At 45.2% G+C, this 144,179-nt stretch overlaps 2 protein-coding genes and 1 long non-coding RNA gene across 10 annotated transcripts in view; 1 reads left to right on the top strand and 2 right to left on the bottom strand.

Annotated features, from left to right (window-relative positions):
- Positions 1 to 19,493, bottom strand: part of LOC130275746 (uncharacterized) — a 42,700-nt gene extending 23,207 nt beyond the window's left edge. The window contains exon 1 of one of the 2 annotated variants that reach the window (XR_008844884.1): positions 19,365 to 19,493. This is a non-coding gene — a long non-coding RNA (uncharacterized LOC130275746). The remainder of the gene's footprint in view (positions 1 to 19,364) is intronic. The other variant, XR_008844885.1, reaches the window with a different exon arrangement.
- Positions 19,494 to 19,599: 106 nt separating this feature from the next.
- EIF3D (eukaryotic translation initiation factor 3 subunit D) lies at positions 19,600 to 53,693 on the top strand. 2 transcript variants are annotated; one of them, XM_056524082.1, is made up of 16 exons: positions 19,600 to 19,752; positions 27,928 to 28,060; positions 28,266 to 28,311; positions 31,337 to 31,473; positions 31,586 to 31,671; positions 31,786 to 31,858; positions 33,212 to 33,327; positions 33,610 to 33,742; positions 34,462 to 34,609; positions 45,970 to 46,100; positions 49,270 to 49,355; positions 49,457 to 49,586; positions 49,681 to 49,823; positions 50,244 to 50,436; positions 52,363 to 52,456; positions 53,540 to 53,693. In XM_056524082.1, exons 2-16 carry the CDS (start codon positions 27,938 to 27,940, stop codon positions 53,551 to 53,553), a joined length of 1,653 nt encoding a protein of 550 aa, XP_056380057.1. In that variant the 5' UTR covers positions 19,600 to 19,752; positions 27,928 to 27,937; the 3' UTR covers positions 53,554 to 53,693. The 2 variants fall into 2 exon arrangements, with proteins under 2 accessions (XP_056380057.1, XP_056380056.1); XM_056524081.1 differs by having other exon boundaries at positions 33,206 to 33,327.
- An 8,745-nt stretch (positions 53,694 to 62,438) lies between these two features.
- Positions 62,439 to 132,403, bottom strand: STIMATE (STIM activating enhancer). Of its 6 annotated transcripts, XM_056524074.1 has the most exons (9): positions 132,109 to 132,403; positions 114,888 to 114,936; positions 111,906 to 112,001; positions 109,316 to 109,437; positions 102,639 to 102,751; positions 99,527 to 99,610; positions 99,189 to 99,338; positions 65,194 to 65,314; positions 62,439 to 63,676 (listed from the first exon to the last, which is right to left on the bottom strand). In XM_056524074.1, exons 1-9 carry the CDS (start codon positions 132,251 to 132,253, stop codon positions 63,570 to 63,572), a joined length of 987 nt encoding a protein of 328 aa, XP_056380049.1. In that variant the 5' UTR covers positions 132,254 to 132,403; the 3' UTR covers positions 62,439 to 63,569. The 6 variants fall into 6 exon arrangements, with proteins under 6 accessions (XP_056380049.1, XP_056380051.1, XP_056380052.1 ...); XM_056524075.1 differs by lacking the exons at positions 62,439 to 63,676; positions 65,194 to 65,314 and adding an exon at positions 90,904 to 93,970 and having other exon boundaries at positions 132,109 to 132,394; XM_056524076.1 differs by lacking the exons at positions 99,189 to 99,338; positions 99,527 to 99,610; positions 102,639 to 102,751; ... (2 more) ...; positions 114,888 to 114,936; positions 132,109 to 132,403 and adding exons at positions 75,713 to 75,903; positions 81,894 to 82,105; positions 91,851 to 93,847.
- Positions 132,404 to 144,179: the final 11,776 nt, after the last annotated feature.

Below are 144,179 nucleotides of genomic sequence, written 5' to 3'. Positions count from 1 at the left end.
AACTGCAGGAATGTCCCTGTGTTGCCAGCGTACTGGGACAGTACAAAAGCGTTGTACATGGCAACCTGTACCATGTAGACCACAACTTTTTTGTACTATACCCGTGTTTTCCGCATGGCAATATATGGTTTGAGGACTTGATCAGAAAGATCAACTCCCCCCATATACCGATTGTAGTCCAGAATACAATTGGGCTTGAGGACCGGTCCCACGGTAGCTTGCACAGGGTGGTGAGCATAAGGACATCCCTCTTGTCCTTATACCTGACCAGCAACAGGTTTTCATGGGAAAAGGCACGGGACTCACCCCGGGGGATAGGAGTCTGCAGGGGATAGGAAGGAAGGCCTCTTTGATTCTTCCGGACTGTCCCACAAGCGAGCATGGATCTGGCGGCGAGGGATGTGAAGAGAGGGATACTAGTATAAAAGTTATCCACGTAAAAGTGGTAACCTTTATCTAGTAATGGGTGCAAAAGGCCCCAAACGATTTTCCTGCTAACACCCAGAGTGGGGGAACAATCTGGGGGTTCAATGCGGGAATCTCGTCCCTCATACACCATAAACTTGCAAGTGTACCCTGAGGTACTCTCGCAAATTTTATACATCTTCACGCCATACCGCGCACGCTTGGTAGGGATGTATTGCCGGAAGCTGAGTCTCCCCTTAAAGCTGATGAGAGACTCATCAATAGCGACCTCCCTTCCAGGGACATAGGCCTTCCAAAATTTGGCCTCGAAGTGATTGATGACCAGCCTGATTTTATACAGGCGGTCATACGCGGGATCAGTTCGGGGGGGACATGCCGCATTATCAGCATAATGCAAACATTTCCGAATAGCCTCGAACCGGGGACGTGCCATGGCCATATTGTGTAGCGGGGTCTGGTAAAGGATGTCCCCACTCCAATATTGCCGGACACTTGGTTTCTTGACCAGGCCCATTTGTAGCACGAGGCCACAAAATGTCCTCATTTCGGCTGCATCAACTGGGAACCAGCCATTGGGCCTAGCCAAGAGTGAGCCCGGGTGGGTGGCAATGAACTGTTGGGCGTACAGATTTGTCTGGTCAACCATCAGGTTGACAAAGTCGTCACTGAGAAAAAACCTAAAAAAGTCTATTTCAGTCAACCCGACAATGTCAATCTTGATTCCTGAGTCGCCAACAAACTCAGGAATCACGGGCTTGTGGTCCGCTGGCTCAGTCCAGACAAGTTCTCCGGTACAGGGCACCAGTGAACTTGGCTGGGGGGGCTTGACTAGTATGAGCGCCAGGGGGACTCTTACTAGCATGGGGCACAGGGTCAGGAGCAGAGGAGGTTTGCGGACCCGCTTGGCGGCGTCTCCGCCGCCTTGGTGGCTCATCATCAGAACTAGATGATGAGGAGGACGAGGAAATAAGGAAGGTGGGGTCTTCTTCATCCTCTGAGGCGCTTTCAGTGTCGGAGTCAAGTATGGCATATGCCTCCTCTGCTGAAAACGCCCTGCGGGCCATTTCCCTACTCTAATGGGGGTGAAGTGTATATATGTGGGGGGAAAAACTTTATTGGTGTATGTGCTGCATGTGGTGTGGTGCGATAATACCTCCCTAACCCGCTCTAACCTAACCTAACCTAACTAAACCCGCCCTAACAGAAAAAATATAAACTAAAAAGGGTGGAAAAAAACTTAAAAAAAATAAAATAAAAAAGGACTTCTCAAAAAAAAGCCATGCGCCAAAATAAAGCGTGTACCTAATCAGTGGTGTGCGCACTGATTAGCGCTTGGTGGCGACAGGGAGCGCAGACGTCAGTGGGGGGTCCAGCCACTCAGCCCAGAACAGTGGCTGGTGGCTCGTACAAAGACCAACACAAAATACCCGAAAAATAAAATAATAAAACGCTTAACCCCGAAAAAATGCACCCGCCTGAACCCCAAAAAAAACGCTGATCAGTGATAAATCACGGCGGTGGGGCAGGCCGCGCACAGAGGTACGGTACGGCCACACAGCACAGGCCTGCTACTGGTGGCACGGACCGACTATAGGTGCAAAAATAAAAAAGCCGCTATAACCCGAAAAAGTGCCTGCACCTTAAAAAAAACGCTGATCAGTACAACGGGACCGATCAGCGGCGGGTGGGCTTTAGCTAACGGTGGCGGACTGCTCTTTTATAGCTAAGAGGGTCCAGCCACATGTTAAGCAAAAAAAAAAAAGGTCTGCGCCAAAAAAAAAACACTGGCGGCAGACCACAGAGACCCAGTAGGGCAGGGGTCACGCAGCTAAAGGTGCTACAGACCCACGGACACCTACGGATAGTACGCTGAACAAAAATTGTAAAAAAATTTTTACTCCTAACTGTCCCTACCTAATCTAAAGCTAACCCTTACTGCTTTCTGTGCCAAGGGGCCACAGAAACGGGGCGAGGGGGCACTTTTTAACAATTTTTTGGGTGTGAGGGGGGAGATGGAGGAACAGAGCTCCATCCTGCACACCAGATGAGAAGAATATGGTGGGCAGAACGGAGCATCGTGCTCTTGATCCCACCTCCCCCTCCCCAAACTGCAGTGATTGGTGCGGTCACTGCGGCCGCCCAATCACTGCTGTACTGGGGGATAGCAACAGTGCCGCCCCCCAGTACGTTATGGATGATGATTGGTGGTGTTTGTTACACCATCGATCATCATCCTTATCCGGGTCATGGGGTCACATGTGACCCACGTGATCCGGAAGCGCTGCAGACGGGCTGAGGGGATTTCAGGAGTCCCCTCCGGCGATGAGAAGGGATGCCTGCTGAATGATTTCAGCAAGCATCCTGGTCCGGTCCCCGCCCGGTGAGCGGCGGAAACCGGAATCGCAGAAAATCGCATGTCTGAATTGACATGTGATTTTCTGCTTCTGCGATCGCCGACATGGGGGGGGGGGTGTCTCAGGATCCCCCTCGGTGATGATTTCAGCAATCATCCCAGTCCGGTCCCCAACCGGCTAGCGGCGGGGACCGGAATTCCCATGCATTCCCATGCATATGCATACGCCCCACGTCCTTAAGGACTCGGGATGCAGGGTGTATGCATACGCCCTACGTCCTTAAGAGGTTAAAGCAATCAACTGGTTCCAGAAAGTTAAACAGATTTGTAAATTACTTCTATTAAAAAATCTTAATCCTTCCAATAATTATCAGCTGTCTGGCAACAGTGCTCTCTGCTGACACCTCTGCTTGTCTCGGGAACTGCAAAGAGTAGAACAGGTTTTCTATGGGGATTTGCTTCTACTCTGGACAGTTCCCGAGACACGTGTCATCAGAGAGCACTTAGACAGAAAATAACAACTCAACTTCATAAGCTCATAAGAACTGAAAGGATTAAGATTTTCTAATAGAAGTAATTTACAAATCTGTTTAACTTTCTGGAGCCAGTTGATATATATATAAAAGTTTTTTCCTGGCTAACCCCTTTAAGGTCCAGACCAGAATTTTATTGTCGCGATGCCGGCTGGCAGGAGGTGGATCCTCTGTGCCAGAGAGGGATTGGCGTGGACCGTGCTAGTGGACCGGTTCTAAGTCACTACTGGTTTTCACCAGAGCCCGCCGCAAAGCGGGATGGTCTTGCTGCGGCGGTAGTGACCAGGTCGTATCCACTAGCAACGGCTCAACCTCTCTGGCTGCTGAAGATAGGCGCGGTACAAGGGAGTAGACAGAAGCAAGGTCGGACGTAGCAGAAGGTCGGGGCAGGCAGCAAGGATCGTAGTCAGGGGCAACGGCAGAAGGTCTGGAACACAGGCTAGGAACACACAAGGGAACGCTTTCACTGGCACAATGGCAACAAGATCCGGCGAGGGAGTGAAGGGGAAGTGAGGTATAAATAGGGAGTGCACAGGTGAACACACTAATTGGAACCACTGCGCCAATCAGCGGCGCAGTGGCCCTTTAAATCGCAGAGACCCGGCGTGCGCGCGCCCTAGGGAGCGGGGCCGCGCGCGCCGGGACAGGACAGACGGAGAGCGAGTCAGGTACGGGGGCCGGGATGTGCATCGCGAGCGGGCGCCACCCGCATCGCGAATCGCATCCCGGCTGGAGACGGTATCGCAGCGCACCGGGTCAGTGGAGCTGCCCGGAGCGCTGCGGTAGCGAGAGTGAAGCGAGCGCTCCGGGGAGGAGCGGGGACCCGGAGCGCTCGGCGTAACAGTACCCCCCCCTTGGGTCTCCCCCTCTTCTTAGAGCCTGGGAACCTGAGGAGCAGACTTTTGTCTAGGATGTTGTCCTCAGGTTCCCAGGATCTCTCTTCAGGTCCACAGCCCTCCCAATCCACCAAAAAGAACCTTTTTCCTCTGACCGTCTTGGAGGCCAGTATCTCTTTCACTGAGAAGACGTCAGAAGAACCGGAGACAGGAGTGGGAGAAACTAACTTGGGAGAGAAACGGTTGATGATGAGTGGTTTAAGAAGAGAGACATGAAAGGCATTAGGAATACGAAGAGAAGGAGGAAGAAGAAGTTTGTAAGAGACAGGATTAATTTGGCACAAGACTTTGAAAGGACCAAGATAGCGTGGTCCCAGTTTGTAACTGGGGACACGAAAGCGGACATATTTAGCGGAGAGCCATACCTTGTCTCCGGGAGCAAAAATGGGGGGAGCTCTTCTTTTTTTATCGGCAAACTTTTTCATGCGAGATGAAGCCTGTAAAAGAGAATTTTGGGTCTCTTTCCATATGGTGGAAAGATCACGAGTCACTTCATCTACAGCGGGCAAACCAGAGGGCAAGGGAGTAGGGAGGGGGGGAAGAGGGTGACGGCCGTACACCACGAAAAATGGGGATTTGGAGGAAGATTCAGAGACTCTGAAGTTATACGAGAATTCGGCCCATGGTAGAAGATCTGCCCAGTCATCCTGGCGGGAGGAAACAAAATGGCGTAAATAATCACCCAGGACCTGGTTAATTCTTTCCACTTGCCCATTGGATTGAGGGTGATATGCAGAGGAAAAGTTTAATTTAATCTTGAGTTGTTTACAGAGAGCCCTCCAGAATTTTGACACGAATTGGACGCCTCTATCCGAGACGATCTGCGTGGGCAAGCCGTGAAGACGAAAAATGTGTACAAAAAATTATTTTGCCAACTGAGGCGCTGAAGGAAGACCAGGAAGAGGAATGAAATGTGCCATCTTGGAGAATCGATCAACGACCACCCAAACAACAGTGTTGCCACGGGATGGAGGTAAGTCTGTAATAAAGTCCATACCAATCAGAGACCAAGGCTGTTCGGGGACAGGCAGAGGATGAAGAAGGCCAGCGGGCTTCTGGCGAGGAGTCTTATCCCGGGCACAGACAGTGCAGGCTCGCACAAAATCCACAACATCCGTCTCCAGAGTCGGCCACCAATAGAAACGAGAGATGAGTTGCACGGATTTCTTGATACCCGCATGACCTGCGAGATGGGAGGAGTGACCCCATTTGAGGATTCCAAGGCGTTGGCGTGGAGAAACGAAGGTCTTCCCTGGAGGAGTTTGCCTGATGGAGGCTGGAGAAGTGGAGATCAGGCAGTCAGGGGGAATGATGTGTTGCGGAGAGAGCTCTACTTCCGAGGCATCCGAGGAACGAGAGAGAGCATCGGCCCTAATGTTCTTATCGGCAGGCCGAAAGTGAATTTCAAAATTAAATCGGGCAAAGAACAGAGACCACCTGGCCTGGCGAGGATTCAGCCGTTGGGCAGACTGGAGATAGGAGAGGTTCTTGTGATCGGTGTAAATAATAACGGGAAATCTTGATCCCTCCAACAGATGCCTCCATTCCTCAAGTGCTAATTTAATGGCTAGAAGCTCTCGGTCCCCGATGGAGTAGTTCCTCTCAGCCGGAGAGAAGGTCCTAGAAAAAAAACCACAAGTAACAGCATGCCCGGAAGAATTTTTTTGTAGAAGGACCGCTCCAGCTCCTACAGAGGAGGCATCAACCTCCAATAGGAAGGGTTTAGATGGGTCAGGTCTGGAGAGCACGGGAGCCGAAGAAAAGGCAGACTTGAGCTGTTTAAAGGCGTCTTCCGCTTGAGGAGGCCATGACTTAGGATTGGCATTCTTTTTGGTTAAAGCCACAATAGGAGCCACAATGGTGGAAAAACGTGGAATAAATTGTCTGTAATAATTGGCGAAACCCAAAAAACGTTGGATAGCACGGAGTCCGGAGGGGCGTGGCCAATCTAAGACGGCAGAGAGTTTATCTGGATCCATTTGTAGTCCCTGGCCAGAGACCAAGTATCCTAGGAAAGGAAGAGATTGACATTCAAACAGACATTTCTCCATTTTGGCATAAAGTTGATTGTCACGAAGTCTCTGAAGAACCATGCGGACATGCTGGCGGTGTTCTTCTAAGTTGGCAGAAAAAATCAGGATATCGTCCAGATATACAACAACACAGGAATATAAGAGATCACGAAAAATTTCATTAACAAAGTCTTGGAAGACGGCAGGGGCGTTGCACAGGCCAAAGGGCATGACCAGATACTCAAAGTGTCCATCTCTAGTGTTAAATGCCGTTTTCCATTCATCCCCCTCTCTGATGCGGATGAGATTATAGGCACCTCTTAAGTCCAGTTTGGTAAAGATGTGGGCACCTTGGAGGCGATCAAAGAGTTCAGAGATGAGAGGTAGGGGGTAGCGGTTTTTTACAGTGATTTTATTAAGACCGCGGTAGTCAATGCAAGGACGTAGGGAGCCATCTTTTTTGGACACAAAGAAAAATCCGGCTCCGGCAGGAGAGGAGGATTTGCGGATAAAGCCCTTCTTTAAATTTTCCTGGATATACTCAGACATAGCAAGAGTCTCTGGGACAGAGAGAGGATAAATTCTGCCCCGGGGTGGAGTAGTGCCCGGGAGGAGGTCAATAGGACAGTCATAAGGCCTGTGAGGAGGTAAAGTCTCAGCTTGTTTTTTGCAAAAAACATCCGCAAAGTCCATATAGGCCTTAGGGAGACCGGTTACAGGGGAAACCACAGGGTCACGGCAAGGAGTACTGGGAACCGGTTTAAGACAGTCCTTGGAACAAGAGGGGCCCCAACTCTTGATCTCCCCAGTGGACCAATCCAGGGTTGGGGAATGGTGTTGAAGCCAGGGTAGTCCAAGGAGAATTTCGGAAGTGCAATTGGAGAGGACCAAAAACTCAATTTTTTCGTGGTGAGGTCCAATGCACATTAGGAGGGGTTCCGTGCGGTAACGCACGGCACAGTCCAATCTTTCATTGTTAACGCAATTGATGTAGAGAGGTCTGGCGAGACTGGTCACTGGGATGTTGAACCTGTTGATGAGAGAGGCCAAAATAAAGTTTCCTGCAGATCCGGAGTCCAAGAAGGCCTTAGTGGAGAAGGAGAAGGTAGAGGCAGATATCCGCACAGGTACAGTAAGACGTGGAGAAGCGGAGTTGACTTCAAGGACTGTTTCACCTTTGTGCGGAGTCAGCGTACGTCTTTCCAGGCGGGGAGGACGGATAGGACAATCCTTCAGGAAGTGTTCGGTACTGGCACAGTACAGGCAGAGATTCTCCATGCGGCGTCGTGTCCTCTCTTGAGGTGTCAGGCGAGACCGGTCAACTTGCATAGCCTCCACGGCGGGAGGCCCAGGAACGGATTGCAGAGGACCAGAGGAGAGAGGAGCCGGGGAGAAAAAACGCCTTGTGCGAACAAAGTCCATATCCTGGCGGAGCTCCTGACGCCTTTCGGAAAAACGCATGTCAATGCGAGTGGCAAGATGAATGAGTTCATGTAGATTAGCAGGGATTTCTCGTGCGGCCAGAACATCTTTAATGTTGCTGGATAGGCCTTTTTTAAAGGTCGCGCAGAGGGCCTCATTATTCCAGGATAGTTCTGAAGCAAGAGTACGGAATTGTACGGCGTACTCGCCAACGGAAGAATTACCCTGGACCAGGTTCAACAGGGCAGTCTCAGCAGAAGAGGCTCGGGCAGGTTCCTCAAAGACACTACGAAATTCCGAGAAGAAGGAGTGTACAGAGGCAGTGACAGGGTCATTGCGGTCCCAGAGCGGTGTGGCCCATGACAGAGCTTTTCCAGACAGAAGGCTGACTACGAAAGCCACCTTAGACCTTTCAGTAGGAAACTGGTCCGACATCATCTCCAAGTGCAGGGAACATTGTGAAAGAAAGCCACGGCAAAACTTAGAGTCCCCATCAAATTTATCCGGCAAGGATAGTCGTAGGCCTGAGGCGGCCACTCGCTGCGGAGGAGGTGCAGGAGCTGGCGGAGGAGATGATTGCTGAAGCTGTGGTAGTAGCTGCTGTAGCATCACGGTCAGTTGAGACAGCTCGTGGCCTTGTTGCGCTATCTGTTGTGAGTGCTGGGCGACCACCGTAGTGAGGTCAGCGACATCTGGCAGAGGTACTTCAGCGGGATCCATGGCCGGATCTACTGTCGCGATGCCGGCTGGCAGGAGGTGGATCCTCTGTGCCAGAGAGGGATTGGCGTGGACCGTGCTAGTGGACCGGTTCTAAGTCACTACTGGTTTTCACCAGAGCCCGCCGCAAAGCGGGATGGTCTTGCTGCGGCGGTAGTGACCAGGTCGTATCCACTAGCAACGGCTCAACCTCTCTGGCTGCTGAAGATAGGCGCGGTACAAGGGAGTAGACAGAAGCAAGGTCGGACGTAGCAGAAGGTCGGGGCAGGCAGCAAGGATCGTAGTCAGGGGCAACGGCAGAAGGTCTGGAACACAGGCTAGGAACACACAAGGGAACGCTTTCACTGGCACAATGGCAACAAGATCCGGCGAGGGAGTGAAGGGGAAGTGAGGTATAAATAGGGAGTGCACAGGTGAACACACTAATTGGAACCACTGCGCCAATCAGCGGCGCAGTGGCCCTTTAAATCGCAGAGACCCGGCGCGCGCGCGCCCTAGGGAGCGGGGCCGCGCGCGCCGGGACAGGACAGACGGAGAGCGAGTCAGGTACGGGGGCCGGGATGTGCATCGCGAGCGGGCGCCACCCGCATCGCGAATCGCATCCCGGCTGGAGACGGTATCGCAGCGCACCGGGTCAGTGGAGCTGCCCGGAGCGCTGCGGTAGCGAGAGTGAAGCGAGCGCTCCGGGGAGGAGCGGGGACCCGGAGCGCTCGGCGTAACATTTATTTTTGCATTTTCTTTTTACCTCCTCACCTTCTCCTTCCAGAAATCATAACTCTTTTATATTTTCATCTACAGATTAGTATGAGGGCTTGTCTTTTGCACGACCAGTTGTCCTTTGTAATGACATCACTCATTTTACCATAAAATGTATGGCACATCCAAAAACCAAAGAAATTTGTGTGGTGAAATTGAAAAGAAAACCGTAATTTTGCAAACTATGGAAGGTTTTCTTTTCACGCTGTACAATTTACGGTAAAAATTACATGTGTTCTTTATTCTGTGGGTCAATACGATTAAAATGAAACCCATTATAACATACTTTTCTATTATTGTACCACTTAAAAAATCTCAAACGTTTTAACCCAATTAGTACGTTTAAAATACCTCTATTTTGACGACCTATAACTTTAAAAAATGTTTGTATAAGAGGCGGTATGAGGACTAATTTTTTGCGCCGTGATCGGTACTTTTTATTGATACCACATCTGTGTATATAAAACTTTCAACAACATTTTTGGGGGGTAAACTGGTAAAAATTGGGGGAGGAGATTTTTCAAATTTTTTTCCATTTTTTTTAACACTTTAATAGTCCCCATAGGGGACTATTTATAGAAATCACTTGATTAGTATTATGAGCGATCTTCTGCTCTGGTCTGCTCGATCTCATACCAGAGCAGAAGACCCCAGGAGACGCCCGGAGGCAGGTGAGGGGACTTCCGACCGCCATTACAGATGATCGGATCCCGCAGCAGCACTGCAGGCGATCGATCATCCATATTAAGTGCCGCACTGCCGCAGATGCCGTGATCTGTATTGATCACCGCATCTGAGGGGTTAATGGCTGACATCGGTGCAATCACTGATATCCGCCATTACCGGCGGGTCTCCTGCCTGCCGCACATGAAGGACCGGTGCTCGCGGTTATGTTAATGACGGAAATGTTCTTCATGGTGCCTTAAAGGAGATATCCAGTGGTGAAAAACGTATCCCCTATCCTGAGGATAGGGGATATGTTTCAGATCGCGGGGGGTCCGACCGCTGGGGCCCCCCCCCGCGATCTTCTGTACGGGGCCCAACAGCCTGCGGGAAGGGGGCATGTTGACCACTGCACGAAGCGTCGGCTGACACACCCCCTCAATACAACTCTTTGGCAGAGCTGAAGCACTGCCTTCGGCAATCTCCGGCTCTGCGATAGGGTTGTATTGAGGGGGCGTGTTGGCCACCGCTTTGTGCGGTGGTCAACATGCGCTATCTGGCCAGCGAGGGCCCCGTACAGGAGATTGCGGGGGGGCCTCAGTGGTCAGATCCCTCGCGTTCTGAAACTTATCCCCTATCCTTAGGATAGGGCATACGTTTTTCACCACTGGACAACCCCTTTAAGTACTACTACACCATGATGTACATATACGTCCAATGTCGTTAAAGGGTTAAGAATCAAACATCATGTGGCAGAGAGTTCCATAGTCTCACTGCTCCTACAGTAATGAATCTCTGTCTGTGATGATGGTGAAACCTTCTTTCCTCTAGACGTAGAGGATGCCCCCTTGTTATGAATGAGGCCTAGAAAGATCTCCATATTGTCCAGAAATTTCTGCAAAGAGTCAGTGTAAATATTTCCAAAATCCCACTCAGTAACAATCTGTTGTAAGAAAAGTTAGACAGGACAAATAGATGAAATCTAAAGGGTAATCCAGCATTCAAAAACAAATCCCCTATCTACAGGATTTGTCTGCATTCATATTAAAGGGGTACTCCAAGGAAGTTAAGAAAAAAAAATGCCCCAAAGCCCCCACAATACCTGTTCTGTGTCCTCTGTAGTTATTCATGTGTTTTTTTTTCAGCTCCTTTGGCCCCTGATGTCTCCTAAATACTTTTTCTTTATTTGCAGCACAGACTACAACTCACAGAAGTCAGTGCAGCTCTGTGAAATGGCTGTCAGCCAATTGCTTTCACTGTGTGCAGGCTTTCACTGCAGCTCACACACACTGTACATGCCTTTTCTTTCAGGCTATCCTTCCTCCAGCAATAAATCATACTATGCTCTGAATAGCAGAAGTCAGTGATTAGATATTCAGCAGGAAAACAGCAGCTATGTGCTCAGTTGTGACTATGAATCTTCACTGCTTTTCTCTCACAGCTCACAAGCTCTCACACAGGGAGGGAAGGGGAGGTGTGGCTGTACATCCATAGCTCTAGACCAAACAGAAATCAGACAGAAATCAGGTGGAGTTGTCCTGAAGGGTGGGGGCTTGTCTCAGTGAGGGGTTTACACCAAGACAAGGTGGATTTGAGAATTATATTTTTCTCTCATTTCCTGCCTGTAAGTGACAGCTGAAAGACGGGAAACTGCTGTATATAGCTAATGAATTATATTTAGACAAATACATATGTTGGTGAGAGAGAAAGGATGGGCTATGGGTTTAGTTCCCCGGAGTACTGCTTTAATGGCAGAATGTCAATAAAATGAGGAGTGTAGATCCCAGCACTCACATTGGGATAACCACATAAGGATAACCACAACAAACCCTTTTCATATACCCTCTCACTCACTGATACAGCCATCTGCCTACTCCTCTAAAATCCCTTCCTCATGAATACGAAGCACTAACATATACACATGGCTACCTAGTGGCAGTCCTGTGTGTTTAGTAAGGTTTGGTTGCGGGCCCCCGCGTTGCAGTCAAGTGGGACCATACCCTGAAAGTATTTTCTCAACATGCAAAGTCATCCTCTATCAACATGTGCAACCAGCTGCTTTATTCTAACAGACTCAGATGCTTATTCTCAAGATCATGAGGGGCGATCTTGACCAAACTGACCCGTGGTGATCAGATAGTTATACCCTTTGGATAACCTTTGTATACCAGGAACACCCCCACAAGACTTGCCAAAATCGATCAGATACTTACACTTGCACACTTCTCTTTTTTCCAACAACTTTAAGAACTTGACTATTCGCTTGATGCCTAATGTATCCCATCACTAGACGATTGTCACAAGATAATATTATTCACTTACTTTGTCAGTAATTTTAATGTTATGGATGATCGGGTATATTTACTTAGACCCCCAACTCTTATCGGGTAGAGCGAAGAGTTACTATCAAAGAGTGGTTCCTGGTGGAATCGGCTATTGAATAGTTGGCATTAAATAATACATTTGAGCGGACAGCCCCAACCTCCCCCAGTGATACAGGTTATCACAGGGGGGTTTATAAGCCAGACCTGCAGCTATCATTGTCTGTGGGGTTGTCTCAATGAGGCAGAATCTGATCCTGGGATAGACAGAAGCCACAGGACAGACTTGTGATGAACTCTCTATTTCAGGATCTTTCGGAGCCGTCACGATAACAAAGAAATCTTTAGGTTTTGTATGAATCATGGACGACGTCACTTGTGCAACCAAAGTCAATTCTATTAACCCGTGAAGTTTCCAGAAATCTAATTTGTGGAAGAAATGCTGACATTTCCACTAAGAAATAATGTGACTTTGTGGCTGTACATCAGTGATAAATGAATTGAAAGTTAAAAAGCCCTGAAAAGTCATTTCTCCAGAAAGACATATTTCACAGAGGTGGAATGAGACAGGATGGCAGGGTGGTGGGCTGCAGCAAGAACAGCTGATCCTCACTCTAAAGAAGACAGCTCGGGAAAATTGATGGCAAAACAACCAAATGTTAGATTAATGACTAACAGCAAACATGTCTGCTGATGGCACAGATTGAAGTGAAGATGTAGCAGTGTGTGCACTTTCATGCTATGTGTCAGGCCAGCAGGAGCTCCGGAATTAACCCCTTTACTTTTTAAGATGAAAAGCTGCATCAAGAAGGTCCTCATTTATAGGGGGTTAATTTACCATTTACTCACTCATTGTACCGGGCCCCTTTATAATCCCCCTGTGCAAAAGATAGAAGTTGGAAATTGAAGTTTTCCATTCTCTACTCAATAAGAATAATAATACCATCTACTATTCTTAGCACAGATGTAAGGCGGCATGCACAGGCTTCATTCACATCTGAGGATTTTTGCTTTCAGTTCTATCCATAAAGAGATTATTCCAAGATTAAAATTGGGAGGGACCAATCACGAGAATGGAGGTTCCTTGTCCCCCAAGTAAATGGACAAGCAGTGCATGCTCCATTCAGTCACTGTGGGTCTTTAAAAGATAAGCAAGCTTTCTACTTGGCTATCTTCTGCAGTCCAATAGCGAGCAAATGGAGCGACAGCCAAGTATGCACGCTGCTGCTGCATTTATTCAGAGGATAAGGGACCTTCGTTCTTTTGACCAGTGGGGGCTCAGAGAATGGACCCCCAGCAATCAGAGACCTATCACCTAACCTGTGGTTTTATAGAGTTCAAAATATACAGACAGTGGTGTGCTCCCAATGAGGGGCAATATAGTCCAAAATATACAGACAGTGGTGTGCTCCCAATGAGGGGCAATATAGTCCAAAATATACAGACAGTGGTGTGCTCCCAATAAGGGTCAATGTAGTCCAAAATATACAGACAGTGGTGTGCTCCCATGAGGGGCAATGTAGTCCAAAATATACAGACAGTGGTGTGCTCCCAATGAGGGGCAATGCATTCCAAAATATATAGACAGTGGTGTGCTCCCAATGAGGGTCAATGTAGTCCAAAATATATAGACAGTGGTGTGCTCCCAATGAGGGGCAATATAGTCCAAAATATACAGACAGTGGTGTGCTCCCAATGAGGGTCAATGTAGTCCAAAATATATAGACAGTGGTGTGCTCCCATGAGGGGCAATGTAGTCCAAAATATACAGACAGTGGTGTGCTCCCAATGAGGGGCAATGTAGTCCAAAATATATAGACAGTGGTGTGCTCCCAATGAGGGGCAATATAGTCCAAAATATACAGACAGTGGTGTGCTCCCAATGAGGGTCAATGTAGTCCAAAATATATAGACAGTGGTGTGCTCCCATGAGGGTCAATGTAGTCCAAAATATACAGACAGTGGTGTGCTCCCAATGAGGGTCAATGTAGTCCAAAATATACAGACAGTGGTGTGCTCCCAATGAGGGGCAATGTAGTCCAAAATATATAGACAGTGGTGTGCTCCCAATGAGGGGCAATTTAGTCCAAAATATATAGACAGTGGTGTGCTACCAATGAGGGTCAATGTAGTTCAAAATATACAGACAGTGGTGTGCTCCCAATGAGGGTCAATGTAGTCCAAAATATATAGACAGTGGTGTGCTCCCATGAGGGGCAATGTAGTCCAAAATATACAGACAGTGGTGTGCTCCCAATGAGGGGCAATGCAGTCCAAAATATATAGACAGTGGTGTGCTCCCAATGAGGGGCAATATAGTCCAAAATATACAGACAGTGGTGTGCTCCCAATGAGGGTCAATGTAGTCCAAAATATATAGACAGTGGTGTGCTCCCATGAGGGGCAATGTAGTCCAAAATATACAGACAGTGGTGTGCTCCCAATGAGGGGCAATGTAGTCCAAAATATATAGACAGTGGTGTGCTCCCAATGAGGGGCAATATAGTCCAAAATATACAGACAGTGGTGTGCTCCCAATAATGGTCAATATAGTCCAAAATATATAGACAGTGGTGTGCTCCCAATGAGGGGCAATGTAGTCCAAAATATATAGACAGTGGTGTGCTCCCAATGAGGGGCAATATAGTCCAAAATATACAGACAGTGGTGTGCTCCCATGAGGGGCAATGTAGTCCAAAATATACAGACAGTTGTGTGCTCCCATGAGGGGCAATGTAGTCCAAAATATATAGACAGTGGTGTGCTCCCAATGAGGGGCAATATAGTCCAAAATATACAGACAGTGGTGTGCTCCCAATGAGGGTCAATGTAGTCCAAAATATATAGACAGTGGTGTGCTCCCATGAGGGGCAATGTAGTCCAAAATATACAGACAGTGATGTGTTCCCAATGAGGGGCAATGTAGTCCAAAATATATAGACAGTGGTGTGCTCCCAATGAGGGGCAATATAGTCCAAAATATACAGACAGTGGTGTGCTCCCAATGAGGGGCAATATAGTCCAAAATATATAGACAGTGGTGTGCTCCCATGAGGGGCAATGTAGTCCAAAATATACAGACAGTGGTGTGCTCCCAATAAGGGTCAATATAGTCCAAAATATATAGACAGTGGTGTGCTCCCAATGAGGGGCAATATAGTCCAAAATATACAGACAGTGGTGTGCTCCCAATAAGGGTCAATATAGTCCAAAATATATAGACAGTGGTGTGCTCCCCATATAGGTCAACAGAGTCCAAATATATAGATTTATATTGGTATCTGCAATATGTAAGAAATTACTGACCATACAGAGGATGAAAAACACTGAAACAACATGAACCCAGATACTGACAAAATGCTGACATTGATACAGAGCTATGTCCAAAAATACATCCATATTTTGTATGGGTAGGTAGCTGATCATTTCAATACACAAGGGTGCCTGTGCCCCAATAATATAAAAGTATCACACGCACATAATACAGCCATTTCTGTGTTACACTGATGAGTCTTAAGACCTAAACTGACCACATTATGGGGATCTATGATTCGCATCAAAATCAACAATGATGTATATGGATTTTTTGGTGTGAATTTTAGCAATGTGAATCCACCTAGAAACTGCAGTGTCCAGCCAGTTTAAGGTTATGTTCACACGATGGAATTCCCAAGCGAAATCTGGCAGAAAAATTCAGCTTGGAAATTCTGTTGCAGCAGAGTCCCATTATTTTCAATAGGATCCTGCTGCACCATGCACACGGCGGAATTTTCGAGGCAGATATTTCCGCGGCGGAAATTCTGATTCTGTGTCCACGTAAAAAATGAACATGTCAATTCTTTCAGCGCAATCCCCCCCTGTCAGCCAATTGCATATTCATTACGGGGGCGGGTCAGATGAGGAATATGGAGGAGGCAGGGGAGCTCGGCAAGCAACTCCACGTCTCTATTGCACAGAGCTGTGCAATAGGAAGAGAGGATTTTCCTGTCATGACTCTACAAATACTCAACAGATTAAAGGGGTACTCCGCCCCTAGACATCTTATCCAAAGGATAGGGGATAAGATGTCAGATCACCGCGGTCCCGCTGCTGGGGACCCCCGGGATTGCCTCTGCGGCACCCCGCTGTCATTACTGCACAGAGCGAGTTCGCTCTGTGCGTAATGACGCGCGATACAGGGGACGGAGCATAGTTATGTCATAGCTCCGCCCCTTGTGACATCACGGTCCGCCCCCTTAATACAAGTCTATGGCAGGGGCGTGATGACCGCCACGCCCCCTCCCATAGACTCGTATTGAGGAGGTGGGCCGTGATGTCACGAGGGGCGGAGCCGTGACATAACGATGCTCCGGCCCCTGTACTGCAAGTCATTACGTGCAGAGCGAACTCGCTCTGTGCAGTAATGATAGCGCAGTGCCACAGCGGCAATCCCAGGGGTCCCCAGCAGCGGGACAGCGGCGATCTGACATTTTATCCCCTATCATTTGGATAGGGGATAAGATGTCTAGGGGCGGAGTACCCCTTTAAAGTAAGCTGTTCACCTGCACTATAATCCGGTATATTGGTTTAGTGTTGGTAAACAGCCTGTCTGTTTCTCGTTAAACCCTCATTTCAATGTGAAAACGTGTGGCAACTGGGGGTGATGTTCATTTACAGAAAGCGTGGTGATACTGTTGCCTAGGAGGACAGTAAAGATGCCAATACTGAATGTATCTGTCACCCACACAGAAAGCAGCAGACTTTACAGCATTATATCAACAGGAAAAAAATCACTATTCCTAATGCCTCAGAATTTTGGTGCACAAAAAAATCAGGTGGTTTACACTAAATTTATTGTGTGTTTAGACCGTACCTGTCATATAGCACAAACATAATTCCTATATATTTTACTCACTAGGTCATGTTGATTCTTTACATCTTTTTAATGTGTCTAGCTTCTGTATTTTGCTCACAAATCCCTCTGTTCTGCTGCTTACCCATCCTGACATCCACTGCTCAATAAGGAGCATGTCAGATGCAAGAAGTTTTTGATACTAAAAGTGCCCATTTAAAGGGGTACTCCACTAGAAAACATTTTTTTTTTTTTTTATCAATTGGTGCCATAAAGTTAAAGAGATTGCAGGTGCTTGGACCCCCCGCAATCTCTCGCATGGGAACCAGGAACTGCAGCGGCTCTCCCCATGCAGGAGGCATGTAGAACACAGCATGACGCCGCGGCCGACACGCCCCCTCCATGTATGTCTATGGAACTAAATGGAGGGGGCATTTATGTCGACCTCTACGTGAGGTAAACTACACAAGCATTAGCCATGAAGAGCCGCTGCAGTTCCAGCTTCCTGTACGAGAGATTGCAGGGGGTCCCAGCGGCCAGACCCCCGCGATCAGACACTTATCCCCTATCCGTTGTCTTCGGCTGCAGTACTCCATTAAGGATAAGCTCATACTACCTTTGTGCCTCCATTAGTCATATTCATTGGCATCCCGCCGAGAACACGATGCCTTTGTATACTGTTTACTGGAGCAGAGGGGCCCATTGCTTTCTGTGGTTGAATGGCGTCACTCGGTTCGGGACCTATGCACTATTTTTAGCGGACAAATAAACGCTCCTGCGCTTTTAAAGTAGCACATGGGTCCAAAACTGAGTCACTAGGTGATGCCATTCAGCTACAGAAAGCAATGGGACCCTCTGTTCCTGTTAACAGTATATGATGGCATCATTTTTAGGCTGGGTTCACACTACGTTTTCTCCCATACGGGAGCGCATACGGCAGGGGGGAGCTAAAAGCTCGCGCTCCCGTATGTCACCGTATGCGCTCCCGTATGTCATTCATTTCAATGAGCCGGCCGGAGTGAAACGTTCGGTCCGGTCGGCTCATTTTTGCGCCGTATGCGCTTTTACAACCGGACCTAAAACCGTGGTTGACCACAGTTTTAGGTCCGGTTGTAAAAGCGCATACGGCGCAAAAATGAGCCGACCGGACCGAACGTTTCACTCCGGCCGGCTCATTGAAATGAATAACATACGGGAGCGCATACGGTAACATACGGGAGCGCGAGGTTTTAGCTCCCCCCTGCCGTATGCGCTCCCGTATGGGAGAAAACGTAGTGTGAACCCAGCCTTAGCTGGGATGCTGCTGTAAACAGAATCCACATGGAATTTTCTTGTGAAAAATTTCCAAGTGTGAAAGTGGTCCTTATTGTGTCACGATAGGGGGCGTGGCTACGGAGTCTGCCATTTTTCTGGAGGGGGTGTTGACAGCTATAAGCCGCTAATTTGGCACAGGAAATAAATACATTTATTTGCCCTTTTTTTTATGCCAATTTCCTGTTTTACAAAAGTAGGAAGGATTTAGCAGGAGGTGGTGGAGCCTCCAAGTTCCTAATAAATCTTATCGTAATTTACACCAGAAATTGGCGTAAAATAATGTATCGTTTTAGTATGTAACAGTATAGAATTGCACATCAGTACCTAGTAAATGAACATGTACTGTGGTTTCCAAACTGTGGACCTCCAGCTGTTGCAAAATTACAATTCTGAGCATACCTGGACAGCCAAGGGCTGCCCAGGGGTGCTGGGAATTTTAGTTTTACAACAGCTGGAGGTCCACAGTAATATATGTTTTATACACTGCCACGTTTTCCAACCTAGGCTGCCCAGGCTTGTTGGGTGAGGTAGTTTTGGAACAGCTGAAGGTCCACAGTAATTATATGTTCATACATATATTCTTCAACTTAGGCTGTCCAGGCATGCTGGGAGTTGTAGTTTTGCAACAGTTTGAGGTCTGTAGTCATATATATTCATACACTGCTATGTTCTCCAACTTAGGTTGCCCAGGCATGCTGGAAGTTGTAGTTTTGCAGCAGCTGGAGGTCTGTAGTAATATATGTTCATTCACTGCTCTATTCTTCAACCTAGGCAGTCTGGGACTTGTAGTTTTTCAACAGCTGGACGTTCACAGTGAGATATGGTCATACACTGCTATGTTCTCCAACCTATGCTGCCCAGGAATGATGGGATTTGTAGTTTTTTGACAGAATTTTTTACTGAATTAGTTGACTGAATTTTTGACTGAATTAGTCTTTTGTTTAGTAAAAAAAAAAAAAATGTAGCTGTAACATAATAAACCATATATAACTATATATATATATATATATATGTTATATTTATATATACTATAAATATATCTATGTATATATATATTACCATATATATATATATATATATATATATATATATATAAATATATATATAAATATATAATTACCGCAGAAAAGCCTAAAGCCACCCACAGCGGTCCAGTCCTCCTACACACGCAGACCACTGGCTGCAGTACTATGGTACGCGGCGGCCCGCTGCCTAGAAGCTTATCCCGGCTCTATGGTGATAGACGTAGCGTCAGCACGTACTGGCGTTTGTGTTTTTACGACACTCCTGGAAGTTTTTAGCGACAGTGCTGGCTGGTTGACGTAAAGCGGTTTTTACGACACTCCTGGCACGCTGCCACAGGAAGTTTTAGCGACAGTGTTGGCTGGGTGACGTAAAGCGCTTTCTTTTCGTCTTTCCGGTGACTGCAGCCGGTTCCGGAGAGCGGGTTTAGTGTGCGGCCTAGGAGAAATCCGCCGCCATCCGGTAGAGAAAACGGCGGAAAACAGGTGAGGCGGGGTTGTGTGGGAATGGGGGGCTCCCGGGGATACCTGTGAGGGGGCAATGTCAAGGATACAGAGGAGGATGGGGTGGGAGGCTCGGGGGCCGGTAGTTATGCCTAATGTGAATTGGTGCCTAGCGGAACTCCCGTATATGCATTAGACACGTATAGTTATGGTAGGTATTGTGCCCCTCTATAGTGGTGCCACTTTGGGGTGATGTAACCTAAAGGGGGCGCTCCTGCTGGTATTACATGACTGCCCAATCATCTACATTAGTAGTGTCCAAACTGCAGACCTCCAGCTGTTGCAAAACTACAACTCCCAGCATGCCCGGACAGCCGTTGGCTGTCCGGGCATGCTGGGAGTTGTAGTTTTGCAACAGCTGGAGGTCTGCAGTTTGCACACCACTCACCTATATGAATGACTCTTGCTGTTATAAACTACAATTCCCATCATTGTGTCATGTTGTAGTTTTACCATAGGTGGCAGACCATCGATTTGCATTGTTGCCATGTCACGCCACATCTGCTGCAGGCGACATATATGTGATCAGCTGATCGGGGGAGATTGCAGAGATGTCTCCCATTATCCTGTAGTGTCTTTGTTTTTTGTTTTTTTTATAAAGTTGGAATAAAAAAAAAAGGCAAAGATGTATACGTTGTGGGTTCACACCACGTTTTTTCAAGTACGTTTCCCGTATAAGTTTTCATTATTGAAAACGTATGGAACAGTATTGAAAACCGTATACATAGACTAAAAATTAAAAACCGGATGCATCCTGTTGTGTACGGTTTGCTTGCAATGCGGTTTTCTCCCGTGGTTGACCACTTTTTTGTCTCCGGTTTAAAAACCGTACAGCAACAGTATACGTTTTTTTTTTTTTTCCCTAACATGGACGTCAATGGGAAACGCACATGTATACGGTTCCATACGGGAAAACGTATACGGTTTTTACTTTGCGCATTTGCATCCTAAAGTCCCCACCCAACACCCCCTCCCAATTAAAAATGGACAACATTTTCAAACATGTATGGTTTAAAAAAACAAACAAAAAAAATACGGTCGGAACTGTATGCACTTTTAAAAACAGTATACGGTTTACTTTTTTCCCATACTGTTCCATCCGTTTATTTTTTATTTTTTTTTGCCATACGGTTTTCTTTAGAAAAAATGGATTTAAAACAGTATGACAAAAACGTGATGTGAACGCAGCATAGGCTGCATTCACATCTCGTTTTTGCAATACGGTTGCCGTATCCCGTTTCTGTACAAAAAAAGTGTGTCTCCAAATCGGACCGAAATGTATGCAACCGTATATGCCTCCTCACGTTTTTAAACCGTATACAGTTTGAAAACGGATGTTCGTTTGCATACGTTTTAATACGTTTTCCTTGGGGGGGGAAACGGATACGGTATTATGTTTGTCAACATTTTAAATAAAGTTTTTTATTTTATTTTTTTTATTGAATTTCCCAAAAAATATAAGAAAAAATGAAAAACAGTATTGTGCAAACCGGATGTAACTGTACGCACATACAGTTCAATACGGTTAAAAATTGAACTCCATTTTAAAATAACCGTTTACAGGTTGGATACGGTTTTTGACCGGGACACAAAACTGTAGTAGACTACGGTTAGGTGTACAGTTAAAAACCGCATAAACCCGTAAATGATGCAAAATGTACACAACCTGATGCTACGGTTGGCATACGGTTTACAATGAAATGTCTATATATACACGGTTTGCAATACGGTTCGATACGGTTTTATCAGTGAAACCGGATACGGCAACCGTGTTGCAAAAACGGGATGTGAATGCAGCCATGCTGGTGTTAAAAGGAGATACTGCTGTATGCCACCTGTTTCCCATTGACTTTAAAGGGGTACTCCTCCCCTAGACATTTTATCCCCTTTCCAAAGGATAGGGGATAAGATGTCAGATCGCCGGGGTCCCGCTGCTGGGGACCCCGGGGATCGCTGCTGCAACACCCCGCTATCATTACTGCGCAGAGCGAGATCGCTCTGCACGTAATGACGGGCGATACAGGGGCCAGAGCAACGTGACGTCATGGCCCCGCCCCTCGTGACATCACGGTCTGCCCCCGTCAATACAAGTCTATGGGAGGGGGCGTGGCGGTCGTCACGCCCCCTGCCATAGACTTGCATTAAGGGGACGGGCTGTGATGTCATGAGGGGCGGAGCCGTGACGTAACGATGCTCCGGCCCCTGTATTGCCCGTCATTACGTGCAGAGCGAACTCGCTCTGTGCTGTAATGATAGCGCGGTGCTGCAGCGGAGATCCCCGGGGTCCCCAGCAGCGGCACCGCGTCGATCTGACATCTTATCCCCTATCCTTTGGATAGCGGATAAGATGCCAGGGGCGGAGTACCCCTTTAACATTATAATCTGAAAACAATAAATAAAATAAAAAAGTATACTCTTTTTAAAGGAAAAAGACGTATACGTTAAATGGGTGCGGCTGTATGCCATCTTTTTCCCATGTATGTACGTTATGAGAAACTTGTTTTTTTCTGCATGCACAATAGCATAGAGGTCCCTTGTGGCGTACCGAAATTGCCGTGGGACAAATGTGCAATAAAAAAATAGAATGAAAAAATCCCTGAAGGTCTTGGCGGGCGGTGAGGATTTCTAATGCAAATGGCGTAAGTTTTTGTGTGTGGACTTACAGATTTTCCCCGGTGACTTCTATGGGAAGGTCACAATTTGCAATGTTGGAGATTTTGTTGTGGAATCGTTGCTGATCTGCAGATTGTGAAGCTCATTGGGTCAGATCTTCTATTATAAATGCGCCATTTGTGCCAATATAAAATTGTTACTGAACTTGCGCCACGTTTATTATAAGTTATAGGCGCCTTCTTGTCATGTCCATAAAAGGGACGTGGCTTAAAGGGAATCTGTCATCGGTGTCACCCGCGCTAACCTTTTAGCACGGGTGACACTGATAACGATACGTCCCTACCCCCGATCTGTAGTTTTTGTTCGCCCGTTATTTTCCTTTTTTGGGTGGCAGGCTTGGTGCGTGGGCAGAGCTTCCAGAGCTGGTAACTAGGGCTCTGGGTGGTATACCGGTTCATACCGAAATTTTTGTGCTGCAAGATATGAATTTTAACCCATACCGCAATACCGGTTTGGTCCCTTCCCCTCAGGAATGAATGAACTAATCATATGTGACCCGCGAGCGCTTTTCTGATCCCCACACACACACACACAATTTATTATCGGCCCGGCGCTACTACTCGCATATGTCACCCGCAAGCGCTGCCCTCCTGTTTGTTGTGGCCGCTGGCGCTGACACTCTATACCAGTGGTCTTCAACCTCCAGATGTTGCAAAACTACAACTTCCAGCATGCCCGGACAGCCAACGGCTGTCCGTGCATGCTGGGAGTTGTAGTTTTGCAATTTCTGGAGTTCCGCAGATTGCAAACCACTGCTCTATACTTTATCCCTATGCCAGGGCTTCAAAAGGTTAACAAAATAAACCTTCAGGCTAGGTTCAGACTACGGAATCTCGGCCCGGAGATACCGAGTGCGGCCAGTGCCGGCTGAATCAGTCGGCGCTAGGACCGCGCGGACACTGCAGTCTCCAATAGACTCCAATGTGTTCCGCGCGGATTTCCGCCTGAAGAAAGAGCAACCCCTTTCTTCACGCGGAAATTTCTAAGCGGATTTTCCGTTCACAAATTACGCCTCGGCCGCTGATAGGCTGAGCCCACTGTTATGTAAGGAGCTCTGGACGGCTTCTAACATGACAGTGCGCTCAGCCTATCACCGGCCAAGGTGGAACATCGCTGCGGCCGGTGATAGGCTGACAGCTCTCCGACGTTCACATCCCCAGCGTAAGGCCGACGTCGGAACATGCGTTAGCTTATTTGGTTTATCTTTTGCAGCCCGGGCATAGGGATACAGCATAGGGATACCGCACAGTATAGAGTGTCAGCGCCGGCGGCCGCAAAAAACAGGAGGACGAGGAGGGCAGCGCTTGCGGGTGATGTGAGTAGTACCCCGATGGGGACAGTGGGTCGCTGGGCTGATAATTTTGGGGGAGGGGGGGGGAATACCGTTATATACCGTGGAACCGCTATAAGTTACAAAAATACCGCGATACACATATTTGGCCATACCGCCCAGCCCTAATGGTAACTTCACCGCTGCTTGGTCCCACTGCAAGCAGGCTTGCTCCTGAATCTCTGCCCACGCACCAAGCCTGCCACCCGAATGAGGGAGATAAGGTTAAGCCAACTAATAGTTTGCCTAAACATAGACTAGACAGTATAAGAATGTGACAGATTTGTCAAACTGCCTGAGCCACTGTGATAAATTTTGCACATCCTTAACCCCTTAAGGACTCAGCCCATTTTGGCCTTAAGGACTCAGACAATTTAATTTTTACGTTTTCATTTTTTTCTCCTCGCCTTCTAAAAATCATAACTCTTTTATATTTTCATCCACAGACTAGTATGAGGGCTTGTTTTTTGCGCGACCAGTTGTCCTTTTGTAATGACATCACTCATTATATCATAAAATGTATGGCGCATCCAAAAAAACACTATTTTTGTGGGGAAATTAAAACGAAAAACGCAACTTTGCTAATTTTGGAAGGTTTTGTTTTCACGCCGTACAATTTATGGTAAAAATGACATGTGTTCTTTATTCTGAGGGTCAATACGATTAAAATGATACCCATTATTATATACTTTTAAATTATTGTTGCGCTTAAAAAAAATCACAAACTTTTTAACCAAATTAGTACGTTTATAATCCCTTTATTTTGATGACCTCTAACTTTTTTATTTTTCCGTATAAGTGGCGGTATGGGGGCTCATTTTTTGCGCCATGATCTGTACTTTTTTTTTTGATACCACATTTGCATATAAAAAACTTTTAATAAATTTTTTATAATTTTTTTTAATATAATGTATTAAAAAAGTAGGAATTTTGGACTTTTTTTTTTATTTTCGTTCACGCCGTTCACCGTACGGGATCATTAACATTTTATTTTAATAGTTCGGACATTTACGCACGCGGCGATACCAAATATGTCTATAAAAAATGTTTTTTACGCTTTTTGGGGGTAAAATAGGAAAAAACTGACGTTTTACTTTTTATTGGGGGAGGGGATTTTTCACTTTTTTTTAACATTTTTTTTTTACACTTGAATAGTCCCCATAGGGGACTATTCATAGCAATACCATGATTGCTAATACTGATCTGTTCTATGTATAGGACATAGAACAGATCAGTATTATCGGTCATCTTCTGCTCTGGTCTGCTCGATCACAGACCAGAGCAGGAGACGCCGGGAGCCGCACGGAGGCAGGTGAGGGGACCTCCGTCCGGCGTTCTGAATGATCGGATCCCCGCAGCAGCGCTGCGGGCGATCCGATCGTTCATTTAAATCGCGAACTGCCGCAGATGCTGGGATCTGTATTGATCCCGGCACCTGAGGGGTTAATGGCGGACGCCCGCGAGATTGCGGGCGTCGGCCATTGCCGGCGGGTCCCTGGCTGCGATCAGCAGCCGGGATCAGCCGCGCATGACACGGGCATCGCTCCGATGCCCGCGGTTATGCACAGGACGTAAATGTACGTCCTGGTGCGTTAAGTACCACCTCACCAGGACGTACATTTACGTCCTGCGTCCTTAAGGGGTTAAAGGGGTACTCTGGCAAAAAAAAAAAATTTCTCTGAATAAGCCCGAGCTGCCGCAATTAAAATAAAGGGTACCTCTCATCAAAAAAACTTTTGATATATTATAGATTAATGTATGCAGAATAACTTTACAATTGCATGTTATTAAAAAATATGCTTCTTTCTATTTAATTTTCCACTTTGAAGAAATGACCACTAGGGGTCTCCCTACCAGTCCCGGCAGCAAGCATTTCAGACTCATGCTGGAGTCCTAAACACTACGAGCTGCCAGTCTGCTTTGTTCACAAAGGAGAACACTCAGAGCTGCCAGCCTGCTTTGTTCACAGCCTGTTTGGCTGTGAACAAAGCAGGCTGGCAGTTCTGAGTGTTTAGGACTCCAGCATGAGTCAGAAATGCTTGCTGACAGGACTGATCGGGGAAAAATACAATAGAAAGAAGCATAATTTTTCATTAACATGCTATTGGAAAGTTATTCAACATTCATTAATCTAAAATATATCAAAAGTTTATTTGATGAGGTACACTTTAACTTTTACTTACCTCCTCCCACCACTTCGTCAGTATTGCGTCCCCCCCGGTGCTCTGGTCTTCTTCACTGCCCTCAGCCACAGCGATGTCCCACCTCGGTCAGTGATTGGCTGAGCACCATTGTGATGTATTGGGCTCAGGCTTGGCCTTCTTCCTAGTACCAAAGCCCAGTACATCCCCCTGCTCAGTCTAAAGTGGGACACCGCTTCGGCTGTTGTGTATCTGAGCTGCAGTTACTTATTGACCCCCCCCCCAGAAGCAGGAAGAATGCTGGGCCAAATACATAACACTGCCGCTCAGTCTCTTACCAGGCGAGGCAGGACGTGTTGGCAGCAGGAAGATAACTGCACTGGGTAACAAGTAAGTCCAAGTTTATTATTTTAATTGCTGCAGCCCTGTGTTCAGAGGGAAAATGTTGCCAGATTACCCCTTTAAAGGAGATGTCCGGTGCGGACTATTCCATCCTGCCCGGGCTGCAAAAAAAAGAGAAAACAAACTATCACTTACCTTCCTACGTTCCGCCGGAGCTCCGCAGCAGCTGATCGGTCGGCCGGGCTGTCTACTTCCCTTAGCCCGGCATCTCACATGGCGCTTCAGCCTATCAACAGCTGAGCTGTTTCGGAGCTCCGGGGGAAAGTATTTTTTTTTTATAAATGACAGCAGCCGACAGACACACCTCCTGAGTGTATAGAGACAAGCTGTGCTGACACCCCCCACCGATCTCTAGATGTAGCTGGATAAAGCTCACTCTCTGGCTTGGTTCTCAATCTGTCTCATTTCAGGTGCAGGGCTTTATTATAAGACTAAAGCTGGCTATACACAATACATTGTTGGCAGGATCTGACCACCTTATGTGGTGGGGAGAGAATGGCTGGGCGCGTTGGATAAGGTCGTTGAAAACAAACTCCAACCATTCATGTGTTAGGCTGCATTCACACCACGTTTTTGCTATACAGTTCCCGTATCAGATTTTTGATGGAAAACTGATTCCTCAAAACCTGACTGAAATGTATCAAAACGTGTGTACAAATTTCAACCCGTATACAGTTAAAAAACGTATACGGTTTAAAAAATGATGTCTGGATGCATCCGTTTTGTAAGAAAAAAAGTATACGTTTTTAGCTTTTCACTCCATTTTGAATAAAGTTTCACTTGTTTGATTGAAATTCCAAGAAAAAAAAAACATGCAAAGTAAAAAACAGGCTGGTGAAAACCGGATGGAACCGTACAGATTAGACATTCTTATAATATGTTAGATTTTATTTCCATCATTTACTCTTTCAAAATAACAAAAAACATGGCATCTGCAAACATTTGGGCACCCTGCAGAGTTAATATCTTGTACTGCCCCCTTTGGCAAGTATCACAGCTTGTAAACACTTTTTGTAGCCAGCCAAGAGTCTTTCAATTCTTGTTTGAGGTATCTATGCCCCTTCTTCCTTACAAAAGTCTTCCAGTTCTTTGAGATTTCTGGGCTGTCTTGAAGCAGGCAGGTTCCAAGTCATCAGCTGACTAGTGATGTCAGGTCTCGGCCGCATTGCAAGCTGGGAAAAATCTGAGACAAGTCATTTTGTATGCTGATAAAAATAAATATTGGGGTGAAAATCACATAAGAATTGTGAGAAAACCATCACACACAGGTACAGACACTATATTATGAACTACACTAACTTTACAGCCCCTGTAGCATAGTGAAATAATAAAAATTCCTGGAATACCCCTTTAAGTCAGTAGGGAAAATCCACAGCAGAAAACGCCATGATGCAGATCTGCAGGCCAATTTACAATAAAGATGTCCCGATACCAATTACTGGACATGAAGATGAAGGTCTGCACCTTGCTCCAGAATTAGCAGTCAGGCTTGTTGTATCAGACGCAGCGGTCTTCTTACCAAGACATCCTTACAGTGCCCAAAGCTGTTATTTGTTCACATATCACAATTCATGATGTACGGCGGCTAATATGAGTTGTTCTCATTTCTAGCTCTCTCAAAATGGCGAAGTTCCAGGCGCCAGTGATCAACGACAATCCCCTGGGCTGGGGTCCCTGTGCCGTACCGGACCAATTCAAGGACATGCCCTACCAGCCCTTCAGCAAAGGAGATCGTCTAGGAAAGGTGATTTTATGTTCTGTTTCTCATATGAAATGAAGCCCATCTTGCGTGTATGACATTGAACTATTTAGAGGGCGGTGTGTAAGTCTTGTCTGAAGTCAAAGCACATGATGTCTGTGTACTTGTGAGTAAATGTGGGGTCTCTAGTAACTCACTGACATTTCTCTATAGACTAACAGGGTGTGTCTCTTCTGTTTTCCCTGATAAGGTTGCAGACTGGACTGGAGCCACCTATCAAGACAAGAGATACACCAGTAAGTATAGGAGCTCATCGTGTAGTGTCAGCAGTGTGTTTAGAGGAAATCATCTCTCGGGATTTAAACCCCTTAAGGACCAAGGACATACCAGTACGTCCTGGGTCCTTTCCCACAGCGTGGCCCCGCGTCATAGCAGGTCGAGCCCGTCCGGGACCCCTGGCTAATAGCGCGCGCTACTGATCGCGGTGCCTCGCGCTATTAACCCTTTAGACGCAGCGTTCAAAGTTGAACTCTGCGTCTCTAAAGTGAAAGTAAACCAATGCCAGTTAGCTCAGGGAGCTGTTCGAGATGACCGCGGTGAAATCACGGCATCCGGAACACCTGTAGGACACGAGGAGGGTCCCCTTACCTGCCTCCTGTTGTCCGATCGCCGAATGACTGCTCAGTGCCTGAGATCCAGGCATGAGCAGTCAAGTGGCAGAATCATTGATCAATGGTTTCCTATGAGAAACCAGTGATCAATGTAAAAGATCAGTGTGTGCAGTGTTATAGCCCCCTATGGGAGTTATAACATTGCAAAAAAATAAAGGAAATTTTCTGCCCGGAGATTCCGTAGTCTGAACCTAGCCTAATTGTCCAAATGGAAGTGCCAATCATAGAGTAAGAGAAATTTTATTTTTTTTTTTATATCCTCTCAGCACCGCCTAAAATTGGGTTTTCTATTGAGCCTCTTAAAGGGCCCATGCACATAAAAAGAAAGTTGCTTGAACCTGGGACTGACTACATAATGTGTATTGGGAACTCTTGATGCCTACAACAGGAGGTGTTGGGAAAAGAATTGGACAAGTTGAATTTCAGCATCCAGTCCTTTTTGTTTCCAAGGGAGATAAGCCACCCTCATACTTACCTGGCATGGCTTATTCTCCTGTTCCCACTGAGAACATATGCATGCTTACTAAAATATTGATGGCTATAAATATCAGAAAGGTGATCGTCTAATTCCTGCCACCCCTACTGATCATCAGATTTAAGGAGTTGCCTGGTAAGTGTGGTTCAGACTGGTTCACTTGAATAGGATTGAGCTCTGTGCTACCAGGTACAGCTGCTACACTCTGTATACTGCAGTGCCTGGTAAACAATGAAGAGATCCGGGTTTTTCAAAACTACAACTCCCAGCATGCCTGGACAGCCAAAGGCTATCTGGGCATGCTGGGAGTTGTAGTTTTGCAACATCTGGAGGCACCCTGGTTGGGAAACAGCCTTATCCCCATCTGTCAGATTTAAAACTCCCTCTGATCTGTGGACAATGTCAAAGACCGACACTGATAGTTTAATAGTTGATTTTACGATAGCTTAATTAGATGCAAAACAATCTTTATCAAGCACAAGATGTCCAGTGGAGTTTGTTAGAAGATGTAGTTTTCCTATCCACAGGTTAGAGCAGTGTTTCCCCACCAGGGTGCCTCCAGCTGTTGCCAAACTACAACTCCCAGCATGCCTGGAAAGCCTTTCAGCGTCGCACCCCCCACCGTAGTGCTGGGCGGTATACCGGTCTGAACCGGATACCGTTTTTTTTTCTCCCACGGTATGGATTTTTGCCCATACCGCTATACCGGTCGGGCCCCTCCCCCATCCTCCGAGTCAATAAAAATATTTTTTAACTTACCTGTAATGGGGGTGGTCCGTGCCATCCATCCTTCCTGTAGTGTCCGGAGGCATTCCGGGTGGAGGGTGAACCGGTCCGGGCTGTACTTCTCCGGGGGAGCTCTTCTCCACTCCGGGCAGGCTCCGGCCTAGTACGCTGCATAGACGCCGTGACGTCAGGTGCGTCGCTGCGCACGGGCGTCACTGCGCAGCGGCGTCTATGCTGCGTTACTAGGCCGGAGCCTGCCCGGAGTGGAGAAGAGCTCCCCCGGAGAAGTACAGCCCGGACCGGTTCACCCTCCACCCGGAATGCCGCCGGACACTACAGGAAGGATGGATGGCCCGGACCACCCTGACAGGTAGGGGGAGAGAAGCGGGTGGTGGTGGCGGCGGCCTATGGCACCGCAAAAGCCACTGCAGTGCATTGATTTAAAGTGCCCGCTTTAAATCAATGATCTGCAGCGGTGTCGCGGGGGGATAAATAGCCGATAACTTATACCGGAATATCAGTATAAGTTATCGGCTATCGGCCCTAACCTCCACCGATTATCGGTATTGGCCCTAAAAAAACGATATCAGTGTCTGATTGAGGGAGGTCCGACCACCCTCATAATCTCCCGAGCTTGGACCCCAGCCCTCTGATAGAAGCATATGCCGTCTACATTCATTTATATGGAAGCGCCGAAGAGACCAGAATGCTATACTTGGGCGTCTCCAGTGCTTCTATAGAAGTTAATTGAGTGCGGCATGTGCTTCTTAGCAAACTGGGGTGTCCCCCTGCGCGATCAGACACTTTCACTAGACAACCCCTTTAAAGGGGTAATCCGGTGGAAAACCTTTTTATATATATATATATATATATATATATATATATTTTTTTTTTTTTTAAATCAACTGGTGCCAAAAAGTTAAGCAGTTTTTTAAATTACTTCCATTAAAAAAATCTTAATCCTTCCAGTAGTTATTAGCTGCTGAATACTACACAGGGAAATTCTTTTCTTTTGGGATTTCTTTTCTGTCTGACTACAGTGCTCTCTGCTGACACCTCTGTCCATTTCAGTAACTGTCCAAAGCAGCAGTTCCTGACACAGACAGAGGTGTCAGCAGAGAGCACTGTGGTCAGACAGAAAAGATATCCAAAAAGAAAAGAATTTCCTCTGTAGTATACAGCAGCTAAGTACTGGAAGGATTAATATTTTTTTTAATAGAAGTAATTTACAAATCTGTTTAACTTTCTGGCACCAGTTTATTAAAAACTGTTTTCCACAGGTGTACCCCTTTAAAATCCCCGATAACCCCATTAGTTTTTAAAATTGGTAATGGTCCACCAATATGATCCTCCATAGTATTTTCTGAATGCATTTGCCTTGCATTAGGAAGGTTGTATTTACAGGTGAATGATAAAATTGCTCTCCTCCCCCCCCCCCCCCCTTTCTAGATAAATATTCCTCACAGTTTGGCGGTGGCAGTCAGTATGCTTATTTCCATGAGGAGGATGAGACCAGCTTTCAACTTGTGGACACCACCAAGATGCAGAAAACCGCATACCAGAGGAACCGGCTGCGCTTCGCTCAGGTAAGTGAGGCTTTCAGTGGGGCACTTACTGTCAGAAGCCTGGACATGTGTGCACCAAACCCAACTCCACTATCTACATATCTAAAGGTTTATCTTTATGTTGTACTTACAGAGGAACCTGCGTCGTGATAAAGACAGAAGGAATATGCTCCAGTTCAACATGCAGACACTACCGAAGAGTGCCAAGCAGAAAGAGAGGTAAACGGTTAGGGTCTGAACTATGGGATTATATGGCCGTGTGATGGCAGGGAAGATTAGTAATAGTCAATGGCGTTACTTCTTTTAGTAAAGATCTATTTGATACTGTTTCAGGGATCGTTTACGACTTCAGAAAAAATTCCAGAAGCAGTTTGGTGTTCGCCAGAAGTGGGACCAGAAATCACAGGTAAACGTGCATGCGTCTGGTTCAGATAGACGTGTGTGTGTGTGTGTGTGTGTGTGTGTGTATAATAGTGTTTGCCAACCAGGGTGCCTCCAGCTGTTGCAAAACAACTCCCTGCATGTGCTTGGCCGAAAACCGAAAATGTGTTTTCCCCCGAAACATATAGAGAGAGAGAGAGAGAGAGATATAGATATATATATATTTATATATATAATATTCTAAATTAGTATTTGTTACATTTGTATTACTTTTTTTTGGGATGTGACGTGACCAAAATCAGCAATTTTTGCGTTTGGGATTTTTTTTGCGTTTACGCCGTTCACAGTGCAGAATCAGAAACATAATAATTTAATAGTGCTGCACACACATTATACACAGTTATTGCCCCCTATAGTACAGATCTTCAGACATGCTGCACATAGTTATTGCCCCATAGGATACAGATCTTTTATACATGACACTCACACACATACACACACACATCATACAGTTATTGCCCCTATAGTACAGATCTTATACATGATGCTGCACACTTACATCATACAGTTATTACCCCTATAGTACAGATCTTATACATGCTGCACACACACATCATACAGTTATTACCCCTATAGTACAGATCTTATACATGCTGCACACACACATCATACAGTTATTACCCCTATAGTACAGATCTTATACATGCTGCACACACATCATACAGTTATTGCCCCTATAGTACAGATCTTATAAATGCTGCACACACGCAGTCTGGTGCAGTCAGCCTGTACACATGGCTCATAGTGCGCTGTGAATCACCTGAACGTCTCCCAGGAAATAGATCACAGGATGCGGTGTCTTCGGTCCGGTCCGGGGCAGGCTGACCAGCACGTCGTTACTCTTCCCAGGCTCAGTCCCTGGCTCACTTTGTAGTCTGAACAGGGAGTGCGGATCCCACATGGCGCTCACCCTCGCACACATGCTGATCACTCCAGCCACCATGCGAAACAGCAGGCGGCGAGCGAAGCGCAAGGGCTGTACGTAAAGTGCAAATGAGGCTGCAGTTTCTATGGTTACTGAGGAACGATCAGGCCACATCCTAGTAAGCTACAGGACCTTTGCTATGTCACGATCATGTTACCAGAAGGGATGGCATAATGCTTGGCTACAGAATAACTTTCACATTACATCGTCCTGGGATCCTACCAGCGGTGATCTAAAGGGCCACTTCCTCGAAATTTTCGGCAGAAAATTCAATCAGCCGAAAATACATTTTCGGCTGATAATTTTCGGCAGATTAAATTTCGGTGCATCGCTAGAATTTAGAGTAAGTTTGTTGTATGTATAAGAATAATGACTCTAACCTCATAGGCTCAGCTGAAGCCTAGAGACTCCTCTGTAGAAGTCCGCAGTGACTGGGAAGTCAAGGAAGAAATGGATTTCCCCCGGCTGATGAAAATGCGCTATCTTGAGGTGGCTGAACCATTAGACATGTGAGTATTCATGACTCTCAGCCATCTATGAAACCATTTGGGGTGGATGCTTTAGCAAGTTTGTAGGATTGCCCTCTTTGATGTACTTATATCTGCTGGTTACTGTCTCCAAACTGTAGACCCCCAGATGTTGCAAAACTACAACTCCCAGAATGCCCGGAAAGGCAATGGCTGTTTCGGACATGCTGGGAGTTTGTTTTTCAACAGCTCTAGAGGTTTAAATATACCATGTACCTAACATATTATATATATTTTTTTTTTTCCTGCTTCTTTACACCCCAGAGAGTGTTGTGGTGCCCTGGAATATTATGATAAAGCCTTTGATAGAATCACCACAAGGAGTGAAAGACCTTTAAAGAGCATCAAGAGGATTTTCCATACTGTGACAACAACGGATGATCCTGTGATCAGAAAGGTGAATCTCCCAGTGCCGTTCAATCACCCCTTATCCCTCCATCATTTCATCCACCCCTTATTCCCCTTGCCACCTTATGCCAAATTATCCCCCCCCCCCTTACCCCCTGTGCCACATCATTTCCCCTTGATCCCCCTGAGCCATTTCATTCATCTTTATTACCCCCTGTGTAAATTCATCACCCCCCTCTTTATGAAGTGATAGAGGGGGAATGAAATGGCAGAGGGGGTGAATTTGCACAGAGGGTAATAAGGGGAAAATGAAATAGCACAGGGGGGATCAAGAGGAATTTATTTGGCACAGGGAGGAACAGGGAAGGAGGGGGTGACTGATGTGGCTGGTGGACATACAGAAGCAGGAGACCACTGTTTAAGCAGCAATCTTCTGCTATTGGTCCGGTTGCTACTGCGGGGGGGTGCAGCGGGGGCCTGGGCCCCTTTCTGAAGTATTGGTTGTACCCCCTGACAGCGGCCCTGTGTACAAGGTTGGGCCGGCATATAAGCCTGCTTGTCCCCTATTGGGTGTGTCCGCGTCTACTATTGGGAGTGTCCCCTATTCGAAGGGAGCAAATACATTGTCTTATGGGACTCTGCCGGGGAATTAAAAACTGTCCACTAAGGGAGATTTCACTGTGTATACATATTTAGCTGTAGATACATATATTTTCACGTAAATACCCTTAATCATACAACACCTGTAATACTGTTGTCTGTTCACAGCTGGCAAAGACACAGGGAAATGTTTTTGCCACAGACGCCATTCTTGCCACCCTCATGTGCTGCACCCGTTCAGTCAACTCTTGGGACATTGTGGTTCAGCGAGTGGGATCCAAAATCTTCTTTGACAAGAGAGACAACTCAGACTTTGGTAAGGAACATAAGTCACTGATATTTCAGCTATAACTCATTTTTTTTTTTTTTTTTTTTTAACTAAAACATCCACAGGGGTGGACTGGGAATAGAAAATCAGACCTAAAACAACACCTTCCCTGTCCTCAGGTTCTGTATGGTGTTACAGCTTGGTTCTGTTGAAGTGAATGGAGACAGATTGTGATGCCTAAAATAAAAGGGTGACAGAGCATAGGTCATAGCTAACACTAGACAAAGTCTGTGGGCCTAAGTGGCCGGATTTCTTGAAAACAGACTTTTTTTCCCCTTTTAAGGACTGACAGTGCAGGACCCCATTTTATCATTGCTGAAGTAGAAGTGACCGGTTTGCTGTTGTCTTCTGCTTTTAGGAGAGCTGACACAGATCCTGTCCATAGAGCAGTCTATGACCATGGTAGCAGAAATCCCTTTATTGCCATGGTCCGTGCCTGCAGCATGATCAAAGGGGACCCCCAAACTACTGAATAAATGGGGGAAATAAAAACCAAGTTATTTCTGCTGTCATGTAGTGTAAAAAAAAAAAAAAACTAAAAATGTAGCTGTCCTTAAAGGGGTACTCCGGTGGAAAACATTTATTTATTTATTTTTAAATCAACTGGTGCCAGAAAGTTACAGATTTGTAAATGACTTCTATTAAAAAAATATTTCTCTATCGGCTCCATTGGGGGACACAGACCATGGGTGTATGCTACTGTCTCTAGGAGGTATGACACTATGGCAACAAAAAGTCGGCTCCTCCCAGCAGGATATACCCACCTCCAGGCCCTGAGCTAATCAGTTTTAGCTTAGTGTCTGAAGGAGGTGGACATGGTCTGGAATTCTCCAGACCAGGTCTTGTTTTATTATTTTCCTAGTTAGGGAAGTTCATTTTTTATTCCTTTTTTCTTTCATGTTTTCAGGTGGGGACTCAGGAACTGCGGCTCACTGTTTCCCCATTGCGATTGAGGGGGCACAGACATTGCGTATATGCGCTGTTAACCCCCTCTCGCCAACGGTCATTGTCTTGGGTTGTACCTCATGGGTCGGGGTCCCCTTATTCCCTGCTCGCCTCGCTCGCACATGGTAGCTCGGCGTGATGCAGGTGACAGAAAGCTGACTGAAGACCTCACAGAAGACTCCATTAGGTAAGTTCTTCTGACTGAGGTGAGTATATATTCCTTTCTCCCTTAGGTGCTGACTTGCAACCTCTGGAGACCCTCAGTTTTTGTCCCACCTTTCAGGGTCTAAGGGGCTGGCCTGTGCTAGGGGGCTTTATCTTTATTTCTGGGGCGAGCAGTGGCATATTTGGGATAAATGGCTCCATTTATTCTTATGCTCGTGTGTGTGTGTGTTTTACTATGCGGCTGACAGCCGTGGCGCCTATACTGTTCGGGCGCATGAAGCGCCGACTTACTTTCGCTTTCGGCAGGAGACTGCTGCCGGCGAATATGTGTCTCACCCGCTCACATATGCGGATGACATGCACTCGGGGCAAGGAGCGGGCGCCATTACTATTTTTCTTCATCTGGATTTCGGCAGCTGGCGCGCTATAGCTCCGCCCACAGGGCCGCCGGAGCTTACTGGACGCGCAAATCGTCCTCCAATCAGCACCGTGCGTGCGATTTTTAGGTGGCAGGGGCCAATCAGACAGTGCCCCTGCTCCAGGCATGCCCCTGCTCCAGGCATGGCTATTGGCTGGCCTGTTTCTCCCTCTCTATCTACACAGAGCGGAGTTCTCCTCACAGCAGCTGCCACAGGGGACACAGACTCGGGTGAGAGAGTTCTTTTTTTCATTATGTCCGTACCCAGAACTGTTCCTCCCTCTAAACAGACAACTGAAGCGTTAGTTTCCTATTTTGTCTGTAAGAGCTGTAATTCCAAAATGCTTGGTTCTTCTGCACCCACTTGCTCTGCCTGCTCCACTGCTACCCCAGACCCCCTGCTACCCCCGGATGCTCTTTCAGTTTCGGTGGATTCGGCCACCCCTCCAGCCTGTGTTTCTTCCCTATCCCAGTATATGGCTGATTTGACTCAAGTCTCCCGTTCGGCGGCTGAGGCCTCCCGTGACGTGGTGTCTGCCTTGAAGAGGTCTGCCCTGCGCCGGCCCTCTAAAGGGCCCCGCTCCTCTTCTCCACATACTTCACGCTCTCACAAGTTTACTAGGGGTGCCTCTTCTGACTCTTCCATTGAGTCTTCAGGTAGACGTGGGTGCTCCCCTCTTTTGGCCCCAATAAGGGGTCTGGGCAGGCGCCTTCGCGGGACAAGAAGGCTCCCTCATTCCGGGCGCGCCAGTCTTGGAAGTCGGACACCAAGCGTTCCGGACGTTTTGCGGCCAAATCGGGCAACCGCAAACCCACTTCCGCATGAAGTGAAGCCCCCACCCGCAGATTTTTCTCTTACTTTTTCGAGACATCTGGACCACACACATTCAGGACTCTTGGGTCAGGGACGTGGTGTCCAACGGATACCGAATCGAATTTGCCTCCCTCCCGAGGGATCGTTTTTTTTTCAGTCCCCGGGCCCCCGGTCTCCTTCTCTGGCGAAGCAGTTTCGGGAGGCTCTCCAGTCCCTTCTTCTCCAGGGAGTTATTGTCCCCGTTCCTCCAGGGGAACGTTTTCGGGGTTTCTATTCCAATCTTTTTGTGGTCCCCAAGAAGGGCGGTTCTGTGCGGCCAATCCTGGACCTCAAGTGTCTCAACCATCATCTTCTCATCCGCCACTTCCGAATGGAATCTCTCCGTTCGATAGTGGCATCCATGGAACAGGGGGAGTTTCTTTCTTCGGTGGACATCAAAGATGCCTACCTCCATGTTCCAATATTTCCCGGCCATCAACGGTACCTCCGCTTAGCGGTTCCGGAGGGGCATTTTCCCCCCACGTCTCCACGACAGCACCCATGAGATTATCTCCTCCTCCTGATTGAGACAGGAAAAAACACTGAGAGGTTAAATTCCCCACCCCTTCCTGTCCCTGTCAGGGAAGGAGCTGAGAGGTGCAGGGGGGTTTTTGCTCTCCTGCATGAAGAAAATTGAAGGTCCTTACCGGGGCCTTGCAGACTCGGGGTGCGGGCATAGCACACCCCCTGTCTTTTTCTCCCACTCTGTGGGTCCCCTCCCGGAGCCTGGAGGCAGAGGAATGCCGTGGGAGCACCATGTAGTGTGCGGGTCTCTGTGCGGTCTCCTTACAGCGGTCTCTGCCTTCAGAGAGGAGTTCTTTACCTCGCGCTTCTTAGTTATTTTCTCCCGGCAGATCTCCTTCCGACCGGGATGCTGGCGTCTGTCGTCACTTCCGGCCGCGCTGGAGCGGGGAATTTGAATCTGGAGACCGGCTTTGTACCTATAGGAAGCCCCTCTCCCAGATGGAAGCTGCTCTACCTGATTCCAGCGTTGGATATTACAAGGCTGCATCATGAGCTCACCTGCAAAAGTTCCAGATCCTCCAGTGATCCCAGGATCCGTGAGTCTTGAGGGCCTATGGGTTCGCCCTGGCCTATCTTCATTGCATGGTGTTTTATCCTTCTCTTCCTTGTATTTGCTGGGAGACAATGATTCTGTAGGTTCTTCGGTTAAACCGAAAAATCTAAACCTAAGAAATGTGTTATTTGCTAAAAGGAGTTTCCTGAATCTGCTTCTAACCTCTGTGCAAATCATGTATTGCATCAGTAATAAAAGATGACTCTCTAACTCTTATGCAAGACATTAAATCCATGATTCATTCAGAGATGCACTCAGCATTAGCCTCTTTTGCACCTGTTACACCCTGTGGCATCCGGTTAATGTCTCAGCTGTAAAAAAGACTAAAACTGTGAAGAAAGTATATCTCCAGAATTGGAAGAAGGAGAATATGTGGAAAATCCTCATGAAGAGGAAGGTTCCTATTTGAAAAGATTCTTGTTTTAATTCTGATGTTATAGAATCCTTAATTAAGTCCGTCCGTACTACCTTGAATTTAGAGGGAATTCAGGAGACTAAGTCTATCCAGGATGAGCTTTTTGGAGGCCTAGGAGACAGGAAACCCTGTAATTTCCCTGTTCATACAATGACAATCTGTTTATTCAGTTTGCTGGCCCTAATAGAGGCAAGAAAGCCTCTAGGAGTTCTATAGCCAGATGGATTAAGACCGCAATTTCAGAGGCTTATGTGGCCAGAGGTAAAGTCCTTCCTATACAATTGAAGGCCCATTCTACTAGAGCAATTTCCTCATCATGGGCAGAGAGAGCTGGAGCTTCTGTAGAACAGATTTGCAAAGCTGCCACTTGGAAAAACCTTCATACTTTTTTCAGACATTTTAGAGTTCACATCTTGCCTTCTGAGGATATGGCCTTTGGACGTAAAGTTCTCAGTGCTATAGTCCCTCCCTAATAAATTCTTTGGTATTTCTCATGGGTGCTGTTGTGGAGACGTGGGGGGAAAAGGTGAATTATACTCACCGATAATTCCTTTTCTGGAAGTCTCCACGACAGCACCCATACATCCCACCCTTTTGGTTTTTTATTGTAGTGTTTTGGTGCACTTTTTTCCTTTCCTTTCGGTGTTCTTTATAAATACACTGGTGTGGACAGGAAGGGGTGGGGAATTTAACCTCTGTGTTTTTTCCTGTCCCAATCAGGAGGAGGAGATAATCTCATGGGTGCTGTCATGGAGACTTCCAGAAAAGGAATTATCGGTGAGTATAATTCACCATTTCAATTCGTAGCCCTCCCCTTTGGTCTGGCCACTGCTCCTCTGGTCTTTACCAAGATCCTTGCGCCAGTGATAGCCCTGTTGCGGTCGAGAGGAGTCTCAGTGATCCCTTACCTGGATGACCTTCTGATGGTTGAGACGCTTGAGGTCCAGGATTGGCTCCCACCAGAGTCCAGACTCTGGAGAATGTGGATCTCACTCTTCAGACCCTGGATCGCTTCAAGTGGATGGTCAACCGGGACAAGTCTGTCCTCTCTCCCACCCAGTCTCTGATCTTCTTGGGACTTCAATTCAACACGGCCTCTGCCCGGATTTGCCTTCCGCCAGACAAACGTCTGACTCTCCTGTCAGAAGTCCGCTCCCTTCGGGCCCATGTCCCAGTTTCCATCCGCATTTGCATAGAAGTCTTGGGTCGGATGGTAGCGGCCAGGGAGGCCGTACCCTTTGCCCACTTTCATTACCGCCCCCTTCAACTGGCGATTCCCTCTCGATGGGACAGATCTCCTCTGTCTCACGATCGCAAGATTGCTCTCCCTCGTCGGATCCGTCAGTCTCTGCTCTGGTAGCTCCGCTCCCCCTTCTTCTTCAGGGGCGATCATTTTTTCCCCTCCACTGGCAGGTAGTTACAACGGATGCCAGTCTGTCGGGCTGGGACGGTGTCTTCAGGGACTGGACGGTTCAAGGCCTCTGGTCTCCCCGGGAAGCCCTTCTTCCGATAAACATCTTGGAACTGAGGGCGATTATTCTTTGTCTTCTTCATTGGGAGTCCCTGCTTCAGTCCCGCCCTGTCCGCGTCCAGTAGGACAACGCCACGGCTGTAGCGTACATAAATCGGCAAGGCGGCACTCGCAGCTCGGCAGCCATGGCCGAGGTGACAAAGATTATCATCTCGGCGGAAAACAAGGTTCCGGCCATTTCGGCGATTCACATTTCGGGTGTGCTCAACTGGGAAGCGGACTTCCTCAACCGACCCCGGCGAGTGGTCCCTACATCCAGAGGTCTTTGCGCAGATCTGCGACCTCTGGGGCATTCCAGTCGTGGACCTCTTCGCGTCTAGGCACACTCGGAAGATCCTTCCATTTGTGTCAAAGTCCCGGGACCCCCTGGCTCTAGCCGTGGACGCCCTAGTGATTCCTTGGGCGGGGTTTGCTCTGCACTATCTGTTCCCTCCCCTTCCGCTCCTTCCCAGGGTTCTGAGGAAGCTCAAAGCGGAGTATGTTCCCGTCATACTGGTAGCTCCAGACTGGCCCCGAAGGTCGTGGTACGCCGACGTGGTCAGGCTCCTGGACGACGCTCCACTGCGCCTTCCACTTCGTCCGGACCTGCTGTCTCAGGGTCCTCTTTGCCACCCCAATTTACAGTCGCTGCATTTGACGGCATGGCGGTTGAGACCGCGGTTTTGAGAGACCGTGGTTTCTCTTCCCATGTCATTCGCACCATGCTCAGGGCTCGTAAGCCCTCCTCGGCGAAAATTTACCACCGTACCTGGCTGTCTTATTTTCGTTGGTGTGGAGCTCAGGTCTTGTCTCCTGAAAATAAAAGGAAAAAGAGGCGCGCTCCTAGCGTGATACCGTTGATGTAAAGCGGGTACGTGCGAGTTAGTGCACCTTACCGTAGTAGGTTGTGCTGCGGGCACAACACCTTAGTCTGCCTTCAGAATTGCAAGAAGCCGTTGGTATCCCGGGTCCGAGATCCTAGCGTACGGCGGTGTTAGGTAGGTGGCTGCCTCTGCATCCCTAACCGTGACTGGCAAGTCCGGTTTGAACATGTAGAAATTGGGAGAAAAGTTGGGATGAGATACGGCGCCTCCTCCGATGTAGTAAGTTGGTGATTCGGAAATGAAGATATAACAAAACTGCCTATATTAAAAAAGGCTGTTTTATTGGAGGGTGCAACTTAGAAGTTTCGAACCCGAACCGGGTTCTTCATCAGGCAATAAGATCTTATTGCCTGACGAAGAACCCGGTTCGGGTTCGAAACTTCTAAGTTGCACCCTCCAATAAAACAGCCTTTTTTAATATAGGCAGTTTTGTTATAACTTCATTTCCGAATCACCAACTTACTACATCGGAGGAGGCGCCGTATCTCATCCCAACTTTTCTCCCAAGGTCTTGTCTCCTGTTACTTTTTTTGTCCCCCGGCTTCTCTCCTTCTTGCATTCGGGATTGGAACTGGGGTTTACTCTCAGTTCCCTTAAGGGTCAGTTTTCGGCCCTTTCTATTCTTTCCCAGCGTCCTCTGGCTTCTATTTCTCATGTCTGGACCTTCCTTCAAGGAGTGGCACATGCTGCCCCTCCTTATCGGTCACCTTCTCCCCCTTGGGACTTGAATCTGGTTCTGGGTGTCCTCCAAGGTGAACCCTTTGAACACCTTAGGGAGGTGTCCCTGCGCCTCCTTTCTTGGAAAGTGTTGTTTCTTGTTGCTATCACCTCCATTCGGAGAGTGTCTGAATTGGCAGCTCTTTCCTGCCGTTCTCAGTTTCTGGTGATTCACCAGGACAAGGTTGTCTTCCGACCAGATCCTTCCTTTTTGCCTAAGGTTGTTTTCATCTCAATGAGGACATAGTCCTTTTGTCCCACTCCTTCTCATCCTAAGGAGCATTTACTCCACAAGCTGGATGTGGTTCGGGCTGTTAGGTCCTACCTCTCTATCACTTCTTCATTTCGTCAGTGTGATTCCTTTTTCGTCCTTACGGAAGGTCGTCGTAAGGGACAACCTGCTTCCAAGGCCACCATTTCTCGGTGGATCCGGTCTGCCATTTCGGAAGCCTATTGCTGTAGGGGGAAGATTCCTCCCTTCGGGGTTGTGGCTCATTCTACCCGTTCTGTTGGGGCATCCTGGGCTCTCCAGAACAAAGCCTCGGCCTCGCAGATTTGCAAGGCGGCTACTTAGTCGTCTTTGCACACTTTCTCGAGGTTCTACCGGGTTCATACCTTCGCATCGGCTGATGCTAGTCTGGGCTGTAAAGTGCGGCAGTGGAACAGCCGTCTGCCTGACTGATTATCTGCCCACCCAAGGGACGGCTTTGGTACATCCCATGGTCTGTGTCCCCCAATGGAGCCGATAGAGAAAAGGAGATTTTTTAATGCTTACCGTAAAATCTTTCTTGAAGGATCCTTTGGGAGACACAGCTCCCGCCCTTTCGGGTTTCTCTTTGGTTCTCTGTCCGAGGGTGTGTTCAGTTATACTTTTTCTTCTGGTTCTCGGACAGTTCGTGTTTTTTCCTTGACCTGCCGGTCCTCTCTTATTGCTCTGGTACTAAAACTGATTAGCTCAGGGCCTGGGGGCGGGTATATCCTGCTGGGAGGAGCCGACTTTTTTTGTTACCATAGTGTCATACCTCCTAGAGACAGCAGCATGCACCCATGGTCCGTGTCCCCCAATGGATCCTACGAGAAAGAGATTTTACAGTAAGCATTAAAAAAAATCTTTTACCCTTCCAGTACTTTTTAGCAGCTGTATGCTAGAAAGGAAATTCTTTTCTCTTTGAATTTCTTTTTTTGTCTTGTCCCCAGTGCTCTCTACTGACACCTGATGCCTGTATCAGGAACTGTCCAGAGCAGGAGAAAATCCCCAATGCAAACCTATGCTTCTCTGGACAGTTCCTGACACGGACAGAGGTGTCAGCAGAGAGCACTGTGGACAAGACAAAAATAGAAATTCAAAAAGAAAAGAATTTCCTCTGTAGCATACAGCTGTTATAAAGTACTGGAAGGATTAAGATTTTTTTAACCCCTTAACGACGCAGGACGTATATTTACGTCCTGCGCCGGCTTCCGCAATATGAAGCGTGATCGCGCCGCGATCCTGCATCATATCGCGTCAGTCCCGGCGCTTATCAACGGCCGGGACCCGCGGCTAATACCACACATCGCCGATCGCGGCGATGTGCGGTATTAACCCTTTAGAAGCGGCGGTCAAAGCTGACCGCCGCTTCTAAAGTGAAACTGAAAGTGACCTGGCTGCTCAGTCGGGCTTTTCGGGACCGCCACGGTGAAATCGCGGCGTCCCGAACAGCTGATCGGACACCAGGAGGGCCCTTACCTGCCTCCTCTGTGTCCGATCGACGAATGACTGCTCCGTGCCTGAGATCCAGGCAGGAGCAGTCAAGCGCCGATAATGCTGATCACAGGCGTGTTAATACACGCCAGTGATGAGCATAGGAGATCAGTGTGTGCAGTGTTATAGGTCCCTATGGGACCTATAACACTGCAAAAAAAATTTTTTTTTTAAGTGTTAAGTCATTTAACCCCTTCCCTAATAAAAGTTTGAATCACCCCCCTTTTCCCATAAAAAAATAAAACAGTGTAAAAAAAAAAAAAAAAAACATATGTGGTATCGCCGCGTGCGTAAATGTCCGAACTATAAAAATATATCATTAATTAAACCGCGCGGTCAATGGCATACGCGCAAAAAAATTCCAAAGTCCAAAAAAGCGTATTTTGGTCACTTTTTATACCATTAAAAAAATGAATAAAAAGTGATCAAAAAGTCCGATCAAAACAAAAATCATACCGATAAAAACTTCAGATCATGGCGCAAAAAATGAGTCCTCATACTGCCCTGTACGTGGAAAAATAAAAAAGTTATAGGGGTCAGAAGATGACATTTTTAAACGTATAAATTTTCCTGCATGTAGTTATGATTTTTTCCACAAGTGCGACAAAATCAAACCTATATAAGTAGGCGATCATTTTAACCGTATGGACCTACAGAACAATGATATGGTGTAATTTTTACCGAAATATGCACTGCGTAGAAACGGAAGCCCCCAAAAGTTACAAAATGGCGTTTTTTTTCGATTTTGTCGCACAATGATTTTTTTTCGTTTTGCCGTGCATTTTTGGGTAAAATGACTAATGTCACTGCAAAGTAGAATTGGCGACGCAAAAAATAAGCCATAATATGGATTTTTAGGTGGAAAATTGAAAGGGTTATGATTTTTAAAAGGTAAGGAGGAAAAAACGAAAGTGCAAAAACTGAAAAACCCTGAGTCCTTAAGGGGTTAACAACCACGGACGTAAATGATGTCCTGGGGCGGCGGTACTTGGAGCACCAGGATGTACATTTACGTCCTGTGTATGACCGCGAGCATCTGAGCCGTGCTCGCGTCATACACGGCAGGTTCCGCCTGCTAGCAGCAGCCGGGGACCCGCCGGTAATGGCAGACATCCGCGATCGCGCGGATGTCCGCCATTAACCCCCTCAGATGCCAGCATTAACCCCTCAGATGCCAGTACAGATCACTGCATCTGCACTTTAGAATAGATGATCGGATTGCCCGCAGCACTGGCGCGGGGATCTGATCATCTGTAATGGCAGACGGAGATCCCCTCACCTTCCTCCGTCCGTCTCCCGGCATCTTCTGCTCTGGTCTGAGATCGAGCAGACCAGAGCAGAAGATCACAGATAATACTGATCAGTGCTATGTCCTATGCATAGCACTGAGCAGTATTAGCAATCAAATGATTGCTATAGATAGTTCCCTATAGGGACATAAAAAGTGTAAAAAAAAATTTAAAAAAATCCCCTCTCCCCAATAAAAATGAAAATTGTCAGTTTTTCCCATTTACCACCAAAAAGCGTAAACATTTTTTTTTCTATAAACTTATTAGGTATCGCCACATGCGAAAATGTCCAAACTATCAAAATATAATGTTAATGATCCCGTGAGGTGAACAGCGTAAACGTAAAAAAAAAAAAAAAAAAAAAAAAAAATTGTCATGCAAAAAACAAGTCCTTATATGGGTCTATAGATGGAAATATAAGAGTTATGGATTTTAGAAGGCGAGGAGGGGTACTCCCGTGGAAAACTTTATTTTTTTTTTTTTTTTTAAATCAACTGGTGCCAGAAAGTTAAACAGATTTGTAAATCACTTCTATTAAAAAATCTTAATCTTTCCAGTACTTTTTAGGGGCTGTATACTAAAGAGAAATACAAAAAATAAATGCATTTCCTGTGATGTCCTGACCACAGTGCTCTCTGCTGACCTCTGCTGTCCATTTTAGGAACTGTCCAGAGCAGCATATGTTTGCTATGGGGATTTTCTCCTGTTCTGGACAGTTCCTAAAATGGACAGCAGAGGTCAACAGAGAGCACTGTGGTCATGACATCACAGGAAATGCATTTCTTTTTTGGATTTCTCTTTAGTATACAGCCCCTAAAAAGTACTGGAAGGATTAAGATTTTTTAATAGAAATGACCTTCAAATCTGTTTAACTTTCTGGCACCAGTTGATTTAAAAAAAAAAAAAAAAAAAATTCCACGGAAGTACCCCTTTTAAGGTGTAAATGTGCTTGGTCCTTAAGGGGTTAATAGAAGTCATTTACAATTCTGTTTAACTTTCTGGCACCAGTTGATTAAAAAAATGTTTTTTCCCACCGGAGTACCCCTTTAAGGCTTTTTCAGGCTTGGACACTGAGGGCTCAAGGGGTAAAATAATACTTTAACATCTTAATATGTAGCTGCATAATCACATGGTATGTTTTACTCACATACATTTAATTTGTATACAACACAAAAACCACCCAATTGTACCTCTAAAAGGATGTTGTTAGTTAATGTTTGTGTTGTAGCAAGAACTTAAGCATCATGACTCCATAGTAAAAAGAATTGTCAGTTCTACCACTTTGCTTGTCCACTTGTCGCATACTAACCCTGATCTTCCCTGGTCTCTGTAGATTTGCTAACAGTCAGTGAAACGGCCAATGAACCGCCCCAGGATGAGGTGAACTCCTTCAACTCTCCAAGGAACCTGGCCATGGAGGCGACCTACATCAACCACAACTTCTCCCAACAGTGTTTGCAGATGGTGAGTGTGTTGGTCATGTCCTTATTAGTGATGAGAGGCAGGGGCCATATTTGAATTTGCGATATTTAGCAAATATGTGGACGAATATTCGTCCTATGTTTGCAAAATTCGCATATTCGCTATGTATGTTCCCTTTTTTTTTTTTTCCAAGCAAAAATTGGTAATGAAATTCAGATTATATATTTCACCTAAAAGAAGGGAGGCACCAGTGTGCTCTGGAAGTGCCGATACTTGCGAATATTTGCTTCTTCGCATATACGAAATATTCGCACTCCACACCGACTCACACAGTAAATATTGGAGTCTTCTTTGGACCACAAGCTGGAAGCAGGGAGCGATGATCACTTTTTTTTTTTTTTTTTTTTTTTTCTTTACACCATACACATCATTGTTTTAACCCCTTAAGGACCAAACCCATTTTCACCTTAAGGACCAGGCCAATTTTATTTTTGCGCTTTCGTTTTTTCCTCCTCACCTTCTAAAATCCATAACTCTTATATTTCCATCTACAGACCCATATAAGGGCTTGTTTTTTGCGTGACCAATTGTACTTTGTAATGAAAACTCTCATTTTAACAAACACTTACATTGACGTGATCTAAGGTGATACAAGGTGCTCAACTCCAAGTGCAGTTGTGCACCTACGTTGGAGTGGAGGACCTGCACCTATGGATCACAATGTGGTTTCACTACTGTGGTTAATGTAAACAATGACATTGTCTAACCCTCAAAACTGATGTAAAACTGAGACATTAGCCAGTATATCCTTATATGAAGGACACACTTGAGCCCGCACACCACGCCAAGGTTTCTCAAATGGTGCGGGTCCTATCAACTAACCTACCTGGCCACATAAATAAAACCAGGAACCAATATTACGGCAGCCATAAAATGTACGGCGAACCCAAAAAATAATTTTTTAGGGAGGAAGTTTAAATAAAAACCCAAATTTTGCACATTTTGGAGGGTTTCGTTTTCACACTGTACACTTTACGGTAAAAATGACATGTGTTCTTTATTCTGTGGGTCAATACGATTAAAATGATACCCATGGCTAGATACTTTTATATTTTTGTACCGCTTAAAAAAAAAAATCTAAAACTTTTTGTACAAAATCAGTAATCTAAAATTGCCCTATTTTGACCACCTATAACTTTTTCATTATTCCGTATATAGGGCGGTATGAGGGCTCATTTTTTGTGCCATCATCTGTACTCTTTATCGATACCACATTTGCATGTATAAAACTTTTAGATTATTTTTTTATAAAAAAAAATTTGGGAATAAAATGACAAAAAATCCGCATTTTTGGCAACTTTTTTTTTTTTTAAGTTTACGCCGTTCACCGTACGGGATCGTTAACGTTATATTTTGATAGTTTGGACATTTACGCATGTGGTGATAACGAATGTTTCTAAAATAAATAAATAAATAACACTTTTTGGGGGTAAAATGGGAAAAACTGACAATTTTTATTTGGGAAGGGGATTTTTACCCTTTTTTTTTCTTATTTTTTTTTTTCTTTTGTTAACCTTTATTTTTTTCTCCATTTTTTTTCAATGTTTTCTTTATTTTTACACTTTTTATGTCCCCATAGGGGACTATCTATAGCAATTATTTGATTGCTAATACTGTTCAGTGCTATGCATAGCACTAATCGGTATAATCGGTTATCCTCTGCTCGATCTTAGACCAGAGCAGGAGACGGACGGATGCAGGTGAGGGGACCTCCGTCCGCCATTACAGATGATCGGTTCGCCGCTGCAGGTGATCCAGTCATCTATTTTAATATGCGCGTTGCCGCAAATGCCGTGATCTGTACTGATCATTGCATCTGAGGGGTTAATGGCAGACATCCGCGCAATCGCGGATGTTGGCCATTACCGGCAGTAACCTGCGGAACCTGCCATGTATGACACGAGCACCGCTCCGATGCTCACGGTCATGCACAGGACGTAAATGTACTTCCTGCTGCGCAAAGTACCGTCAAACCAGGATGTAAATTTACGTCCGTGGTCATTAAGGGGTTAATGTGTACTGTGAAGGGGAAAAAACGAACATCGTACTTACTAATATATATTGCCATAGTCTAACTTCGCAAAATCGCGAAGTGACGATATTCGCGGCAAAAGTTTGCATTTCCAATATTCGCGCTCAACACTAATCATTATCACAATTCCTTAGCTCAATGTTTCCCAACCAGTGTGCCTCCAGCTGTTGCAAAACTACAACTCCCAGCATGCCCGGACAGCCGTTGGCTGTCCGGGCATGCTGGGAGTTGTAGTTTTGCTACAGCTGAAGGCACACTAGGAAACGCTGTTTTAGTTGGTAACCACTGTAATCTAAAAGTTTGTAATGATCTCCCATGTGTATTAAAATAATAAAGGGCGTGATCTGAAATTAAAAACCTCTGTGTATGTTGAGCGTTCAGAAGTCTCTATTAGGGATCGATTGATTATCGGTATGGCCGATAATCACGATTTTGGACATTATCGGCAATTACCTTGCCGGTAATGCCTTACCCCGCACCAGGCCCCTCCCCCACCCTCCGAGTCGATAAAAAAAATTAAACTTACATGTAATGGGGTTGGTCCGGGCCATCCATCCTTCCTGTAGTGTCCGGCGCCATTCCGGGTGGAGGGTGAACCGGTCCGGGCTGTCCTTCTTCGGGGGTCATCTTCTCCACTCCGGGCAGGCTCCGGCCTAGTACGCTGCATAGACACCGCTACGCCGTGATGTCAGGTGCGTCGCTGCGCACGGGTGTCACTGTGCAGCGGCGTCTATGCAGTGTACTAGGCCGGAGCCTGCCCGGAGTGGAGAAGAGGACCCCCGGAGAAGGACAGCCCGGACCGGTTCACCCTCCACCCAGAATGCCCGGACCACCCTGACAGGTAGGGGGAGAGAAGCGGGTGGTGGCGGCGGCGGCCTATGGCACCGCAAAAGCCACCGCAGTGCATTGATTTAAAGCGCCCGCTTTAAATCAATGATCTGAAGCGGTGTCGCTGGGGGATGAATAGCCGATAACTTATACCGATATTCCGGTTTAAGTTATCGGCTATTGGCCCTAACCTCCACAGATTATCGGTATCGGCCCTAAAAAAACGATATCGTTCGATCCCTAGTCTCTATTGTGATCTAGTTGACTCATTTTGTGCGCGTGTATCTACAGGGCAAAGAGAAGTACAAGTTTCCAAATTCCAACCCCTTCATAGAAGATGATGTGGACAAGAATGAGGTGGCATCTGTAGCGTACAGGTGAGTGGTTAGTTCTGTTATAACCCAAATGTGACCTATTTGACTCACACACATTATTTATTTATTTTGCAAGAAACTTTACGCTTTTCTTCTGATGACAGGTACCGACGCTGGAAATTGGGAGATGACATTGACCTGGTGGTGCGATGTGAACACGACGGAGTGATGACTGGTGCGAATGCCGAGGTGTCCTTTATAAATATCAAAACCCTGAACGAGTGGGATTCCAGGGTAGGTGATAGCAGATCTTTTATATAAGCAGTTGAGATGTACGGTGCCAGTTACAAATCTCCGATCTTGCTGACACTTTGTGGTCATTTTACAGCACTGTAATGGTGTGGACTGGAGGCAGAAGTTGGACTCTCAGAGAGGGGCTGTGATTGCCACCGAGCTGAAGAATAACAGCTATAAACTGGCAAGGTGGACTTGTTGTGCTTTGCTGGCTGGATCAGAGTATCTTAAACTGGGGTAAGTATAGGCTTTTGGTATTAAAATATGGTCACCTAGTAACATTATTGATAAGAGTTGAGCGAACTTACAGTAAATTGGCTCATAGCAAACCTCGCAGTTCGGCTGTTGATTCCATTAGTCTGCATAAATTAGTTCAGCTTTCCAAGGGCTCTGGTTGCCTGGAAAAGTCTGGGATGACAGTCTTAGGTCTCCTAGGTCTGTATCCACCTTTTCCAGGCAACTGGAGCCCTTGGAAAGCTGAACTAATTTACGCAGACTAAAGTAATCAATAGCCGAGCTGCCAGGTTCGCTGTGAGACAATTTACTGTAAGTTCCCTCAACTCTAGTTATTGTTTGTTTGCATTTGCTACCACTTTGGGAAGAGATGGGGGGAGCGCATGAATTTGATCCATGTTTCTTTTCCCTGTTTTTTTAAAGGTACGTGTCCCGTTACCATACAAAGGATTCATCTCGTCACGTTATCCTTGGCACTCAACAGTTCAAGCCCAGTGAATTTGCCAACCAAATTAACTTGAGCATGGAGAACGCCTGGGGCATCTTGCGCTGTGTGATTGACATTTGTATGAAGCTGGATGAAGGCAAATATCTAATTCTGAAGGACCCCAACAAGGTATGGGCAGGCTAGATATGCCGGTGGGGTTTTAAATCCAGTTATCAAGCACATTCAGCAGAGCACTGCATACATCATGGCATGCTAATGCCTTTAATAGGCTGAAAATAAACTCTTCCAGTTGCACTAAGGCAGTGTTTCCCAACCAGTGTGCCTCCAGCTGTTGCAAAACTACAACTCCCAGCATGCCCAGACAGCCGAAGGCTGTCCGGGCATGCTGGGAGTTGTAGTTTTGCAACAGCTGAACGCACACTGGTTGGGAAACACTGCAGTAAGGTCTGATGCCTACACATCTATTGGAGCATTAACATATGACACCCATAGTTCTTACTGTGCCTCTATATGCTTTCAATTTTATCTGGAGGTTAACTGTGTGGATCCAATAGCTTAGCATTTATCACTTACTGCTGCATTACAAAGGTCTTGTATAGCTGTGGAATATGGTGCTGTATATATTGTGGCACACAATGTACGCATAATATGGCACCGTAGGGGCTGCAAGTGCCTTCTGTTCAGGGTCTCTGCTCTGCTTTGTGCATGTGACCCAGTATATCACAAGTTGAGACATTACTTCTCAGTTCTTAACCTCTTGGGGACTCAGGGCGTACGGGGACGCCCTGCATCCCCGATACTTAAGGACTCAGGGCGTACCTGTACCAGGTTAACGGGTTTAAACCGTTCTCACCGGTGGAGAAAGTGTTTAAACCCGGTGGGTCCCGGTTGCTACGGGCAGCCAGGAACCACGGCTAATGCCGGGCACGGTCGATCGGGCCAATGCCCGGCATTAACCCTTTAGACACCACGATCAAAGTTGATTGCTGCGTCTAAAGCGAAAGTAAAAGAATCTCGGCAGCTCAGCGGAGCTGATCAGGACTATCGCGACAAAATTGCGATGTCCCGATCAGCTTACCGGATGACGGGAGGTCCTCACCTGCCTCTTCGTCTTCCCATTGGCGGTCTGCTCCATGCCTACGCAGCAGGCTAGAGCAGCAGAGCGCCTGTTACACTGATCAATTCTATGAAATGGCATAGCATTGAACGGTGTATGCCATCAGAAGACTAAAAAAAGAATTGTAAAAATTTTTTGATAAAAGTTCATTAATCCCTTCCCTATTAAAAGTTTAAATCACCCCCCTTTTCCCATTTTTTTTAAAAATAATGTAATAAAGAATAAAAATAATCATGTGGTATCGCCGCGTGCGTAAACGTTCAAACTATTAAAATATTAGGTAAGCTAAACCGCACGGTCAATGGCGTACACATAAAAAAATACCAAAATTGTGCATTTTAATAAAAAGCGATCAAAAAGTCCCATCAAAACAAAAATGGTACCGATAAAAACAGACGATGGTACAAAAAATGAGCTCTCATACCGCCCCGTACACTGAAAAAAAAAAAAAATGTAGGGGTCAGAAGATGCCAATTTTAAACATACTAATTTTGGTGTATTAAAGTAAAGTATTAAAATACAATAAAACCTACATAAATTGGGTTTCGTTATAACTGTATGGATCTACAGAATAAAGATAGTGTCATTTTTACCGAAAAGTGCACTGTGTAGAAACCGGAGCCCCCAAAAGTTACTAAATTGTGTTTGTTTTGTTTTATTTCACCCCCACAATTTTTTTGGGGGGTTTAGCCGCAGGTTATATTATAAAATAAGTGATGTCATTAAAAAGTATAATTGGTGACCCAAAAAACAAGACCTTATATGGGTCTGTAGGTGCAAAATTGAAAGCGTTAGACTTTTTAGAAGGGAAGGAGGAAAAATGAAAGTGCAAAAACGAAAATTTGCTGCGTCCTTAAGGTGAAAATTAGTCCCTAAGGGGTTAAAAGTTGCCATTTTGCCCTGGCCTAGAAATGTTATTGTGTCTACACAAGGTAATTGTGGATTTTTCATGTATTCTTTCTGTCCTCTTTTTACAGCAAGTTATTAGGGTATACAGCCTGCCTGATGGCACATTTAGCTCTGATGAGGATGAAGATGATGACGACGAGGAAGAGGAGGAGGAAGTGGAAGGTACGTTCACAGTAATAAAAAAAATATATATATAGATAAAATGATAGACATTATTATATATTTGTATTTTTTACTTGGTGGATCAAGTTTGTCAGCCATAACCCTAAGGCTAGGTTCATAATATGGAATTTGAGAGTGGAATTCCACTCAAGAAATTCTGGTGCTGCAGAATCACATTGCTGGCAATGGGATTCTGCTGCAGAGTGCACACTACGGAATGTCTGCGGCATCTCAGGATGGCAATGTCCGTGTGGTCCTAGCACCAACTGATTCGGTCGGCGATGGTCGCGCTCGATTCCTCTGGACCTAGCCTAAGGAGGGCAATGGGAAAATCTTTTGCCCTTTACCTGGACCACCTTTTCCCAACCGGGGTTCCTCCAGCTGTTACAAAACTACTACTCCCAGCATGCCCAGAAGTTGTAGTTTTGCAACAACTGCAGGCACCCTGGTTGGGATACACTGATCTGGGCAGTAGGGACATATGTTTAACTCTTCCCTGTATGCGCTTGGAGCTTTTATTCAAATGCTGTTTGAATGTAACCGAAGATGAGGAGTAAGAAAGGAGTACTCAAGCGAAAAATAACTATCCCCTATCCACAGGATAAGGGATAGGTAGCTGATCATGGGTGGTCCGACCACTGGGCCCCCCAAGATCTCCAGGACGGGACCCCAGAGCTCTCATTGAGAAGCGCATCTCTTTACCGGTAGACGGCACACGCTCCATTCATTTCTATGGGAGAGCCGATGATGCCAGAAAGCTGTACTCTGGTCTTTTCGGCACTCCCATAGTAATGGAGCACGTCCGTGCTCCTCACTGAGAGCTAGGTCCTGTTCTGGTGATTTTTTTTTGGAGGGGGGGAGCACTTCCATCCACAGCCTTTAATTCCAGAGATGTCCATTGTCTGGTTTTACGCTTAAGCCACATTTTGCTGCATAGATTTGAATGGCATTACCAGCCGTAGGCCGTGAAGAGTGGTTCTGTTTTCAGAGTACTTCTTTTCCTTCCTCTGTGGCTGATATATACGATGGGTGTTCTGTTTGTGAATTCAGAGAGAGATCTCACTCATCCTTTTCTCATTACAGAAGAAGAAAGCTAAGTGTCTGGATGTGTCTGAGTTCCTGTTCAGAATGCGTCATCCATCGCAGATGCCTGATAAGACCTATTATGAGAAACAAATAAAGATTATGCACAGACCAACCCCCGGGTCTCATGCAATTTTATCATTTCTGAATTCAACACTTGTCTCTCTTATTTTATTTCTTTATTTTTTTAATGGTTCTGCATCAAATCAGTGTGATACTGCACTAAGGAAATTCCTTTTTTTTTTTTTTATTCTTAAAGAGTACCTGTCATCAACTAAACTTTCCCTGATCCCCCCCCCCCTCCCCATCTGTCCCTTACTCTAACTATGCCTATCCCTGTGTTTATTGAGGTTTAAAACGGTGTGGAAATGCCTTTTTTTTTTTTTTTTATCCCTCTTCATTAGCTCAGGAGCACTGTCTTTCTGAGGGGTGAAAGGAGGCGGGTCCCAGCAGGCATGATGTCACATGAACCCTGGCCGGGACTCTGCTTCTGCCAGTCTTCCTGTATGCTACTCTCCCTCTGCAGCAGTGTTTCCCAACCAGGGTACCTCCAGCTGTTGCAAAACTACAACTCCCAGCATGCCCAGATAGCCAACAGCTGTACGGGCTTGCTGGGAGTTGTAGTTTTGCAACAGCTGGAGCACCCTGGTTGGGAAACACTGCTCTGCAGTGTGCATACAGACTAAGTACAGGGGAGGGACGGCAGCCTCTTTCTCTCTCCTGTGTGTCTCTGCACTAAAAAGTCAATGCTGAGAACCAGGGGCGGTGGGAGCAATTACAGAGGCAGTAATTAAGATGAATGTCAGGGGGGGGCACAGAGCAGGGAGTGCAGTGAGATAATACAATGTATAAAATAACGTGTGGTGAGGGGCAGGGAGAACACAGGGGAGGGGAGGTGACTGGCCTCTGTTATATGAGAGGCATGTGCAGGCTTGTAGCTCACAGTGCTGCTCCAGGCTGGGAGAGAGTCCTGAGCTGAGAGTACTGAACTTCCGGTGGAAGGACCAGAACCCTTTCAGCATTAGTCCTAAAAGCTGTACACTTACTATGAAAAGCATAGGAAGCTACCTGCAGACCAGGCATAGAAGAGAGAATCCTAGTGGCCAAAAGTATAAAATGAAAAAACTGGTATAAATATTAATATTTTTTAATGAAGATATATTACAATATCTCCATTAATGATTATGAACAACATATTAAAAGTTTTTGTTGATGACAGATACTCTTTAATCGCCATCACCTTCTGTACTGCTACATGGCACAATATTAAGGTAACATATTATAATATTTAAAAAGGACAATACAGTGTGGACAAATGCAAGTTTTTTTTACAAAATGCATTTGGTAGCCCTGGCTATACAAAGGTTGCATCTATATTATGCTGGAGTGAACACAGCCCTGCGTTCGTCCCTATGCACAGCAGCTGCTAGGGGCTGCCCTGGTGACTCAGAATCCTGTTCATGCTTTAAAGGGGTACTCTTGAAAAGAAAAAGAAAAATTTAAAAGTTTTTCCTCCAATTAGCTTGTGCAAGAAAACTTATAGGTTTGTGAATTACTTCTATTTAAAAATCTTAACCTTTTAAGGACGCCGGGCGTATGCATACGCCCTGCATCCCGAGTCCTTAAGGACGTGGGGCGTATGCATACGCCCGTGGGAATTCTGGTCGGTTGGGGACCAGACTGGACTGCCTGCTGAAATCATTCAGCAGGCATCCCGGCACATCGCCGAGGGGGGTCCTGAGACCCCCCCCCCCCCCCCCCCCCCATGTCGGCGATCGCAGAAAATTGCATGTCAATTCAGAAATGCGATTTTCTGCTATTCCGGGCTGATAGGGTCTCTGGTGACCCGATCACCCGGAAAATAGGGATGATCGGAGCTGTCAGTGACAGCCCTGATCATCCTGAAGGATAGGACCGAGGTTGCATTGCTGCGATCTCCTCCTATCCCCTGCCATTGGTCAGAACTGATTCTGACCAATGGCAGGGCAGGACAGTGGGTTGCCATGGCAACCCCCGTTCTGCCCACCCCTGGATGTCGAGGGGAACGTGGAGAGAAGATGGAGGCCGGTACCTGGAGGAGAAGATGCTTTGGGACCCCCGATCGTCGCTGGAGACTGCTGGATCCTGACTCAGGTAGGGAAACCAAGTTGGGTGGGGGATGAAAGTGAAAGTAAAGTGATCTTTACTGTGGCAACCTGTAGTTTTGCAACATCTGGAGGGTCACAGTTTGGAGACCACTGTTACAGTGGTGCCCAAACGGTAGCCCTCCAGATGTTGCCAAACTACAACTCTCAGCATGCCTAGATTGCGAAAAAGGGCTCAGTCCTTAAGGTGAAAAAGGGCTGCGTCCTTAGGGGTTAAAGGAGTTATTCAGAAAAAAAAAATGTCTTCCAAAAAACAGCTCAGTGTCTCTCCTCAGGTTGGGTGTGGTAATACAACTTGGCTCCATTCACTTCAGTGGAACTGAGCTGCAGAACCTCACACAACCTGGGGACAGACGTGGTGCTGGTTTTGATAGAAATCGTTTGTTTTTCGAATTCTGGATAAGAAATTCTTCCAGTACTTATCAGCTGTTGTATGCTCCAGAAGAAGTTGTGTAGTTATTTCCATTCTGACCACAGTGCTCTCTGCTGACACCTCTGTCCATGTCAGGAACTGTCCAGAGTAGGAGCAAATCTTCATAGCAAACCTCTCCTGGTCCGGACAGTTCCTGACTAGTGTTTCTCGCGAATATTCGCAATGCGAATTTTATTCGTGAATATCGCACTATATATTCGCAATTACGAATATTCGTTTTTTTTCACAGTACACATCACAGTGATCATCCCTCTCTGCTTCCAGCTTGTGTGGTGTAAAGAAGGCTCTAATACTACTGTGTGAGACTGGTGTGCGAATTTCCGCATATGCTAATTTTTGCAAATATGCGAAAATATAATGCGAATTTAGCGAATATATTACAAATATGCGTCCATATATTTGCGAAATATCGCAAATTCGAATATGGCTATGCCGCTCAACACTATTCCTGACATGGACAGAGGTGGCAGCAGAGAACACTGTTCAGACTGGAAATAACAATACAACTTCCTCTGGAGCATACAGCAGCTGATAAGTACTGGAAGGCAAATCTGTATAAAGTTTCTGGCACCATTTGATTTGGAAATATTCTATTTCCTCCGGAGTACCCCATTTAACATTTCTGGCATGATGCAGTACTTCAGAGTGGATCTTAGATGACTTTATTAAGGGAGCTTGTTGCTGTTTTATGCTGCCCATAATTGGAAAGCATGAAACTGATTATGGGTTCCCCTTTTTGAAGGTGTTATGACTGAGTGTATTTTCCATTGCTGCTGGGTTTCCTAGTGGTTACAGATGATTTTGGGGACACTAGCAACAAGACACCCCCTGATAAACTTATTGCTAGAGGAACCTTGTAAGAAGAAGAAGAAGTCCAAAGGGGACAATCACTTAACCTCTTAAGGATGTAGGGCGTACTTCTACGCCCAGTCCCGGTGTTTAAAACGAGGTCATGCCGGAACCCCAGAACATATATCGTTAATTAAACTGCACGGTCAATGGCGTACGCGCAAAAAATTCCATACTCCAAAATACCGTATTTTTGTATCATGAAAAAATTAATAAAAAGTTCGATCAATGCAAAAATGGTAACAATAAAAACTTCAGAACACGGCGCAAAGAATGAGCCCTCATATCGGCCCGTACGCAGAAAAATAAAAAGTTATAGGGGTCAGATGAGAATTTTTAACATAAATTTTCCTGCATGTAGTTATGATTTTTTTCCGAAGTACGACAATATCCAACCTATATAAGTAGGGGATCATTTTAACTGTATGGACCTACAGAATAAAGATAAGGTGTCATTTTTACCGAAAAAGGAACTGCGCAGAAACGGAAGCCCCCAAAAGTTACAAAATGGCCTTTTTTCTTAAATTTTGTCGCACAATGAATTTTTTTTTCCGTTTTTGCCGTGGATTTTTGGGTAAAATGTCTAATGTCACTGCAAAGTAGAATTGGTGGCGCAAAAAATAAGCCATCATATGGAATTTTATGTGCAAAATTGAAAGCGTTATGATTTTTCGAATGTGATGAGGAAAAAATGAAAATGGAAAAACCCTGCGTCCTTAAGGGGTTAAAGTAATATTTTCCAACTGTTGCAAAACTACAATCTCTTTTGCTGTCCGGGCATGCTGGGAGTTGTAGTTTTCAAACATCTGGAGGCACATTGGTTAGGAAACATTGACTTAAAGCAATGTTTCCCAACCAAGGTGCCTCCAGCTGTTGCAAAACTACAACTCCCAACATGTCCGGACAGCCTTAGGCTGTCCGGGCATGCTGGGAGTTGTAGTTTTGCAACAGCTGGAGGCGCCCTGATTGGGAAACACTGACTTAAAGGATTAACTTCCCTTCCCAGCCTTCTATTTTTACTGTGTCTTCTGTCTCAAATCTCAAGTCCTCCCTAAGGAATCAATATAATTTGAGAATGGCAGGAATGTCTGTAAACTAAAAGGAAAGAGCATAAGCAGCACGATAAACATCGATGCTCCAAATATTAGGCCATTCGTATGATAAAAATAGATACATGGGAGTGGAGGCGACTGGAAAATTTTAATTTATGGTCTGTGTATACCACTTCACACAGATGTTTAAGGGTCTATTCACATGTACATTATCCTACGGATATTTGATGTACAAGCGTTGAAGCTGCTGATTTTATGCAGCAGATTTCAATGTAAACTGAATGACTAAACACAGCATCAAATCTACAGCTTTAAATCCTTCACATCAAATATGCAAACCCTAACTGTTTTAGTTTGAAAATACATTTTTCTCTATCGGCTCCATTGGGGGACACAGACCGTGGGTGTATGCTGCTGGCTCTAGGAGGTATGACACTATGGCAACAAAGAAGTCGGCTCCTCCCAGCAGGATATACCCGCCTCCAGGCCCTGAGGTAATCAGTTTTAAGCTTAGTGTCTAAGGAGGTGGACATGGTCTGGAGTTCTTTTTTTATTTTCCTAGATAGGGAATGTGTTAGTTTTTTATTCCATTTTCTTTCCTGTTTTCAGGTGGGGACTCGGGAACTGCGGCTCACTGTTTCCCCATTGCGAGTAAGGGGGCACAGACTTTGCGTATATGCGCTGTTCACCCCCTCTTGTCAAGGTCAGCGCCTGGGTTTGTACCTCATGGGTCCGGGTCACCCTATCTCGCCTCGCTCGCACATGGTAGCCCGGCATGATGCAGGTGATAAAAGCTGGCTGAAGACTTCATGAGGTAAGTTCTTCTGACTGAGGTGAGTATATTTCCTTTTCTCCTTCGGTGCAGACCCTCAGTTTTTGGCCCACCTTTCTCATGGGTATAATGGGGCTGGCCTGGACAGGGGGTCCTTTATTACTGGGGTGAGCAGTGGCAGTTTGGATGGGGCACAACTTTCTACACTTTATTCATATATATATATATATATATATATATATATATATATTTATATATTATATATTGTGTGTGTAACGACTGTGTGTGTGTTTTTTACATTGAAGTGGCTGATAGCCGCGGCGTGTTTCTATGCGGGCGCTCTGAGCACCGGCTTACTTTCACTTTCAGCAGCGGCTGCTGCCGGCGGTGTCTAGTCCGCTCAGTTCCCCGCGAGCGCACATGCATTCGCATGTGCGCTCGGGGCAAGGAGCGGACGCCATTACTGGGGTTCTTGTTAATACTTCGGCCTGGTGCGCTTTAGCTCCTCCCACCCAGGGCCGCCGAAGCTTCTCTTGGCGCGAACTGTCCACCAATCAGCGCTGTGTGCGCGATTATGTTGGCAGGGGCCAATCAGCGGTGCCCCCTGCTCCTAACACGTCCCTCCCTTGCTATTGGCCGGCATTTCTCCTCTCTGACAGCCTGGAGACCACCACGGGTTCGAGTCCCGGGGTGGGACAGTGTTACAGTGTTGTGGTTTAATTTTTAAAATAGGTCCATTGTGGTCTATGGGGATCTCAAGACATGTGAAACAGTAAGATAAGCAGACTGTATCAGCTAAATCCGACTTGGCTCAGGTCTCCCGTTATGTGGGATTGCCTTGGAGAGACCCTCCCTACACCGGCCCTCCGGAGGGTCCCGCTCTCCCCCTATTCTGCCGCTCGCGCAGCATCATAGGGGTGTGTCATCTGACTTATCCCCCGAGTCTTCTGGCAGGCACAGGCGCTCCCCTCGCCCCATTTCTCCGACCTGTAGCAAGCGTCGCTCCTCTAGAGAATGCTCCCAGGGTCGCCGCTCTGGCTCTCTAACCCCGCCTACCAGGTCTGTCTCTCTCTCTTCCAGGGCCGCCTCACACGTTCTCATTCACCTGGAGAACTTGTGGAAGAAGTTTCTGATTCGGCCTCCGACCCAGAGGACCGTGCGGATGTGCCTAATGTGGTGTACTCATTGGTTGCGGCCATAAGAGACACCTTCCAGCTAAAGGACCCAGGAACTTCGGACGTGGTTCCAGAAGTCTCCTTTCTTTGTGCCCGACCGGCACTCAAGACTTTCAGCTCTCACGCTGAATTTTATGCCCTGCGGGTATCCGCCTGAAGTCACCCTGACAAGAAGTTTCAGGAAACGAAGAAGGTTCAAGCGCGGTATTCCTTCGCCAAGGACCTCATTGCTCGGTGGACCTCCTCTCCAGTTTTTTTTGTTTGTTTTTTTTAACCCCCCTAACGACAGTGTACGTAAATGTACCTCATGGTGCCGTGGCGCTTAAAGCACCATGACGTACATTTACGCGCCGCCATGAACGCGAGCACCAGACCAGTGCTTGCGTCATGCGCGGCAGGTCCCGGCTGCTATCAGCAGACAGGAACCCGCCGGTAATGGCGGACCTCTGCGATTGCGCGGATGTCTGCCATTAACCCCTCAGATGCTGTGATCAATACAGATCGCGGCAGTGTGGTACATTGAATGGATGATCGGATCGACTGCCGCGGGGATCCGATCATCCAGCATGGCAGCCGGAGGTCCCCTCAGCTGGCTCTGGCCGTCTCCTGGGGTCTTCTGCTCTGGTCTGAGATCAAGCAGAAGATCACCAATAACACTGATCAGTGCTATGCTCTATGCATAGCACTGAACAGTATTCGCAATCAAATGACTGCTATGAATAGTCCCCTATGAAAAAAAAAAGTTAAAAAATGTAAAATAAAAGTTAAAAATTTGAAAAATCCCCTCCCCCAATAAAAAAGTAAAACGTCTGTTTTTCCCATTTTATCCCCCAAAAAAGCATAAAAAATTAATTTACATATTTGGTATCGCCGCATGCTTAAAAGTCTGAACTATTGAAATATATTGTTATCCCGTACGGTGAATGGCGTAAACGTAAAAAAGTCAAAAATTGCTGCAGAGCCAGACAGACCGATGCACTTACCCTTGGCAGAAGCAGTGGGGGCACAAGTATTTTATTCTGTGCTGGAGAGAGGGGGGGGGGGGGTCCAGGTGGGGCTGAGCTTGTGCCTGAAGGACCTGTCATGATGGGGATGTTGGGTAGGAGCGATAACATTGTAGAAAGTTATGGATGTGCTGTAGAGCAGTGATCTGAAACCTGTGGCTCTGCAGCTTGAGCAGAACTACTACTGCCAGCATGCCCTGACAACAAAAGCTTTATTATAGCAGTAAATGGACTTCATTGTGTTACTGCCCCTTATGCATTGCTGGTAGTTGTCATTGCCTGCTGGGGGTTGTACTGCTACACTGCTCTATAGCACAACCTGCTGGGAGTTGTAGTTTTGGGTCAGCTTCGGTTTTTGGCCAAGCGCTTCCTAAATTCCCAGTTTCAGCCTAAAAAGATTAATTTTGGTTTTGGGCCAAGCACATCCTAAATTTTCATTTAGGTAGAGCCTGGTGAAGCACACATGCGCAGAGACCTGCATATCGTACGTGCTAAAAAGAACCAAGGGCCTTATGGGTGTAAATGAGGTTAGAGCTCTGCTGACATGTGACAAGTACAACCTCCATCATCCCCAGCACATCTGGGCACCTACTGGCACTAAAGGGCGGCTCCAGACATGGCCAGAAATACCCACTGGCCCCAATAAGTTTGTTGTAGACAATAAAATAATAAGTATGACATCAACTTGCTAGAAGAATTTAAATGCAGCACTCACCAGGTAGTAGTTCAAAGTGCATCATCTATTGAAGTAAAAGATACAGCGGTATACACAGGCAGGGGGAGAGAGAGGCCTCTCCTTCCCCCACCCCTGTTTACCTGCTCCCCCGCCTGTGTATACTGCTGTATCTTTTACTTCAATAAAGTTGATGCACTTTGAACTACTACCCGGTGAGTGCTGCGTTTACATTCTTCTAGCAAGTTGATGTCATCCTATGCACTTATATTTCTGACGCTGTTGAAACCCCAGTAGTTTGCTGCGCCTCAGCTTGTCTCCGCTGCATGTGAATACTGCCCTAGTTGCTAAAGGTCCTGTAGGTGGTGCCGGTAGTGCTCTGCATTGTGGACATTGAAATAATAAGTAAGTTTACCCTTATATAGGCAATCCAAACCAGGGAGAAAAAGGACCAGAAAAAACACAAGGATGTGTAGTGTTTGCCATGTACATAAGTCATAGTTTCCCAACCAGGGTGCCTCCAGCTGTTGCAACGGCTGTCCGGGCATGCTGGGTGTTGTAGTTTTGCAATAGGTGATAGCATCTTAATTGGGAAACACTGACTTATACTATGGAAAATTGTTCTAATTGATCTCTAGGTGGGCGGTTCTAGGGTTCTATATATATATATATATATATATACACACACACACTCTTGTATCACACTGAAAAAAATGTCCAGACTGCAATATCTTATATCATCACAAGTATCAAGTAATTCGAGATTTGACACTTGTTTGTAAATACATTATCTGTTTATTGGTTTATTAACATATACCAAAAAAAAAAAAAAAAACATCCAAAATAAGCACAACCAAAATTGGACATGAGGGCAAAAGAGGACATATCGCCAATGCAGCAGGTTCAGCTACACGGGGAGCTGGCAAAGGGTGGCGCAGTGTTTGGGAGATCCTGGCCACCTCATACGTCCTCCACCCCTGCACGTGGGATATCTTCTCAGCATAAGGATTACATTGAGTCTTACTTGTGTAAAGTAGTGCAAAATAAGTGTTGTCCATAGCAACCAATCAGATCCCGGCTGTGGTGTGTACATGTGTTGTGCTTTGCTTTTACAGCATAGAGCTCAGTGACAGCTTAGGGCAGCAAACCTTAAAAAAGGCTAGAAAAATATGGCTGCTTCTTTAGAACAGTGCCACGTGTTTCAACAGGTTGCATATGGCACTGCAATCCAGCCCCATTAAAGGGGGTTATCTGGGGAAAAATTTGTTTTTTCTTACAATGCTTAGGAAGGTGGTAAATAGAAGAAAAAAAAACTCACATTCTGCAGAGGGCAGAACGGAGCCCCCATCAAGAGGGCGCTCTAGGCAGCTGCCTATTTTACCTATAGGTGGAGGCGCTACTGCACCCCACAGCAACAGTGAGACCAGAGAACTGTGATAATTGTGCTGGGGAGCAAAGAATATAAGTGGGGGGAGGGGTTTCATTTACCACCTTGTTGAGCAGAATTAAAGCAAAAACATCATTGTTTTTTGGATAACCCCTTTAACATTAGTGGAGCAGAGTTTGAACACCAGGCACAACCTATAGACATGTATGGTACTGTTCATGGAAGAAAATGTGGAAAATTCCATCAAGAAAATTACAAATTTGGAAAAATGGCCTGGTGTTCCTTGCGGCCACAGATATCATTCAGCACATGTCCAGGCAGCTATTCTTCAGTGTGTACATACCCTAACTGATTAAAGCTTATTTTACAGACCACTTAATATAACTTTCATATTTGATCGTATTGGAGGCCATGAAAAGAGGTGGCCACCATTAACAAGGCTTCGTAGAAGAGAGTTACATTTATACACCAAGCAACGTCAAAGGCAAATGGTAGAAAACTGTAGACTGTAAGACCCTGCACACGTCCATTCTATAGAGTATCATCCAAACACACTTTTTGCCGGCGCTTCCTTGTCCTTATCAAAGGCCGTCTCCGTTCCGGTTCTGACTTGACTGAAGACAGACGGAGCTGGACATCCAGCTTGTTCTGCGAATGAGAAAATGATATTAGGAAGTAATTCAAGAATGAGCCAAACTATGAAGAGAACGCATACAGTCAATACAAACGGCAATGATTGTATCTCTTTCATAGCTCATCAAGCCCCGCCCTCTGTCTGACATCATACCGGCAAGCCATGCCACCTTTCTACTGGTCTCACCAGTGAGGACTGCTGGGAAAGGTAGTTTTTTAATAGGGTGTGCAGGAGGAAGGAGCGGAGAGAAGATGCGACAGTGGGCAGAGGAGGAGTAGGAGGTGGGCATTGGGGAGATGTGAATGGTTTTGGAAACAAGCCAGGGGTACATCACAAATTTTTTTTTTTTTAATTCCCCAGATAACCCCTTTAAAGTTAATTGTACTCTTATCTATTCCCACTTCTTTTTTCTAACCTACTGAATGTACATAAATGAAAGGGAGTATTACTGCGATATCAGACTACACAGAATTTTTGTTGTCTGTTACCATGGGGACACAAGTCTTAAGTTACTATTGTTTATTTTTAAACAAAACATTAGCTTCACATAATGATTAAATGCATCTAAATTAAAGGGGTTATCACATTAAATTATCCCCTATGCACATGATCCCCAGAGGTCAGTATCCTATAGGTTATCTTCAGACCTCAGTAGGGTGTATTAACGTACAGTATCCTAAGCATATTTGATGTGCAGGATTTGAAGCTGCAAATTTTCTGCTGTGGAGGTTAATGTAAACTAAATGACTGAATGCAGTATCAGATCTGCAGCTTTAAGAGTTGTGCAGCTTTAAAAAGTACCTGTCACCAAGCTGACCTGCCACACTCCCTGACATGGCTGCCGTATTATATGTGTCCTCGGTCCCTTGGCAGCTGGTGCCCAGCGGTGCTGGTCTCGGAAGGTCTTTGCTCCTATACTCCTCCTCCCTGTAAAGTATGTGCAGTGCTAATCAAGGAGGAGGAGACCCCAGAGCAGCCTGCCACGCCATAAGCTAAGCATCTCTGCGCCCTCCCGACTCAGAGCACACCAGAGATTTGAGGGCGGAAGCAGTCCCCCAGTAGGCTTCAGTGAAGTCGTGCCTGCAAGAAGAAATGTTAGAAACAGAGCTTTTTAAAGGGGTACTTCGGCCCTAAGACATCTTAGCCCCAATCCAAAGGATAGGGGATAAGATGTTTGATTGCGGAGGTCCCGCCACTAGGGACCCTCGCTATCTCACATGCAGCACCCAGGAGTCTGCCGATGTCACGACTCCGCCCCAGTGTGCCGATAAGATGTCTTAGAGACAGAGTTCCCTTTTAAAGCTCTTAAAAAAAAAATTGCTGGGGTGGGGGGTGTTAGGTATAGTTAGGGAACATAGTGTGAGTTAGTTTAAGACAGTTAGTTTGGTGACAGGTACTATTTTAATAAGGGCTCAGAGTGTAGGATTGGCCACTGATCACACCAGGTCCTTGATGTTTAGTCTGGATCTAACACTATATGATGTGAGGACTGTTCTATCCGTACAGTGATGTACACATGGTCCGTACTCACCACATTCCTTCATTACTTGGTATGTCTTGGATTTGATGGGTGTTTGCTTCCCCAGCTTATCTTTAGCTCCCTTCAGATCTTCCTCCTTTACCTTTGGCCTCTTCTTTTTAATTGGGGCTTCCTGAAAAAAAAAAAAAAAAAAAAAAGAGAGAACCGTATAACATATAATCATCCATCTTAACATAGTCGTCTGCATCTTTCACAGGACTGCCATCTTGTTACCATGCATTTAGATAAATGATAGCGACAGGATAAATAGTAACGCAAAGCGGCAGCGGCTCCGGAGTGCTATGGAGTCTTCATTACTCTGAATTATGTTCTAAACAAGACGTTCACTGCCAACAAATAATGCCATGGTTATAAATAGGTTCTACCCTCTGCTAAAAATCAAGGCTGAAAGAACCTTGGAAGCTCTTTAGGTTTATACAAGCGGCTGCAAATCCTCCTCTGCTCCTTCTTTACTTGTGGCTATAGGAGGATAATTACTATTAATTCTAACCAGACTCGTAGGATGAGATGACACGTGTATCTTTTTATTCTCTCACCTTTCTTAAAATGGAATCTAACATTTTATCTTTAATTATACAAATATAATAAACTTTATCAACATCTCTGTCGTCTGGATCAGAAATATCCCCAAGTATTAGAACAGTGTTTTTCCAAACAGTGTGCCTCCAGCTGTTGTAAAGCTACAACTCCCAGGTGAACAATCCATTGAAGGAAAAATATAAGAGGGATAGACTACTGGCCGGCCAATTTTGGCCCATTAGCTTATGCAGAGACTATCGTGATTTATATCGATATAGTTTTTATTAAACTTTTAATAAACATTAACATATTAATTATAAAAATAGAAGTGTAACGTTTTCTTAGAATAGGTCTCTTTCGATTGCTTTTACTGTTTAGTGCTAGGCAATGGCAATAGCTGTGAGCAGTAATATCAGCAATCTACATGTACAGCCCTGACAATGGCAGACTATACAAGAAGATCCCTCAGGGAGTGGCATGGAGTATGTTAAGAGACCTCCAGCTGCAATCTTTGCCCATTGGGCACCCAAGATTGCTCTAAAGGTGGTCCAATGAGTGTCTCCAAAGCCCCCAACTGCTTTAAATGCCATTATCAGCATTGATCAGGGCATCTAAAGGGTTAATGGCAGACATCAGTGTGATTCTGGTGTCTGCAATTAGTAGTGAGGTCCCGTCTGGTGCCTGGCTGATGGTTGTGCATGAGGTAAATGTACATCACGCATGAGGTAAATGTACATCACAGTTTACTAGGGCACCATGATGTACATTTACGTCCTATGTCCTTCAGGGGTTAAATTGAATTGCAGAGTTATTTCATTTATTTTCATATTTTTATTACAGGAAATCTGTAACCAGTGTCACCTGCACTAACCTGTCGGTACAGACAAGTAGTGCAGGTGACACTGATGACAACGGTACTTACCTTGTCCCGGTCCGTGGCAGGGATCTCCGGTAATCTTCTCCAGTATCTTCACTCCTGCACCAGAGTGAGGCACGAGCGGAGCTTAATGACGTAACCGCTGCTGTTCCCAATACCGGGACCCAGCAGAGAGCAGCAGCGGTGACATCACTAAGCTCCGCCCATGTCCCGAGCCGCTGCTGCTTTCTGCAGGGTCCCAGGCAGCAGCGGTTAAGTCATTAAAGGAGAACTCAAGAATATAAAAATTGTCCTCCATACTGCCGGCAGAAAAAAAAATAAAGATGTACATACCTTCTTTCGCTCCCCCGGTGCCTCCGGTAACCGGCTCTGGTCTCCGCCACGATCCTCTTCCTGGTTGCTGATGGTCGGCGAGTCATACAGTGAAGTCCGACTCGGCCGTCGATAGGCTGAGCGGCAGTGTGAGAACGCTTCAAGACACAAAATCCTTCACTACAGCGGCACCTGCTGCCGGGGCCGAAAACGTCACACTGCCGCTCAGCCTATCGCCGGACGAGTCGGGACTTCGCTGCGGCCGGTGATTGGCTGAGCGCAGTATGACTCGCCGACCACCAGCAACCAGGAAGAGGATCGCAGCGGAGGCCGGAGCCAGTTACCGGAGGCCCAAGGGGAACCAAGGAAGGTATGTACATCTTTATTTTTTTACTGCCAGCAGTATGAGGGACAATTTTTATATTCTGGAGTTCTCCTTTAAGCTCCGCTTGTGCCCCAAGCCGGTGCCCGGAGCGAAGATACCGCAGAACCCTGCCACGGACCGGGACAAGGTAAGTACTGTTGTCATCAGTGATGATAACAATAAAAAAGAAAGGGGAAACACTGAATATGCATCAGCACACCAACACACAAATGTTGAATAAATATACCAATTTTATTAAATATACACCAAGTATATAACTATACAAAAAAGAGGGAAGGAAGAAAAAAAAAGAATAAAACCATTTGAAATTATGGGCTAGAAGTATAAGCCCAAGCACTCACCTAGGGAGGGGCCATGAACCCCCTCTCCTAGAAACAGGCACCCGTCCTATTGTATTGAATAATGCGTCACACTATACATGTAAAGCTGTTATACATCATAAACATACAAGCTATGCAGCAACATATCTATGTAATCAACAATAAACAGTAGTACAAAACACTGACATAACCTGTAATACTTGCAAATCACAATGTGCATGAGACAAGCGTTCAAAAGATGGAGGACTAGACCAGATGTAAAAGGTCAGTGAGAGGACGGGGCCACAAAACCCCCACGCGTTCCGTCGCTCCCAAAAGGCGACTTCCTCAGGGGTCTCATGCACATTGTGATTTGCAAGTATTACAGGTTATGTCAGTGTTCTGTATTACTGTTTATTGTTGATTACATAGATATGTTGCTCATCTCTAGTGGAGATCTATGACCCAAACCTTTACAGAACTATTAAAGTGCCATGATTTCCCACTAAAGTTATCTACCAATGTATGCCCATCTCTGAAGTACATAGAATTCAAAGCGCTCATCAAGACTTACGGACATAAAACCAAACTGATCGATTTTTTGACAGATCTAAGAGAATATGTCTAGTTACACTTCCATAGGTATCTAATGTACATACCTGTGGAAGTGTAATACATGTAGATTTATGTCTATCTATGCCAAAGCTCTAAAGCCAGGTGACCGCCCCAGTGTGGAAGACACCATCACTGCATATGATGTCCAGGTGACTTTCAAGTCAATTTTCTAGTTTACATCCACTAATAGCTAATATTTTTTAACCTACAGACTCAGTAGGAAACCTAAATATTTAGTTTTTTTTTTATGGAATTCATATTCCAACTTGTGCAAATTGTTGAATCACTGGAGTCAAGGTTTCATCTGCTTCAGTAAGCCGGAGCGTCTCGGGAATGTCTTCGGAATTTCTGAGATGGCTCTTGTTTGGCTCTTATTGTTATACAGAAAGTAAAACAAGTGAAATTATTAATACTCTCGACATTGCTGCTCAGTTACCAAGTCCCTTCTAAATTTGGTCTTTAGAGTAATAATAGTGTAGCCTAAAAGTACAAAGGTCAAGGTCTCTGTTCATGGCCTTGCTGCAGATTCCGGTCAGCAGTGGAAACCAGAGTCTACCGGTCCACTGCATGAGGGACACCATCAGAGCCCATCAGACTCCGTTCACTTTAATGGGGTCAGTTTGGTTTCCGTCTGGTGTCTGCCATTTTAAATTAAATTATTATAAATTATTTTAAAATTATTTATATACATTTTAAATTATTTTAACTATAGAAGACTGACTATGAATGACTAGTGGTATACAGGGGTGTAAGTACAGGGGGTGAGGAGAGTGGCCTGGAGCCTTAGGAGGCCCATAAAGTCTCTCTTCCCAATATATGGAGGCCAGTACAATAAATGAAGCATTATAATTGGGGCCCTGATTTTGCACTAGAGTCCACAATCTTCAAATACAGGACATAAGAAGCAATGTCTAGTTATGAATCTTGCAAGTGGATCTTTAGATGCCTCTTATTGGAAACCATAGCAATAGTGTACAGATTGCTAGAATTCTTCCTAGACTTTCTATGAATTTGTATATCACTCTCTGAGGGAAGCTTAAAAAAATAAGAATGGCAGCTGGGCGTGTCTATCCCTTTTTCTGAGCATTCATTCGAGGTCTCGGCCCCTGGATGCCCACTGACTAAAACGTCTGATATTAAATAAAAACATATCAGAAGTTTGTAAAAATGATAGGCACCTTAAGTTGCATGTGGTACTACAGCTTGGCTTCATTCAGCTGTTTTTATAATCCTGGATAACCCCTTTAATGAAAAGAGAAAGTGGATGTCTTTTTTGAGTTTGCTAAGATTAAAAAGATTGTACAGGATTTATAATAAAAAAAAAAAAAAAAACATGGCTCCCAAAAACAATGCATTCCTGTCCATCTGTTGTGTCTGGTGCTGGAGCTCAGCTCTACAGTACTGAAGAAAACAGGACTGCCATACATTTTACACAACACCCTATAATGGTGGCAGAATTTGTTCTTATGAAGCCTTTATAAGGGACCCCATAAAAACACACCGGTATTAGGCGAGGTTTCCACACAGGTTTTTTTCTGGCGTTTTTTGGAAAACTACCACCACAGTTTTTGAGCCAAAGTCAATAGTGGATCCAGCAGGAAGGAGAAGTATAAATTCTTCCTTTATATTTCCCATTTCTTTTGAATACACTTCTGATTTTGGCTCAAAAACTGCAGTGGCCGTTTTCCAAAAAGTGTCAGAAAAAAACCTGGGCCATTACAGATTTTGTATTGGAGCCCAGAAGCCATAAGTGGTATAAAACATAGTAAAAGAAAAAAAAAAACAACAACAACAAAAAACTCTACAACGTACAACATTTCTACTAGTCCATGCTGCATCCTATTACCCAGTGTTCTCCTATCTGTAGCTCTCCAGCTGTTGCAAAACTACAAAACAAGCATACAGATAAAAGTGCATAATAGGAGTTGTCGTTTTGCAACTGTTGGAGAGCCATAGTTTGGAAAACCCTGGTATAACTGGTGATGTCCAGGTTAATACAAACTGGAAAAAAACAGGTTAATTGGGAACTATCAGAATCAAAAAACTTGTTATATGTTGTACATCTTAGCAAAACAGTCACCTTTCTAATATACTTCATAAGAAAATGTTATTTCCTTTTTATAGAAATGATGGCTTATAAAAAATAAATAAAAAAAACACTAGAGGGTCCTCATGCCATCCAGAACATGGTCCTGTGCAGCTGAAGCATCATCTTTGTCCCAGCTGAGATTAAAGGGGTACTCCGGTGTAAGACAATATTTTTCCCATCAACTGGCTCCAGAAAGTTAAACAGATTTGTAAATTACTGCTATTAAAAAATAATCTCAATCCTTTCAGTACTTATCAGCTGCAGTATACTAGAGAGGAAGTCGAGTTGTTCTTTTCTGTCTGACCACAGTGCTCTCTGCTGACACCTCTGTCCATGTCAGGAACTGTCCAGAGTAGGAGCAAATCCCCATAGCAAACCTATCCTGCTCTGGACAGTTCCTGACATGAACAGAGGTGTCAGCAGAGAGCACTGTGGTCAGACAGAAAAGAACAACTCAACTTCCTCTGGAGAATACAGCAGCTGATAAGTACTAGAAGGATTGAGATTTTTTAATCGAAGTAATTTACAAAACTGTATAACTTTCTGGAGCCAGTTGATATGAAAAGAAAATTGTTTTCTGCTGGAGTACCCATTGAGTCCAGGAAGTGAGGGTGGGACTAGCCCCTCCTCTGTGCTCACTCTTGTCCTTTCAGACCGCAGCATGAAAACAAAAAGAAGGGGGGGGGGGGTTACAGAGCAGCCTGCAGTGAATGGATAGAGAAACCCAGCACAGCAGGCTTAAAAACAAAGTGAATACATTGTGAGTGAGGGCGGGCTCAGTGCTTGCCTCGGACACGCCCCTTCCTGAGCAGTAGATGTCAGAATGAGCGAGCAGCAGAACAGAGGGATCTGTGAGCCAAATAAAGAAGCTAGACACATAAAATAGACATGTAAAAGAACATGAATGACATGGAGAATAACATACAGAAGCATTATATATTTTTTTTCCCGGTGATTAAAACCAGAAGAGATATCATGTGTATAGGTAGTAGATGCACTGAGCTGCTCTCCAACGCACTTGGATAACGTTTCTTTCTAAAAAGTCTACACAGACACCTCCATCTACCCGATACGTTTACATGAAGTGAGTGACAGCAATATAAATACAGGGTGAGAAATCAGCGTCTTGTTATAGAACAGAAACCACTCACCCTGTACGAAGCCATTATGGCATGCAAGAGAAATGTGGATGGGGGGGGGGGGGGAGGGGTGGTCATAGATATATTCTCCAGGAGCTGGCACCAAACTGTTCTGGGAATCGCCAGCGATGCCTGTTCTCTGAATAAAGATCTGGAGACTTTGTTGTGAAGGATTAAGGGTGGCACATATGACGGCCATTTCTAATCCGGACACAGTGAGTCATGAGGTCACCTTGAAAACGTCGATTCCTCCAAGAGTCTACTCTCAAAGCTTCTAGAACAATGTTCTCCATAACCTGGGGCTCTTGAGCTGTTGCAAAACTACAACTCCCATCATGCCCTGACAGCCGAAGGCTGTCAGGGCATGATGGGAGTTGTAGTTTTGCAACAGCTCAAGAGCCATAGGTTATGGGGACACAACTGAAGTCTGTAATGGCGAGAACATCAAATGCTCTTTCAGTATCCATCACTATCGCAGCATCCTATGAGAAGTCCTACCTGCGATACGGGTGACCAAGATCCAGGAGGACCGGAATGTCCCGTTGTACTAAAAGTATTAAAGGGGTATTCCAGGTAAAAACTTTTTTTTTTTTTTTTTTTATATATATATATCAACTGGCTCCAGAAAGTTAAACAGATTTGTAAATGACTTCTATATATATATATAAAAAAAAAAAAAAAAATATTAATCCTTCCAATAATTATCAGCTTCTGAAGTTGAGTTGTTGTTTTCTGTCTGGCGACAGTGCTCTCTGCTGACATCTCTGCTTGTCTCGGGAACTGCACAGAGTAGAAGAGGTTTGCTATGGGGATTTGCTTCTACTCTGGACAGTTCCCGAGACAGGTGTCATCAGAGAGCACTTAGACAGAAAAGAACAACTCGGCTTCAGCAGCTCATAAGTACTGGAAGGATTAAGATTTTTTTTTAAATAGAAGTAATTTACAAATCTGTTTAACTTTCTGGAGCCAGTTGATATATATATATATATATATATATATATATATATATATATAAAAAAAAAATTATATATATTTAAAAAAAAAAAAAAAAAAAGTTTTTTCCTGGATAACCCCTTTAATATTATGCTTAGGAGTCTCACTCCTAGTTTGACATATTCCCTGTATGAGTATGCCACTAAATGGAACCGCCCATTAGACTCCTGAATCCAAGATTTTAATGCATAATACAAGATAATCTGAACCTTTTTCACCCAAACGCAGGGGTGTATGTCACTATGGCAAAGACAAAAACAAAATAAAAAGAAGGTCACAGCGGCACTTTGTTTGATCACATAAAATTAAGACTCTATATATTAATCCACTTGGATCCTTCTGCTCTATAACAGGCTGCTGGTAGAATGTGATGGGTTCCCTTTAAACATTACGCTCCTGTGGGCCTCCAACCATGTAAGACTAGAGAAACATGAGGTTAGGAAGACAAAAAGGAGTACTGCAAGTCTCTGCATGGGGTAAAGGAGGTAAAAGGGGTTCTCTGCTGGAAAACATTTTTTTTTTTTAAATCAACTGGTGCCAGAAAGTTAAACAGATTTGTAAATGACTTCTATTAAAAAATCTTAATCCTTCCAGTAATTATCAGCTGCTGTATGATCCACAGGAAGTTATTTTCTTTTAAAATTTCCTTTCTGTCTGACCTCAGTGCTCTCTGCTGACACCTCTGTCCATTTTAGGAACTGTCCAGAGCAGGAGCAAATCCCCATAGCAAACCTCTCCTGCTCCGGACAGTTCCTGACATGGACAGAGGTGTCAGCAGAGAGCACTGAGGTCAGACAGAAAGGAAATTCAAAAAGAAAAGAACTTCCTGTGGAGCATTTAGCAGCTGATAAGTAGTGGAAGGATTAAGATTTTTAAATAGAAGTAATTTACAAATATGTATAACTTTCTGGCACCAGTTGATTTAAAAAAAAAAAAAAAAAAAGTTTTCCAGTGGAGTACCTCTTTAGGTAAATCTAATCCCCTATCCACAGGATAGGAGATAAGTGTCTGATCTAAGGGGGGGGGGGGTGACCTCTGGGACCCCCATGATTTTCAGAGCAGATAGCTATCTGGTCTCAGGAGTGACAGCCTGCTCCTACAATCATTGACTGAGGTGGGACATTGCTGCAGACGATGATTGGTGGAGCTCCCCCCCTTCTGAGACCAGTTCCCAAGGTTGGGACATTAGCACTCCACAGTATGAGACGGCCCCTAGGGGATAACCGTTTGGTAACTGGGGGTGGAAGGGGTTTGCTGAGACCTCCGCCGATCACTGGCCGCAGCAATATCCCACCTCAGCCGGTGGTGGTTGGAGGAGCAGGCTGTCACTCTCGAGACCATTTTTTGGAAAGTGGGGGCCGGAGTGCATCATAAGAAACGGGCCTCATTTTGCGGAGGGTCCCATTGGTCATACCCCCTCCACAATCAGACGCTTATCCCCTATCTTGTGGTTTGTGTGTTTTATATAACTTGATAACACCTTTTAGGCCTCCATACACATTTAGAGGAAAGTTGTCGACCAATGGCCTCTGTACACATTACATGATATCATTGGAGGGAAGAAGTAATGTGCATGTTACATATCAAGTGGCCAATGCTTTTTTTTCTCTGAGTTATAAGATGCCCCCGGAGGTGTCTGGCAGTGGCTTTTCCCTCCTCTCTCCATTTAGAGCACAGGAAACGTTCATGTGTACGGAACCATCAGGAGAGCTGACGGCTGAAGGAACGATTGCACATATATGGCCTCATTTACTCTGGCAAAGCAGGATTGTCCTATTAGCAGCAGTCATAGAGAATTGATACAATTCTGAGTGACACTGGGCTTTAATCACTTTTTATCAGAAGATTCTTATTCAATGCATATTCGTGCTCTCTATCAGTCTATAAGGTTTACGCCTATATTCACAGATAAAAATTATATAAATATCCAAGTAAGTAAGCAGAATACCCCAATATATGTGCAGGTATGGTGGGTGCCGGAGTATGCCAAATCACCGTCTGCTGTTCAGCCAATTGCAAGAGATGTTCTGCAGCACTCCAAGGTGATTTATTATCCCATGTATTAGATACAACGTTTCACTGACCCCTCACCGGCTTTTTCAAGCAGGCACCTACACTCTATTGTATGCTTGAAAAAGCCGCAGAGAGGTCGGTGAAACGTTGTATCTAATACATGAGATAATAAATCACCTTGAAATTCACCTTGGAGTGCTGAGAACCTCTTTTCTGCCCGTCATTTTGCCGCTCCTCTGCTGCCGCTGGCCTGTGCCATCATCACGTCGCTGCCCCCTTGTCCAATAGGGGCGGTATGAGCAGTGACGGCGGAGGGCAGCAGAGATGTAGTGATACAGCAGCAGAGGAGTGGGGGGGAGGGGGTCACGTGAGTATGGTCCATGGTACGAATCTCTCAACATACGATGGTTTCAACAAAAGATGGTCCGTCTGGAACCAATTACCATCCTATGTTTAGGGACGTGTGTGTGTATATTTATATATGTGCACCAATAACAAATCACAAGTGTTTAACATATGAGAAAAGAGTGAAAAAAGTGGTTCACATTAACCCATAACAGGAGCTGAAAAGCCACAGAAAAGTTAATACAATCTGGGATATATATATACAATATATAAAATCTATGTTCACTTTACATCATACACTTTAGTGGCAATTTTAGAATGCAATAGAGCAGCTTTTAGTAAAGACAGATAAAATAGAGATCAGATAGATATTGGATACAGTATATAGATAGATATGAGATAAAGATATATTTATAGATGAGATAGATAGATATGAGATCGATAGATATGAGAGATAGATAGGAGATATATATATATATATATATATATATATATAGATAAAGCTGAAATCGATAGATAAAGGAGATAGATAGATATAAGACACACACACATATATATATATATATATATATAGATAGATAGATATAAGACATATATATATATATATAAGACATATATATATATATAGATAGATATAAGACATATATAGATAGATAGGACATAAGACATATATATATATAGATAGATAGATATAAGACATATATATAGATAGATAGATAGATATGAGATCAATCGATAGATAGATAGATAGATAGATAGATAGATAGATAGATATAGGATAATGTTTCTGTTCTCACCACTACTGTAGCACATTATATAGGTTCAGTCCTCCCAAGCAAAGTTTTGCATAAAATCAGAAAAATCTTGAATCCAGCAGATACAATGAATATACACAACAAATGGTCATATTACTGTGTTCCTTACCGGAGGCTGGGACATCTCTGCACACAGTGGGTTACTGATCACCGCAGGCACAATACCACAGACAGGGTTGTACAATCCACAGCCGGACAGCTGCATCTATATATGTAGGGAAGGGGGTGACGTGGGTGTTTATACCCTCCCAGCCTTCTCCAGAGACGCACGGCACTCAAGGGTTTTATTCTGTAAGATGACTGAAGGGCAAAGAATCCAAACAACTGTTGTTTAAGGGGGAACATGTTACATTAGCTGCCAGATTTATAGAACACATCATCGATTCCCGTATAACATGAAGGCACAATGGTCATAAATACAGTGACATTATTATGGCGTTATCTATACCAGGTGGCCATAGACCTGATAATGTGGAAATATTATAGTCTCCAGATGATTTCGTATATTGCACTTTGGCCTCCACTAAAGTCTATGGGTGTAGTTATATTTATGATATGAATAAAAAAAAGGTCAACTGGATAGTGTGTGCGCAATTGTCAATTTAAAGGGGTATTCCAGGCAAAAACTTTTTTTTATATATCAACTGGCTCCGGAAAGTTAAACAGATTTGTAAATTACTTCTATAAAAAAATCTTAATCCTTCCAATAGTTATTAGCTTCTGAAGTTTTCTGACATCATAATATGATGATGTCACGTCCTCCTGGGAGCTGTGCATGATGGGAGAATATACCCATAGGAGCTGCACAGCTCCCGGGACGTGAGTCATCAGAAAGCAGTTAGACAGAAAACAGCAACTCCACTTCAGAAGCTAATAACTATTGGAAGGATTAAGATTTTTTAATAGAAGTAATTTACAAATCTGTTTAACTTTCCGGAGCCAGTTGATATATAAAAAAAAGTTTTGGCCTGGAATACCCCTTTAATAATAGATTTCTAAGAGGAATAAGAGAGGAGCAGTTAACAGCAGAATTGTAATTTCCCCTGTGGTCTCTACGACAGCATCCCGAGAGCGCCTCCTCCTGATTGAGAAAGGGAAAAGCACTTAGAGGTTAAATACCCCACCCCTTCCTCCCCTCACCAGTGTTTTTATCGTCCCTGTCCGAACAGTCTACCCGAGAGGTCAGTGGCTCATGGAACCTCTTTGGGGTAAGTCTCCCCTTCTATGATTCAGGTGCAGCAGTGGCCTGGGAGACATTGTCAGTCTGCCCAGCAAAGATCCCCCTCTAGGAACCCCCAAGTGGGGTAAATACAGGGTGAAACATCAGGATATTGGGTAGTGACCGGATCTCTGGTAGGACCATGATTAAAGATTAAAAGGGGTATTCCGGCCAAATACATCTTATTCCCTATCCAAATGTGCCGTTGAGACCCCCCCCCGCGATCTCCGTGCAGCACCGGCATTCTATGCAGGGCTGTGTCTCCAATCTCTGAAACCTCTTTGTTTCTGGGACTGGAGACGTGACCTCACGCCACACCCCCTCCATTCATGTCTATGGGAGGGGGCGTGACTGCCGTTACGCCCCCTCCCATAGACATGAATGGAGGGGGTATGGGGTGATGTCAAAAGGGGGCGTGGTGTGACATCACATCTCCAGTCCCGGAAACAAAGAGGTTTCCGAAACTGGAGACGCAGCCCCTCATAGAATGCGAGTGCTGCACGGACATAGCCGGGGGTCCCAGCGGTGGGCCCCCCCATGATCAGACATCTTATCCCCTATCCTTTGGATAAGGCATAAGATGTATTTGGACAGAATACCCTTTTAAATCTGGTCTGCCTTGTGAAATATATCTCCTGCTCCTTTACCAAGAACCTCTTGAGCGCCACCATCACAAAAAAATTTCAGGTCTAGATCCATAAAAGATGAATTTCTAGGGGACCTAGATGACCGTAAAATGCTCTCTTTTCCATGAAAATGCATGAAAAAAAATCATAATGTACTTAAAGGGGAATGGGCAAAAGCTGTGATAAATGCCTTTCTTCCGAAGGGCTCAAAAAGGCGCTCTCTCTTTGAGGAATGCATTGTGGCAGACGAAGACACAGTTCCCGGGTTGGATATCCTAGTGGCAAAGGTGGCTAAACATACCTACCTGTCCTTTGGAGGATCTCACACACCTTAAAAGGTACAATAGAAAGAAAGGTGCAAAGTCTCCTAAAAAGACAACTGAAGTAGCAGCAACCACGCTTAGACCCAGTGTAGCTTCTAGCTGCGTAGCTAGAACCTTAATAACTTAAAAGGGGTATTCCAGGAATTTATTTTATTTGGCTATGCTACAGGGGCTGTAAAGTTAGTGTAGTTCATAATATAGTGTCTGTACCTGTGTGTGACGGTTTTCTCACAATTCTTCTGTGATTTTCACCCCAATATTTATTTTTAACAGCATACAAAATGACTGTTGTCTCAGATTTTTCCCAGCTTGCAATGCGGCCGAGACCTGACTCACTAGTCAGCTGATGACAGGGAGCCTGTCTGCTTCAATGGGTGGAGGGGATCGTTTGGTGGGAGAGAAATCAATCTGCAACCAATGCAACAGCTGTAGGAACCACATGTCTTTTGAATGGATGCAGCTCATAGCTTAATGGGTGGGGTGGCTGATGTGTGGGAGGGAGCAAAATGGAATTATAGGATTTGTAGGGAAAAGAAGAAAACAAACAGGAAATACCAGTTCACAAAAAGCTAGCCACAGTGTTATGGTAATCTCATCACATTTAGCCCCAAGACAAGCGCAGATGCTTCCTAAGCATGTCCATTACTGTCTGCCAGGTACGAACTAAAATCACCTTATGGTGGAGAACCCCTTTAACGTTAATATTTGAGTCCCTTTAGCTTCTTTTTATTTTTTTTACGTTTACGCAGTTCACCATAGGGGATCAATAACAATATATTTTGATAGTTCGGACATTTAGACACATGGCGATACCAAATATGTTTATTAATAAATTTTTTATGCTTTTTGGGATAAAATGGGAAAAGGGGCTATTTCAATTTTTATTGGTGAAGGGTTTTTCCCAAAAAAAATTTAACTTTTATTTTACACTTTTATAGTCCCCATAGGGGACTATTTATAGCAATCAATGAATAGGCATAGCACTAATCAGTGTTATCGGTGATGAACTTCTCTGGTCTGCTCGATGTCAGACCAGAGGAGAAGACCCTGGGATGACAGCCGGAGCAGGTAAGGGAATCTTGGGCCGCCAAGTTGGATGATCAGATCCCCGCGGCAGCGCCGCAGGCGATCCGATCTTCCATATATAATGACCACATTGCCGCAGATGCTGTGATCTGTATTGATACAGGCGATCGCTGATGTCCGCCATTACCAGCGGGTCCATGCCTGCTGATAGCAGCCGGGACCTGCCGTGCATGATGCGAGCATCGGTCCGATGCTTGCGTCATGTACCTGACGTAAATGTACGTACGTCCTGGTGCGTTAAAGGGGTACTCCGGAAAGGGGTACTACAGAAAGTTTAACAGATTTGTAAACTACTTAATCCTACCAGTACTTATCAGCTGCTAAAGTTAAAATTTTACATATCAACTGGCTCCAGAAAGTTAAACAGATTTATATTACTTCTATTAAAAAAAGAGCTGAAGCTGAGCTGTTCTTTTCTGTCTGCAAACAGAGCTCTCTGCTGACACCTCTGTCTGTCTCAGGAACTGACCAGAGTAGGAGCAAATCCACATAGCAAACCTCTTCTGCTCTGGACAGTTCCTGACACGGACAGAGGTGTCAGCAGAGAGCTCTGTTGTCAGACAGAAAAGAACAACTCAGCTTCAGCTCTTTTTTAATAGAAGTAATTCAAAATAATATAAATCTGTTTAACTTTCTGGAGCCAGTTGATATGTAAAAAAAAAAAAAAATTCGCCGGAATACCCCTTTAACCCCTTAAAGACCCAGGGTTTTCCGTTTTTGCATTTTCGTTTTTTCCTCCTTGCCTTTAAAAAATCATAACTCAATTTTGCACCTAAAAATCCATATGATGGCTTATTTTTTGCGCCACCAATTCTACTTTGTAATGACATCAGTCATTTTACCCAACAATCTACGGAGAAACGGGAAAAAAATAATTGTGAGACAAAATTTAGAAAAAAACGCTGTTTTGTAACTTTTGCGGGCTTCCGTTTTTACATAGTAAATTTTTCGGTAAAAATGACACCTTATCTTTATTCTGTAGGTCCATACGATTGATACCCTACTTGTATAGGTTTGATTTTGTCGTACTGGAAAAAATCATAACTACATGCAGGAAAATTAATACATTTAAAATTGTCATCTTCTGACCCGTATAACTTTTTTATTTTTTTGCGTATGGGGCGGTATGAGGGCTCATTTTTTGCGCCGTGATCTGAAGTTTTTAGCGGTACCATTTTTTCATTGATAGGACTAATTTTTTCATGATATAAAAAGTGACCAAAAATGCACTGTTTTGGACTTTGGAATTTTTTTGCACGTACGCCATTGACCGTCCGGTTTAATTAACGATATATTTTTATAATTCGGACATTTCCGCACGCGGCGATACCATATATGTTTATTTTTATTTACACTGTTTTTTTTTTATGGGAAAAGGGGGGTGATTCAAACTTTTATTAGGGAAGGAGTTAAATTATCTTTATTCACTTTTTTTTTTTTTTTTTGCAACACCGCACACACTGATCTTTTACATTGATCACTGGTTTCTCATCAGAAACCACTGATCCATGATTCTGTGTTATAGATCGGGAGCGGACTCATGACGTACATGTACGTCATGGGTCCTTAAGAGGTTAAGTACAAGGGCACCAGGACGTACATTTACATTCTATGTCGTTAAGGGGTTAAAAGTCCAGGGGGAAGTTTTATCTAAACCAGTGTAGAGGAAGAGTGGTGCAGTTGCCCATTGCAACCAGATTGTTTCTTTCATTTTCACAGGCCTCTTTAAAAATAAAAAATAAAGCAATCTGATTGGTTTATTTAAATAAATCTCCCCCCAGGTGTCTGGCTCTGGTGCCCTCTATGAAGTCAAGATAGCATTAGATTCTTGGATTTCTAGGTTTATCTGGATTTTTTTTTTAAGTGCCCCCCCCCCCCCTGAAATCTAAATGTGGTCCTAGCAGTTCTTTTTGAACTCATAGACGCCATTACCAATAAGCTACTGACTCTAAAAAGTCTTTCTGGTGGTAATAACATCTGTCTGCAGAGTTAGTGAAACTCAGGTCTTGTCCATTCTGGAACCTTACCTAAGAATTCTAGACAGGAGGAAATGATCTCAGGAGTGCTGTCATGGAGACTTCCTTGAAATATAAAGTGGTACTCCGGTGGAAAATGTTTTTTTCTAAATCAAGTGGTGCCAACAAGTTAAACAGATTTGTAAATTACTTCTTTTTAAAAATCTTAATCCTTCTAGTAATTATCAGCTGCTGTATGCTCCAGAGGAAGTTATTTTCTTTTTGAATTTCTTTTCTGTCTGACCACAGTGCTTTCTGCTGACACCTCTTTCTATGTCAGGAACTGTGCAGAGCAGGAACAAATCCCCATAGCAAACCTATCCTGCTCTGGACAGTTCCTGACATGGACAGAGGTGTCAGCAGAGAGCACTGTGGTTGTGACAGAAAAGAAATTCAAAAAGAAAAGATCTTACTGTGGAGCCTACAACAGCTAAGTACTGGAAGGATTAAGATTTTTAAAAAGAAGTAATTTACAAATCTGTTTAACTTGCTCACACCACTTGATTTATAATTATTTTTTCTCCAATGGAGTACCCCTTTAAAGCATTACTGTTATATGTAGTCAGTGTAGTAATGTGCCCTAAAACTTGTATGCATAATAAAATGCATGTTTTTATATGTAAATGACCTTTTGATCTGTGTTACTATGCTCACTCTTCTGGCACTTCTCCTGGATGCTGCAGGTGGTTCTTTAGAATGACAAACTTTCTCCTTTACTCCCCCCCTCCCTTTCTCTTGAAACCTGCACAAACATTTTTACATTTACAAAGTTTTGTACCTAAAGTGAATGTTTTATATAACTCTAATGCAGCCATGTGCAACCTTAAGTACATAAGAAAAACCTCAATTTTCTATAAATAAAAAATAAAAAACATTAAAACAAATTGCTTGGATCCCAAAGTGCATGCTTAACATAACCCAAAGGCATCCGTGTGGGACCAATATAATGCAAATACACAAGAAATAAATTCACAAAATGACCAAAAATAAATCAAGTTGCATATAAATAATAATATAGCACCTTGTATTGCTTGTCAATGTGCATGTAAATGCTCCTCTTCTGAAAGGACTGCAAGCTATCTGGGTCCTGTCTGGATCTCACAAGGGTTCAGCTCATACTGGTGAAAGCTGGATTATACACAGCACTGATGCATAGGAGGGAGCAGAGCAGGGAGATAACCACACCCCTCTCAGAAAACAGGTCCAAATTTCTAGTTGCTAGGACCAGAGAGACTAGGATACAAGGGTTTGTTTGCAAAATTAGAAGAAGCAGTGACCCCTAGTGGCTGTTTTTTTAAAAATGTTTCACATCTTTAGCAATCAACAACAACAGTAATGCTTTCATTATCAGTGTATATAACTCAGGTGTTTCATAAAGGATAAAAGTATTCACTAAAAACAAGCACGCCAGGAGTGTGCTTAGAATGTGTCAATTTCAGGTAGAAAATCTCTTAAAAGGGGGTACTCCACTGTAAAACATTTTTTTTTAAATCAAATGGTGCCAGAAAGTTAAACAGATTTGTAAATTACTTCTATTAAAAAAAAACGTAATTCTGGTGGTTTGGCCACCATGCTTAATGGCCGCATAGAAGAAGTGCTCCTGCTCTAACGCCGGGATAAGGCGCCCAGACACCTGCCAGCGACTCCGAGCTTACCGTATAAGCTCAGTAATTGACCATGGTGACCTCTGGCAGGAAAAGGAACCACAAACCGGGCGGCTCTCAACAGTTAACCTACTTTTTCCGCTCCGGAGACTCCAACAGACGGCCCTCCCAAGATGGCGCCTCGGAGCGTGGGCCCCAAACTCCTTCAGGCCGCAACAAATCCAGATGCCCGGAGGTGGTGATGCTCGCCGACCCCCATGTGAGCCTGTACCAAGCCTTACCCTCCACTTGGGTGCACCAGACGCTGTGCTTTGATGACCCGGTCTCTTGGGACTCTCGTGACTTGTAGCCGCAGACCACGGCCTCCACCGTGCCCGGAGTTCCCGAGACATCCCGAGCTCCCGACCAGGTTCGCCCCAGGTTAGTCCCCTGAAGCAGCGGCCTCGCCTGGTTGCCCCTGGTGATGGCCCGTAGGCCTCCGTGGTCGTAGAGGATAATGCTGCAGCTGACCTGTTCTCCGCTTATCAGACCACCGATGCAGCAGTTTATGACACCTTATTAAAGGACATGTTGCTAATGCTCCGCAGCTCCCTGCAGGCTGATTTTTTCAAAGCTCCTCCAACCCCTGCACGCCTCCACTGCCCTCTTAGAACAGAAGGTGGCACGGGCAGAAACAAAATTGGTCTCCTTTGCAAAGGCCCATAACGACCTCCAGGGGGCCCACAATGCCCTGGATGATAAAGTGGACTCCCTGCACGCCAAAATGTTGGACTATGAAGATCGCAACAGGCGAAACAATGTGAAATTCTGGGGTATCTCTGAGGATGTCCCGGTCCACAGCTGATCCGCTATGTCAAACACCTGGCCAAGCAACTTCTGCCTGATTTGAAGGACTATGAATATAGTATTGACCGGGCTCACAGGGTCCCCAAACCTCGTGCCTTGCCTGATGAGGTGCCTCGTGATGTTCTGGCACGCTTCACGTTTTACCGAACTAAGGACCAGCTCCTTCAATATTCCCAACGACATCCTACCTTACCTGCACCATATGAAGACGTCAGAATGTATGCGGATTTATCTGCTACCACAATGCAGGCGAGACGGAGCTTTGGTCCACTCACAGAGACTCTCCGCAACCTAGGGGTCCCTTACCGGTGGGGATTTCCAGCCAAAGTGCTTATTAATCGTCACGGCAAGATGCATGCACTATTGAATCGGGCCCACGGTCTCTACACCCTGCAGGAGTGGGGTATGGTTCCATCGGCTGCGGATGCCCAAGGTCCTCGCCCCCGCTCTCCGATCCACTGAGATCCGGACTGACTCTCTACCTGGTTTGTGGGATATGAGAAAGGGACTGTTATTGCTGTGTTGGAGTTCCTGACACCAATTGCTGAATTTGTTCCACTTCACCGACTGCTTTGGTGTTGTTGCTTACTCCAATTCCCCCACCACCGCTGTCCCGGTGATACTGGCTGATCTCTCCACCGAATGCTTTAGTGTCTGTGACGGATCCTAGAGTCACCCTACCTACTTGGATGGACTTTAGGACATCACTATTTGTACCCCTCAGTTGATGTTGTCCAGTGACCTAAAGTTCAGAGTTAAAATACTTTTATTTACTGTTTTCATACACTTTCTGGGCACAATACACCTTTTTGCACATGGTCTACCTTTTGCACACTGTCGACCTTTTGCACACTGTCCACCTCCTTTACACAATACACCTTTTTGCACACGGTTCACCTTTTGTACAATACACTAATTCCACACATGCTTCTCCTGTTTGCACACAGTCCAACTTCTGCACACCTCCACCTTTTGCACTCAAGGCACTGTATAGGGAGAGCTAATCAACTTTATTGGATTATCTCCCAGACTCACCGTCACCTTTATTGTCCTTCCTATAAAAGAAGACACTTGTTCCTCAATAAAGAGTTCTGATTTTATACCTGAAGACTGGTGTTGCCTGGTTCTTTGGGTACAAGGATGCAATAATCTCTAGTTCTGTCTGGGGATATTGCCTGTGATATGCTGGAGCTTGTCATCGGGAAGGAGAAGTCACTTTTGGCGGAGTCAGTCCGTCACAGTGTCCTACCCTCCTCTGCTCTTATTCTACTTCTAACTTCCCTTTCGTTCTTTCCTCTACCTGATGTGTGGCTATACTACTGTCAGTTTGTTGTACCTAGCTTCACTGCTATTTGCTCTAGCTGGCGAACTTCTTCACCTATCTAGAGACAGTACTATTAGCTGTAGAGTGTTATTCTTGTGACATAACCATCTAGGGCTCTTGGAGTCCAGTCATCAGTCGTAGTCCTTCTCTTAGGAGCCAGAGCGGTAGACGTGGAGGATTTTGTGTGACATCCTGGTCTGCGTATCTGCGAGTCCAGTTGAGTTTTTACTTTGTTCTTTACCCAGCAAGTACCCCCTGTTCATTGCATTTGTGACATCCTCGTCTATATCACCAGGTGGTAAGTCGAGTTTTTAACAGCCTATTTGTCCTCCCGTCCATTCTAGCTATTATGGGTATTGACGGCCTGTATAGCCCCCAGAAGTGGCATTTCCTCTGGCGGGAGCTGGAGAGGCGTTAAGCCTTGGTTGTGTGCCTACAGGGAACCCATGTGTCATCAACCAACCCTCCCCCTCTCAGTCCTCGAAAATTTCCGGTGATAATAAACTCTTCCTATGCCAAAAAGAAGAGGGGGGTGCTGGTCGCTTTCAGAGATGACTTAGTGGTGCAGGTTACTCGTCAAATTATCGACCCCCATAGTCGTTTTATCATTTTAGTGGCAACTATTGACGATGTCCCTTTCACCCTGGTTAATCTATATGCCCCAAACAGTGGGTAGAGTCGCTTTCTGCTGAGGGTCTTCAAATTGCTTAATTCGGTTCGCGATGGCGAACTTATTGTCTGTGGTGACTTTAACTCGATCCCAGACCCAGCTCTTGATCTCTCTGGTGTAGCTAGACGTCGATCTTGTGCCCTTGGTAGCTTACTATTTCAATATGATCTATTTGATGCGTGGAGAATTTACCACACTTCAGAACGCGACTTTACCTACTTCTCCCCAAGGTTCCATACGCATTCCAGAATAGATCTCATTCTAGTCTCTAGGGGACTTTTGGAGAGAGTTAGTACTACTGGGATTGGGGGCTTTCTAATTCTAGTCCCAAACACAGCGACTTTGTCTGGAGGGCTAATACCCATGTCATAGCGCATACTAAACATAGCCAAACTATAGAGAATTCTATTCTAGAATATTTCAATCTAAATTCTACACCAGATGTGTCGAACACCTCCTTGTGGCTGGCCCACAAGGCGGTGGTCAGAGGAGAGTTTATACGACTAGGGTCTTTCCTTAAACAGCAACGTAGGAAGAATGTTCAGGAAGCCATCGACAGATTCACTGTGTTGGAATCCCTTCATAAGTCTGACCTGATGTCTGACCTCTATGCCTAACTTATGCAGGCCCACACTCTCCTGAGGCAGCTTCTCCTCTATCAGTATGAGTCGGTCATGCGTAAATCTAGGTTCCGCTTCTATTCACAAGATAATAAGCCCACTGCCCTGTTCGTTAAAGTCTCAAGCCTCCCAGAATAAAATGCCAGATAGGTAGATTAAAGCATCCCACGTCACAGGCGACCCTACTCGCTCCTAGGGACATAGCAAATGCATTCCAAACCTACTATTATGGTCTATATAACCTCCAAGCGGACCCCCAGATGACCCAGCCTATTCAGACTACTATTGACTCTTTCTTACACTATTTACGTTTACCGCGTCTCTCTGACACTGCCCTTTCTTCCCTTAACTCACCTATCTCCTTACTGGAAATAGAAAAGGCTATAGCGTCCCTACCCTCTCATAAAATCCCCGACCATGATGGTTTGCCGAATGAATACTATAAGAGATACAGGGCCATCTTACTGTCCCATCTCCATGACGTTTTTACTGACGCCATGGCCTCCGGCTCTTTCCCCCAGGAAATGCTTACAGCGTTAATCACCACCATCCCCAAACCGGGTAAGCCCCCTGACCAAGTCAAACTACAGAGCCATTTCTCTTCTGAATGGAGATGTGAAGCTATATGCTAAGATTTTATCCACCCGATTACTTCCCTTACTCCCCCATTAAATAGGTCCAGACCAAGTGGGGTTCACCCCCGGGCATCAGGCCCCAGATAACACCAGACGCGTCCTGTCCCTTCAACATTGTGAACACTCCCTCACCCCTGCGGCATTTCTGACCCTCTATGCCAAAAAGGCGTTCGACAGGGTGAACTGGCAGTATGCATTTTCATCCTTAAGAGCTTTTGGCTTCTCGGGCGCTATACTAGAGGCTATTAGAGCCCTGTATTGTAATCCTGCTGCGATGGTTTTTACGGAAGGATCTCTATCGGACCGGTTCACCCTGTTGAACGGCACAAGACAGGGTTGCCCCTTTTCACGCCTCCTATTCATACTTACTATAGAACCCCTAGCCTGCGCCATTAGGGCGAATACGGCCATCCATGGCATTACAGTTTGACAGGTTGCAACATAAATTAGCCCTGTTCGCAGACGATGTTATCCTTACCCTGACTGACATCCCCTCTTCTTTGCCTGCTCTGTTTTCTCTTTTACAAGACTGCTGCGACATCTCCTTTTACAAGCTCGACTCCTCCAAATCGCAGATTTTGCCGATCCACGTTCCCGATACCCTTCTGGCATCGCTTAAACGGAAGTATCACCTAGACTGGCAGTTGGAGTCGGTGTCCTATCTGGGTGTTCAACTAACATTCCCCTCCTCCCGCACCTTCCTCACCAATTTTCCCCCTCTATGTGCTTCTATCTCTGCTTTTCTGACAGAATTCTCAAAAAAACTGCCTTCTTGGCTGGGTCGTCTGGCGGCCTTCAAAATTCTCCAGCTACCGAAGCTCCTCTACCTGTTCAGGGACTCTCCCAATTGCCATACCTAAGACCTTTTTTGCCTCTCTAAATAGGACTATTTATGGTTTTATCTGGGCGGGCAAAAGGCCTAGAGTAGCCAGGAGAGTTATGTCTACTCATACTGAGGCGGGTGGTCTTAGCATGCCTCACATTGAGGAATATTATCGAGCTTGCGTTCTCGACTAACTACAATTCTGGTGGTCTGGCAGTAGGGACAAGGTGTGGATAGGTCTTGAGGAGTCCTCCTCCCACCTGGTCTCCCTTAAATCCCGTCTGCTTATAGCCGCTTGCAATAGATCTCTACCCAACCCCTCCCATTTCTCATCTATCAATGTTTCTGATTGGATATGGACACACTTTCTAAAGCAGCAGAGACAGAAGAGGACAGCCCCACTGAGAGAAATTCCTTTTTCAACCAATTCATCCCCGACTTACGTTACGCCCCTGGATACTGAGGGGGATCATGACCCTAGGTGACCTAGTGAACGATCGGAATACCATACATTTTCCGTACTTGAGAGAAAAGTATGGACTTCCTCATTCTGACTTCTATAAGGGGCTACAAGTCAGGAGTCTGCTGACACCTGAGTTTGTCCGCAGTATCCTTGTCCCTCCCCGCATTTTAGCCTTCTCTCAGAGACCCACTGCATCCAAAAAGGGCATTACACAGTTCTATGACATGATGGGGGACCGTGTAGAATTCTCAAAACTCCCATTTATGGAGAAATGGGAGTCGGACCTGGGTGAATTGTTCTCCAATGGCAGCAGGCGTTTAGAAACTCCTGTGTGCTCCTCCGTTCTACTAATCATAGGGAGGCGATTATTAAATCTGCGTATAGATGGTATTTCACGCCCTCCACACTCCACCTTATCAACCCAGATTGTCCCGACCTCTGTTGGAGAAACTGTGGCCAACGGGGTATCCTCCTGCATACTCTATGGAGCTGCCCCAAGCTCTATCGCCTCTGGAACAGGACTCAATTGATCTTGTGTAGGCTCATAGGCAATGATTTCACACTCCACCCTAGCTTGGCTCTACTACTCCTGGACCTAGACCGACTGCCCAATGGTGTTCGCTCTCCTGACGCACATATTCTGATGTCTGCTAAACTCCTGGTCACTAGGAGATGGCGTACACCAGAAATTCTTAGTCTGTTAGAATTGATTGGTATGGTAGCTACGAAAGGTCCTATGCATTGGTTCATTCCCATTTTGTAGCTTTTCAGAAAAGATGGGGTAGCTGGCTCTCCAGCCCACATTGCCCTCCTATGGGCCACATCTGAAAGGCTCCTTGAATTGGTTCCACTTGTGGGATTTTATGTCTTTTTCCTTTTACTGCTTTTCTTTTCGCTAGCTCTTGTGCTCTAGTTCTAGACTGATTTATAGGAGAGTTGGAGAGTTCTACTTCTCTCCTCCTTGTATGCACGTTAATGTGTCATCCACTGTTTTTTGCAATGTTTGTGTTCTATCCAAGTGTACATTGCTATGGTTATTTACTTGTTCTTTCTGTATACAGTATTTGTCAAATAATAAAAATATTTGAATAAAAAAAAAATATATATATATCAGCTGCTGAATGTTCCACAGGAAGTTCTTTCCTTTTTGAATTTCCTTTCTGCCTGACCACAGTGCTCTCTGCTGACACCTCTGTCCATGTCAGGAACTGTCCAGAGTAGGAACAAATCCCCATAGAAAACCTAGCCTGCTCTGGACAGTTCCTAAAATGGACAGAGGTGTCAGCAGAGAGCACTGTGGTCAAGCAGAAAGGAAATTCTAAAAGAAAAGAACTTCCTGTGGATCATAACAGCAGATGATAATTACTGGAAGAATTAAGATTTTTTTAATAGAAGTAATTTACAAATCTGTTTAACTTTCTGGCACCAGTTGATTTAAAAAAAAAAAAAATAAATAAAAAAAAAAAAGTGTTCCAGTGGAGTACTCCCTTTAAGCAGCGTTATAGAGGTATATACCCTCCGAAAGAGCCTTTTCACTTTACATAACAATGGTGGTCCTAGATATATATGGTCCTTCTAGATCAGTATTTCCCAACCAATGTGCCTTCAAGTGTTGCAAAACTACAACTCCCAGCATGCTGGGAGTTGTAGTTTTGCAACAGCTGGAGGCACACCGGTTGGGAAACACTGTTCTAGATATAGGTGGTCCTTCTCATATATACATTTTTATGGATTTGCCATTCAAGGAAAGCTGTGATAAACTCTTATAGCTGTGACTATGTATTAGTAAGATTTTACATGAGCAAACCTTTATTTTCAGTTTCATTGGGGTCAGCATGTATTTCTCTGACCCAATACCAGACATCAATGATTCCCAAACAACCGTCTAAGTCAAAAAAGCTTTACATTTAGACAAAAAAAATAAAAAATAAAAAAAAATACATACAATGAATATTCAGAAACTTGTATTTATGATGAGAAAACAAAAGGGGGGACTTAATCCCAGTTCATGTGTTATTAAAAAGTGCATACATCCCATACACTGATCCATGTGCGAAAGCGCTTTGCTTAGTATTGTAACACATTCCCTTAACCTCATGTCTGCCGAATCACCACCAATGCTTTACTACTGGTTTGAGACTTCCCTTGGCAGAAAGGGTTAAGAATCCCTGAAAATCATCCACATACTGAACATACACTGATCAGCCATAACATGAAAACCATTAAGAGGTAAGCCACTGGCCAGTGTTCGGAAGTAAATGTTCCGAACGCTGTTTGGGTCGCCACACCCATTGTGACATCACCACCACGCCCCTCAATGTAAGTCTATGGGAGGGGGTGTGACCGCCGTCACGCGCCCTCCCATAAACTTGCATTGAGGGGGCGTGGTCGGGTTGTCACAAGGGGAGTAGGCCGACCCAAACAGCGCAAAAAGAGCGTTCGGAACATTTACTTCCGAATGCTGGCCAGTGGAGTACCCCTTTAAGAGGTGAAGTGAATAACACAGATTATTGTGACAGTGATACCTGACATGGAGTGGGATATATTAGGCAGCGACTAGTTTCTGAGCAAGGGACACATTTTGATGGCTAAACCAGTGTTTCCCAACCAAGGTGCCTCTGGCTGTTTTAAAACTACAACCCCAGGATGCCAGCTCGGACTGCTCGGAAACGTGCTGTCTCCTTAGACGCCATAGCATTTCTGAGCAGATTCCGCCTTAAAAATTGACATGTCAATTCTTTTAGCAGAGGCCAGATTAGGGAAATGCTGCTGTGTGTACGATGTGTGAAATCTTTTTTTCCAGGTTCCTCTCAAAAATCCTGTGTGAACATGGTTCATTCCAGCAGCCTCCTACTTGTTTTTACAGACAGAACAGAAAGTCTCAGCTTAATTTTAAGAATTGAGAATAGAAACTGCAAGATTTCAGGATTATTTTAAAATATATAGAAAAAAATAGAAAATTTTAAAAATAAAAAAAAACATAAAAAACATCAAATATACTATTAAAAAAAGAAATTCTATTTTATTTATTTATTTATTAAAAAAAAAAAAAAGGTAATTTTCTGACAACACATTCCCTTTAAGAGTTCTTAAAGGGGTACTCCGGTGGAATTTTTTTCTTTTTCTTAAATCAAATGGTGCCAGAAAGTTGAACAGATCTGTAAATTACTTCTATTAAAAAATCTTTATTCTTCCAGTAACTTTTAGCAGCTGTATGCTACAGAGGAAATTCTTTTCTCTTTGAATTTCTTTTTTGCCTTGTCCACAGTGCTCTCTGCTGACACCTGATGCCTGTATCAGGAACTGTCCAGAGCAGGATAAAATCTTCATAGCAAATCTATGCTACTCTGGACAGTTCCTGACATGGACAGAGGTGTCAGCAGAGAGCACTGTGGACAAGACAAAAAAGAAATTCAAATGCTGCTAAAAAGTACTGGAAGGATAAAGATTTTGTTTTTTAAATAGACGTAATTTACAAATCTGTTTAACTTTCTGACACCAGTTCATTTAAAAAAAATAAAATAAAATAAAAAGTTTTCCACCGGAGTACCCCTTTAAGGACTCCAGACATCGACAGGTCAGAGCTGTTTTAGTGTCACAAGACTAATCTATACAATATTAGGCACGTGGTTTTAACGGTATGGCTCATCGGTGTATTTATAGCAGTAGGTATCCTTGCCCACATAAAAAGTATGTGCAAAATACCAGACCTGAAACAAAAAATACTTTCAGACAGAAAGACAGAAAACTAAATCAGATTATGTACCTCCAGTGTATTCCTTATAACACCAGAATATTTATGGAAAAAAATACAGACAAAACCTCTTTTGTCACCCTTTTTGATGTTTTGCAGAAAAAAAAATCATTTTTTTGTTTTTTATTTGTATGAAAATATAAATTAAAAAGGCTCAAAACAACACTAGACATACTGCAGAAACCCCTGTGCTGCCAGGAGGCAGAGCAATGCATTGCACAGCAATAGCCTGCACTTACCCTCTGCGAGCAAAGGAGTCTGGGAATGATCTATCTCGGAGGTGACTGTAACAGTAAAACAAAGTTAAGGCAGAGTATTCCATTTAGGATTATAAGAGGGGTTTACACCATACTGTGGATATCATTGGCTGCAGAAGTTATACAGGTATAAGCCATTGTTCCAAAGGTCCATTTGATCTGGCAATTCTTCTTGACAGCTCTATATCGTGTCACTTACGTATACAGATCTAGAGAGAATCCATTTTCTTGAAAGACGTCCAAGTAGATAGTGTTAGGGGGGTACTCCGGTGGAAAACTTTTTTTTTTGTTTTTTTTTTAAATCAACTGGTGCCAGAAAGTTAAACTTGTTAACAATTCGAAACGCGTTGGTGCGTTTCGTTTGTGAATTTTTTTTATTCATTTTTCTTGTTTGCTGCACTTGGATTTTAATTATAATTTGAAATAAAATTAGAATTTTACTCTGAGTTGGGGGCCGGAAGTTCACCTTCTCCGTTTGTGATTCAACCACCTGAGGACCCAGCCCCAGTGTTTGCTTCCGCACCTCCACAAGGAGAAGTTGTGCTGGATATCTTTGAATTTTATGGTGAGCTGATCTAACTTCTTTTCCATATCGTCAGATTTGTAAATGACTTCTATTAAAAAAAAATCTTTACCCTTCTAGTACTTTTTAGCTGCTGTATTGTCTTGTCCACAGTGCTCTCTGCCTGACACCAGATGCCCGTATCAGGAACTGTCTAGAGCAGGAGAAAATCCCCATAGCAAACATATGCTGTTCTGGACAGTTCCTGACATGGTCAGAGGTGTCAGCAGAGAGCACTGTGGACAAGACAAAAAAAGAAATTCAAAAAGAAAAGAATTTCCTCTGTAGCATACAGCTGCTAAAAAGTACTGGAAGGGTAAAGATTTTTTTTTTAAATAGAAGTCATTTACAAATCTGTTTATCTTTCTGGCACCAGTTCATTTAAAAAAAAAAAAAAAAAAAAAAAAAAAAGTTTCCCACCGGAGAACCCCTTTAAGGTCCATATAGTTAAAATATTCAGCCCAAACCTGAATAATGGGATTTAAGGGCATCGATTATCAGTATGACGACATTATAAGCCTTGGGAATTACCAAACTAAAATAATCCAAATGAAAATATTTCAATCACATAATGACACGGCCGGGGTCTTCTTGCCAATGTCACTGGTTACTACATAGTGTAGGCCAGTGTTTCCCAACCAGGGTGCCTCCAGCTGTTGCAAAACTACAACTCCCAGCATGCCCGGACAGCCTCTGGCTGTCCGGGTATGCTGGGAGTTGTAGTTTTGCAACAGCTGGAGGCACCCTGGTTGGGAAACACTGGTGTAGGCACAAGCCAAGATGCCATCTTAGGTCATTTTATAATGTAATAATGCATAGAAAGGGATACATAGGGATGCTAAGACAATGTACTATATCCAGGGCTCCTGTATGACCCCCCCGATGGAGGCATCTGGGAATATATATCACATTCTGATTAATAGCACTGCAGCTGTATACAGATCAGAGCAGGCATCAAGCAATAAAAACATGCCCTTGTCATACGGGTAGAGTAGGATCAGGCATGAGGCTAGAGGAGGGCCATAGGAATACCCTCTTCTTTCTTCTGGTGATAGGAAATGTTAAGAAATCTAAACAAATGGGAAAATTATGGAACAAGCAGTCAGATTAGAAATATGCAGACAAATAGTTATTGACCTAAATCTCTGTAAAGAATAGCAGGTATCTGCAGTTTTTACGTTTGCGAAACCCTGCGCCGGGTATAGAAGTGGGCAGCAGCTTGTAGTGTAGTAGAAGTTCAGTGCCCACCCCATTACGCTCCGACTGCGAACACCACACGGTCTGTATCACCGCCATCTCTGAACGCTGACAAGACAGTAGAGGTAGCGGCTCAAAGAAGTCCTGTGCCAAGATGCCAGACCTTGTGTATTCCTGTTAACCTCAATCCAGAGGAGGCAAAAATTGTGCAAAAACTAGAGAAACCTCATACGGGCAGGCCAAAGCGGTGCTTCTTTTTCTTAACTGACTTGGAATTTGTTAATCTGCGGAGATCCTCGTCGCCATCAGACTCTTCCATTTCGTCATCCGCTGAAATAAGAATCTATTGAACAATAAATAAAATAAATAAATGAATGAAAAGAATGTTCAGGCATCACTTCAGGAATTACAATTGATATGGGATTCAACCATATGGTATAAAAAATAAATAAATAACAAAGAAACAGGGCAACAGTGTACTTGAGAACACTAAGGCCATGTTCACACTTCCGAAAATGTGCGGTATTCCTGCCGGAAAATACAGACGGACATTCCACACATTTACCTGATGAGGTGGCACTAGGACTACTCAGAAATGTGCCATCTCCATAGAACACAATGCAATTTCAAGCAGATACCGCGCAAACACCGAACAGGTTCAATGTTTCTGCGGATGCCGGAGAACGTGCACAGCAAAGCAGAATCCAAATGAAATCAATGGGACTCTGCTGCAGCAGAATTTCCAAGCAGAATATTTCAGTGGCATTCCGCTCAGAAATTCCACCTTAGATACGCAAAAAGAAGGATAAATGGGATAGCCCACAGATCAAGACAAAGATTAGAGATAGACTGAGCTAGATAGACAGAGCTATATGTAAACAATGTTCATCAATAATGCGTAAATGAAATAAGAGATGATCCTGTAATAGATACTGGTACACGGTACCCTCACCCTTAGCCGTTTAAGCGAGTCCTCTCTGGTTCTTGCAGTGAGAGTGGCTGCTAGCGGAGTTCCGCGAGCCCTCTCAGTATGCAGACTAGGGCTGGGCGGTATACCGGTTCATACCGAATATCGAAATTTTTGGGCTGCACGATATGAATTTTTCCCATACCGCAATACCGGTTTGGCCCCTCCCCCTTGGGAATGAATTATCAGCCCAGCGCAGCGCTGTCCCCACATCGGGGAACTAATCATACGTGACCCGCCAGCGCTGTTCTGCTCCCCCCCACCAAATCATGTTACCCACCAGCGCTGTTCTGCTCACCCCCAATTAATTATCAGCCCAGCGGGGTACTACTCACATGTCACCCGCAAGCACTGCCCTCCTCCTCTTTGTTGGGGGCCGCCGGCGCTGGAACTCACTGTACACCAGTGGTCTCCAACCTGCGGACCTCCAGATGTCGCAAAACTACAACTCCCAGCATGCCCGGACAGCCAACAGCTGTCCGGGCATGCTGGGAGTTGTAGTTTTGCAACAGCTGGAGGTCTGCAGGTTTGAGACCACTGCTGTACGCTGTATCCCTATGCCCAGGCTGCAAAAGATAAAGAAAATAAACTTTAACTTACCTACGTCAGCCTCATGCTGTTCCTTGGGACTGGAACGTCGGACAGCCGTCAGCCTATCACCGGCCGGAGCGATGTCCCACCCCGGCCAGTGATAGGCTTAGCCCACTATCATGTAAGAAGCCGGCTTCTTACATGACAGTGGGCTCAGCCTATCACTGGCTGGGGCGGGACATCGCTCCGGCCGGTGATAGGCTGATGGCTCTCAGACGTTCCAGTCCCCAGCGTAAGGCCGATGTAGGTAAGTAAGAGTTTATTTTCTTTATCTTTTGCAGCCCGGGCATAGGGATACAACGTACAGCAGTGGTCTCCAGTTGTAGTATTGCAAAAGCTGGAGGTCCGCAGGTTGGCGGCCCCCAACAAAGAGGAGGAGGGCAGTGCTTGCGGGTGACATATGTGAGTAGTACCCCGCTGGGCTGATAATTAATTGGAGGGAACAGAACAGCGCTGGTGGGTAACATGATTTGGTGGTGGGAGCAGAACAGCGCTCGCGGGTCACATGATTTGGGGGGGGGGGGTGAAAGAAATACCGTTATATACCATGGAACCGCCATAAGTTACAAAAACAACATGATACACATATTTGGTCATACCGCCCAGCTCTAATGCAGACCTGGATGTGGTGAAGCGGGGGGGGGGGGGGGGGGGGTATATCGATGGGTACGCAGTGCTGGCTGCAGTGTGAATTTCTTCTTGCACTGCGGTATGTGGTTCTCGTTGCATTGGCCGGAACATATGGCAGTGTGCAAGTATGGCAGATGACGTCGGCGTCTGCCTCATGTAAAGTCTTTGCGCTGGGTCTGAAGTTTCCCAAAAGGTACTGACAGGGACTCCAAAAAATATATATATATATATCAGAGAGCGATATAAGAAAATGTAGTATAGTAGTACTAAAGTGGTGGCGGTGCTAGGAGTCCTTGTTCCTACCTTTTGGAAAAACTTAGACCCGGCGAGCAGACTTTACACGAGGCAGACTCCGGTTTGCCGACTTCATCTGCCGTACTTGCACACAGCCATATGTGCCAGCCAACGCAACAAGAACCACATAGTTCTTCTTTCACTGAACTACACACTGCAGCCAGCCCCGCGGACCCAGCGAGATACCCCCCCGCTTCACCACATCCAGGTCTGCATACTGAGAGGGTTCGCGGAACTCCCATAGAATGTGTGACTCCAGAGCAGGAGAAAATCTCCATAGCAAACCTCTCCTGAGCTGGACAGTTCCCGACATGGACAGAGGTGTCAGCAGAGAGCACTGTGGTCAGACTGGAAAGAACTACACAACTTCCTCTGGAGCATACAATAGCTAATAAGTACTGGAAGGATTAATATTTTAATAGAAGTAATTTACAATTCTGTACAACTTTCTTGCACCAGTTGATTTGAAAAAATATATTTCTACCGGAGAACCGCTTTAAAGCATAACTCAGAGGAATCTCTGGTGGCAGGATATTGGTTTAAGGGTAGGGTCACACGTAACAGATCCGCAGCCTATTTTACGCTGCGGATACGCCGGTGGCCGGCACATAATGTGCCTCCAGCTGTTGACACCACACACCCCCGGCCCAACCCACTGGCCTGCTCGCAGCTGCATAGCGGAGCAGCCGCGATGTCCGAGTACACTGCCAGGCAGTCTATAGGACTTGCATTAAACCTGTATTCTGATCGCTGTTGTCTGGAAGTACAAATTTGTCTAGAGATTTAATAAGATCAGAGCATGGTCAGAGTTACGCCTTTATACAAGCCATTCCTTTTGGGACTTGTTTGAGGTATGAAAACACATCAGGTATTATTCCTCTGTCTACTGGTGATAACATTCTATTTCACTATAGGCTGCAAAATCCAATCCTTCTAAAATGTACATAGAGTCTACAGTGAGAACAGTTTGGCCACCAAATGTCACTAATACAGAAAACTGTAATAGGGTGCATGATCTTTACCAGCAATCTCCAAACTGTCGCCCTCCAGCTGTTGCAAAACTACAACTCCCAGAATGCCCGGACAGCCAATGGCTGTTCGGCATTGCGGAGGGTTGTAGTTTTGCAGCAGCTGGAGGGCCACAGTTTGGAGTTTTCTGTGACAAGTTTTCGATTCTATCTTATCTATACTGGCATTTCTGTTTAATAGGGTATTCAGACCTGATAAGGTGACGGCATATTGTTAGGATAGGTCATCATGCTATGGTCAGATCATCATCCTTCTCATCATCCTCATCCTCATCATCTGCAGTGTCTTCCCCAGAACAAGTGGATTGGGAGGCTGAGATTCCAGGTGGCTGGACGTGCTGCTGTGCAAAAGCAGCAAAGGGGCTGTAGCTCTGATTTAGCACCGAATCCCCCTTTTTTTAATGGTAGGTGTAGATCCCACAGGTCAGATTTCTTCTGAACATAAAGTGATGCAATATAACATCATGTTATGATTTGGATATACCCCCTTTAAAAGGGGTTGACCAGCCAAAAAAAAAACGTATCCCCTAACCAAAAGATAGGGGATGTGTGTTTGACTGCTGCTGGGGGGTCAGACTGCTGGGACCCCCCCTACAATCACCAAAATGGGGCCCGAGCAATCCGCATATCCATGTAAACTCAGGACCTTCATCTTCATCAATATAGATCACACATATATGAGAACACAATAAAGTATTGTTTGTGGAGAGATGAGGAGGTGGGTGATACTGTGGTCCTACCAGTCATCACAACGGCCGAACCTGCAGACTTCCTAGAGACTCGACATTAACACTTGAGGCAATACCTTCCCTTTTTTAGGCTTGAAACCATTTCACAAGATAGAAAGGTGGAAACGGAAGAACTGATGCCAAGCTACTTGTGCCTCCAGCAATATCACTGTCCTAAATAACACAGATGGCATTGTTTTCTGTTCTTTATTTCAGTTTTATTGCAGATTCTTCTGCACTTATGCTACTTCTTCAACATTCTTGTTCTGAACTGAAGATTACATAGATGTCATAGCTTGGATTGTCCAAGATTGCTTTGTTTTACAGAAATTGTGACACCCCTCAACACGGGCTGTGCCTGGTGTTGCACCCCTAAACTGAGTGAATGGTTAAGTTGCAATATCAGATATAGCAAACAAAAATAAAAAAATATACATAAATAAATAAAATTAAAAAAAAAACTGCTTTAGGCTATAATCACGTTTTTTTTTTTTTTTTTAGTTGTACCCCCAAAGAAAACCTGCATTTGTTTTTTTGTTAGTAATTTTACAGCACAAAAGACAGCCAAAACAGCTATTGTTTCACATGTATCAAGCCCAATGGAAGTCTACGGAAAAAAGGCTGGTAATGCACACGCTGGCCCCGATTTACGTGTCATGTTTTTAGCATTCTAAGCACATTAACACCTAAACGTTATAGCGCCAACCTAGAAAAGTTTGTCCAGAAACCTGAAAATGGGGCATGGCCTCAGGATTCTCTGTACTCTTGAAATATTTATTATAGGTTTAACCTGGAGATTATGGTGCATGGTGTTCTCCCCTCCCTTTTTCTTAACCCACTTTAGGTTTTGGGATCTGTTTTCACATTAGTGATGGTGCAGTTTGGCACAAAATGAGCACAAGGGTACACGTCACACATATGGCACAATTATTAAAACCAGGGAATTTGAGTAAATCTGGGTCATTGTGTCATTGCCACAGTGTTTCGAGAAAAGACAGCTGTTACATAGTTACATAGTTAGTATGGTTGAAAAAAGACATACGTCCATCAAGTCCAACCAGGGAATTGAAGGGAAGGGTGTAAGGGAAAGAAAACTGTAAAAAAAAAAAAAAAAAAACAGAAAGGACCAAAAAAACTGTGTGTGATCATGGCCTTATGGATATTTAACCCCCTTGGCAACATCTGACATACATTTACGGTGGAATATGAATATCATGCAATTTTTCCAACTTATGCTGGTAAAATGTCACAAGTGAAACCACCCAAAGGCAAGCAATCAAAAACTAGAGGAATCACATATTAAAGAAATGGGCACACACTCACTTCAGATTCAGAATCATCATAAGAGGCTGCCCGCCGATACCGGACCTTATTACCATTCCGGGACTCCGGGCTCCCTTCTTTCTCTTCTAGTTTAGCTTTTGTCTTGCCCTTCTTCATCAAAAAGTTGTCCACCACCCAGAACATTAATGCCTGTAGACATCAGAAACATATTCTTAATAAATGGCACTGACCCTTTCAGTAAACCAATACAAAAGAACAGAAACCAAAATCGAGCAAGTGGTATATCATAGGATATAATTAAAACATGTAAAAGCCAGTTGTTGGTTCATTTAGATTTTTTTTTTTAGACATAATTTGTCATCTGGATGTTCACTCACATTAACAAAGAAGGGTACAATGAGCATTACAATGGCCAGCTCCAGCTCTGGGTTCGGGAAAGTGTCAGGCTTTAACATGGCCACCTGGGAAGAAGAGAAACATGAAAAGCTTTAGAACGTTTTAGAGGATTTTTAACAAAGCTAAATTCACTAAACATGATTAAATATCTATCGCCCCTGTATGTCCCCTCCATACACACTTTTAGCCCTCATTCATCTACAGGGGCAGCTATTAAAGTCAGACACAGTCAGCATTTCAAGTCATCCCAAATGAGTTTGATGGGCGGCTTTTTGTAGGTTCAGCGTAACTCAGCCTTAACAAATTCTGCATACAATTTTCTCATGGATCTCAATATGCGCACAGGGGTATTGTCACATGCATAGCATAGGTCTTCCATTAAGTTTTAAAAGTGCATTTTAAATGCATTGCTAAGAAACTATTAGTAAGAACGAAGATTATCTCAAAGGCCTACGATACATAGATGTTAATGAACACTGTAATGTTGGCTCATGGGGATTTGCAGGTTGCAATACAACCCTGCTCACGTACATTAGATCTGATGTGGCACGACTCAGGGAGGGTAACAAAGCCATCTTTAGCAACGCTACCCATGCACTAATCTAAAGAGGACTCGTATTTATTCGGAGGTCCACAGTTTGGAGACCACTGGTCTAGATCATCAACTGGATGGTCCTCACAGCTTAGTTCTCAAAAGGAAGAGCTTCAGGTACATGCGCCATTGAGAGCAGTGGTGTCTCTCAAATTGGCTCTCAAGGGGGCAGTTACCAATGCTTTTAATGGGGCACGAATCAGAGACTGTGCACTGGTGGCCACCCAGTCCAGGCCTTCAATGGTATATTGGGAGCCAAAACTAACAACACTAATTGCTCCACATGGACGACAGAAGGTTTTCACAGGGCCTTTTTGGTCATATTCACACAGTTTTTTGAGGTTCATTTTAAAGAGTACCTGTCACCAAATAAAAGTTTTAGTATAGTGTTCCATGTGTAATTAGCAGACACTTTCCCATTTCAACATAAATATGTTCAAAATGTAATAGAAAAAATGGCCACTAGGTGGCTCTGTTCTGTTTCCTGCCACAATTAATACAGTGAGTTTAGTCTCCTCCTGGCCTGGCAGGAGACCAAACCCAGGAAGTGCTTCTCTGCACTGAGCTTGATTGACAGCTGCACAGAACCTTACTGAAAGCTACAAAGAGCATGACATCACTGAAGCCTGCTGGGGGACCACTTTCTCCTGCTGGAAGATTGCACTATGTGAGCAAGAATAAAGGTAAGATACTCAGCTTTTTAAACCTCTGAAATTTTAAGGGCTGGAGGAGTGTAAGGAGTAGTTCGGAAACAAAGCCCGAGTTTAGAAAAGTTTATTTGGCGACATGTAATTTTTAAGCTTCTAAAGCAGTGTCTTATGTTTTGCCATATTTACAGGCTACAGCAAAAGCTATAGCCACCAAAAAACTGCTGTTTGCAAAGGAAATGCCATAAACTATGCACCAAAACATGGAAGTATTTTGGCTTACAGAGTGCCTGTCAATCGGAAAAACTTTTAACATGTCCTAGCAACAGGTCAAAAGTTTTGATTGGCGGGGTCTAAGTGTTCAGACCTCCTCAGATCCGGAGAACAAACCAGGAGAAATCTGCCCTGCCGCTCACTACTGTCCGTACCTCTGTGTCACGTGATCAAGACACGCTCATAGACTTACATTACGAGTTTGTCTTGATCACTCCACATGGAGCCGGGAGAGAACGTGCTGAATGTGACCTTCTCCTGGCTCTTCTTCTGATTTGTGAAGGTCTGAACACTTTGATTATATGACATATACAACAAGGTATGGGGGGATTCAGCTACCTATAAAGTAAGATTACTTATAATTTGCGTGGGTGTGCATCATATCAGTGGTTTTTTTCATTTTTTTTTGATTTTTCCAATTATTTGACATGGTGCTAGTACATGTCAAAGGTTTTTTCAAGTGTCAGTGGCCATTTAAGAGCATAGGTCCCTTGTACTTAAATGGGTATTCCAGGAAAAAAATGTATATATATTTCCACTGGCTCCAGAAATAGATTTGTAAATTACTTCTATTAAAAAAATCTTAATCCTTCCAGTAGTTATCAGCTGCTGAAGTTGAGTTGTTATTTCTGCCTGACAACAGTGTTCTCTGCTGACACCTCTGCTTGTCTCAGGAACTGTCCACAGTAGATGCAAATCCCCATAGCAAATGTCTAATGCTTAGAACAGTTCCTGAGACAAGCAGAGGTGTCAGCAGAGAGCACTGTTGTCAGAAAGAAAACAACAACTCAACTTTAGCAGCTGATAACTACAGGAAGGATTAAGATTTTTTAATAAAAGTAATTTATAAATCTGTTTAACTTTCTGGAGCAAGTTGATATAAAAATACCCCTGGAATACCCCTTTAACGTAATGGATGTAACAAATGGCAATAAACATTTCATGAGACTATCATGCTTTACATCCCAAAAAAACTGCGTATGAACGTCGCCTTTAGGAGGCAGCTGTTAAGTCACGAAGTTTTATATGAAAGCTATTTAGATTGATGTTTGTGTCCAGGGGATCTCTAGAACCAAACATACTAAATTGTAACTGAGCAGCTATAACTATTATTGGCTAAGCCCCTCAGCACTTTGCAATCTGGGTCGATCATGTAATCTACTGCTATATAACTGAGCAGTTCAGTGATATTTCTATTGCACAATAACAGCACACATAGTGGACGAGACAAAAATGTTATGAACAGACTGGTGGGAAAGGTAGCATCTTATGCAAATGACACTACGAAAATGACTGTGCACCTGCTGCTGCAAAGACTGTGTTCACACCACCATCTGAGGCAAAGTGGGCACTGCCATCAGATTTGACAGGTAGAACAGCACAGCATGCAGTGCTAAACTCAGTTGTGTGACAGATCCACCCCAGCAGCATGGTTTCCTTTATAACAGTAACCACAATGGCAGTGTGATCAGAGCAGTGTAAACATTTTTAAAAGATGACTGCTAAAGCTCATCGCTTGTGAATCAACGACCTTCACTGTATATAGGACAATGACACTTATCTGGGAACACAACAACTAACCTCTTTCAGATTAGGTATAAGCAGGACAAGGACTATGGCAGTCTTCTCGAACATCATGATAAGGATGTAGAGTGCACACTGTCCAACCCAGGCTTTACACTGTAAAGGATCCCCTGCAAAAAAAAATAATAAAAAAGAGATATAAAAATAGTTAAAATAAAATAAAATGTCAAGCAGAGAAAAATAGGCCATATACACACATGTGTATATGAAAAAACACAAAAAAAAACGCGTCCGGCACTCCGACATTGCCTGGTCACCGTTCCATTCCATGTCAGGAACTTTCCAGAGTAGAAAAGGTTTGTTATGGGGATTTGCTTCTTCTCTGGACAGTTCCCGACAAGGACAGAGGTGTCAGCAGAGAGAACTGTGGTCAGACAGAAAGGAAATTCAAAAAGAAAATAACTTCCTGTGGAGCATACATCAGCTGATAAGTACTGGAAGGATTAAGATTTTTACAAAGATTTACAAATCTGTTTAACTTTCTGGCACCAGTAGATAAAAAAATAATAATAATAATAATTTCCAGCAGAGTACCTCTTTAGTCTCTAGATCTCTTAGCAGATGCAGCGTTCTCTCCTATAAGAGGCTGGAAGACACTGGTGCATGTGCTGTATAAGATGCCCCGCTCATAGGGGGTAAAAGAAGATGGGACATGTTTAGCCTGGTGACAAGTGATCATTACCATTGATCTGTGGGTGCCAACATGGTCATGTAACCATCAATATAACAAATTGAAAAGTATGCCTGACCAAATCATCCATGTACAAGTAAGTACCAAATTACATTTACAGAGGTTAACAAATGTTTTTCTGTATAAATAACATCTAAGTGCCCAAAATGATACATATATATCACATACAAAGTCCTCATTCCAGGATACAACACCAATCACAAGGTCCGGTTAGGTGTAGGCTAAAATACTTTATTGCATCAGAGAATACAAATACGACGTTTCAGCTAGTGTGCCTTTCTCAAGCATAGTGCATACATAAGTACAACAATCTTATATAGGTAACAAATACATGTGATAGGTGGAAACACAGGTGCCAATAGTGCAGCATTATTCATTAAGCCAACCCTCCAAACTCCATAGGTTTAGACAGTGGTCACGTGACATAAGAGCTGTCAAGCATTAAAAACATCCAAAATATAACATAAATGCAGTGTGCTAAATCTAGACCAATTGGAGTGGCAGACAAGGGGGGACTCCATACTGTCAATGTAGGTCTCTGATGTTTTATAGTAAGCGCTGTAATCACAATAACTCCACGCTCCATCCTTTCCACTTGTAAACAATGAAAATGCAGCTAGCCGGAACTCTAATCGCCTATCGCTGTATAGGGGATTCACCTGCACATGCACTAGTACTCAGCGCAGTCGTCCTGTAACAGATGCGGAGATCCAGCTGACAGACCTTAAAGGGGTTATCCAGGAAAAAACTTTTTTATATATCAACTGGCTTCAGACAAGATTTGTAAATTACTTCTATTAAAAAATCTTAATCCTTTCAGTACTTATGAGCTTCTGAAGTTAAGGTTGTTCTTTTCAGTCTAAGTGCTCTCTGATGACACGTGTCTCGGGAAACGCCCAGTTTAGAAGCAAATCCCCATAGCAAACCTCTTCTAAACTGGGCGGTTCTCGAGACAGGTGTCATCAGTGAGAACTTAGACAGAAAAGAACAACCTAAACTTCAGAAGCTCATAAGTACTGAAAGGATTAAGATTTTTTAATAGAAGTAATTTACAAATCTGTTTAACTTTCTGGAGCCAGTTGATATATATATATATATATATATATAAAAAAGTTTTTTCCTGGAATACTCCTTTAACAGCCATAAAGAAAGGAAAAATTAAAATCAACTCCTCACGTCAATTTCTTATTACATATTCCTAATACGGTAGGTTATGTTTAGAACAGAAGAAACAAATGGATGAAGAAAAAAAAAAAAAAAAGAGGAAAAAAAGGAAGAGAAAAAAGGGGGGGGATGTATAAAGAGAAACAAAAAATAAATAAAATTTAAAAAATTAAAAATAAAATAAGAAGAGGAAGTGCATAAAGGGGACAAAAGAAAAAGATAAAGGAAAAAAAAAGAGAATGGAAAGAAGAAGATAGAAAAAAGGGGGGCAAATAAGAATAAAGTTACATGTAGGGTTTAAGATTAAAATCCACGTTCAATCCATGTGGATATAAAGTGTATAATTTGAGGATCCATTTACGGTAAGTTCTTTTGTTTTAAAATTCTCTCCTTCGCCTCCTCTCCTAAGTGGGGGGAAACATGGTGGATTATTCTAATGCTAATATTGTGACCCACCTCTAAAAAAGGTCTTGGGATGGGGAGCTCAACCTTCCCTGTCCTGATGGATAATGTGATCATTTAAACAGATAAGGCACTCATTAGTGGTTTCCCCCACATAGTAAAGCCGACAAGGGCATTGTAGTAAATAGATAAATGACGACCTAGAAGTATATCTTTCCCTAATCGTTCATTTTTGGCCCGTTTGAGAATGGGAGAATGTATCATCTTTAATTGTACTGGTACAGTGGCTGTGCCCCAAGCAATGAAAATTACCTTTTTTGGAGCCCAGCCATATATTCCTCTCCTTAGGATTTTGTTTCCAACCCCCTATACCTGATTTGACCAGGAGGTCCTTATAATTCTGTCCCTTGCGGTAAGCCATAACAGGGGTGCCTGTCAAGTTAGTGGTACGTTGTACATGTGGTGTGAGTAGAGACAAAGGGAATTCTCTCGGTCTCTTACTCACTTGTAGCAATTCTTCCCTAGTCTTCGTCTCCAAGTTTTATCTATGATGTTGTAACTAGAGATGAGCGAAGATACAGTGATTCGATTCATCACGAACTTCGCGGCTCGCGTTTGCAGACTTTAGCCTGCATAAATTAGTTCAGCTTTCAGGTACTCCGGTGGGCTGGAAAAGGTGGATATAGTCCTAGAAGAGAGTCTCCAGCCCACCGGAGCACCTGAAATAATTTACGTAGGCTAAAGTCAGCAAACGCCAAGCCGCGAAGTTTGTGACATCGAATCACTGTAACTTCGCTCATCTCTAGTTATAACAGTTTCCGTGGGTAACCTTTTCTCCTAAATTTGTTACACATTTCATCTAACCTTCCCTCCAAATTCTCTGAGGGTAAAACGATTTGCTTCACCCTCAGCATTTGGCTCCAGGGCAGGGATTTAATCATTGATTTAGGATGTAAACTTTCACAAATCAATAAATTATTCCTGTCAGTCTCTTTAGTAGACAAATCAGTCGTTAATTTGTTGTCACGCAGAAAAAACGGTTGTATCGAGGAATTGTAGGGACCTGGTTGAGCATACCATAGTAAACTTTAGTTCAGAGTAAATGTTATTTAATTCCTCAAAAAAACTGTTCTATTATGTCTCCGTCCCTGTCCAGACCACAAACGTGTCATCGATATATCGAAGCCACGTCTGTACATGTATGAACAGGGGTGAAGGATATATGTGCAGTCTGCCATATCTGAATTTATCAGGCATTTTGCAACCACATTAATACCCCGATCGTGATCGATAGGTTTCCTATGTCAAAGGATACTAGTATCGTGTTCTTAGGGCAATCCAAGGCCATTACTTTATGGAGAAAATCTATGATGTTTTGTACATGGGAAACGGCATTCATGGCAAAATTGTGTAATATTTTGTCTAAGTACACTGCTATAGGGGGGAATACAGAGTCCTGCCCGGAGACAATGGGCCTTCCTGGGGGACTCTGCAGGTTCTTATGGATTTTTGGCAGTGTGTAAAATACAGGTACGTGAGTGATCCTTAATAAGAAACCGGTGTAAATCTTCATCTATTATGATATTTTCCATGGCCTGACACAAGATGTTCCCAATCATATCCTGAATCTTACCCAAGGGATCTGAATTTACTTTTGTGTATTCCATGTCATCCTCTGATTGCCTATTAATCTCTGCGAGATAAAGGGGGGTGTCCATCACAACGATGGCACCCCCTTATCCACAGGCTTAATAGTAATTGCATCATTTTTCTCCAACCCTTTTATGGCCTTAATTTCCGTCCTTGATGCATTGTGCCACCTTCCTTCATCTAACTGTGTTAATCTCAGTTTTTCAACTTGTGCTGAGACGGTCTGTATGTAGGCCTCAATCCCACTATGATCCCTTGGGGGTTGAAAACTTCTCTAGTTAAAGGGGTACTCCAGCGCTTAGACATCTTTTCCCCTATCCAAAGGATAAGATGCCTGATCGCGGGGTCCCGCCACTGGAGACCCCCGTGATCTTGCATGCAGCACCACAGTTAAAATCAGTTCCCAAAGCATGTTCGCTCCGGGTCTGATTACCGGCGACCACGGGGCCGGCGGCGTGTGACAACACGCCTCCGCCCCGTGTGACGTCACGCTCCGCCCCTCAATGCAATCCTTTGGATAGGGGATAAGATGTCTAAGCGCCAGAGTACCCCTTTAAACAAGAGGTCTGTCTAAGTACAGAAGTGACAACTTAGGTTTCATTAGCATTCTGTGAAAAATTATTTTTTAGTCGTAATCTACGGAAAAATGTCTCAATATGGAGAGAAAACCAATCTACATCAGTAGTTGGACAATACGAAAGTCCCTTCTCCAAAGCTCTCGTTTCTATATCAGATAATGTAATGGAGCTGATATTTACCACCAACGTCCTCTCCTCGCTCATCCTCTCAGGGGTTTGAGGTAGGTTCTCTGCCAGGTTCTCTGAACCCCTCGTGGTGTTTTCCCCCCCCCCCCCGCCTCCATTGTTGAATGGATACATCGGACGAGTCGCTGTCAAGAGCTGTGGAGAGGAAACCAGCTGTTTTCGGGGCCATTGATTTTGAAATGCGCTGCGCGTGGGCGTCATGTGCATCTCTTATTCTCATACTGAAGTTGCGATTGCCATGTATATATTTTTCCATTATTGTAATCCTCGATATCACGGTGCCATTTAATTCTTTTGGCCTCCTCCAATTTTTGTTTGTGCTTGAGGAGTCTGAATGCCAGTTTCTCCTTGGAGTCTTGATACTCCTGTGGGGTGAGGAGAGATTTCAATTGTTCCTGTACGTCCAGACACTTGGTTTGAGTTTTCGCGATATCCAGCTGTAAAAACGCCGTGTTGAGCAACATGAAGTCCAAAGCATATTTGTTTGATATCTGGATAAACTTCTGATGAAAATGGTCATTATTTGGGCTCATATGGGAGTGCATCCCCCGCGGTATTCTGTTCGCGGTAGTACTCACTGAGAGTGACTAAATGGAGCTCTAGTGTAACCAAAACATCTTTGTAACCGAACTTAAATGGATCCACAAATTAAACATTTTGCATCCACATGGACTGAACGTGGATTTAAATCTTAAACCCTAGATGTAACTTTATTCTTGTTTGCACCCTTTTTTTCTATCTACTATCCATTCCCCCTATCTACTTCTATCCATTCCCCCTTTTTATGCAATTTTGTGTATTTCTCACCTTTTTATGTTTGTTTTTTGTTTATTTTTTTGGATTTTTTCCATTTTATTTTGCTTTTTCCCTTAATTTTTTCCTTTTTTCTCTTTCTTTTGTCCCCTTTTTTTCTCTTCCTCTTTTCTTATTTTTTATTTTCCTTTATTTTATTTTATTATTTTTTTTTTCTTGTTTCTTTCTCTCTTTATACATCCCCCTTTTTTTCTCTCCCTTTTTATTCCTCTCTGTTTTTCTTTCTTCATTAATTTGTTTATTCTGTTCTAAACATAACCTATTAGGAATACGTAATGACCCATCTTAAAAGAATAAGAAATTGACGTGAGGAGTCTATGTAAATTTTTTTTCTTTCTTTATATTTTTTAGGCACTGTTCACTATATTTGTACATCTTGATCAATTGGAAAAGACAATACACAGGGGATTCCATAGCACATTATATCAAGTCTACACCCATTCGCTGTCCGTCCTTTATGTGAAACTATCATCTCTCTTTGATGGATCCAACTCCGGACCCTGGCAGATTCATTGCAGGACGTTACTGACATTTGGCTGTTAAGGTCTGTCAGCCGGATACTAGTACTAACTCATGCGCAGGGGAATCCCCTACACACAGACAGGCGATTAGACTTCCGGCTAACTGCGATCACGTGTGTGATCTTTGCACAGCTGAATTTTCATTGTTTACAAGCGGAAAGGATGGAGCGTGGAGTTATTTCTATTACAGCGCTTACTGTAAGGTATAAAACATCAGAGACCTGCATGGACAGTATGGAGTCCCCCCTTGTCTGCCACTCCAATTGGTCTAGATTTAGCACACTGCATTTATGTTATATTTTAAATGTTCTTATGCTTGACAGCTCTTATGTCACATGACCACTGTCTAAACCTATGGAGTTTGGAGGGTTGGCACTATATGCACCTGTTCTGTGTTTCTACCTATCACATGTATTTGTTACCTAGATAAGATTGTTGTATTTATGTATGCACTATGCTTGAGAAAGGCACACTAGCCGAAACATTGTATTTGTATTCTCTGATGCAATAAAGTATTTTAGCCTACACCTAACCGGACCTTGTGATTGGTACTGTATCCTGGAATGGGGACTTTGTATCTGAATCCAGCATTGGCAAGCTGGTGGATAGCACCGCACTAGAGGCCATCCTGTGCTGATTCTACTACACTTTAGACTATATATCACATACCATATTCTCCAAACCTTAAGGAGTCCCACTGCCTCCATTCAACCACACAGCTCACGGCTCGGACACCCGCATAAATAAGTAACATGCCCAGTGTGGCGTCCAGGAGGAAGTTGATGAGATAGCTGAAGGCAAGAAGAAGAAAATGGTCAAGAACTGACCCTGTATTACAGTAAGATATCAATACAAATATTCTATAAAATTTTTTGGAAAAAGGCAAGTTAGTAAAATAATATTGGCCCTCATTTACTTAGAAAATCGGGTTGTAAGTCTATCTTGCTTTCTTACCCAGCTGCTTTTTTCCCCTGATATTTATTATTATGTTGCATCCTGTTTGTCGCACGTGGGTTTTGTTGTCTTTGGTTTCCAACTCCTCTGAGTTGTCGGGAAAAAATCCACAACAATTCAACAAATTCGGGTTGGAAACCTTTATAAATACGTGGGAAAGCTCAGAAATGTCGGGTTACGCCCCTTTTTCAGGTTTGGGAGAATCCACATCGGGTCCGTCGGGAAAAAATGTTGCATCGTGTCGCACGATGTCTGCGACATGGCGCAGACAAAGATGCGCCAAAAAAAACCGACAAAAGTAGTCAGGTTTAGAATAGTAAATGAGGGCCATTATCTTCTACTAAAACCCCTCAAGGTTAAAAGGGGTATTCAAGGTTAAAGGGGTATTCTAGCTTTATACATATTATCCCTATCCAAAGGATCGGGGATAAAATGTATGATCGCAGGGTTCCCACTGCTGGGGACCCTCGCGATCTCGATGCAGCCCCCGGCATTCTGTGCCGGGTGCTGCCTCCAAGAAGGGGAAGTGACGTCACGGCCACGCCCCTTCCATTCATGTCTATGGGAGGGGGCGTGACAGCATATTACTATTGAGTCAAATGTTTGTGCAAGGAAACTTCTACAGAAAACAAAACTTAGGCATTATTTTAAGGGATACCTATAATTTTGCAACCTTTTTTTGTATTGTGCTTGAATTTTAAAGTTTAAGAATGGCAGGAAAAAATGATGTCAGCTTCTGTTCCTTCATTCAAGCGATCAGTGGGGGTCACAGCACCCAGACTCTCACTAATCCAAATTTCTGACATGTCGCTATGACACGAGGTTTTTATAATGGGAATCTGACAGATTACGCTCTGAATGGGTCAATGATGTTGAGCTAAGCAGCATGCCTGCTCCCTCCACCACCCTTCCCTGCCTTCACCGATAAACATCCAGGGATCAGCTTTCATTAAAGCCAGAGTTGGGTGGAGAAAAGAAAAGGCATGCGTTCTGCGGTTGAGCACCACCTCCATGGCACTTAGAGCTGACATCTTTTGGCACCCCATGGCAGCTAGAGCTGATACCTTTTATCGCAAAAATGCCCTATAATTTTTTTATCTACAACTCTCATATGTATCTGTATGTGTTTACAGACTATAAACCCTCTGTGTGTCCCATCTGTTTGCTAACCTTCACAGTAAGGCCTCCTTCACACGGCACCAGGACTGTTCGGAAATGCAGTCTCAATAGACAGCAATGCATTTTTGGGCAGATTCCACCTAAATTATGAACATGTTTATAATTCCGCGGAGAGAGGAATCGGAAATATCTGTCATGGAAATTCTGCTGTATGCACGGTGCAGGATAATCCCATTGTAAACAATGGGACTGTGCTGCAACAGAATTTCCAAGCAGATTTTGCTCAAAAATTCTGCCGTGTGCACATTCCTTCAGGTGAATCCACATGGGACAAAACTGAGGATTTGTGTAGGAAACAAACACAGCAGAATACAGTAGCTGGCAAAGTAAATGAGGAGATTTTAGAATTCTTATCCACATGCTGTGGACCTTTTCAACACAGAAAACAGATTATGTTGAGCAGCATGTCAGCTCCATTGTCTACGATGTTCACAGCGGATGTCACCCCTTTCGATGTAGCAGGGGTGATATTTAAGGCAAACCTCCAGCAAAACCTCATTTTACACATGCATATTTTGCTGCAGATTTGCAGGACAAAATTTCTGCCATTTGTGGGCTCGGCCTTCACTGTGTTCATACATTGCACACTTGTCTTTCCGAATAAAGCCAAGCACAATTTAAAGGGACACAGCGCTCAGGGAAGCACTTCTGTTGCTCCATTCTAATAATTGGGCGGGTCTCAGCAGCTGGATTTTCACTAATCACCACTTCTGACATGTCTCTAGGATATGTCATAAGTTGTTTTAAAGTTTAGGTCAATGTTTCCCAACCAGCTGTTGCAAAACTACAATTACATAGTTACATAGTTCACTGAATTGTGCACTGGAGGCGGGCCCACCGGCTGAATTTTAATATTCATGGACAATGAATATTCAAATTCACCTGTCGGGCCCTCCTCCGGCGCGCAATTCAGTGAAGATAGAAGCTGATCTTCAGAAGGATTGAACATATGTATATTAGTCAGAGACCCCACATCGGTCTCCTTTTCACCCGCACTATAGCCCGGTGTATTGGGTTTAGTGTGGGTGAACAGGCTGACAGTTTTCTTTTAAAGAAAAAAAACGAAAGAGTAAAAGATTTAATGCCCATGCGGTGATGAACAGCAAAGAGTATGTAGGAATCTTACAGTGAACATGGGTCTTCTCTTGTAAGATCTGATAAGTAGATGTTTGCAAAGTGGATGAACAGCATTCCAATTGCTTGCTTGGACGTATCAAGGAACCTACAGACAGACAAAGAGACCAAAATGTGAAACAAAGTTTTTTTAATTTTTATTCAATGATCATAGCCAATGAGCTGTCATAGATTCTTGTTTTAAGTATTAAGAAATAACTTCCCTGTATCTACATAATCTTGACTTTAAGTTCCATATTCTTCTGTCTGAATAGCATTAAAGGATATTCCCATCTAAGCCATATTATCCACTATTTACAGCATTATTTTTCTGGATAACATGCTGATCATGGGGTTAGACTGCTGGGATCCCTACAAACCATAGGACAGTGATTAACTATATTCCCCGCAATGAATAGAGCACACACCACATGTGCGCAGCCAGGGCTCCGTGCCTTGTTTATTCCTAGGAACATCTCAACTCTGTTCTACGGATCAGTGAGGGTCCCAGCAGTCAGACCCGCTCTGTTCAGCGTGTTATTCCTTATGCTTTGGATAGGGGATAACATGCTGAGATGGGAATAATTATTTAACCATTTAGCAGTTTTTTCTGTCCAATGTGACCAAACCTGCAATGGAGCTTCAGTGTATAGCGGTTAGGTTATGGTAAAACATTGCACGGGGAGCAATATACATACTATTCTGTCTTCCCTTAGGAAGGCCTTGAGAAGTGAGCTCAGCATTCTAGATTTGTGACTCAGCATTACATGGTCACAGATACAGGCATGAATATTGAAGTAATGTATCTCTAAAGCTTATATGACTGGAAATTAGGAGAGACAGAAGTCTGTTCGATTGTAAAGTGCAATTATATTACCTCCCAGGGGAATGCTCCCCTATCTGAGAGCATTACATGTGCTTTTAGTCCAGTCACATGTGCACTTTATCTATAGGCCATCCCCTCAGTACTTTAGATCACATAATACTAGTCCATGCAATGATGATCGTATTATCATGCTGCACATTGCTACAGAGCTTAAAGAATAGAAGAACTAAATCATATATAATAAAGAATAAGCATCTTCCCTAAGCCGAGATGAGTTACAGATGGTCTATAGATAGTCTCTTTGTTGGTTTCATATGAATGACACACAACAGACCACACCACACCAGTTTTCTTCTCTAACTCAAGACTTAAACAGAGTAGTCCAGTATAACTCCTACTGGATAACTTCTTTAACTTAAAGGGATACTCCGCTGCTCAGCATTTGGAACAAACTGTTCCGTACGCTGGAGTTGGGGGCTCATGACGTCATAGCTATGCCCCCTCATTACATCACGCCCCACTCCCTCAATGCAAGTCTATGTGATGCCCCCTACCATAGACATGCATTGAGGGGGTGGGGAGTGACATCATGAGGGGGCGTATCGATGACGTCACGAGCCCCCGACTCCGGCTTTCGGAACAGTTTGTTCCAAACGCTCAGCAGCAGAGTACCCCTTTAAATTTAACCTGGCACTTTAAAGGTGTTATCCAGTTCAGTAAAAATGATCCCCCCCCCCCCCCCCCCCGAGATCTCCTGCATGGCCCTCCGGCTCTCCCCTTGCATGGAGAGGGAGGGTCGGCAGGTGCCCTCCATGCATCTCTATGGGAGAGCGGGAGCTGGAAGCGCTGTATGCTTTCTCTTAGGCTTTCCATATAAGATGAATGGAGGGGGTATGTTGAACACAGCTTTGTGTGAAGGTCAACACAGCTCCGTGCATTAGGAGAGCAGGTTCGCTGGGCAGTACACACAGAGAATAGGGCATCAGTGTCAGATTCCAAGGAGGGGGGGCATCGTACTGCTGGGACCCCCCCCCCCCCCCCACGATCTGACTGACACTTCTCTTAATAAACTGGACTACTCAAAAAAAAAAAAAAATATATATATAAAAAAAAAAAAAAAAAAGCTTTTGCCACTTGGTGGAGACATGCTAAAAGTTTTGACAGGTTGGAGTCCGAGTGTTCAGACCCTGACGGATTACCAGAGGAATCGAGAAGAGAAGCACACGACTGGGCACTTCTCTCCTCAATCTCTGTGCTTGTAACTGAGACAGTCCCACAAACTTACACAGGGTGTCCATAATGGTCAAGTGGGCAGAGCTGGGAAAGAACACACCAAGCACACACTTCTCCTGGTTCATTCTAGTAATCAGTCGGAGTCTGAACTCCCAGACCCCCATCTATCAAAATTTTTAATGCCTCTATGACATGTCAAAGGGGTGACAAGTGACAGTACCCATTCAAGAATTACTTATTGCAATCAGAAAAAAAAGTGTTTGTGGTTTAAAATTTCTGAAACTACAGTACCACAGTAAAAACAATAAATGAAAAAAATAAATAAAATAAAAATAACCTAATCCAATAATAAAAAAAATAAAAAAATATTATATATATATATATATATATATATATATATATATATATATATATATATATATATATATATATACACACACACACACACACACACACACTAGTATTGTGGATTGTAAGAGCACGTGATGTACATTAATCTGTATGGTCCTTGGTAAACAGAATGACTGGGAGGGACCATACGGCTGCAAACATGGAAGCAGGTGCAGCCTCCTCTCTTATGAATTCTATGGGGAAGGTGGCTTCTATAAATGGACTCCCATCCCCCTGGAAGTTAATGGTCCCAAGTGGTGGGACTTCTATTTATCAGAGATATACAACATATCCTGTGGCTATGCCTTACATTAGTGTTTTCCAACCAGGGTGCCTTCAGTTGTTGCAAAGCTACAACTCCTAGCATGCCTGGACAGCCTTTGGCTGTCCGGGCATGCTGGGAGTTGTCGCTTTGCAATAGCTGGAGGTACCCTGGTTGGGAAACACTGCCCTACATACTTAGGCCGGGATTCCCCTTTAACCTTACAGAAGTACATATCACACACTAGGAGACTCTTCACATATATTTACTGCACCAAAACTTACCATATCCTCCATGGACGCCGCTCGTGCTTTGGTTCTCGGAAACGTTTTACTGTAAATCAGAAAGGACAAATCTGTTAACCAATCAGCCCTTATATCCCGCCATACGTTACAAAGAGAGATGAGCGAACTTACAGTAAATTCGATTCGTCATGAACTTCTCGGCTCGGTAGTTGATATTTTATCCTGCATAAATTCGTTCAGCCTTCAGGTGCTCCGGTGGGCTGGAAAAGGTGGATACAGTCCTAGGAGAGAGTCTCCTAGGACTGTATCCATCTTTTCCAGCCCACGGGAGCACCTGAAAGCTGAACTAATTTATGCAGGAAAAGTCATCAACTGCCGAGCCGAGAAGTTTGTGACGAATCGAATTTACTGTAAGTTCGCTCATCTCTAGTGACAAACATTTCATTACAGTAAATGTCCACACATTGGTGGGAATTTATTAGCGGTGCAGATGTTCTTTTTGTTGGTTTGTGCGCCACAATTTTGGAATACAATCCTTGTGCCAAATTCTTCAACGTTGTGCGCCAGAATTTGGTTGTTTCCCTACAAATGTGGGCGTGTCAAAGCTTTGGAGTCACAATCTACTCCAAAAAAATTAAAGGGGTACTCTAGTGGAAAACTTTTTTTTTTTTTTTAAATGAAGTGATGCCAGAAAGTTAAACAGATTTGTAAATGACTTCTAATAAAAAAAAATCTTTACCCTTCCAGAACCTATTAGCAGCTGTATGTTACAGAGGAAATTATTTTCTTTTTGAATTTCTTTTTTGTCTTGTCCACAGTGCTCTCTGCCGACGCCTCTGTCCGTGTCAGGAACTGTCCAGAGCAGCATAGGTTTGCAATGGGGATTTTCTCCTGCTCTAGACAGTTCATGACACAGACAGAGGTGTCAGCAGAGAGCACTGTGGAAAAGACAAAAAAGAAATTCAAAAAGAAAAGAATTTCCTCTGTAGCATACAGCTGCGAATAAGTACTGGAAGGGTAAAGATTTTTTAATAGAAATCATTTACAAATCTGTTTCACTTTCAAGCACCAGTTGATTTAAAAACAAATGTTTTCCTTTAGGGTCTATTCACACGTACAGTATTCTGCACAGATTACTGTCCGTGTGAATAGACTCTTAAGGGGTACTCCGGAGGAATGAAAGAAAAATAAAAAAAAGGTGCAGATTTGTAAATTATTTCTATATAAAAAATCTTAATCCTTCCAGTACTTATCAGCTGCTGTACACTAAAGAGGGCGTTGTGTTGTTCTTTCCAGTCTGACCACAGTACTATCTGCCGACACCTCTGTCCATGTCAGGAACTGTCCAGAGTAGGAGCAAATCCCCATAGCAAAGCTCTCCTGCTCTGTCCACTTCCAGACACGGACAGAAGTGGCAGCAAAGAGCACTGTGGTCAGACTCGATAGAACTACAATAAAGGAAGTTATGAACTGGGTGCACATGACTAACTCCCAACAAGTAGGATCAGGCTAATGGCAGAAATTATTTACAGAAGTAACCTGGGATAAGGTATTGGGGGCGGGGGGTTGAGTCTAGCAAAGAGTGGAAAATACCTATAGAAGGCGCCACTCTAATGGGAGCAACTATCTACAGTGGCTTGTCTAGCTAATGTAGATATTATCAATACGGCCGACATGGCATAAATGGATATTTTTGCAGATTTTTGTGACCTTTTCAATACATTGCACTACTTTTTCTGTGCTGCGCTACATTAATAAATTCACAAGGAAAACCAGTCTGCTTGAAATCATGCAAGACGATAAATAAACTCCCACCATTGTCAGTATTTAAGGGGCAATAAGGCAAATTAATAGGCAATAAGGCACATAAAAAACATAGCAAAAAAAAATTGTAACTGATGAAGAGTACGGAGGTCTCATGCCCTCCTGGTTATATGTAGCTGAATGCCGATCTGTGCAGTTTTACAGGCCTGAGTACAGCGCTCAGCCATCTCCCTCATGCCCATAGGGTTAAATGCAGCAGCAGAAAGCATGGTCGGACCTCCACCAGGGGAGGTGGGAAAACCCCTGTAAGCGTCAGATCCTTTTCAATGATTTTTCCACACACCTGTATCTCTGGAACCAGACTAACCATTCGCCTCTACAGATGAACTAGACCCGGATACATTCTTATTTACTCTGTGTCTGCAATGCTTCATATTTACACATTGTAACCCATGGAAAGGTTACAGAGCTGGGCGGACAATGTGTACCCAGGACAGACGTACTGGGCCGATTCTGTACATACACACCATGGATAAGGAGGCTGTAGGGCAATCCAGGTTAGGGTACATTCACAAAAAAATGCACTGAAATATTATAAAGATACACTGGTACAGTAAGAGCTAATATGGACAAAAATTCACAGGAAGAGAATTGTTAGCTCATTAATACTTAACCTTTAATTATAACATATATGAAAATAAATCGTCCTCAAAAATATGAAAATTGATCAAAAAATGTAACAGTGTAGGTAGGATAAAGACCCTAACCCGATACCATCTTAGTTCTAAACCATCACCTAACACAGCAAACAGATTTCCTACAATGCACAATGTTGTGTCAATGGCCACAATACATAATATTCCCAACGTGTTTCCCCCCCCCCCCCCCCTATCTGGATAAGACAGAGCAATGCGGGGTTCATCAGGGGAAGTAATAGTAGGAAAAACAGAAACACGCAATATGCAATGAATATGTGATATGGCTGCTCAATATTTACTGCCAACAATAAAATGATGCACGGTCCATTAAGGACCACTCACTCAGACCCATTGGTGGTGTCCTTGGTGTGGATAAAGTTATGGGGTGGCCAGAAGATGAAGGCTGGTCCCCTCCTGGCAACAGCCTGCTGTTGCTAGATTCAGAATCTGATCGAAATCATGTTTTTTCTTATTATTATGGCCTATGTACATGGTATTAAATCGTAATTTCATCAGATTTATCGCACAATTTCTTTTTACACATGCGCAGTAGCATCTTTAAATAAACATTATTGCCCTTGACACACATATAATTTTCCAAACATGATCAGATTTTTTGTGAAAAATTGGATGAAATTTTCAGCTGTACGATTTTTTGATACAATTTCGTATTTAAAGGGGTACTCCGCCCCTAGACATCTTTTTCCCTATCCAAAGGATAGGGGATAAGATGTCTGATTGCGGGGGTCCCGCCGCTGAAGATCCCCGCATTCTCATTAGCGGCACCCCACCGTCATCACAGCACAGAGGAAAATCTCTGTGCAGGATGACGGGGCAATACAGGGGGCGGAGCACTGTGGCGTCACGGCTACAGCCGCCACTCCCACAGACTTTTATTGAGGGGGCGAGGGTGACGGCACGAGGGGCCGGAGCCCTGACGACACAGTGCTCCGGCCCCTGTATAGCGCAGTCATCCCGCACAGAGATTTTCCTCTGTGCTGTGATCACGGCGGGGTGCCGCTACTGAGAATGCGAGGGTCTCCAGTGGCTGGACCCCCGCGATTTTACTGTCTGTTAATCAGATGGTAAAATCGTGATGTGAACCAGGCCTTACAGTATGTCCCTTATGTATTTATGTATGTGCAGCTTATTTTATTGCGAGGATTCCATAAATTCCCTTATGTAATGCAATTAAATAGGCTTTTCAGGACATTCAAGCCCTGTCCTTAGGAAAGACGGTGAGTACTAGCTCATGGAGGGAGGGTTCCACATTCCAGTAACCCAACAATCAGCTGCAGTGCTCACATCTCCTCATTGTGGATGTGCCTGGTACTGCAGGTGAATGGGACAGCGCTGCAGCTGCTACTAAATGTATGGCACTGTGCCACAAACAACTGGGGGGCACATAGATGGTGATGCCCACCCCACGGGGGTTGGGAAACAATGCTCACGGGGGTTGAGAAAAAAGGCCACATAAAACAGAAGCACCCAAGTACTTCCTTGTCCCAAAAGGTGAGGGGGGTTATCCAAAGAAAAGCAGTCAGTCCCTATTAGCCCCCAAACTAAACTTTATACAACTGCTGTCCTGCAGCTGTATCTCGGTATCCGCTGTGCTGGGCAGAAGTCCAGTAGTTCTTGAACGGGATGATGCTTGGGTCCACTTTTCAGCCATTTTGGTTCCAAGACTTCTCACTTGGGCACTGTTGACCAGCTCCTGGGCACGGACTCAGCGCCGACCAGCTACTCAATATTCCTATGACGCTGTGCCCTACAATCTGGTGACTTGTAATAGGGCTGTGTAGTAGGCGTTTTAGCTAGGTTCCTGTGGCTTGTAGGAATTCTGCAGAAGGCCTAGCAGTTCAGAGCCAAGAGAAAAAAGGTCTCAAGGGGACTCTGCAAGCTGATCGGCTGATAATCACGATTTTGGACATTATCGGTATCGGCAATTACTTTGCCGATATGCTGATAATGCCCCGCCCCCCGCCGGAGACGACCATCGCTGCCGCTGCCCCACTGCCTCCCCCCATCCACTGCCCACATACCGCCATCGCCCCATTGCCTCCCCCTATCCCCAGTGTTATAATTACCTGTTCCCGGGGTCCGCGATCCTTCTGGCTCCTGCGCTGTTGCTGTGCGCTGTCACTGTCAGTGCGACGTCACCGTCAGTGCGCACAGTGACAGCGCAGGACGCCGAAGTCAGAAGGATCGTGGACCCTCGGGAACAGGTAATTATAACACCGGGGATGGGGGGAGGCGATGGGGCGGCGGCATGTGGGCAGAGGATGGGGGGGGGAGGCAATGGGGCAACTGTGGTGGTTAGACTCAGGACAGGCAGGGGAAGAGAAGCGGGTGGCGGCAGAGGTCTCTGGCACCGCAAAAGCCACTGCAGTTCATTGATTTAAAGTGCCCGCTTTAAATCATTGATCTGTAACGGCTTCTGCCCCGCCTGGGGGGTTGAAATAGCTGATAACTTATACCGGAATATCGGTATAAGTTATCGGCCTGAAAGGTGACAGATTATCGATATCGGCCCTAAAAAAAAATCGATATCGGTTGATCCCTAATGTGGACACATCCCTATTATGCACATTTCTAAAATGACATTAACTTGGTTGTTGCTTACATCTGAAATGTCCTGACATATGCAGGTTTTTAGAGAACTGGATGTACAACCTACATACATTTATATTGTATCATGCACTTTATCTACTTCCAATCCAGTCTCCAGATTTCATTTGTGTCTATGAGATTTTAAGCTTGTGATGTCATGTGACCAGTAATATTGCTATAAATCTTTGTTGTTTGGTCATTAGTAATGCCATGACTAAGGATCTTGCATGATCCAAAACTTGTCGGTGTTTGTCCCTTGTCTGTGATGTGATTTTAATCGATCGAAACGCTGGATTACTTGCTTTTCTCCATTGAACCCCTTTAATGGTTTTTCTTGAGACATATCTATTATATTATGTATCAAGTTGTCACTTGGCTAATGCAGGGAAATATACTATTACAAAAAAAATCTGTGTATATGATATGATTAAAGGGAACCCGTCATCACTTTCATGCTACCCAAACAACAGAGTCATACGGGTGGTCCCTGGAGGCTTTTGCCTGCCCTGCCATCCTTGATTCATAGATTTTTTCCTATAACCAAATAAAGAGAAATAAATCAGACAGGTGGGGCAGGTAAGGGTCACCGGAGACCTCCCTGATGACTTGTGTGACAGGCAGCATGAAAAGAACGGCAGGTTAAAGAGTCGCTTTTAACAAAACCTTTGACAGGTCCCCGAGACTTTTTTAATGTTTTGACAGACTGAAGCAATCTGGGCAGTGAAGAGCACAACTTTGTGCTATTCCTGTTCATTCTAATGATTGGGGGGGTCTAAACTTTATTTTTGGGGGGGAACCTGCAACAACACAGAGCAAGAGAATCATTTTATCATTACGTGCAGTTAAATGATTCGCTACTTGGGGAAACGTCTATAAAACCCCTTCAAAGAGCATCTGTCTCCTAGCAGATGTCCTGTATGAAGCAATGTCACTTGGGTTGTCTGTATTCCCCTCTCTAGAGGAAACAGAGCAGAAGTTCAGAAAGCCCAGACACATTATCCAGTATACAGTATGGCACAAGGCTGCTCACATTTCCAGCTACTTAATAATTAAGTCTTCTCCAGAACAACGCTCTATATCACTCTGCTCCTTGAAGAGTATTTCCTATACACAAAAGGTATCACCTATGCACAGGTTAGGTGATAAGTGTCTGAGCTGTGTGGGTCCAGCGCTGGGACCCCCACTGACCACAGGTGAATCCCTGTTGGAATAAAGCAGCAAACGTGCACACTGCCCATCCATTTATACTCTAGAGCAGTGGTTTTCAGCCTGCGGACCTCCAGATGTTGCAAAACTACAACTCCCAGCATGCCCGGACAGCCAACGGCCTCCTTTCAAGAGCAGCATATGTTTGCTATGGGAATTTTCTCCTACTCTGGACAGTTCCTAAAATACCCCTGTAAACAGATTTGTAAATTATTTCTATTTAAAAATCTAAATCTTTCCAGTACTTATCAGCTGCTGTATGCTCCAGAGGAAGTTCTTTTCTTTTTGAATTTCCTTTCTGTCTGACCTCAGTGCTCTCTGCTGACACCACTGTCCAGTTTAGGAACTGTCCAGAGTAGGAGCAAACATATACTGCTCTGGACAGTGCCTGACATGTTTTCTAGTCGAGTACCCCTTTATAGAGCTGGGCGGTATGACCAAATATGTGTATCACGGTATTTTTGTAACTCATGGCGGTTCCACGGTATATAACGGTATTTCTCCCCCCCCCCCAAAATCATGTGACCTGCTGTTCTGCTTCTCCCCCCCCCCCCCCAAATTAATTATCAGCCCAGCGCTGCGCTGTCCCCATCGGGGTACTACTCACATCACCCGCAAGCGCTGCCCTCCTCGTCCTCCTGTTTGTTGCGGCAGCCGGCGCTGACACTCTATACTGTGCACTGTATCCCTATGCCCGGGCTGCAAAAGAAAAACAAAATAAACTTTAACTCACCTTCCTACGTCGGCCTCACGCTCTTCCTGGGGACGGGAAGCCGGCCGGCTTCTTACATGACGCGCTCAACCTATCACCAGCCGAGGCGGAACATCGCTGCGGCCAGTGATAGGCTGACGGCTCTCCGACGTTCCCGTCCCCAGGAAGCAGGTCCGGACCGCTGGGGGAAGGTGAGTAAAGTTTATTTTGTTTATCTTTTGCAGCCCGGTCATAGGGATACAGTGCACAGTATAGAGTGTCAGTGCCGGCGGCCGCAACAAACAGGAGGACAAGGAGGGCAGCGCTTGCGGGTAATGTTAGTACTCCGATGGGGACAGCGCAGGGCTGGGCTGATAATTAATTGGGGGGGGGGACACAGAACAGCGCTCGCGGGTCACATATGACAAGTTCCCCGATGAGACAGCACAGCGCTGGGTTGATAATTCATTCATTCCCAAGGGGGAGGGGCCAAACCGTTATTGTGGTATGGGGAAAAATTCATATCGTGCAGCACAAAAATTTCGGTATTCAGTATGAACCGGTATACCGCACAGCACCACCCCTTTAACCCCATGTTTGCTAATATTCCAGCACCTGTGGAGCAGTGTTTCCCAAATTGTGCATCAGCTTTTACAAAACTACTACTCCCAGCATGCCCGGACAGCCGAAGGCTGTCCGGGCATGCTGGGAGTAGTAGTTTTGCAACAGCTGAAGCCACTCTGGCTGGGAAAGACAGCTGTAAGGAGAAGACGTCTGTGAAGGAGCACCCTCTAGGTGCTCCATACTTTCTTCCTATTCGTACACCCTTTAGGCCTATGGCACTGCCATCTTGGGGACAGCGCACACAATTTGTACAGCTCAGCACAGAATTGCGTCCTTTTTACCGAGCAATCATCAGATGTTTTCCCAAGGACATAACTGAGCGGAAAAAAAAATTGCAACGTAGCTCAGTGCTCGGGACTTCACCCTTATTCCAGCTGCTACACAGGATCCAGAACTGTGTACGTGCGGGGTAATGTTATGGGTACGTCAATGGGTTCTTATAGGATCGCCTCTAGAAAGAAATGACTATGTGCATTGTTTTTAGTATTACCGGAATACTAATTCTATTATTTTACAACTGCAGATGGCAGCAATGAGATTTACTCTGCACATGAAGACACAATGGAAGAACAACCCCATCACTAAGGATTGTGCTAAATAGTGCCCCAAGGGGAATTGTACATGTACAATGTATAGACTAAGGGATGAAAGCTATTGACGATTCTACCGCACCAGCACCGTATCCCCTGAAGTCAGGATCACTATATACAGACACTATGCGAGTCCAGGTGCTATGAAGTCAACCAGTGTGTCAAGAAAACAGCTGTACCCCCTTAAAGGAGCACTCCAAAGGATAAGTGTCTGATCACAGGGGGTCTGACTGCTGGGATCCCCTGCGATCTCCTGCCTGGCGCCGCGCTCTCCTCGTACACAGAGCGATCTCCGCCCAGTGTAAGGAGACTGTTGACCATTGCACAAAGCGGTGGCCCCCACAGCCCCTATATGTATCTCTACGGAAGAGCCAGAGATACACGAATGCCGTATCTCTGGTTCTCCCATAGAGATGCACGGAGGAGGCATCAGGGCCACCGCTTCCTGCCATGGTCCACACAGCTCCTTTTATGCTGAGAGCTGGGGCGCGGGGCAGATCGCAGGGGGTCCCAATGGTCTGACTCCCCACAATTGGAAATATATAGGGTAGGGATTGACCGATATTTATTTTAGGGCCGATACTGATAATTGGTGGAGGTTAGGGCTGATAGCCGATAACGTATACCGATATTCCGGTATAAGTTATCAGCTATTTATCCCCCTGCGACACGGCTGCAGATCATTGATTTAAAGCGGCCGCTTTAAATCAATGCACTGCAGTGGCTTTTGCAGTGCCATAGACCGCTGCCGCCGCCACCACCACCTGCTACTCTCCCCCTGCCTGTCTGGGGGTCCTGAGTCCTATCACCGCCACCCCCCACCGCCGCACCGCTCCGCGCCCCCTACCACCGCGCCACGTCGCACCCCCCACCGCACCGTCCCCGCCCCACTGCCTCCCCCATCCCCGGTTTAATAATTACCTGGGCCCGGGGTCCACTCTGGCTCCGATGGCGTCCTCCTGAGCTGTCACTGTGCGCACTGACGGTGACGTCGCACACAGGGTAACGCAGGATGCAGCAGGAGCCAGAAGTAGCGTGGGCCCCGGGAACAGGTAATAATAAAACCGGGGATGGGGGAGGCAATGGGGCCAGGGCGGTGCAGTGGGGGGGGGTGCGACAGGTGGGGTGGGGGGGGGGGTGGTCGCGATGGATGCGGTGCGGGGGGCAGGGCATTATCGGCAAGGTAATTGCCAATACCGATAATGCCCAAAATCGTGATTATCAGCCGATAATATTGGCCAAACCGATAATCGGTCGATCCCTAATATAGGGTATAAATTGTCATACACCACATTACTCCTTTAATTCTAACACTAAGTGCATGAAAACCAAAAGGTACTTTGAGATCTAGAGAAGTCAGAGGGAACATTACTTCGGTGTGTCCAAAAAAATTCTAAAAACTGCAAAGGTGTCCAGTGACTGTTTCCCTGGATGTGGATCCTCTCTAGGTGCTCCACACTTTCTGCCTCTTTGTACACCCTTTAGGCCTAAGGCACTGCCATCTTAGGGACAGCGCACACAATTTGTACAGCTCAGCACAGAATTGTATCCCCCCTTATTAAATGCAGAATGCCCTAAGCATAGGAGACTCAGCAGGAGGCAGCCTGGTATATTTTAATACTTAGAAACCGGTGTTCATTTCCATGCTGCCTGAACGACAAGTCATTGGAGTGGTCCCTGGTGGCTTCTCCTGCCCCACCGGTCTTGAGGCTTTATTCTAACTTCAGGCACTTTATGTCTCACAAGAAGTCCACAACACTTTAGTCACGTGCAACACGTTTTGTTTGGTCAGAACCTTCCTCAGGCCTGAAGAGAGAATAAAGCTCAATTTCTTTCCATCATCTTCTGTAGTTTCCAGCAGCTAAAAGTCCGGTCACCGTCCCAGTCTATTCCACAGGTTAGACAATTGGGACTTCAGCACCTCAGGGACCAAGGCTAAATGGCAGCACTGGCAGTATACATAATAGTGATATGCCCAACATTGGCACTGTGCACATTATACTGATGCCCCCCCAGCCCTGTACACATTATACTGATGCCCCCCCCAGCCCTGTACACATTATACTGATGCCCCCCCCCCCCCCCCCGGCACTGTACACATTATACTGATGCCCCCCCAGCCCTGTACACATTATACTGATGCCCCCCCAGCCCTGTACACATTATACTGATGCCCCCCCAGCCCTGTACACATTATACTGATGCCCCCCCAGCCCTGTACACATTATACTGATGCCCCCCCAGCCCTGTACACATTATACTGATGCCCCCCCAGCCCTGTACACATTATACTGATGCCCCCCGGCCCTGTACACATTATACTGATGCCCCCCGGCCCTGTACACATTATACTGATGCCCCCCTGCCCTGTACACATTATACTGATGCCCCCCGGCCCTGTACACATTATACTGATGCCCCCCGGCCCTGTACACATTATACTGATGCCCCCCGGCCCTGTACACATTATACTGATGCCCCCCGGCCCTGTACACATTATACTGATGCCCCCCGGCCCTGTACACATTATACTGATGCCCCCCGGCCCTGTACACATTATACTGATGCCCCCCGGCCCTGTACACATTATACTGATGCCCCCCGGCCCTGTACACATTATACTGATGCCCCCCGGCCCTGTACACATTATACTGATGCCCCCCGGCCCTGTACACATTATACTGATGCCCCCCGGCCCTGTACACATTATACTGATGCCCCCCGGCCCTGTACACATTATACTGATGCCCCCCGGCCCTGTACACATTATACTGATGCCCCCCGGCCCTGTACACATTATACTGATGCCCCCCGGCCCTGTACACATTATACTGATGCCCCCGGCCCTGTACACATTATACTGATGCCCCCGGCCCTGTACACATTATACTGATGCCCCCGACACTGTACACATTATACTGATGCCCCCGGCCCTGTACACATTATACTGATGCCCCCGGCCCTGTACACATTATACTGATGCCCCCAGCCCTGTACACATTATACTGATGCCCCCAGCCCTGTACACATTATACTGATGCCCCCAGCCCTGGCCCTGTACACATTATACTGATGCCCCCAGCCCTGGCCCTGTACACATTATACTGATGCCCCCAGCCCTGTACACATTATACTGATGCCCCCGACACTGTACACATTATACTGATGCCCCCAGCCCTGGCACTGTACACATTATACTGATGCCCCCAGCACTGTACACATTATACTGATGCCCCCAGCCCTGGCCCTGTACACATTATACTGATGCCCCCAGCCCTGGCCCTGTACACATTATACTGATGCCCCCAGCCCTGGCCCTGTACACATTATACTGATGCCCCCAGCCCTGGCCCTGTACACATTATACTGATGCCCCCAGCCCTGGCCCTGTACACATTATACTGATGCCCCCAGCCCTGGCCCTGTACACATTATACTGATGCCCCCAGCCCTGGCCCTGTACACATTATACTGATGCCCCCAGCCCTGGCCCTGTACACATTATACTGATGCCCCCATCCCTAGCCCTGTACACATTATACTGATGCCCCCATCCCTGGCCCTGTACACATTATACTGATGCCTCCAGCCCTGGCCCTGTACACATTATACTGATGCCCCCAGCCCTGGCCACATTATACTGATGCCCCCAGCCCTGGCCCTGTACACATTATACTGATGCCCCCAGCACTGTACACATTATACTGATGCCCCCGACACTGTACACATTATACTGATGCCCCCAGCCCTGTACACATTATACTGATGCCCCCGACACTGTACACATTATACTGATGCCCCCAGCCCTGGCCCTGTACACATTATACTGATGCCCCCAGCCCTGGCACTGTACACATTATACTGATGCCCCCAGCCCTGGCACTGTACACATTATACAGATGCCCCCAGCCCTGGCACTGCACACATTATACTGATGCCCCCAGCCCTGGCCCTGTACACATTATACTGATGCCCCCCCAGCCCTGTACACATTATACTGATGCCCCCAGCCCTGTACACATTATACTGATGCCCCCAGCCCTGGCCCTGTACACATTATACTGATGCCCCCAGCCCTGTACACATTATACTGATGCCCCCAGCCCTGGCACTGCACACATTATACTGATGCCCCCAGCCCTGGCACTGCACACATTATACTGATGCCCCCAGCCCTGGCACTGCACACATTATACTGATGCCCCCAGCCCTGGCACTGCACACATTATACTGATGCCCCCAGCCCTGGCACTGTACACATTATACTGATGCCCCCAGCCCTGGCACTGTACACATTATACTGATGCCCCCAGCCCTGGCCCTGTACACATTATACTGATGCCCCCAGCCCTGTACACATTATACTGATGCCCCCAGCCCTGGCCCTGTACACATTATACTGATGCCCCCAGCCCTGGCACTGTACACATTATACTGATGCCCCCAGCCCAGGCACTGTACACATTATACTGATGCCCCCAGCCCTGTACACATTATACTGATGCCCCCAGCCCTGTACACATTATACTGATGCCCCCAGCCCTGTACACATTATACTGATGCCCCCAGCCCTGGCACTGTACACATTATACTGATGCCCCCAGCCCTGTACACATTATACTGATGCCCCCAGCACTGCACACATTATACTGATGCCCCCAGCCCTGGCACTGTACACATTATACTGATGCCCCCAGCCCTGTACACATTATACTGATGCCCCCAGCCCTGTACACATTATACTGATGCCCCCAGCCCTGTACACATTATACTGATGCCCCCAGCCCTGTACACATTATACTGATGCCCCCAGCCCTGTACACATTATACTGATGCCCCCAGCCCTGTACACATTATACTGATGCCCCCAGCCCTGTACACATTATACTGATGCCCCCAGCCCTGGCCCTGTACACATTATACTGATGCCCCCAGCCCTGTACACATTATACTGATGCCCCCAGCCCTGTACACATTATACTGATGCCCCCAGCCCTGTACACATTATACTGATGCCCCCAGCCCTGGCCCTGTACACATTATACTGATGCCCCCAGCCCTGGCCCTGTACACATTATACTGATGCCCCCAGCCCTGGCCCTGTACACATTATACTGATGCCCCCAGCCCTGGCCCTGTACACATTATACTGATGCCCCCAGCCCTGTACACATTATACTGATGCCCCCAGCCCTGTACACATTATACTGATGCCCCCAGCCCTGGCCCTGTACACATTATACTGATGCCCCCAGCCCTGGCCCTGTACACATTATACTGATGCCCCCAGCCCTGGCACTGTACACATTATACTGATGCCCCCAGCCCTGTACACATTATACTGATGCCCCCAGCCCTGGCCCTGTACACATTATACTGATGCCCCCAGCCCTGTACACATTATACTGATGCCCCCAGCACTGTACACATTATACTGATGCCCCCAGCCCTGGCACTGTACACATTATACTGATGCCCCCAGCCCTGGCCCTGTACACATTATACTGATGCCCCCAGCCCTGTACACATTATACTGATGCCCCCAGCCCTGTACACATTATACTGATGCCCCCAGCCCTGGCCCTGTACACATTATACTGATGCCCCCAGCCCTGGCCCTGTACACATTATACTGATGCCCCCAGCCCTGGCACTGTACACATTATACTGATGCCCCCAGCCCTGGCCCTGTACACATTATACTGATGCCCCCAGCCCTGTACACATTATACTGATGCCCCCAGCCCTGGCCCTGTACACATTATACTGATGCCCCCAGCCCTGGCCCTGTACACATTATACTGATGCCCCCAGCCCTGGCCCTGTACACATTATACTGATGCCCCCAGCCCTGTACACATTATACTGATGCCCCCAGCCCTGTACACATTATACTGATGCCCCCAGCCCTGGCCCTGTACACATTATACTGATGCCCCCGGCACTGTACACATTATACTGATGCCCCCAGCCCTGTACACATTATACTGATGCCCCCAGCACTGTACACATTATACTGATGCCCCCAGCCCTGGCCCTGTACACATTATACTGATGCCCCCAGCCCTGGCCCTGTACACATTATACTGATGCCCCCAGCCCTGTACACATTATACTGATGCCCCCAGCCCTGGCACTGCACACATTATACTGATGCCCCCAGCCCTGGCCCTGTACACATTATACTGATGCCCCCAGCCCTGGCCCTGTACACATTATACTGATGCCCCCAGCCCTGTACACATTATACTGATGCCCCCAGCACTGTACACATTATACTGATGCCCCCAGCCCTGGCCCTGTACACATTATACTGATGCCCCCAGCCCTGTACACATTATACTGATGCCCCCAGCCCTGGCCCTGTACACATTATACTGATGCCCCCAGCCCTGGCCCTGTACACATTATACTGATGCCCCCAGCCCTGGCCCTGTACACATTATACTGATGCCCCCAGCCCTGGCCCTGTACACATTATACTGATGCCCCCAGCCCTGGCCCTGTACACATTATACTGATGCCCCCAGCCCTGTACACATTATACTGATGCCCCCAGCCCTGTACACATTATACTGATGCCCCCCCAGCCCTGTACACATTATACTGATGCCCCCCCAGCCCTGTACACATTATACTGATGCCCCCCCAGCCCTGTACACATTATACTGATGCCCCCCCAGCCCTGTACACATTATACTGATGCCCCCCCAGCCCTGTACACATTATACTGATGCCCCCCCAGCCCTGTACACATTATACTGATGCCCCCCCAGCCCTGTACACATTATACTGATGCCCCCCCAGCCTTGTACACATTATACTGATGCCCCCCCAGCCCTGTACACATTATACTGATGCCCCCCCAGCCCTGTACACATTATACTGATGCCCCCCCAGCCCTGTACACATTATACTGATGCCCCCCCAGCCCTGTACACATTATACTGATGCCCCCCCAGCCCTGTACACATTATACTGATGCCCCCCCAGCCCTGTACACATTATACTGATGCCCCCCCAGCCCTGTACACATTATACTGATGCCCCCAGCCCTGTACACATTATACTGATGCCCCCAGCCCTGTACACATTATACTGATGCCCCCAGCCCTGGCCCTGTACACATTATACTGATGCCCCCAGCCCTGGCCCTGTACACATTATACTGATGCCCCCAGCCCTGGCCCTGTACACATTATACTGATGCCCCCAGCCCTGGCCCTGTACACATTATACTGATGCCCCTGGCACTGTACACATTATACTGATGCCCCCAGCCCTGTACACATTATACTGATGCCCCCAGCACTGTACACATTATACTGATGCCCCCAGCCCTGGCCCTGTACACATTATACTGATGCCCCCAGCCCTGGCCCTGTACACATTATACTGATGCCCCCAGCCCTGGCCCTGTACACATTATACTGATGCCCCCAGCCCTGGCCCTGTACACATTATACTGATGCCCCCAGCCCTGGCCCTGTACACATTATACTGATGCCCCCAGCCCTGGCCCTGTACACATTATACTGATGCCCCCAGCCCTGTACACATTATACTGATGCCCCCAGCCCTGGCCCTGTACACATTATACTGATGCCCCCAGCCCTGTACACATTATACTGATGCCCCCAGCCCTGGCCCTGTACACATTATACTGATGCCCCCAGCCCTGTACACATTATACTGATGCCCCCAGCCCTGGCCCTGTACACATTATACTGATGCCCCCAGCCCTGGCCCTGTACACATTATACTGATGCCCCCAGCCCTGGCCCTGTACACATTATACTGATGCCCCCAGCCCTGGCCCTGTACACATTATACTGATGCCCCCAGCCCTGGCCCTGTACACATTATACTGATGCCCCCAGCCCTGTACACATTATACTGATGCCCCCAGCCCTGGCCCTGTACACATTATACTGATGCCCCCAGCCCTGGCCCTGTACACATTATACTGATGCCCCCAGCCCTGGCCCTGTACACATTATACTGATGCCCCCAGCCCTGGCCCTGTACACATTATACTGATGCCCCTGGCACTGTACACATTATACTGATGCCCCCAGCCCTGTACACATTATACTGATGCCCCCAGCACTGTACACATTATACTGATGCCCCCAGCCCTGGCCCTGTACACATTATACTGATGCCCCCAGCCCTGGCCCTGTACACATTATACTGATGCCCCCAGCCCTGGCCCTGTACACATTATACTGATGCCCCCAGCCCTGTACACATTATACTGATGCCCCCCGGCCCTGTACACATTATACTGATGCCCCCAGCCCTGGCCCTGTACACATTATACTGATGCCCCCAGCCCTGGCCCTGTACACATTATACTGATGCCCCCAGCCCTGTACACATTATACTGATGCCCCCAGCCCTGTACACATTATACTGATGCCCCCAGCCCTGTACACATTATACTGATGCCCCCAGCCCTGTACACATTATACTGATGCCCCCAGCCCTGTACACATTATACTGATGCCCCCAGCCCTGTACACATTATACTGATGCCCCCAGCCCTGTACACATTATACTGATGCCCCCAGCACTGTACACATTATACTGATGCCCCCAGCACTGTACACATTATACTGATGCCCCCAGCCCTGGCACTGTACACATTATACTGATGCCCCTGGCACTGTACACATTATACTGATGCCCCCAGCCCTGGCACTGTACACATTATACTGATGCCCCCAGCCCTGTACACATTATACTGATGCCCCCAGCCCTGTACACATTATACTGATGCCCCCAGCACTGTACACATTATACTGATGCCCCCAGCACTGTACACATTATACTGATGCCCCCAGCACTGTACACATTATACTGATGCCCCCAGCCCTGGCACTGTACACATTATACTGATGCCCCTGGCACTGTACACATTATACTGATGCCCCCAGCCCTGGCACTGTACACATTATACTGATGCCCCCAGCCCTGTACACATTATACTGATGCCCCCAGCCCTGGCACTGCACACACCGGGTGACAATATATAGGACACAATGTATCCCGCTCCTCACACAGCTGCTACTTACACATTAGGATGCTGAAGGCCATGACTGCCAGCAGGCCCTGCAGAAAGATGCCAAAACTGCCCATGAGGTCCCCGCTGCCGCATCCCGGGGAGGTGGTGGGGCCAGCTCCGGTGCTCATGTTCCTATTCCCGGTGTTCGGGCCCATGGCTCCGTTACCGGGCCCGGAGCCAGCCCCAGCTGGTCACCGCGGCAACCACAGGACGGTAGCCGGGAGGGGACGTGTCAGAAGGTCACATGGGCTGCTGGGGAGCTGACACGTGACGCGCACCGGGGCGTTCTGTCAGGCGGCACAGGAGGCGGAGCTGTCAGACTGAGACACGTCACGGAAGGGGCGGGATAACCGTGATAGACGTCTGAACGTAGTCGATGTACGCTGCTGTTAACCCGTTATAAGCCAGTGTGGTCATCCCGGGAATTATTAGAATTGTCAAATAAGTGTAAGGACTCTGTATAGTACATAATCATGGGGCATTGGGTATAAAGCTTCTGGCGGGGAGATCCACCCTGGGGCTTTCTTGCTTTGGAAAACTACAACACCCGTCATGACTGAGGTGATGGTTCTCCGAACAGACCCCCGTACTTTATATTAGTGCTAAGCTTGTTGCCCCATGCAGTGGATTTTGTGAAATATCGTGACAAATCAGAAAAATCAGCATTTTGTTAGATTTGTCATTCCCTAGTTAGCATTTATGGCGTTCACTGTGCAGCAATGACGTTACCTTTATTCGGTACGATTATGGCGATACCTAATATATATATAGGCCCAGATTTATCAAACTGTGTGAGAGAAAATATAGAGTGATTTTCCCCCAGCAACCAATCACAGCTCAGGTAACTAGTTGAGGTAAAGTGAAAGCTGAGCTGTGATTGGTTCATGTGGGAAAATCGCTCTATTTTTTCTCTCACACAGCTTGATAAATCTGGGCCATAGTTTTTTAACCCCTTAAGGACTCAGCCCATTTTGGCCTTAAGGACTCAGACAATTTAATTTTTACGTTTTCATTTTTTCCTCCTCGCCTTCTAAAAATCATAACTCTTTTATATTTTCATCCACAGACTAGTATGAGGGCTTGTTTTTTGCGCGACCAGTTTTCCTTTGTAATGACATAACTCATTATATCATAAAATGTATGGCGCAACCAAAAAACACTATTTTTGTGGGGAAATTAAAACGAAAAACGCAATTTTGCTAATTTTGGAAGGTTTTGTTTTCACGCCGTAAAATTTATGGTAAAAATGACATGTTTTCTTTATTCTGAGGGTCAATACGATTAAAATGATACCCATTATTATATACTTTTATATTATTGTTGCGCTTAAAAAAAATCACAAACTTTTTAACCAAATTAGTACGTTTATAATCCCTTTATTTTGATGACCTCTAACTTTTTTATTTTTCCGTATAAGCGGCGGTATGGGGGCTCATTTTTTGCGCCATGATCTGTACTTTTTTTTGATACCACATTTGCATATAAAAAACTTTTAATACATTTTTTATAATTTTTTTTTTAATAAAATGTATTAAAAAAGTAGGAATTTTGGACGTTTTTTATTTTTTTTCGTTCACGCAGTTCACCGTACGGGATCATTAACATTTTATTTTAATAGTTCGGACATTTACGCACGCGGCGATACCAAATATGTCTATAAAAAATGTTTTTTACGCTTTTTGGGGGTAAAATAGGAAAAAACGGACGTTTTACTTTTTTATTGGGGGAGGGGATTTTTCACATTTTTTTTACTTTTACTTTTACATTTTTTTACATTTTTTTTTACACTTGAATAGTCCCCATAGGGGACTATTCATAGCAATACCATGATTGCTAATACTGATCTGTTCTATGTATAGGACATAGAACAGATCAGTATTATCGGTCATCTCCTGCTCTGGTCTGCTCGATCACAGACCAGAGCAGGAGACGCCGGGAGCCGCACGAAGGAAGGAGAGGGGACCTCCGTGCGGCGTTATGAATGATCAGATCCCCGCAGCAGCGCTGCGGGCGATCCGATCGTTCATTTAAATCGCGAACTGCCGCAGATGCCGGGATCTATATTGATCCCGGCACCTGAGGGGTTAATGGCGGACGCCTGCGAGATCACGGGCGTCGGCCATTGCCGGCGGGTCCCTGGCTGCAATCAGCAGCCGGGATCAGCCACGCATGACACGGGCATCGCTCCGATGCCCGCGGTTATGCTTAGGACGTAAATGTACGTCCTGGTGCGTTAAGTACCACCTCACCAGGACGTACATTTACGTCCTGCGTCCTTAAGGGGTTAAATTGTTTTTCCTTTTTGCTTTCCACAAAAAATTCTTTTTGCCCCCTTTTTGTGTGCCGACAACCATAACTTTTTTTGTCCGACCTATTATGTTTGGGTTTGATAATAAAAGGCTTTATTGGAAAAGGGGCATTTAATTAAATGGGCGCTAGCATTAAAGACATCTGTGTCCGAAAACAACTTATATCCCCTATCCAGATTTGTAAATTACTTCTATTAAAAAATCTTTACCCTTCCAGTACTTTTTAGCAGCTGTATTGCTATAGAGTAAATTCTTTTCTTTTTTAATTTCTTTTTTGTCTTGTCCACATTGCTCTCTGCTGACACCTAATGTCCGCATCAGGGACTGTCCAGAGCAGGAGAAAATCCCCATTGCAAACCTATGCTGCTCTGGACAGAGGTGTCAGCAGAGAGCACTGTGGACAAGACAAAAAATAAATTCAAAAAGAAAAGAATTTCCTCTGTAGCATACAGCCGCTAAAAGTACTGGAAGGATTAAGATTTTTTAATAGAAGTAATTTACAAATCTTTTTAACTTTCTGGCACCAGTTGATTTAAAAAAATTTTTTTCCACCGGAGTACCCCTTTAATCACTTATTACATTTTATACATTGAAAAACATTACATTTTGATCCTTAGTACTTTTACCTGTTATACTATACGGTATTACATCTGTATATACTGACAGTTCGCCTGTTAGTCTATATATAGGCCCTTACAGGCTTCCATAGTAGGCAAACAAGAGGCTATTATCTGGCTTCCTGCTGCCATGGAAACCATCAGGACCCTGTCATCGCATCGCAGGGTCACCGATGAGGGGACAGGGGGAGCCCCCTCCGCCTGTCAATCTCATAGATGTAGTGGTCAGTACTGACAGTAACATCTATGACAAGCATGTCAAACTCAAAGGCTAACATGGGCCAAAAAAACAAGGTTTAAGTTTATGTGGGCCGCATAAGAAAAAAAAATACATGCCCTCCCTGCACAACACCCCATGTCCCTTTTGCACAACAACCTATGCCCCCCTGCACAACACCCCATGTCCCCTTTGCAGAACAACCTATGCCCCCTGCACAACACCCCATGTCCCCTTTGCAAAACAACCTATGCCCCCCCTGCACAACACCCTATGTCCCCTTTGCACAACAACCTATACCCCCCTGCACATCTCATGCCCACCTGCACAACATTTCATGCCCCCCTGCACAAGACCCCATGCCCCCTTTGCACAAGACCCCATGCCCACCCTACACAAGACCCCATGCCCCCCTGCACAACACCTCATGACCCCCTTCACAAGACCCCATGATGCCCCTTTATAACACTTCATGCCCCTTTTGTACAACACTCCATGCCCCCTTTGCACAAGACCCCATGCCCCCCTGCACAAGACCCTGCCCCTTCTGCACAATACTGTGCAGTACAGTTCCCCCACATTAGGTGCAGTATAGTTCCCCACATTAGGTGCAGTACATTAGGTACAGTACAGTTCCCCCACATTAGGTGCAGTGTAGTTCCCCCACATTAGGTGCAGTATAGTTCCCCCACATTAGGTGCAGTATAGTTCCCACACATTAGGTGCAGTATAGTTCCCCACATTAGGTGCAGTACAGTTCCCCCACATTAGGTGCAGTATAGTTCCCCCACATTAGGTGCAGTATAGTTCCCCACATTAGGTGCAGTAGAATTCCCCCACATTAGGTGCAGTACAGTTCCCCCACATTAGGTGCAGTACAGTTCCCCCACATTAGGTGCAGTACATTAGGGGCAGTACAGTTCCCCGACATTAGGTGCAGTATAGTTCCCCCACATTAGGTGCAGTATAGTTCCCCCACATTAGGTGCAGTATAGTTCCCACACATTAGGTGCAGTATAGTTCCTCACATTAGGTGCAGTAGAGTTCCCCCACATTAGGTGCAGTATAGCTCCCCACATTAAGTGCAGTACAGTTCCCCCACATTAGGTGTAGTACAGTTCCCCCACATTAGGTACAGTACAGTTCCCCCACATTAGGTTGGCAGTATAGTTCCCCACATTTGGTGCAATATAGTTCCCCCACATTATGTGCAGCATAGTTCCCCACATTAGGTGCAGTATAGTTCCCCACATTAGGTGCAGTATAGCTCTCCACATTAGGTGCAGTATAGTTCCCCCCCATTAGGTGCAGTATAGTTCCCACACATTAGGTGCAGTACAGTTCTTCCACATTAGGTGCAGTACAGTTCCCCCACATTAGCTTAGCAGTATAGTTCCCCACATTAGCTGCAGTATAGTTCCCCACATTAGGTGCAGTATAGCTCCCCCACATTAGGTGAAGTATAGTTCCCCACATTAGGTGCAGTAGAGTTCCCCCACATTAGGTGCAGTATAGCTCCCCACATTAGATGTAGTACAGTTCCCCCACATTAGGTTGGCAGTATAGTTCCCCACATTTGGTGCAGTATAGTTCCCCACATTAGCTGCAGTATAGTTCTCCACATTACGTGCAGTATAGCTCCCCTACATTAGGTGAAGTATAGTTCCCCACATTAGGTGCAGTATAGTTCCCTACATTAGGTGCAGTATAGTTCCCCACATTACGTGCAGTATAGCTCCCCTACATTAGGTGAAGTATAGTTCCCCCACATTAGGTTGGCAGTATAGTTCCCCACATTAGGTGCAGTATAGTTCCCCACATTAGGTGCAGTACAGTTCCCCCACAGACATACAGCCTTCAGCCATATACAGTGTATGGCTGGAGGCTGTATGTCTGTTTACTGCCCCCATTCAGTGTTCCGACCACCACTCCTCCGGTCCGGGGTCACTATCTACTGCTATGGCCTATGGGCCATAACAGTAGGTCCTGGGACCGGAGGAGCGGTGGTCGGAACACCGAAGATGACATGCTTGTGGTGACTTACCATACCCGCGCGTCCTCCTCACTGCTCCGCTCTGCTCTTCTCCTATGGGCGCACGCACGGGACGTCAGTGACGTCCCTGCGTGCACTACCTCCCGGCGGCCCCTGCATTTTTAAACTTAACGTGGGGCCGCTGAGAGGTAACCGGGGCATCCTTGTGTCCTGAAAAGATTTTTTGGGACACAGGGATGCCAAGCTGCAAAGATATTCATTGTGGGCCGCATGTTTGACACCCATGATCTATGGGGTTTATGCTACTGAGACCTCCAAGATCATTGGGGGAGATTTATCAAAACCTGTGCAGAGGAAAATTTGCCCAGTTGCCCATAGCAACCAATCAGCTTGCTTCTTTCATTTTGCAGAGGCCTTGTTAAAAATGAAAGAAGCGATCTGATTGGTTGCTATGGGCAACTGGGCAACTTTTCCTCTGGACAGGTCTTGATAAATCTCCCCCATTGTCTTGGCAGTTGTGGCAGGATCCCATCCGTAATTTACAGCCGGGTCCCGCCATCGATCTCCTCCACATTGTCCCGAAGAATAGGACTTCTTGTCGTGAGAACATACCCAAGGATGTACCCCTACGTCCAAGGGAGGGAAGGGGTTAAAAAAATGCCTGTCTGTTTTCAGCTTAAATGGGTACTCTGCCCCTAGACATCTTATCCCCTATCCAAAGGAATAGGGTATAAGATGTCTGATCGCGGGGGTCCCGTCGCTGGGACTCCTGCGATCTCTGTGCAGCACCTGCATTCGTTTACAAAGCTGGGTGCGGGTGGCTTGGTTGTGATGTCATTGCCACACTCCCTCAATTAAAAGTGTATGGGAGGGGCGTGGCGACCGTCACACCCCCTTCCATAGACTTAAAGTGAGGGGGTGGACGTGATGTCACAAGGGGCCCGTACCCAGCATTCGGAACAAAATGTTCCAAACTGTGGGGCAGTGGAGTACCCCTTTAACCACTTGGGGACGCAAGGTGTACAGGTATGCCCCCATTCCTAAGTCCTTAAGGACTCAGGGCGTACCTGTACGTCCTTAGTCCCGTTACCGGCATTTAAAGCGTTCTCATGAGTGGAGAACGCTTTAAACCCGGCAGGTCCCAACAGCTATCAGCAGGCAGGACCCAGCGTTAATGCCCGGCATTAACCCTTTAGACACCGCAGTCAAAGTTGATCACAGCATCTAAAATGAAAGTGAAAGAATCCCGGCAGCTCAGCGGATCTGATTTTGTTGCGATAGTCCCAATCAGCTGAGAGGACGGCTCCTCGCCATCCGATCGGTGATCTATTGCTCCAAGCCTGCCATGCAGGCGGGGACAGCAGAGCACCATAACACTGATCAACGCTATGCTATGGCATAGCATTGATCAATATATGCAATCAGAAGATTGCATGGTATAGCCTAAGGGGGCTAAAAAAATTGTGAAAGTGTAAAGAAAAAGTTAATAAATGTGAATAAGCCCGTCTCCTAATAAAAGTTTGAATTTCCCCCTATTTCCCATTTTTTAAATAAAATAATGTAATTAAAAATAATCATATGTGGTACCGCCGCGTGCGTAAATGTCCAAACTATTAAAATATAAGGTTAGCTAAACCGCACGGATGATGGCGTACACGTAAAATAATACCAAAGTCCAAAATTGTGCATTTCTGGTCACTTGATATACCATAAAAATATTAATAAAAAGCGATCAGAAAGTCCCATCAAAACAAAAATGGTACCGATAAAAATTATCGGTTTAAACAATTAGCCCTCAAATAGCCCTGTATGCGGGAAAATAAAAAAGTTATAGGGGTCAGAAGATGACAATTTAAAAAATACTAATTTTGGTGCATGTAGTTATAATTTTTTAAAGTAGAAAAAAAATAAAACCTACAAAAATTGGGTATCCTTGTAACCGTATGGACCTACAGAATAAAGATAAGGTGTCATTTTTACCGAAAAGTGCACCGCATAGAAACAGGAGCCCTAAAAAAGTTGCAAAATGGCGGTTGTTTTTTTTATTTCACTCCACAAATAAGTTTTTTTTGTTTCGCCACAGATTATATTATAAAATAAGTGATGTCATTACAAAGTACAGGGTGGGCCATTTATATGGATACACCTTAATAAAATGGGAATGGTTGGTGATATTAACTTCCTGTTTGTGGCACATTAGTATATGTGAGGGGGAAACTTTTCAAGATGGGTGGTGACCATGGCGGCCATTTTGAAGTCGGACATTTTGAATCCAACTTTAGTTTTTTCAATAGGAAGAGGGTCATGTTACACATCAAACTTATTGGGAATTTCACAAGAAAAACAATGATGTGCTTGGTTTTAATATAACTTTATTCTTTCATGAGTTATTTACAAGTTTCTGCCCACTTATAAAATGTGTTCAATGTGCTGCCCATTGTGTTGGATTGTCAATGCAACCCTCTTCTCCCACTCTTCACACACTGATAGCAACACCACAGGAGAAATGCTAGCACAGGCTTCCAGTATCCATATACACTGCTATATACTACTATATACACTGCAGGAGAAATGCTGGCACAGGCTTCCAGTATCTGTAGTTTCAGGTGCTGCACATCTCGTATCTTCACAGCATAGACAATTGCCTTCAGATGACCCCAAAGATAAAAGTCTAAGGGGGTCAGATTGGGAGACCTTGGGGGCCATTCAACTGGCCCACGACGACCAAGCCACTTGATGTGTTTCCCTTTTTATGCACTGAAGCTGGCACGTTCCCTGAGTTTTGGTGCACCACCACATTATGGGTGTCAGGTCCGAGCATTCATAGATGAACAGTTTTCTGGAAAGTGGATTGGTCGTCGTGGGCCAGTTGAATGGCCCCAAGGTCTCCCGATCTGACCCCCTTAGACTTTTATCTTTGGGGTCATCTGAAGGCAATTGTCTATGCTGTGAAGATACGAGATGTGGAGCACCTGTAACTACGGATACTGGGAGCCTGTGCTAGCATTTCTCATGCGGTGTATATAGTAGTATATAGCAGTGTATATGGATACTGGAAGCCTGTGCTAGCATTTTTCCTGCGGTGTTGCTATCAGTGTGTGAAGAGTGGGAGAAGAGGGTTGCATTGACAATCCAACACAATGGGCAGCACATTGAACACATTTTATAAGTGGTCAGAAACTTGTAAATAACTCATGAAAGAATAAAGTTACGTTAAAACCAAGCACATCATTGTTTTTCTTGTGAAATTCCCAATAAGTTTGATGTGTCACATGACCCTCTTCCTATTGAAAAAACAAAATTTGGATTCAAAATGTCTGACTTCAAGATGGCCGCCATGGTCACCACCCATCTTGAAAAGTCCCCCCCCCCCCCCTTACATATACTAATGTGCCACAAACAGAAAGTTAATATCACCAACCATTCCCATTTTATTAAGGTGTATCCATATAAATGGCCCAAACTGTACAATTGGTGACCCAAAAAACAAGACCTTATATGGGTCTGTAGGTGCAAAAATGAATGTGTTATGATTTTTAGAAGAGGAGGAGGAAAAAAACAAAAGTGCAAAAATGAAAATTGGCCTCATCCTTAAAGGGGTATTCCAGGGATTTTTTTTATTTGACTATGCTACAGGGGCTGTAAAGTTAGTGTAGTTCATAATATAGTGTCTGTACCTGTGTGTGACGGTTTTCTCACAATTCTTCTGTGATTTTCACCCCAATATTTATTTTTACCAGCATACAAAATTACTGTTGTCTTGGATTTTTCCCAGCTTGCAATGCGGTCGAGACCTGACTCACTAGTCAGCTGATGACAGGAAGCCTGTCTGCTTCAATGGGGGAGGGATCAATCTGAAACTAATGCAACAGCTGTAAGCACCCTGATTGAAAACCACAGGTCTTTTGTTTCAATGGGTGGGGTTGCTGATGTGTGAGAGGAAGGAAAATGGAATTGTGGGGTTTGTAGTGGAAAAAACATAAGTCAAACAGGAAATACCAGTTCACAAAAAGCTAGCCACAATGTTATGGTAATCTCACAACATAGCCATTTAGCTCCAAGACAAGCACGGATCCTTCCTAAGCATGTCCATTACTGTCTGCCAGGTACATACTAAAATCACCTTATGGTGGATAACCCCTTTAAGGTGAAAATGGGCTGAGTCCTTAAGGGGTTAAATCAGGACAACTGCTTCTTAATTATTATTATCTATATAAATAAAACTCAATGTTTGTGTATGTCCCCCAATGTGTGTGTATATGTATGTGTGTATGTTTCAACATCACTTCCAAACGGCTAAAGATATTAATATGAAACTTGGCACACATGTTACTTATATGTCAACAACAAACATAGGATAGGTGATTTAACCCTTACTACTCCCATTTGCCAGGGTCAGGGTTTTTGTTTAAAGTCCCATACAAGTCTATGGGAATCATATGTTCCAGTATAACTTCCAAATGGCTGGAGATATTTTGATGAAACTTAGTACACGTTACTTTTATGTGAAATAAAAATATATAAAAGTTAAATTAACCCTAACCTACCCCCTTACGTGAAAGATGGGGTCCCATGCAAGTAATGTCTTAACCCCTTAAGGACAATGGACGTACTCCTACGCCCCCGTTTCCGAGTCCTTAAGGACCGAGGACGTAGGAGTACGTCCTGTCCTTTCCCGGCCCCCTGCCGCTAGCCGGAGGGGAGCCGGTGCCGGATGCCTGCTGAAATCGTTCAGCAGGCATCGCGGCATATCGCCCAGGGGGGTCATTATGCCCCCCCATGTCGGCGATGGCCGCAGATCGCTGGACAATTCAGTCCAGCGATCTGCGGCGATTCCGGGTCAATCGGGTCTCCAGTGACCCGGTGACCCGGAATTACTGGCTGATCGGGGCCGTCAGAGACGGCCCCGAACAGCCAGAGCCTGCAGGGGTGAGGTGGCACTGGTGCCACCTCACGATCGCCCTGATTCGTCGGCCGGATTACCGGCCGACCAATCAGGGCGCCTGCTGCGGGTGTCACTCCCGCACCCGCTCCGCCCCTCTTCCGGAGGACGTGAGCGGGTGCGGGACGTGCACCCCTGGTGCTGGGGACCCCGATCCCCGGCGTTAATGTTGGGATCGGGGCCCCAGGAGCGGCGGCGGCGGCGACGACGACGAGGGACTGACCTGTGCGGCTGGATCGTTGGAGGTGAGTGACAGCCTCCTGCTGTTGCTTAGCAACAGCTCCCAGCATGCAAAAAGGGCATGCTGGGAGCTGTAGTTATGCAACAGGAGGAGGCAGACCACCACAACTCCCAGCATGCACTTATGGGCATGCTGGGACTTATGGTTTTGCAACAGCTGGAGGCACATTCTTTCTATGGAAAAATGTACCTTCAGCTGTTGTGTAACTACAACTCCCAGCTTGCACAAACAGCTTAAGTGCATGCTGGGAGTTGTAGTGGTGCATCTGGTGGTTGCATAACTACAACTCCCAGCATGCCCGTTGGCTGTCGGTGACTGCTGAGAGTTGTAGTTTTGCAACAGCTGAAGGCACACTGAGTTAAGTAGCAAACCAGTGTGTCTCCAGCTGTTGCATAACTACAATCCCCAGCATCCCCAGCCAAAGTAGTATGCCTCCCGCTGTTGCATAACTACAACACCCAGCATGCCCTTCCGCTGTCCGTACATGCTGGGGGTTGTAGCTTTTGCAACAGCTGAAGGCACACTGGTTGCAAAAGACTGAGTTTGTTGCCAAACTCGGTGTTTCACAACCTGTGTGTCTCCAGCTGTTGCAAAACTACAACTCCCAGCATGCACTGATAGACCGTACATGCTGGGAGTTGTAGTTTTGCAACAGCTGGATGTTCCCCCCCCCAATGTGAATGTACAGGGTACACTCACATGGGCGGAGGATTACAGTAAGTATCCGGCTGCAAGTTTGAGCTGCAGCAAATTTTCTGCTGCAGCTCAAGCTGCCAGCGAGAAACTACTGTGAACCCCCGCCCGTGTGACTGTACCCTAAAAACACTACACTACACTACCACAAAAAATAAAATAAAAAGTAAAAAACACTACATATACACATACCCCTACACAGCCCCCCTCCCCTCCCCAATAAAAATGAAAAACGTCTGGTACGCCACTGTTTCCAAAACGGAGCCTCCAGCTGTTGCAAAACAACTACTCCCAGTATTACCAGATAGCCACTGACTGTCCAGGCATGCTGGGACTTTTACAACAGCTGGAGGCACCCTATTTGGGAATCACTGGCGTAGAATACCCCTATGTCCACCCCTATGCAATCCCTAATTTAGGCCTCAAATGCGCATGGCGCTCTCACTTTGGAGCCCTGTCGTATTTCAAGGCAACAGTTTAGGGTCACATATGGGGTATCGCCGTACTCGGGAGAAATTGTGTTACAAATTATGGGGGGTATTTTCTGCTATTACCCTTTTTAAAAATCTAAAATTTTTGGGAAACCAACATTTTAGGTAAAAATTTTTTTTTTTTTTTTTTACATATGCAAAAGTTGTGAATCACCTGTGGGGTATTAAGGTTCACATTACCCCTTGTTACGTTCCCCGAGGGGTCTAGTTTCCAAAATGGTATGGCATGTGTTTTTTTTTGCTGTCCTGGCACCATAGGGGCTTCCTAAATGCGTCATGCCCCCAGAGCAAAATTTGCTTTCAAAAAGCCAAATGTGACTCCTTCTCTTCTGAGACCTGTAGTGCGCCAGCAGAGCACTTCTCACCCCCATATGGGGTGTTTTCTGAAGCGGGAGAAAATGGGCTTCAAATTTTGGGGGGTATTTTCTGCTATTACCCTTTTTAAAAATGTAAAAATTTTGGGAAACCAAGCATTTTAGGTAAGATTTTTTTTTTTTTTTAACAGATGCAAAAGTCGTGAAACACCTGTAGGGTATTAAGGTTCACTTTACCCCTTTTTACGTTCCCCGAGGGGTCTG

The sequence above is a fragment of the Hyla sarda genome, chromosome 6 (genome assembly GCF_029499605.1).
Source record: "Hyla sarda isolate aHylSar1 chromosome 6, aHylSar1.hap1, whole genome shotgun sequence".
Taxonomy (NCBI): Eukaryota; Metazoa; Chordata; class Amphibia; order Anura; family Hylidae; genus Hyla; species Hyla sarda.
Note: the sequence above shows the minus strand (reverse complement) of the source record. Positions and strands in the feature narration are given on the sequence as shown.

What these genes read in the sequence shown, in the direction of transcription:
- STIMATE (XM_056524074.1), bottom strand. Translation starts at nt 132,253, where the DNA reads ATGGGCCCGAACACCGGGAATAGGAACATGAGCACCGGAGCTGGCCCC. An exon ending in CTTAAGGTTTGGAGAATATG is followed by an intron (nt 102,752 to 109,315) that starts GTATGTGATATA and finishes TTTTTTTTGCAG; the next exon opens with GGGATCCTTTACAGTGTAAA. An exon ending in TTGTACCCTTCTTTGTTAAT is followed by an intron (nt 99,339 to 99,526) that starts GTGAGTGAACAT and finishes TGATGTCTACAG; the next exon opens with GCATTAATGTTCTGGGTGGT.
- EIF3D (XM_056524081.1), top strand. Translation starts at nt 27,938, where the DNA reads ATGGCGAAGTTCCAGGCGCCAGTGATCAACGACAATCCCCTGGGCTGG. An exon ending in GTGGCTGAACCATTAGACAT is followed by an intron (nt 33,328 to 33,609) that starts GTGAGTATTCAT and finishes TTTACACCCCAG; the next exon opens with AGAGTGTTGTGGTGCCCTGG. An exon ending in TTCTGAAGGACCCCAACAAG is followed by an intron (nt 50,437 to 52,362) that starts GTATGGGCAGGC and finishes CTCTTTTTACAG; the next exon opens with CAAGTTATTAGGGTATACAG.